General features: G+C 35.9%; 9 protein-coding genes across 20 annotated transcripts; 5 read left to right on the top strand and 4 right to left on the bottom strand.

Annotated features, from left to right (window-relative positions):
- Positions 1 to 402: 402 nt before the first annotated feature.
- Positions 403 to 7,782, bottom strand: LOC143449898 (coiled-coil domain-containing protein 63-like). 2 transcript variants are annotated; one of them, XM_076950227.1, is made up of 15 exons: positions 7,634 to 7,782; positions 7,394 to 7,490; positions 5,634 to 5,764; positions 5,336 to 5,517; positions 5,110 to 5,223; positions 4,849 to 4,995; positions 4,341 to 4,437; positions 3,881 to 4,006; positions 3,591 to 3,673; positions 3,348 to 3,516; positions 2,501 to 2,664; positions 2,285 to 2,388; positions 1,921 to 1,977; positions 1,352 to 1,445; positions 403 to 1,095 (listed from the first exon to the last, which is right to left on the bottom strand). In XM_076950227.1, the coding sequence occupies exons 1-15, from the start codon at positions 7,698 to 7,700 to the stop codon at positions 1,024 to 1,026; spliced, it is 1,704 nt and encodes a 567-aa protein (XP_076806342.1). In that variant the 5' UTR covers positions 7,701 to 7,782; the 3' UTR covers positions 403 to 1,023. The 2 variants fall into 2 exon arrangements, with proteins under 2 accessions (XP_076806342.1, XP_076806343.1); XM_076950228.1 differs by lacking the exon at positions 1,921 to 1,977.
- Positions 7,783 to 8,836: 1,054 nt separating this feature from the next.
- On the top strand, positions 8,837 to 33,272 carry LOC143450655 (plexin-B2-like). Its single transcript, XM_076951290.1, has 40 exons — positions 8,837 to 11,792; positions 13,219 to 13,411; positions 13,556 to 13,749; positions 13,907 to 14,105; positions 14,795 to 14,963; positions 15,193 to 15,350; positions 15,800 to 15,901; positions 16,566 to 16,757; positions 16,925 to 17,050; positions 17,185 to 17,285; positions 17,394 to 17,532; positions 18,116 to 18,299; positions 18,462 to 18,673; positions 19,147 to 19,353; positions 19,497 to 19,583; positions 19,794 to 19,967; positions 20,821 to 20,972; positions 21,061 to 21,162; positions 21,895 to 22,041; positions 22,144 to 22,279; positions 22,631 to 22,746; positions 23,125 to 23,353; positions 23,716 to 23,910; positions 24,468 to 24,591; positions 26,438 to 26,639; positions 26,723 to 26,924; positions 27,100 to 27,290; positions 27,363 to 27,434; positions 27,665 to 27,731; positions 27,956 to 28,102; positions 28,972 to 29,052; positions 29,230 to 29,308; positions 29,382 to 29,545; positions 30,549 to 30,635; positions 30,917 to 31,021; positions 31,112 to 31,269; positions 31,399 to 31,546; positions 31,694 to 31,834; positions 32,010 to 32,084; positions 32,236 to 33,272. Exons 1-40 carry the CDS (start codon positions 11,599 to 11,601, stop codon positions 32,338 to 32,340), a joined length of 5,856 nt encoding a protein of 1,951 aa, XP_076807405.1. The 5' UTR covers positions 8,837 to 11,598; the 3' UTR covers positions 32,341 to 33,272.
- Positions 33,273 to 33,438: 166 nt separating this feature from the next.
- LOC143450657 (peroxisomal membrane protein PEX14-like) lies at positions 33,439 to 39,658 on the bottom strand. Its single transcript, XM_076951291.1, has 7 exons — positions 39,140 to 39,658; positions 38,383 to 38,511; positions 36,522 to 36,607; positions 35,532 to 35,642; positions 35,368 to 35,460; positions 35,130 to 35,215; positions 33,439 to 34,983 (listed from the first exon to the last, which is right to left on the bottom strand). The coding sequence occupies exons 1-7, from the start codon at positions 39,336 to 39,338 to the stop codon at positions 34,530 to 34,532; spliced, it is 1,158 nt and encodes a 385-aa protein (XP_076807406.1). The 5' UTR covers positions 39,339 to 39,658; the 3' UTR covers positions 33,439 to 34,529.
- A 502-nt stretch (positions 39,659 to 40,160) lies between these two features.
- On the top strand, positions 40,161 to 47,614 carry LOC143449397 (bridging integrator 3-like). 5 transcript variants are annotated; one of them, XM_076949583.1, is made up of 7 exons: positions 40,164 to 40,498; positions 40,825 to 41,022; positions 44,564 to 44,650; positions 45,539 to 45,725; positions 46,466 to 46,648; positions 46,813 to 46,947; positions 47,054 to 47,614. In XM_076949583.1, the coding sequence occupies exons 2-7, from the start codon at positions 41,015 to 41,017 to the stop codon at positions 47,192 to 47,194; spliced, it is 741 nt and encodes a 246-aa protein (XP_076805698.1). In that variant the 5' UTR covers positions 40,164 to 40,498; positions 40,825 to 41,014; the 3' UTR covers positions 47,195 to 47,614. The 5 variants fall into 5 exon arrangements, with proteins under 5 accessions (XP_076805697.1, XP_076805698.1, XP_076805695.1 ...); XM_076949582.1 differs by lacking the exon at positions 40,825 to 41,022 and having other exon boundaries at positions 40,161 to 40,498; XM_076949580.1 differs by lacking the exons at positions 40,164 to 40,498; positions 40,825 to 41,022 and adding an exon at positions 41,078 to 43,336.
- Positions 47,615 to 62,597: 14,983 nt separating this feature from the next.
- On the top strand, positions 62,598 to 73,735 carry LOC143448769 (uncharacterized). The gene is made up of 11 exons (XM_076948630.1): positions 62,598 to 64,073; positions 64,279 to 64,630; positions 64,864 to 64,974; positions 65,310 to 65,974; positions 66,704 to 66,799; positions 68,563 to 68,611; positions 69,765 to 69,938; positions 70,863 to 70,922; positions 71,029 to 71,137; positions 71,286 to 71,392; positions 71,549 to 73,735. Exons 1-11 carry the CDS (start codon positions 63,904 to 63,906, stop codon positions 72,332 to 72,334), a joined length of 2,679 nt encoding a protein of 892 aa, XP_076804745.1. The 5' UTR covers positions 62,598 to 63,903; the 3' UTR covers positions 72,335 to 73,735.
- Positions 73,736 to 80,079: 6,344 nt separating this feature from the next.
- On the top strand, positions 80,080 to 93,362 carry LOC143448892 (uncharacterized). Its single transcript, XM_076948822.1, has 19 exons — positions 80,080 to 80,360; positions 80,513 to 80,657; positions 81,070 to 81,195; positions 81,367 to 81,461; positions 81,542 to 81,665; positions 81,744 to 81,856; positions 82,808 to 82,933; positions 83,078 to 83,213; positions 83,329 to 83,434; positions 83,849 to 83,974; positions 84,154 to 84,277; positions 84,739 to 84,793; positions 85,627 to 85,721; positions 85,862 to 86,011; positions 89,333 to 89,585; positions 89,822 to 90,004; positions 90,278 to 90,365; positions 90,438 to 90,527; positions 91,545 to 93,362. The coding sequence occupies exons 1-19, from the start codon at positions 80,238 to 80,240 to the stop codon at positions 92,197 to 92,199; spliced, it is 2,913 nt and encodes a 970-aa protein (XP_076804937.1). The 5' UTR covers positions 80,080 to 80,237; the 3' UTR covers positions 92,200 to 93,362.
- Positions 93,363 to 93,605: 243 nt separating this feature from the next.
- On the bottom strand, positions 93,606 to 99,952 carry LOC143450753 (uncharacterized). Its single transcript, XM_076951420.1, has 7 exons — positions 99,820 to 99,952; positions 99,087 to 99,602; positions 97,760 to 97,906; positions 97,478 to 97,624; positions 97,255 to 97,401; positions 96,722 to 96,862; positions 93,606 to 96,424 (listed from the first exon to the last, which is right to left on the bottom strand). Exons 1-7 carry the CDS (start codon positions 99,893 to 99,895, stop codon positions 93,900 to 93,902), a joined length of 3,699 nt encoding a protein of 1,232 aa, XP_076807535.1. The 5' UTR covers positions 99,896 to 99,952; the 3' UTR covers positions 93,606 to 93,899.
- Positions 99,953 to 101,952: 2,000 nt separating this feature from the next.
- On the bottom strand, positions 101,953 to 107,389 carry LOC143450492 (intraflagellar transport protein 81 homolog). The gene is made up of 14 exons (XM_076951057.1): positions 107,200 to 107,389; positions 106,860 to 107,073; positions 106,702 to 106,761; positions 106,437 to 106,568; positions 106,138 to 106,307; positions 104,971 to 105,088; positions 104,638 to 104,826; positions 104,363 to 104,506; positions 104,061 to 104,241; positions 103,682 to 103,869; positions 103,265 to 103,423; positions 102,982 to 103,104; positions 102,762 to 102,854; positions 101,953 to 102,637 (listed from the first exon to the last, which is right to left on the bottom strand). Exons 1-14 carry the CDS (start codon positions 107,358 to 107,360, stop codon positions 102,524 to 102,526), a joined length of 2,046 nt encoding a protein of 681 aa, XP_076807172.1. The 5' UTR covers positions 107,361 to 107,389; the 3' UTR covers positions 101,953 to 102,523.
- Positions 107,390 to 113,379: 5,990 nt separating this feature from the next.
- LOC143450415 (uncharacterized) lies at positions 113,380 to 123,621 on the top strand. 7 transcript variants are annotated; one of them, XM_076950942.1, is made up of 6 exons: positions 113,849 to 114,521; positions 114,691 to 114,775; positions 114,988 to 116,238; positions 120,170 to 120,573; positions 120,678 to 121,510; positions 121,693 to 123,621. In XM_076950942.1, the coding sequence occupies exons 3-6, from the start codon at positions 116,109 to 116,111 to the stop codon at positions 122,363 to 122,365; spliced, it is 2,040 nt and encodes a 679-aa protein (XP_076807057.1). In that variant the 5' UTR covers positions 113,849 to 114,521; positions 114,691 to 114,775; positions 114,988 to 116,108; the 3' UTR covers positions 122,366 to 123,621. The 7 variants fall into 7 exon arrangements, with proteins under 7 accessions (XP_076807064.1, XP_076807063.1, XP_076807057.1 ...); XM_076950949.1 differs by lacking the exons at positions 113,849 to 114,521; positions 114,691 to 114,775; positions 114,988 to 116,238 and adding exons at positions 113,380 to 113,483; positions 113,603 to 113,740; XM_076950948.1 differs by lacking the exons at positions 113,849 to 114,521; positions 114,691 to 114,775; positions 114,988 to 116,238 and adding exons at positions 113,380 to 113,483; positions 113,603 to 113,842.
- Positions 123,622 to 125,250: the final 1,629 nt, after the last annotated feature.

The following is a 125,250-nucleotide window of genomic DNA, read 5'->3' as shown; positions in this document are numbered from 1 at the left end:
CTGGGGTTACTGCTCATCTTATTGTACATTACCTTGGTCGACGGAGCCATCTCAGCTACTCCACTCAAAACGCTTTTTTCTCAGCAAGCCTGATGATTAAAATCAAAACACAAATTTGTCTCTCGGTTATGGTTAGGGTTAGAGCCCTGTGCACACTGCGATTGTTATAGCAAACTCTGCGGCTTATGAGTGCGACACGGAGGTGCAAACCGTATAGAATTGACCTTCTACCAAGCCTTTCACAATATACTTGGCCTGTGACTTTTAGATGACAGTACAACTCGTGCCAGACATACAGTCCAGGTGGCTGAATAACACATGGCTCACGCAAAGAAAAACACCAACTGTGATTTCTCAGAGCATGTCTAAAGGGCAATCTCACATCCGTACATAGCGTATGCGTCTATTGTCGCTTTTTATTACCCGTTAATTTGTCACCTACCTTCAAAACGTTTGGATGACATAGGCTACTCCGGTGTTTCCGCAATAGAGTCATAAACGAATTTAGTAAGCATTAAACCTCTATAAAACAAAATATTTGACAGTGCTACAAGCTTCACAAAACATATTTGAAAAGCACTACACATTTAAACTAGTCTTAAAACTACACAATGTAATGTAAGAAAAAGATGAAGGTACATGACAGCATTTATGTTGGATTGTTATGAAAAGATAGCGTTAAAATTGCTAAAGTCCCAAATATATGCAACCAGAAGATATTTGCAACGCAATAAATATTGCCAGTAAAACTAACTAAAAACGAAATTCATACATTTACTGCTAATAAGTATTGTACTAAATATAGGGAATAATGTGAAAGGTAAGTAAAATAAAACATGGCAGAGCAAAAAACATTCGGATTTAGGCAAAGCATCATAAATTTGCTAGAATATTCCGAGTGATGAGGCCACTGGTGTACTTAGGTAATAGAAGTTGTTACTCCATTTGTGCGTGTGCTAATATTTAGATACCCTGTTACAAATGTGATTATCAAAAATGACTGTTTTAATAAATGCACAGCAGTCACTTTCTCTTTGCAGCGGATAAGTCATATCTGAATCCTTTTTTAGAGGCAGCAGCTTCCTTCTTCAAAACCTGGTAAATATTTTCGTTACGTTAATTATTATCAAAACATAATTGACTGGAATAAAAAGCACTATTAAACATTTCACAAGTTAAGTTAATATTAACTGTTTAAAACTGAAATAAAAAAACTTTCAGGTAAGGTTAATTGTACAGGTAGTAAATTAGGTTTGGATAAGTGGTATAAAACGTAAAGGTTTGTTAAGTTTATCAGAAAATAAAATCTTCCATGTTTTTTCTTCTTCAAAGTAGTTTTAAATGTTTATACCCCTTTCATAATTCGTTCTTTTAATTCGTTTTGCGTAAGGGGTCGACTTTCTTCATCAGTTTTTGCTTCAAGGTCATCACTGTCATAATCATCCCTGCACAGATAAAATGGGAAATTCAGCTTAATAGGTGTACAGTTAACGTCAGTAAAACCGAACTGTTAGCTGGAGACGAAAGAAAAGTTTAGAAAACCCACAACCAGAATAGCTTGATAAACTTGCCTGAAATTTTTGTGTTATTCATGACAAACCAAGAACCTTAGGCACAACCAAATAAGTTCTATTGACTGTTTACATCGGTAAAGTCTTTTACCTATCCATTCAGAAGGCAAAAGAGAACGTCTATTTTTCTAAATGGTGAAAAAGGGCTCCACTATATTTGCTGGCCTATACCACTGTTTAAAAAGTACTCAAGCATAACCATTTTTTCTTCCCCCTTCCGAGTGTTGGGTAAAAGGCACTACCGTTAACACCACACATGATTGTACTATACTTAAAGCCTCAAGAAGAATAGTCCTGTATAGCTTTTCATACTGATAAATCTTACAAATTTTAAATATAGTTGTCATACTTGGTCTGTAGAACAGAAGCAAGTAATTTGTTTCTCTTTGCTCTCAATCTAAGATCACTGAAAAACACATTATTGATAACTACAGTATAATTGCAACTTTGCCAAATTTTAGCTGACTGCAATCATCATGATATTATGCAACCTGTCTTCTGGTGTTGCTTCTCCATTTAACTTTCTAAAATGCTCACTTGTTTAGCAACTAAACTCAATTAGAAAAAAGTAAGTATACCACATGAAAACAGATCACAAGGTAAGGCTGTCAATTACCACAGTTATGTCAAAGTTTGTGCATTAATTTGCATCCATTTTTAAGAATTCATAAAATCTGTTGACCATGTAACTATCCAATGCCGCTAGAACTCACCCTGTTGATGGTGGTGCTATCAATAGGGGTTGGACAGGGGTTACAGGCACCTGGCCAAGTATTATACGTGCAGTTTCTTGAGGATCATAAGGCTTGTCATAATCCTGCAAATTACAAATGCCATTTTAATCATTAAATCGTTTACAAGTACAGCTATTAATCAATTTGTTTTAGGCGACTAGTGTTGGCTATCAAATCATGATTATTTTACACTACCTGTGAGTCCAAATAAGACTGAGCAGATAAAAGCTCGCTAGCTCTCTGTTCGATAAGTCCCAAATATTGCATCATGTTGTCATTTTTCACACCTTCTGAACTCCCTAAGAGATCATTTAGTGCTCCTTTGTCACAGCCAATCCTTTTGAACATTGATCCAATAGCTGAAGCAATATATGGTTAAAAAGTATGCAAACAAGAAACGAAGGTTCATCTTCCATTAGCAAACAATGATGCAAGCAACAAGGAATCTAAAATAGCACACATGTCAAATATTGTTTAGATAGACTGGAGGGCCAGTGCTAAAACAAGTGATCCTGATGTCAAAGAAGGCTCATCACTAACTGTACAAAACCAAAAACGTTTCAAAAATATATACTGCAAAAGTAAAGTATTTACTGCCAAATCGTATATCACAAAACATGGCAAATTAATTTCACACTGTGACATCAACAACCAGTACCACTCGTGCTTTAATACACGGCAAACTTGCCACACATTTTTAACAGAAATTACTTTACCACTAAGCAATGTTCCCTCTAAGCTGCGCGCGTGCGCAAATGCGCACTGCTGTCACGGTCTTCGCGCACAGAAAAACTGTGCTGCGCACAAGAAAAAAATCCAACCTGAATTGAAAATAAACGCATAATAATGGCCACAGTGCGCACTGCGCACGTCTGATGTTGCTCACAGTGGACCAAGGGACTGCTCAGGGAGTTAGTGTGCTTGCTCACACTTGTGAAAAATTAGAGGGAACATTGCCACTAAGTACTAATGTACATTGGCATGCACTTCGTTACAATGCACATTAGCATACATTAGGTATTCAAGGTTTTAAGGTATTCACCAAGTCTCAGTTGATGTAAGATTTTCATAGTTGCTGTCAAAAGTTGCTCATTTTCAATGCATTTGGCCGTAGCACCATTTCTGGCATCTTCCAGTTCTTTAAGAATTTGCTGTCTATCGGATTCCAACTTAAATCCTTCCTTTTGAAAATCTCCAATTTTCTTTTTAATCTGAATATGAAAGTATGAATTTACATATAAAACCTAATTTCAACAGATGTAATTCCAAATCGTAACTTAGTTACCCCCTCAATGATGTCATGGAGACGTTCAATTTCATTATTTTGTTCATTGACATAATTAAACAAAGCAAAGTTACTATCTTCAACTGTAAATCAAAAATTGATATATGGTAAGTATAGTTGAATATTTAATGACTATATAGATCTAGTGAGGAATATTTTAGGCTTAATTTGACAGTACAGTAATATAATCAAATGATATATCTTGTTAATTGAATTGATATACAAAGACATACATTATGTGTGCTGCCTTTTTGCACACACTAAACACTTTCTGATTGTGAATATTATACCTTTGATAAAGTTTGCAACGATTTTATTGATGTCAGTGCTCCCTGTAACCTCTTCTATTTCTCTGAAGGCTGCTTCATATGATTCAATGCTTACTCTTCCATCCCCTTTCTTTTTATTTTCCTGATCTGTGAAATAAAAACTTTTACAATTATGTTCACCAATGATGAAGTGGACCAAATAAAATTAATGAAAAATATATTTATATTATTTTATTGCATTGTATTAAACCAGAGTGCCATGTATGGCCCACGGCCCAGAACGTGACCCGCGGTACCCACTTATGTAGCCCGCCTCCGGCACAGACTTCATCATGTATGCCAGTAATTCAACAAACTTTTAACTGTTGTCTGGCCCTCGCCATCATTACACTTGTATGTTGTGGTCCATTGCAGTAAATAGTTACATGACCCTGTATTAATCATTTAAAACCAAAACCATTTTTGTTGAAAACTATACCACCTTTCTGAGAAAAATTGCTGCTTCCACCTCTTGAATATCCTTTGGCCATCATAAAATCTCTCAATTTTTTGTCCTGATCAATCACTCTTTGCAGTTCCTGAAAGAAGTTATTTCAATGTAAAGTATTACCAACTTACAATGACATGAAAGTTTAGCATAAAGTTGCAATAAAAATGTGGGTCATGAAAATATGGCTTATACTTGACCACGGACTACAGTTACTGCAGTAACTAAACAGTTTAATCAAAATTAATTTTAATATTATGAGAAATTTGGGTATAAACCATTGTGTCCAACTGTTTTTAAACAACTTTGGGTTGTGAAAAAAAATATGGGCAAAAATGATGAAGCAATGAAGGTAAGCTGCTGGCAAAATAATTACAAAACTTTTGCATGAAAAGGGAGGCTGTAAATTGTAACGTGGTACCACAGGAAACTTAGTTATTCATATTTCATCAACTTCAGAAGGCTTAATTACTATAATTTAGGAACAAAACAGCCTACAAACTTTTATTTCTGCATTGAACAGCTGCAAATCTTTATCAGATTTTTCTTTGAGCAAAAATATTTTGCTGTGAGCTTCATCACGTTGGTCATAGGCAAGTGTAGACGCCTCAATTATTTGACCAATTTCCCTTTTAATATCTTTCAGTTCCTACAAAGTAATCATAACCCTTAACTTAAATTCCTTCGATTCAACTGGCATATTATGACTGCACAATCAGAAGATTAAGGTTGTATGGTCACTCAGGAAATACTTTATACAGACCTTGTCATGTTTTTTGTAAAGATGCTGAAATTTTCCTTTTTCTATTCGCAAAGTTTCAATTTGTTCACGGAGAGCACTGTTTTTTGTCAAAGCAATGTTAAACTTTGATAATGCCTGAAAAACATAAAGATAGTGTTCTTTAATACTGAAGCAACCAAGAGAAGAGAATGTCACGTGGTTATACTAAAACTTGGAGTAACCTACCATATGTTAAGGTCACACATACCCTATCAAGACGACTTTCTAAAACATTCATACGCTTTTGAGTGTGCTGGGCAAAATGCTTTGTTGATTCCCCACCACCCATTTTCTTTCTCTGATTCTGAACACGTTTTTCCCACTTTTGTATTTCTTCTTCCAACTTCAAGTGAATAATACGTTCTTCTTCAATTTCATTTATGCATCCATCTGCATAAAAAATTTTTGTATTCTGAGAGTAACATATTTCACAATAAAAAAGGTGACGCAAAGACAAAGAGATAGCAGTAGTGCACAGAAACAGTATTTAGAAGGTCACTTCCAACCTTTTTCATCCAAAAGTTTCTGTAAATCAGCAATGTTTATTTGGTCTTTTTCTTGATTACATTTGCTTTCAGCTAAGTTAAGATTTTTCTTTAAATCTTCTCGCTCTCGTTCCAAGTTTTCAATTTCAGCACTGCAGTAAAAATAGGTAGAGTACTTAGTAGCAGATTTGACAAGCAAAAAATTGAATAACTTTGATAGGCTGGACACTGCTGTTGAATTTTGTTTTGGTTTGAAGTACGCTTAAGAGCTATTATTTATATAAAGGTCTACTAGTTTACAACTTATAACCTTTCAAAATTTAAAACCTGTGATATTAAAACTACATACTTTTAGGTTATAATAAAGCCTGAAAAGGAAAGTTTTATTGTCTGTTTTAAAGATATAATCAATCATTCACAGCTGATGCATTGCATTCAAACAGCAACAAAGCTCAGCATCAATTAATCTAAAAAAGACATACCATATGAAAATGTTGGAATCAGCATGATGCAGAACAAAACACGTCCATACACAAAAGAAATATCTAACTTGTTTCAGATTATGCTCCAGCCCTCATCAGAGCAAAAATGAAGATATTTAAAATCGATATCACTATAATGAAGACGAATAATGAGAAAAATGTAGCTTTTGCTTATGAGGTTGTGTAAAGGTGTTTCATAAAAAGCATGTTTCAGTTTCAATATGATTCTAGAGATTGGGTTATGTGGTTTCACTAATACGGAATCGTGAATTTTACTTCTGTAGCCTTTTTGCACATTTGTAATATCTGAAAATTATCTATGGTAATGTTATCAAACTTGCAATCACTACATAGGATGATGTAACCTTTTATAAGTAAATCTGTTTATTTCTGCAAACGTTGTGTTAATTGCAAAATTTCGGTAAAACAAAGCAGTTTTATCTCTCCACAAACTATAAAAAACATTGTATAAAATGTGGGGGTTCTAGATCTAAAACGTTATATATCAGTTGGACATTATCAGTGCTATGTTCAATGCTGTTACTACACTTCAGGTCAAACAATTTTTAATATTTTCATGAAAAAAGACCCACTTGACAAACATGTGTTAAGGGCCAGTCTGCATTCCTTCTATAATGAATGATGGAGACAAAAGATTCATCATTTCTGATGAGCGGCTGCATTTTTACGTCAGTTTCAGAAAACAATTGGGCATGCATTACATAATATTCAGTTTACTACTTTTCTTAAAAGAGCTGCTGTGGCGGTGTGGCCAGATGGTTTTGTCTCCACCACTGTGATTATGAACCTACATTTGCATGATTGGGGCTAGTACCAAAGAATTCTGCATGAGAAAGTATTCCTAAACTTGACAAAAAACATATTATGAGTTATACCCTAATTTACTTTTAAAATGCATCTACTATAACCCATCTTCATAGTAATTTGTAGTAAAATTTATTGTGAATTTCACCAACGTCCAGTAACTTGAAACTTCAAATAATGGGAAGGAATTTATCAATCTGCCCTGCTAACTTTTAGTTAGCAAGCTACCACTGTGTGATGTCGACATGTTGTGTTAATTCTTAGTGTGTTCAAAGCTTCAACCTAGTATGTTATGCTTAAACTCTTTCAGGGAAACTATCAAACTACAGAGCAGTGAGTGACCAAACCATTGTAGAATCTATTAAAGTTATCCCATTCTATCAACCTCTGAAATCCAATTTCAACTTGAAACAACAAATACGGTAGCCATACTTTACTGACATTATAGATTTAATATTATGATTTCATACTTACAGCTGTTTTCTTATTACATCCTGAGATTCCAAGGCATAAGCTTGCCTGTCTCCTTCCATGATGCGATATTTACGTTGCAATTTTTCTAGTTCAACTTCTATATAATATTTAAAATATATTAAGTGAAGCTAGTAATTATGTTAGTGAAAAAGTCCAAGAACAGGAAATAAAATTTAATAGCAATTGCATACATTACATAATACATAAACCTAAAATAGTATTCAAAACGATTAGTCTAACCAAAGCCTTCCATGTCGCCTTCACTTGCATCAGAACGAAAGCTTCTAGCTGATTTTCCACGCGGCATTTCCTTCTTTTGTTCACTTCCAACTCAATGAAATTCAAATAACATTAAACACATAAACTTTCTGCAACGTTATAAGATATAATTTCTTTATAGTGAACATGGTATTGAGCTCACAAGTCACTTGGAAGTAAATGCACTCAAGACTCAGATAAGACTTTACAATGTATTTAATGATGTCATTTATTGTCAACAATAAGCAAATTTAAATTTATTTTTGAGGTAATTTAATCCTGAGAAGTGAGAGTTTTGGCCAGAGGGTATTAGTTTTAGATTTCCTTACACTTTGGAAAAATTATTATGTCATTTTAAGTTGAAAATTAGCATACACTTTTAATTCACTGACTGGCTTAATTGCTGTTTACCGTGTTTTCCTATTTCGGTAAACGGCAGCCGGTGAAATAGACGCTGCCGATTTTATACAAAAACACAAACCTTTTTACAAAATCTACATTAAAAAATTTATGCAGTTGCATAATAGGGCAGTATACCACATTTCTATAGTTATAAACTTATAGGGACAAAACTCAAAAGCAGAACAACGCATTATTCGTTTTACCCTAGGTTATGTAAATATACAAATTTTCGTTAAGTTTGTCGTTTATGTGCATGTAAAAACTGTTTGCTAAGTTTGTTTAACAATTGCAAAAATCATCCACAGGCAAACCAGCCTAAAACAGAACTGCGAAGGAAAAATGTTTAACATCGCTTCCTAGCAACAAAACCAAAAAAGCCCGTTGGACGTTTGCTTATTATTAATATTATGCCAACTTAGAAAAGGTTGCAAAAGTAAAAAAAATATTTTTTAAAAAAATCCATAACTTTAAACAAAATAAACAAATCTAAAATCATTGTAGTTTTTCATAAAACTATGAATCAAGTTTAATTTTTGGGTATTAAACTCCTAATACATGCAAGTTCAGTTGTTAGTTACGTACAGTTTTGTTTTCAGTTTGCCATAGAATTGCGTATGAAATACAGTACAAATATGTTGGTATCAAAATATCATTTTCTATAACTTTTTAAGTAAATAAATTAATGGCTTATGAACGTGAAAGTTTTTTAAAACAATTTTAGCTCATTGACATCAAACTATTGTTTTAATCCTTAACGAACACTCAAGATTTTCATAACCTTTAAGGGTGGTATCGCTTTTGCTGCGTATGGTTCCTGAAGGCCGCAAGGGCATGGTCGGTTGTCGGTCCTGGTTCTGAAACTGATTGCTGCTTGTTTAGCCTATGTCACATAATAATGCTGTAGATCTATGGCTACGGTAACATCATGCAGTGTATGGAGCTATTTCAGCTCTGCGTCTGCTTCAGTGACATCTGGATGTAAAGCAAGTAATACTGCAACTAGCCTACCAAACTATGCTGTTTTGGATTTGGGTAACTGTACCGTGCCATTGTGACGTCAGAATTGTTATTGTGACAAAGTAATACCGTATCCCATTTTTTGCAGCTGTGCACAAGTACAGCAGGTATTTAAGTAATTTGAAGATATTGATGGTGGCTGAACCGTGTTAACCAAGTAGCATCGGGTTTAGTATGTACTATTGACCAACCAGATGACGTCACAACTTGAGTAGCTGCGATCTACTATACAAAGGCATCCTGTGGTTGTGCACTTGTATACTAGACTCAAAGAATCAGTATATGGTAAAATAAAAAAGGGGATATTGGATGTCGCTTTAGGGTTAACATTTATTTTTAATTTCTTCACACAAGCAATCAAGCGTCAAATTGCTTCTTCAATTGGTGTATACGAAGAGATCAGAAATTGAAGTCCAGTTACCATTTTTCTGGTTATCGGTTTCATTTAAAGCAGTCGTTTCCAGTTTTGTAATCTAGTGACACACTTTAAAAGTATTCTGCCATACTTACTAGGGTCGTGTAGCCAGTCTACTAAAGTACCCAGTGTCCAAATTTAAAAAAAATATCGCTATTTTAATATTAATTTTTGGTTCAATATAATGGAGTTTTTATAGATAGTAAGCAAGATTCTTCTAACTGTATACCAAGTTCAATGAATCAATCATTTATTTTTGGACAAAAGTGTTCTTGGGTCTAAATTTTTTGCCAGAGTCAGTGTATGAAATGATCAACTATGGTAAAATGCACTGTTGTCAATATGTTTGGCTTATTTAAAATATCCCACAACCTCCTTTTATACTGATCGTCTTTGCATATTTGCTACGCATCGTAGACTTAATCTGCAACCAATGCATGACAGAAACAATTTGTTAAGTTTAGCTGACATTTTTCGGTGATGTTTGAAGAAAAATTTGCAGATTAATGCTGAATTTATTAATTAAAACAAATTTTCCAAAAATATAATCTTGAAGACATCTGATGTCTATGTTTAAAAAACCCACCAATCAGAAAACAGCGAATTTAGCATAAGTATGTGTGAAACTGAAAAATTTTGTTTTCGTACACTGGCAGAAATTTCATTGAATGGCTCCATTCGAGGAAAAACTGAGTACACTGCAAAAATTATATGATGTCGGATGAAATTCTGCATGTGATGGTATAAATTTTGTTGTTTTATGTTGAATATTACTGGTTTTATTTGGGTTTGAATCAGCAAGATAAAGTGATTTTTCGTACACTGGCTACCGTATTTTCTTGAATAGAAACCGCGGCTACTATTTTTTATTTTTGAAGGTTTTGTGCGGCTTCTATTTTTATTACATGAAGTACCGGTAGTGTTGATTAGATGACAATAAAATTCTGCGCTCTCTTTTGACAAAAAGGTTTTATTCTATTACTATCCGATCACTACTACAATGTGACAACTGCTGTTTTTCGCATGTGCAAGCTCTCAATGACAGCCTTTATATTATACCGAAGCGATTTCAACATTGTCTTCTGCTGTTTCTATGCGAGGGCGGCTTCTATTGTTTATTTCTAATCAAATCGTGCGGTTTCTATTCGAGGGCGGCTTCTATTCAAGAAAATACGGTACTCGACCCTAGTTACAGTACTATCAATTTTGCAGAAATAAAGCATTGCAAGTTTGCATGTATTGTTATCATGTAGCCTATTAAGGGGTTATTGCTGCTTTGTACAATGGACCCTTTCTACGTTACTGTCTGGGTGGCAAGATTTTTTCAATAACCTTTACTTAACAATGGATATTATCGACCCACTTTGATTCTTTTTAAATTGCAAACATTTTAAGCATCGTATTGTAACAATTTCACTCTGGTGAGTAGCATATGGATTCCTTTACATGATTAAAAAAAATTTTTCAAAAGTTGTTTCCTAATTTTTATTTTGCAGCTGTTTGAATCCTACTTACTGCACATTTTTCAAATATGACGTTTAAAGACGTGGTCAGGGAAACATGCAACGTGAAAAGTGTAGTATATGCAAGGCCTGTAATAAAAATAGATCAGTTTATTTTTACTGCTAGTCTATTTTTAAACTTTGCTTGAAATGCAAGGCAAAATTGTGTGTGTAATACGATGCAGATACAACGCAAACTTTTACACATTTCACGTCACATGTTACGCTAACCAAGTAATGTGACATCATGTCGATTTTTTCTCCTCACTTACTCTTGCCTATCTGAAACAACACAATCTGTTGGTAAAATTGCTACTTTTTCTGCATTCAAACATTCAGAATGTAGAATTTAAATTGTCTAAACTTTTTTGCCCATGTATAGGTATAATTATGCTAATTTTATTTCATTTGTGCTTTTGTAGGTGAATATTTTAGATTGGAAGATAATACACCATCTGTAGCAGGCAAACCATTGGGTTTAGTTGTGGTTTTTTTGATCCAAAACTTGCCATCCTTGTTATGCTTAATTGAAATGCTTTCATTGCCTTTCCAGAGTACAATAACACAAGACTTTTTTGTGCAAGAAATGTGAAACCAGATGAAAATTCAGGATGGGAATGACGTTTAATAGACCTGTTTGCTTGCTGCTGCTGTTCAGTTTGATTATATTAGCCAGCATAGTTAGAAGTGAAGATGAAAGGTCGGACATGTATGTTGTTTCAAGATTTTCTCCGGAAAACTCAACCATAAACCACTTAGCAGTGAATGAAAACCTTGGTTATGTATATGTTGCTGCCAAAAATAGGTATGTGTTTGTATTCATACCCAGTTGGTCAATGTGTTTGAGTATTTTATTTGCAATTGTTGAAAGCACTTTTGATAAAGTCAGGGGCGGATACAGCGGGGCTGTTAAGATGTTGCAACACCACTCTCAGCAGTTAAAATAAGTTTGGCGCGTACTGCTTACAGTTTATTTTGCCGGTTAAAAACAACCAATATTTGGTTTCAGTGCTAACATGCAACACAACACATTTTCTAAAACACTTTAATGGCAAGTGGCAAGCCCCAGCACAAAGCGCGTCAGTGGCTCGTGTTAGCTTCTAGATGGTACATCGTCATTTCGTTTTAGGGAATATTTTCGAGGAAAAACAATAAACAGAATGCATTGAATGCATAGCGGTACTGGAAGGCTCTACACTTTTTTGACATGGGCGACAACACTGTGCTGCATGAAGGTTTGCAACTGAGCTAAAGTACCATGTCATTAAAAGTGAAGGAAAACAAATGAAATAGATCCGGTACGATAGGTTACAATTTGCCATACGATTATCTGGTTAATAGTAATCATCGTGGTTATCTCATTTCACTCGTATTAACTAACATATCTATTGTTGAACTCATTGTATATGCAGATTACAATTACATCATTTTGGTACTGTCATCTTAATTATGATACTACATGTGCCCAGATAATTGATTTACCCTGCCTCTGGCCCGCTGCCCATGATTGATTCACGGTCGTGGTGAATCCTTACGCAAAAGTTTATTTGTGTTTCTCAAATAATAACTTTGCTCTATGGTAACAAAAGCAGTCATCTTTCTGTTTTTATTAACCACTAGCGAAAAAAGATTACACTTGTCTAGAGCATGTTGTTTTACTACAACAAGGAGCATTTTAGTTAATAAATGAGAGCGGTATCGTATACAGTTTGCGTCATTGTTACCCATGTCATCACCTCCAAGCTGAAAAATGACTAACACAAACAGAGAAAAACCGCCCAACTGTTACATACAAAATTATATGTACACTTCTTTATTCCTTGCGTTTTATTTTCTGCAAATAAATTTTTTTTTACGTAAGTTCTGTGATTGATCTACCTAATTTCCTGGTTTTGTTTTGCATCATAGGCTATGCATACGTGTGCACTAAAGCATTGTGTGAGTTACATATCCAGGCATTGTTAGCTAACCTATACACTATGGATGAGGATATGAAAGAAAAGCAAAGTAGGGGCAAAATAAACTTGGCAAAATCATTTCTTGAGGAATCCTCGTTTTCAGAACTTGTGACTAACAGAACACCCCCATCGAAAATTTTCTAGATCTGCCCCTGTATACAATATATATATATATATACATACAATATTTGCTTGTTTTACAATACAATATTTACAATATTTGCTTGCTCAGATATATAAAAGAAAATAAAAGCTTGTTAATTTTGCTGTCAGGTTATTTCAGCTCACTAAAAATCTTAGTGAAGTTATCGTTCTTGGAACCGGACCTGTTAAGGATAATGTAAAATGTCTTCCGTTTTCAACTAATCCATGCAAGGAAGAGAAACGTTTAACAGATAATTTTAATAAACTGCTCTTGGTTGATAGCACTGGCAATAGACTTATTGTCTGTGGAAGTGTGTATCAGGTACTGCCTTAGGAATTGTTATACATTTGAAATCTTAGTATCTCGCATTTATGTATTGAATATTGAATAGTGTATAGTGAATTTCATAAATCGCTTTTTATAAACAAAAGTTTTTTTTTGTAACTGTGTCCAAATCATTGAAAGGGTACTTGCAAGACACATGACTTAAGAGACATTTCCAACATCTTATATAATGTATCTACTGATAATCAAGCAAGAAATAATATGGTAGCATGCAATCAAGAATATGGCAGCACTGTTGGAGTTATTACAGAAGGTCCTACTGTGAACAATCCAGTATTATATGTAGCTGCCACAGTGACAAAGCATTTGTACAGGTGTATAATTATGTCATTTTGTGGTTGGGTTAAAGTTGCATATTTTCAATTAATTTTGAAAATAGGTTGTTTTATATCAATTTGTATTTGGAATTTTTAATGCATAGTCAGCACTGTCAATTAAAAAAAAATTAACTATAAAGTGTATTGCATTTAGGCATGATTTTTCGATTGCAACTCGAAGTCTATATTTGGATCATGAAAAAGAAAATTGTTTGCTGAGACTTGCTATAGAACAGAAAAGTGCTGAAGGTTCGACATTGAGGGATGAGAATGTTCAACGTGATTATAAATATATTTTTGAAACTGGTGGAGAAGACGGCTTCGTTTACTTTGTCTTCAACCAAGAAGTACCGGTATGTATAACTGGCCGGTAACCTTGTCTTTGGTTTGGCTAGTCTAAAACATTTTCTGCAATCTGTTTCCTATTTCCATGATATATTATATGCTAAAATTGAAAAAGGGTCAATTTGTTTTCGACCCATTATGAACAAATGCTCTCAGCAAGACCTAGTATTCTTAACATGACAGGGTAATTGGTAATACTATTGGAAATTTACATGTAAAGTGTTGTGTTAAGTCATAGTTGGTGCATTGATCGAAAAAAAGTCACCATAGCTATTGCGTATACTGTTGCATCTGTTTTCAAGGAATAAAATCATTGATGCTTGTGAATATGTTAACCATATAACTATCTCATAGCTATTTATACATTATTGATTTCCTTTCGATAATTTTTGATAGTTAAGTAGAGTGTTATCAGGTTATTGGTCATACCAGTTCAGAATTGAAACCTAAATTTTTCTATCTGTAGTAATATATACATATAGTATTTTTAAAAGATTTTTAAATTTCTCAAGGCGCTATATAAATTCTTGCTACTAAAGATGTGAAATTTCTGACAACTGGCGCTTTTTTCTCCAGAAATTACTGGAAAATTTTGATTGCCAAGTAAACATTAAATACTTAATTATGACACATTCAAACTAGTGACCTATGATATTATGTTTGATTTGTGTATGTTTTTCTAATCTTTTCATTGCAGAAAAATTCCTTCCATTCAGTGATAGCTCGAATTTGCAAAAGTGATGTTTTCTATAATTCTTATATTGAACTCCCAGTTAAATGTGTTGATGATGCTGAAAGTGAAATACTAGGTGCATATTATGCAGAAGATGTAAACAATGGAACTCTATATGTTTTGTTTTCGACAGGTACATACTTTGGTTTGCATAATTTAAGTATTGGTTTGTTGTGTGTTTTTAGCAGCTGCAGATAGCAATTAGCTTAGTTTAATTTTAGTGTATGTATGGTAACCTATGTAGTGTGGTTATGCCAATGAAAATATGCTATATCATTCATACGTTTTGCACTAAATTACAAACTGTGTTTAACTTTGACAATCTGAGCAATCTCTGTAACAATATTATTGTTTCGCAACAGACACTGGGTCTGCTCTTTGCTACTTTACAACATCGCAACTGGATTCATTGTACTATGAGACACTGGAAATATGCTATAGACATTTGGGGCAGAATGGAACAGATGTAATTGTGGGCAATTTTGAAACTCACAAAAAGGAATGTCAAAGTGATACTAATGTACGGTATATGCATATACCCTAAATATACTGTTTAGAGTACATACCATTGATATATATTTTCGTATAGGCAACAATTGCAACTACACTTACATAACATACGTATCTTTGCAAATGTATGGTATTGACTAGAAAAGCTTATTATAGCTCTTTAGTTTAACTTCAGTGCCTGAATTATCAAAACTCCTAACCAAAACCTTTTTTCAATTTCTTAAATTTTATTTGATACTAATGCCCTACCTCTGAAAACTGTCTGAATCTAATTGACATCCTATTTTTGACATTGCTACCTTTGGTTTAGTGCAATTAATCCAGTGTAGGACATATGTAGTTGTTTCATGCATTATTATTCATATATGGACTTGAGCTAGTTTTTTGTGTCTTTGATTAATATACCTGTACTGTAGGTAAATTTGCTTTGTTGTAGCTATTTCTTTTCTTGTGTTGTAGAAACCTTTCATAACAGGGAGTCAAAGCTTATCCGATGTTGTTGTAAAGACAGACGCAGTGACATTAGATTACTACCCAGATTACAAAGTTCCAAAAAAACAGGTTTGAGTTTATTTGTGCTCATAGTCATACGGCTTATGACAGCTATGTCATAGGCTGCATGTGTACATTGTTCAGTTAAAGATTTTCATTGTTACTGCTGTAGTGTGCTTAGTATAATATAACATCTGAGCTGTTAAGAAACAATAGTTGTTAAGAAGACTTGGCCAATGGGAACTGATGAAAGCAAACTGGTTTTAACCCAGAATGGCGTGTTGACTTGCTTTGTAAAAATATTTTTTACCAGTGAGAAAAAAGTGCTTAAGTTCGCTTTGATTTTTTTCCTGCAAAAGTTATGTAGTTAACATTAAATAACTTTATGCAATTAAGTTATTTGATGTACGAGCCTCAAGATAGTAGCTTTATTTAGTCTATTAAAGCATTTCAAAGAAATAAGAACAAGCTATGTTTAAAAATATTGTCCAACAAGGTTTTTCTTTTAAAATTTATATGGAATTATGACTGCAAAAAACAATTAATATAGTGAATTAGCCAGCAATCAGGTTTCTGTTAAGTGCATATATGTGTAGCATGGCATTTTTCTGTGATTCCTTAGTTGAGTTGGACAAAATTTGATTTAAGTGAAATTTAGTTGTTGAGCTTCCACTGACCGTTTTCTCTAACTTTACTTTTGCCTTGCTCCTAATTGTTTTATTTGTCATTTCAGATATTGTGTGGTGCCCCCTATCTCCCTAGCAAGCTAACTCTCTTGCAACACACTTACAGCTCCATGATATTTTCCATGCCAAATGAGAGGTTTTCTGCGATCATAACTGACAGAGTAAATGAAAATATTGTTGCATTTATTGGCACTAACAATACTGAATCTGCATTCTCAAACACAGATTCAATCATTCAGGTAATTGAAAGTGGTGTTGGCAGGTTATAAATACTGATAAGTAATACTGCCAGATTTTGGGAAACTTACAAGTTTTCACATGGTTAAAATTTTCTAAAAAATGTTTTAGAATGTAATAATAAAGTGTCTCCTTTTGCGATGATTTTTTAATAGATTGTGTATTGCAGGTTAATGTCAACACTGGGCGTATGTACAATAAAATAGAGACTAAAAGCCCAGTTTTGCCTGATTTTGTCTGGAATAATGACGAAAATCAAGTCATACCTCATTTATATGTAACTACCAAATCTGAGGTAAATTAATTGCTTTTAACTTCTTTCAAACAACTGAAATGTGTATCTTTGTGCAGAAAACTAGAAGGTTGAGGAATGAGAAAAATATCTGTAGAAAAAAATTTTCTGTCACCTGATTGGATGATTTTTTCTAGGTTTTAAACATCCGGGTGGCAGCATGTGAGCAATTTAAAACATGCAATGAATGTATCAGCTCTGACGATCCATATTGTGGTTGGTGTATTTTAGAAAGCAGGTAAGTACTTTATCCTTTTTTGGTTTGAGAAGTTTTACCAATTTTTGGCAGCAATCAGGAAAAATTTACAAATATATATGTATGGTTTATTTTTATTGCCTGTTTCAGATGTTCCACCAAGAAAGACTGCACCACCGCTAAGAATGCGTGGGACCAAAGATGGCTTGGACCGAATTCAGGAAAGTGTATTGCAGCCAATTCTTCACTACCTATCGAAAGAACTCTCAACCAAGATGTGGTCATTGATGTAAGCTAAACTAAATTTACTCCTGTTAACTTTGCTTTGCATTGTCTTTTATATATATATCTATACATATATTTGTATTTTTGTTGTATTTTAATATGCAGCTATGTCAATATTATTCAAAATGTTAATACCAGAAAAATTTCAGGAACAGGCACTAAATCAAACCACATTGACATGATATTGGTCATCACTCATCACTTGTTATGTAAATGTTGGTTATAACATGGGCAATACATTTACACCCTGTCATCTTTATCATGTCATTAAAGAAGATATAGAAATATATGATTTTGTCAAATTTTGTTTGAAGAGTGAACAAAAAATTTGCACCAACATGTTAGTAAACTTTGCAAACTTACTTTTGGTGTACAATGCTAGTGTTGTGGTGTTAACAGCACAAACCACCAGAAGCATACTGCAAAGCATTTTCAAATCACTTGTTTCATATCATGTCCCATACCATCATAATTATGTTCTCAGACCAAAAATTTATTACGTTAAAAGTTGTCAGTAAGCAAAACTTCAAGATCAGTTGATGTTAACACGACAACAGATGAATCAAAATTAAAAATTATTAATTCAGGTCACTCTTCTACCACCCTTAAGTCGAAGTGAAAATGAAAAAAACAAGATATATAGTTGCGAATTTGATGGCTTTTCAGCCAAACTTGCCAAGATTGGTGAAATGGATCAAAGCTCTGGTGTTACCAAGGTCACATGTTCTACCCCCTCACATGATGAACTACCCCCAACACCAGGCGGTCAAGGTAAATAAGCAATTATGTATCATTCGATGCTTTTGTTGTATACTTGCTGTTGTCATGTTAACTATGGGATGTTCCTTACTAATTTTTCTGAGTTATCCACTTTTTGTAATGAAACACATGCTGATATGTTTGCAGATTTACTAATATTGCTAATATTTGTAGATTTCCTTTCTGTGGTTTTGATGCTGAAATTTGATGGAGTGGGCATCGCTTCAACGGATGTCGTCTTTTATGAGTGCGGTGTGTATGGGCGCTTTTTAAACATAAATCAACCATGTTCCGGATGTCTGTCTAGTGGGAGAGCTTGTACTTGGTGTATTCACGACCATCAGTGCAAACCAAATAGCACAGTGACATGTGAACACAATGTTCAGGTAAGTTTTGTGACATCTGTTGCATACAAAGTGTGCAACCATTTGTTATTTACCAGCCATAGTGCAGATAGTCCAAACTAAATTAAAGAACCTTTACCTTAACTTCCATATTCATTTGCTTGTTCTGTACCAGTTGTTTCTAACTTGACTGATCCAATAATAAATCTTGGTCAACTAGACTGGAGTGTTGTCTCATGGTTTGAGATAACTAGCTTGTGCAATGCATAGCGTAATACCAAATTTTTAGGTTTAGCCAGCTTACTTTTTGACATTTTGAACCAGTGGTGTTTTGAACCATTTATATTTTTACTTCATTATGATACTGAATTAATATTGATTGTTATTACAAGTGTTAATTGACTTATGCTGGTCACCATCAGAAAGACCAGTGGGATAACATAACCAAATTTGAACTAAAGCCAGTATTGCTGGAATAGCTTCAGTTATTTACAGATTTGGTTTTTGTATTTCAGAATTGTCCAACATTGTTTGGAACAACTGATCGTCTGCTTCCTGTTAACCAGATGCACAGCATCACATTTTCAGCAAAAAACCTTCCAATTGGCCACTATAATTGTAATGTTTCATTCGAGTCCTATCGGCATGAGGAAGTGCCAGCTGAAAGGTCACCATCTGGTGATCAAGTAACCTGCAAAGCGCATATGTATAACTATGATGAGGTACAGACAAAGCTGTTGGTGTTACTAAGCTTTTAAATTTTTCATGTGACAAATACTTTTTCTTGAACAGCTTGTAATGGTATAGCTGATGAAACCACTGTTGTGGCTTACCATTTCTGTTTTTTTATTATGTTGTTGATTAGGACAGAGCAGAAGCAAAAGCTGATGTCACTGTAACTTGGAACCTGGATTATCTAGTTGATAGTACAGAAGCAGCTACTGCAGTAACAGTAAGTTAAAACTAAACAGAAAAAGTATGTGTTTAACTCAACAGTATGCTATACTGGGAGATTAATTTTTACATATGTATATTAAACACTTTAATTCATGTAACTTTATATTGCTACTCTTTGAGGTTGTAAGTGCAAAACATCTAGCAACCAATTTTCAAAACTTCTTCTACCACCTGCATTTACCGCAAAATGTTTTTTTGCTTTTAGTTTTACAAATGCTCTTCTGGTAGAACAGACTGCAGTACTTGTGTAACGTCTGATCTAAAATACAACTGTGGTTGGTGCCAAACAAGCAAGCGTTGCACCATCAACACCTCATGTGCGAATTTTGATGAGGATTGGGTAACTGATGGAGATCTATGTCCTCCACTTCAGATAACTGTATGTTACACTTGGTGCATTTTTTGGTTCTAGAATGTTAGTGCAATTACTAGTTTTTATGCTTTTTATCCATTTACTATCTGCTGAGTTTTGTTGCCATTCTGAACAACAAGGAAAAACTTAGCCAAAGTTGAATTTAGGCATAAATTGCTAACATAGGTTTAAATTTATACTGATTTAAGTCAAATCTCAAAGGATTTAGTGTTAAAACTTTCAAAACATTGTTCACTATTACATAAACACCACGGTGATTCGCTTTATCAATCATATCTTAGGTTAGCTAGAAACATTGATTGTGATCTTTTTGTTGTCTAATTTAATGCCTTTTAAACTCTCAGCGGACTACAGTGCATAACGATTAAGAACCCAAGTTGCAGCTGTCATAACTTTGGCACAGTTAATAGCTTATAGAGATACAAGCAACAGTAAGAAGTCTATTACAAACAATTATATCTACTTGACTGGAGGAGATAAAAGCTAGTAGACTTGATAGATACTGTAATTTATGATACTACAGTATACTATGCTGGGTTAGTCTGGCTAGGATCATGGTACTAAGTCTAAAGCACGATAACAGTTAAACATTTTCAGTAGTCCAGTACTATATTTAATTTCATTATTACACGATTTAGCACTGCTTTTGATCAAACAATTTTTTTTATCTACTAAGAAAAACACACCATAATTGAATGCTAAAAATGCGTTGGTTATTGGTCGTGGTTGTTGCTTACCTTACCCTCAGGTTATGACAATGCATGCCAAATAAAGTAATCTTCAAAAAATGACTTAAAGCAATGCTTTAAGGGTGGCTTTGAAACAAACAAAAGCAAAAACTATTTTTGCTGATGTGCAGGATTTTTATCCCCCAAGCGGTCCACTAGATGGTGGTACTTTGGTACATATTTACGGGACCGACATGGGTACACGGGTTGAGGACGTGGATAGAGTAACAGTGGCTGGAGAAGAATGTAGAATCATCAAGTCCCTTTATCAAGTTTCAAAACGGTAAGAATTGTTCTTAATCAGGAAATCATGTAACCGTTTATTTTGTTGACACCGAACTGTACTTAATAGTTAAAAATTTTTGTTACAGAGTTGTATGTAGCACTGGGTTGGTAGTTCAGGCTAAATCAGAAGAAATTCAAGTTACTGTTAAGAATCGCACAAGGTCTTCAATGAACAAATTTCATTACAGGTCTGTATAAAAATACTTTGTATGTTTTAAAGCATGTTTCACTTCATTTTCTCCATCATTGCTTACACAATTACCTTGCTGAGATGAGAAATAATAACTTTTTTTGAACCCCTAGAGATTGTCAATAGTTCTCAAGTTTGTTATTATGTGCATAGTTGAAAGATAGTTAACATTCTTGGCATTGGTAGTAAGCGCTGATAAACCTTCAGGAAGAAAGATCTTGCTTTCACTTGTCATGCTTGGTCAAGCAAGTCCTTTTTTGTCTTTCAAGTTTGTTTATACAAACTAGGTTGCCACTGTTCGTGCCAAGATTCTCAGTGTTTTCAGTGTCAACTTTATCATTTTTTTACCTATGTAAAGGCTTTTGATCTGGTGGCATATTTGCTTTCTCTAAGTGGTTATCAGGATATGTGAAACATTTTATGTAACTTTTTGTTCACCTAAATGGATTCATTGTGTTGCTAGAATACACTTGCCTTTGTTTGGATGTGCATTGTGTAATCAAATAAATCAACAGTCTATTCTATAACATTCTTTCCTGCTTGTACTTTTTGTAGTAATATTTATGCTTCTTGAAAAATAAAGTACTGTCCCAAAGAATTTTTAGGTTGTGGCTTAATTAATTGTGAACTATTAAACAAAGAAGCAGAATAATCTGTCACATTTTAAATGAGGTTTTGTCAATTAAGCACACGTAACTACATCAGTTATTGAAATTTTTATATTTTTTAGAAATCCAAAAGTGAACCAAGTAAGCAGGCATATGGGTCCAATTGCAGGTGGTACTGCCCTAACAATATATGGCAACAATCTGGATACTGGTTATAACATAACTGTCACAATTGGTGATACTGTTGACTTACCATGCATAAGTCAAAAGTAGGTTTATTACTTAGGTTTCTTAGTTTGACACAGCCTTGTGACTTGATTCAGCTTGTCTTCAACATTTAACCTCTTTTGTGTTGTATTGATTGTGCTCAGGAGACCAAACAACACAAATCTGGAATGCACGACAACTCCAGCTTCAACTGTAATGGTTGATCAAGACATTAAGGTTCAGTTTGACGACAACACCGCAATTTTGTCAAACGCATTCGAATACACAGAAAATCCAGACGTATGTTGCAAACGAATATAGAAAATATTAATAAAAATAATATTGAAAAGTAACAGTATTATCAAGTGTTTTTTCTACACCAATGCTTAATAAAACCAGAAATAAATTTGATATTGAGACAAGAAATAAATGTCATTTTACTCACATTCTTCTATTGTATTTCAAAGTTGTCTTTAAGTGAGGAGCAAGTCCAAAAACAAGTTGATATTAAATCAAGAACGGTTGTCAACTCTTTGTTTTAAGGTGGACTTGTTCTAGCAATTGCTCCTCATCTCAAGCTAGTTTCTGCTTGCCTGTACGCGATATGTAGCTTGTGTACATTGTCAACATTAAAAGATTTAATTTGTTTAGATGAAAGAAATTTACACTGCCTCTTCATCAAAGCAAATAGCAAGCTTTCTGTCCGGTGGCCGCAATATAACTTTTATTGGCGTGCGTTTCTTGTCAGTTAAAGAAGCTTATTTGAGGTATGTTGACAAACTCATTATCTTATTGCCAATGTTGCAAGAAATGCCTTTGTCTGTGTAAAATTCAATTAATAAAAGGCGGCTGCTTCAGACTTTTTACTTACCGGTAGTAATTTTTTACAAAATAGTGAATGCGAGTAGTTAAGTGATCGATTTCTACAATTAACTTTGTTCTAATTGCAATTTGATTACTACTTGTTCTAAGCCTAAACCTTATAATTAAGTCATAATTAGATTATAATTGCCACAGCTATTGGTATCAGTTCATGTAAACTTTTTCTTTTTTTCTGGTTATTATTATTATTATGTAAACATTTGGCAACAGTTGATCTATTTGGTCAGTCTTCGTCGTGACAAAAAAACTTCCCCTTTTTTTAGCACAACTCTTGTTCGAAAAACAGAAGGGGCACTACAAAAGAAAAGAAGTATACAGCACATGGTTTGGCAACTGAGAAAATCTTTAAACCGCCATAAAAGGACATCCAATACCCTCGTCAAGGATATTAAGCTGCCGGCCTATGTATTTAACAAGGCGTTCATCTCGAAATGCCACGTTAAAAATGACACTTTCATGACATGTTTCTCACCTGAAGTTGTAGATCCAAGTGTAAGAATACTTTTCGAAAAAATAAAGAACAGAAATAAAAAACAACTTTAATAGCATTTAAATTTAATCATTACACAAACACCATGTAACATGTAGTAAATGCTTGGTAGAAGGCAACCAGTACAACAAGACAAACATCTAATTTATAACAATTAATATCTTAACCCTTGCACAGTGTTGGTGCTTCTGTTTGCAAATATCTTGACTAAAAGCCTTTAATCGTACTAGAAATTTAAGATAATGGTATTTTAGGATAATTTTATAGAATATTTTATGATAAACGTTTTTTCAAAGTTTCCGATTTGTATTTGATACTGATATTATGACTCGTTCATGTCCTTGATTATCAACACTATATGCAGATAAATCTCACCAATCAGATCGACCAAGCTTTTCCCAATATTTCAACTAGCGTAAACTGGGATGCTGAAATGATTCTGCATATGGATGGCCTTGCTGTGAAGTTGGGCTCCAACCTAATTTTGTATCCGGACCCACAGATTCAAGCATTGGAAGATGATCGTTCCATCGAGTCTGTTAATTTTCTTACAATAAAGGTGAGTACTTTTCTTCCCCATGCCAAATTAGTTGGCTGTGAAAAGCTTTGCAGCTTGGAATACTGTTAACATAAATTAATTTATTTCGTCATTCCGCACTACTAAACCCAATACCAAACATATAAGAACAATTATGACACCATCATGTGATGTTATTGCATTTTGTTTAAGATCAGGTTTTTATTTCCATTTTGCATAATGTCTTAGCGTGACGCATTACACTAGATGAAGTCCAGCTTGCAAATACAAAAAAATGATTACTAAGATATTATTATAAAACTCACCAATAATTTTATTAAACTTGTCCAAATATTGAGAAATAAATATTGTGAATGAGTTGTATTGAATTTGTGATATTTGACAATAGATATGAGATTGTTCTTACTAGATTCTGTGATTGTTTTGCTAATTTACTTTCAAAAAAAAAATCAAATATATTCAAAAGAACACTATTTGATGAATTTTTTCGGTTTGTGTCAGATTGCCACAATTTGGTTGTCATTGATTGTGTATCTCAATAGTGTTTATTTTAATTCTTTCAACATTTCACTTTTTAGGTCTCCAATCTCAACCTAGATGCAATAACAGGCGATGAAATAAAAGTTATGATTGGTCCCAATCTATGTCCATTTTATTCATTTGTCAGTGTTGGCTTACTCTGTCAGGTCCCAGAAAGAACAGGTACTGTGCTAACATTTCCATATTATTGATTAGTACCAACACTAATATAATAGATTTTCTGTGTTTTTTTTGTATGAACATTTAATGTAAGATAGCATTTTAATTAACTATTGTCACTATGGAACCGCTTGTATACACATTAAACCTACACCAGAATCATCCCACAAATGTGATAGCATTGTGAAAAGTAATTTGTTGGTAATTCTGATATCTTAAAATGGTTTTGAGGTTGTGGATTAATAAAGAGGCAAGTAATTGTTACCATTAATCAGAGCAATCGTTCAGTTTTTGACAATGAGTATCAGAATCAAAGTATTTTTAAACTGTTCACAATTCCGTGTAAAAATCTAGTGTGTTGCATACGTAAGTTGAGTTTTGTATAAAATTAGTGTATCATATCTCAATATGTGTAATAGCGTTGATTATGTAACTATGCATTAAAAGAACTAGTCTGTTGTAAACATAATACACATGAATAATTAAAGTGAGGGTCAAACAAGTTGATCTTAAATCAAGCAATAGTTGTCAGTAAACATACTGGAGAATGGATTTGTATAAATATGTTATGGTTAAGCAGCTATTGCCAAAAATAAGTTTCCAAAAATACGCAAATTCATTGCTTAATTATGACATAGATGGCGGCTTTTATTATGTCACAGTAAAAGAAACAATATAAATGACTCAGGTATTTGGATCAAGTATGAATAGAATGTTTCATGTGGCCGACAAGTAAATAATAATAGGTATTTATAATTAAAGTGTACTGAAGTCAATAAACAGGAACATTTTGCCTTAAATAAGCCTAAACTAGCTTATCGTTGGTGTATTTGTACTGAGAAATGTAGATGCTACAGTACAGTTCAATCTTGGGTTTAGCCTAGTCCAGTACCAGTAACTGTGGTAAAAAAAGAATGCTTTTTCAGTTCATGTACTGTCATCTGTAACATTCCTATGCTGAAAGTAAACATTAGCTGCTACTATTCACCTACCTATGGAGACGTATTTCAACAAAAACGTGTTAGCTAGCCTACCACTACTATCATACCACCTATTCACCTACCTAATACAAACCCCAGTCATCATACATACGTTTTTACATTGTGTTGTCATACTGACCGCCATCTCCATCATAAAAACAGGCAGAATTTGCGATAAAATTTGGCAATATCTGCTTAACCAATACAATGAATACATATTATTAAACATCCTTTCACCAGTATATTTACAGGAAATTACTCTTTACAACATACCTGTCGAGTTTAAAAATTGATTCGGTAAATTTTTTTACAGGTTTGAGATATAATGTATAGAAATGCAGTACACCGAAAATCATAAAATTAAGTGGTTTGCTGTTTCTGCTATTTTTTCCCTTAAAATAAACTTCATTTTTCAAAACCTTAACCTGAAAACATACAAGAATACACATTTTATTTAATTTTTTACCTTAAAAAGTCAAGGTTTATGTAAGGTTTCTATAAAATGTAAGCAGCAATATCTCAGACTGCTTGGAGAATTTCAAGACTGCCAAACTAATTTTCACCACGAACCTGTGGCAATTGCATATAAAAAATTGAGAATTCCTGAGAGGGTGGGTTACATAATGTGACTGTATTTTGTAAGAATGACGCTTAGGTTAGAAACAGCAAGGCTAACATGACTTAAATAAAAAAAATAGTACCACATGCTTTTGCAGCTGCATTGAAATTTCAACTCAAAACGAAATTGCCAACCACAAAAATTGGTTTGGTTGCCTGTAAGCTGGGGACCCCTGATTTGATGGCTGGTGCTATCTATACATATTACCTCTTAAAATATGTTATGTTCAGAATTTTTCTTTTTTTCGCAGGAGAAGATCTAAAGTATTCAGTCAACATCAGAATAGGCAATATTTACAAGGACATTGGTACAGTAACGTACAATGTTGATGAGCCTTCCCTGCCTAATTCTGCTCTGATAGCCATCATTGTTGGGGTGTCATTTGTTGCTCTGCTCATTATTGGTCTTGTTGTGTATTTTGTACGCAAGAGCAAAGTCTACAAGGCAAATAAGTGAGTTTCAATGAAGAAATAATTAGTTAGTGTGATTTTTCAATCATCTGCAAAAGTTATCTTGATTCTTAACTTTTTTCAAGAAACGACTTTCAAAAGGCAATTGAAAATATGGAAATGTCTGTTAGAGCAGACTTCAGAAAAGCGTTTGCTGAGCTTAATGTGGACATGTCTGATTTAACTGCAGATATGGATTATGCAATACCTTGCTTTGACTATCGCACCTACGTCACAAACTTGTTTTTTCCAAGTTATCGTTATCATCCTTGCATGAAACCACCTGATGTAAGTTGGTTTTAAAAGTCATCTTAACTTGCGAGTAAATTATCTTGTTAGCCAAGCCATAACGAAGTTCTATGCTAACATCGTGATTTATTCATGATATACATATAACAAAGTTCTTAAGCTTGTGCCAACATGTAACGTAATCAAGTGAAAATAAAAAAGATTTTTTTTGCAGCCAAATGATAAGCTCAATCCAAACCTGGAGCAAGGTTTGTCTCAGTTTTTGCTGCTTCTGTCCAACCACAATTTCTTATCTGTCTTCATTCACACATTGGAGGAACAGAAGAGCTTCAGCAACAGAGACAAGAGCAACGTTGCGTCATTACTCACCGTTGCATTGCACAACAAGCTCGATTATTTCACTGAGTATGTCCTCTTCTTGAATTAATTTTTCTCTAAATAAAAGAGATTGCTTTAATTTTGGTATCTTAATAATAGGATAATGAAGTCTCTTGTTTCTGATCTTATTGACCAAAATGTGCAGCGCAATCCAAAACTGATTTTAAGAAGGTATGTATTATTATCTTGTTTTGCCGCAAATTGATTTTTTAAGGTTTTCGAAAAGAATGCACAATTTTTTTATTTGTTGTTATTTTTACAATACTGTGCATGAGCATTATGTTGTTTATTGAGTTTTCTTTGTGGTTTGTTTCAACAAGTTTTTTTACTTTTTTGTTTTGGATTGGTATGCTTTCTTTGTTCTTAAAAGTTCTGTTTGCATGATTTTTATTTTAAATTAGGAGTGATTCTGTTGCTGAAAGGATGCTGAGCAACTGGATGTACATTTGCCTGTATCCTTACGTGAGGGTAGGTTTCTTTACCTGTGAGAAAAATTATAGCGCTTCTTTCTTTCTTTGCGCAATAGTTGTTTTGTTGATTGTTACTCTTACTTTTCAGAGATGTAAACTTTAGATTGTTTCTTTTTGCATTTTCTTTGTTGCCCTCAAAAAAATCCGTATGACTTTTGTTTTTGTATAATATTGTGGTAATTATTATGCACGTATGGTAAAATGCAGCTGCTTTTGATATAGGAAAAGGCTGGGAGTCCAATATTCTTATTGCTAAAAGCTATCAAGCAGCAAGTATCCAAGGGACCTTTAGATGCTGTTACTGGTAAGGCAAGGTACACCTTGAGTGATGATCGTTTGCTTCAGGAGGATGTTGAAAATGAGGTCTTGGTGAGTAAGATGACTTCTCAAAACACTTCCACATTTCATAGCAAGGATGGGCTTACTTTGGCCCACAAAAAGCACCTGTGAAACTTAATTATCAAGTCTTATGCTCAAATTTTTGGGAGATGAAATGTGAAGAACGCCAACGATTTTTTGAAGCGTTAAACCAAAATCTATAACAAATAAAGTGATGTTTTTCTACTGAAAAAATGGCAATTTTTAATGCATATGCTCAAAATTTACTCAGTGTAGTAAATAAAAAAAAAAACAAATAAAAAATACTACCAAGTAATAATTAGCTTATTTTTGGTTAAACATTTATTATTTTCTCTTAATAATTATATTTAATATTTTCTCTGGTGACTTAGTTCTTTCAGTTAAGTATAGGTGCTATTTTTGAAGACAATACAAGGCTAATGGTAAGGCAGCAATTTACATACTGATGGCAGCCATGGCATCTTTTTCAGCCTTTGGCATATACAATGTCCGAATATTGCAAAAAACATGCCATGCTCTTTCTTGTAAGGCCAGGTGACTTCACATCGTTCCTATCCAGCGCGAACGTGGCCTAGTTTTTTTAGACTTGGATTGAGGACAAAAAAAATATATCACAAATGATTTATGCCTTCATGACGGCTTGTAGCCTGCTCAGTTTGCAAACATTCAATGCCCAATCTGCCCTTTTGTCAAAGGGCTTGCTCACTCCTGCTTCCTTAGTTGTAAATAAAATATACAGTAATTAATATTTAGTGATAACTAACTTTTTCCTTCTAGCTCCTGTTTAACTTGTTTAACATTTTATATTTTAAGGTTTCTATGAATATAAATTTAATGAGGCTATAACATTTTTCATTTGTTTTGGTTTGACTGGACAGACTCTGTTTGTTGCATTGACAAATTCAACTGATGATGAACCGGTTATAGTGAAAGTACTGAGCTGTGATTCTGTTGCTCAGGTTTGCCTCTCACTTTGTATAATTTTGAACTCTTACCTTCCATTTGGGCTAATTTCTTTGTTTCACATACAAAAACTAAGTTACTGGAATATTATACCAGAGTTTATAGAAATGCTAGAGTTGCTTGAGGTATCATATCTTATGTGAGAGATCATTGAGGTACCTTATGTTGTATAGGTGAAAGAAAAAGTTATGGATGCCGTTTACAAAAGAGTTCCATTCTCACAGAGACCTAAACCTGAGCACCTTGACATTGGTAAGTTGGTACAACCTACATGAAGGTGTTAATAAATTGCTAACTGGGACTAACATGTTTAAAATTGTAATAGAATGGCGTCATGGCAGAAGTGGTCATTTGATCTTGCCCAACAATGATTATACAGCTGAGCCTGGATCTCGATGGAGAAGATTGATGACAATATCTGACTACAAAGTTGCTAATAATGCTACGCTTGCCCTCATACCAAAGCAAAATGAATATGGAGGGTCTCAGGTTAGCAACTTATTATAAAATTTCTGCCTGTCTTGTATTTTGTTTGAATTAAAATTTAGATTGTGATGAGATTTCGTGATCAAGATTTTCTGCCATAAATGGGCTGTTTCATGCACAAGTAGTGTTTGTAGGGGTTACGTTAAAGCTTGGTAATATGGTATATACATGTTCCAATAATGCAATATGTAAGTTGACGAGGTATGGCTAGTAAATACTAAAAATCTATTAAGAATGATATAACTAAGTCATTATTAATGGAAGTTGAGCAGCATGTTAACTTGTCTAGATTTTTTAAATGAGAATATTTACAACATCTGCCCATTTTTTCACAAGTAGGGTTTATAGGATATATTGTCTGTCTGTCTCAGTGACACAAAAAGATTTTGTAAGGCCAGAAAAGAAGTTGAACCTGGTGAATGGGTAGGGTACAAATACACATCAAAAAGCTTTGCACAATTGATCATATTGCTATAAATGGTCAATTCATATCAAGGTGACGTAAAACATGGTTTCGTAGACAAAGAGACAAATTGGTAAATTTTACAAGTAGAAGTAGGTTATACTTTTGGACAAATGGTTCGGCACGGAGGAGCAGACCACAGGTAATGCCATGTGTGATTGCTCCATGTACCATGCTGCCCACAAAATACCTGGTATGCGTGTTTTGGACGACAACATGGATGACAAATCCAGTGGCTGCTTGATTCCTGTCCTGACATATTCCTCCAGTTACAGAAAACGAGCTCGCTTTATGACCACGACCTGATTGCTTTTTGTTTTAAATGGCCAACGGAATATAGCAAAAGACAAAAACTGTAAAAAATATTTAAGTACAATGATATTTTTGCGACAATAATCTCCTTTTTCAATAGTCACTTTTTATGTATGGAAAACTATTTGATCATAGAGAATACCTTCATTTACGCATTGTTAAAAGTGTTAATCATAACAAGAGTGCCACATGAGAACATTGTGATGATAAAGGGTTTAATTTTTCTTATAGGATTTGTCAATATCCAACCACAGCACAGATGTAAGTGCATTATCACCCATGCTGCCAGAAGATAGTTCTTCCAAAATGTACCATTTGGTATGTTTTAGTCAAATCTTCATATGATTTTATGTTTTACCAAATATTCATTACATTACAAAATTAAAAACGTCCATTTGTTAACATACAATATTGTTTAACGTAGTATGTACTGTACTACATTTATGATTTGAATTGCCTAATTACTCCACTGCATTTCCATACATTAGAAAATATGATGCTATACAAATGTGTTTAAAACATGCTGTGATTTGATGTATGATATGAAACAAAAGTTAAAATAAAGTAAAAGTGAAGAATCTTTCTATGCTTACACTAAGGTTAAATACAACGATGACTTGGAAGCAAAACGGGAAAGCACAATCAAAAGTGACCGGCACAAACACATTCCAGACCTCTACTTACTCCGCCTTATCAACATGAAGGTATTTTATGAATACAAATTATTTCCTTAAATTATCTCATAAACAGCATCTTCAACGTTTAACACCTATAACGTTTTCAAAACTCTTAAGGGTATCCTACAAAATTATGTTGATGCTGTTCTAAACGCCATCCTTGACAAGTCTTCTATACCCTGTCCTGTTAAGCACTTTTTTCATTTTCTGGATGAAAATGCAGCCAGGAAAGGAATAACTGATCCAGAAGTTTTGCATATATGGAAAACAAACAGGTTTTTACAAGTTTCCAAGTTGTGTTTTTTATGAAATTGGTGCCTTACTGCATTATTTTTTATTTGCTCCAATCAATTAAATTCCGTAATATATGAAAATGAATGCAGTCTTGTGTGATGTGTTTTTAGCCTTCTTGGTCGTTTCTGGGTAACAATCTTAAAGAATCCTGAGTCAGTGTTTGATATTGAGAAGCCCGATACAATTGCCTCAACCATGGCTGTCATATCACAAACCTTCATCGATGCCTGCTCTGTAATGGAAATAAAACCAACTAAAGTCAGTAGCCCTTCAGTTCGTTGTAGGTTATATATGTCCTTGAATAAGCATATGTAGTTCGAAAGCTGCCATTTATACTAAGTTAAAACATTACCGTTAGAAGTGATTTACTATTTTGTAAACTATTTAACTTTGTTTCATGAAAAGGACTCACCAATTAACAAACAGTTGTATGCAAAAGAGATTCCAACATACAAGAAGTTAGTGCAGGATTACTATGAAGTGATTAAGGACCAACACCCAGTCAGTGACCAAGATGTGAATGCATATATAGCAGGGATTTACCGGGTAAGTTGTGAAGTGTGTCATCTGCCATCATTGCACTATTGCATTGCAGTCTCCATGTCAGGTAAACGTGGCCTAACTAAAGCTTGCATATAAGGTCTTAAACAAAGCTTTAGCTATCGTATTTAAGTTTGTTGCAGATGTTTTTGTTTATATCATTCATCTAATTTTTTTTTAGGAGCATGGTTGTGAATTTGATGTCAACGTTGCCCTCAACGAGTTATGGGGTTACTTGAGCAAATACTACGAAGAAGTGAGGCACAGACATCGTATAAAATATTATTGAAAAATCTGATGAATGTTGTAAAATATCCACTATCCATCCTTATTTACATCGTTAAAGGCATTCACAGCCAGAGAAGATTCTAACAAGCTCACTGTTTAGGCTGTTTTTTTTGTTTTAGGTAAATGAGAGTTTGGAAATTCATGAAACTATGTCACCTGCCGTTCGACAGAGACTTAATCACACCTACAGCTTAATTGACAACTTGGTTAATGGAACAACATGAAGGTTCCAAGATGGTGAAGTTCCTCTTTCAACAATATTTTTTGCAAAGTTATATTGGATATAAAGTTAAAGTAGACCTGTATAAAGTAAAGCATATTACAGGACCAATGGATCGTATTGTGTATGTTTGCTTAACAACTTAGTATGCATTTTTAAAAGGATGATAGTCCTATGACATCTCCACTACCTGGTTTCTTAACTTTGCAGCTAACCAGGGTTTATACATTACGCCTTATTGGAACACACAATGTTGTGAAATATGTTTGCAATATGAAGTTTATTATGTTTTGTAAACGAATGCTCTCTAACGATGTTATCTGTTAGAAATATGTAGTCATAATATTCGCGTAACGCCTTTTTAGTACTAATCAAAAACAATGTAAAACGTGTTTAAAGTCCAGATGTGTTGCTGGTTAGCATAAGACTTCTTGCCGTTTAACTTGAAATTTAAACTGCCAGATAGAGCTACCCTGGTGTTTTTGCCCAACGTATAGAATTTTCCAGTATCTGGTGTGATAGTTTCTCCTATGATGTAGTTACACTTATGTTTCTCATGCAATACACAACATCTAGCCAGCAGAGTTGGAAACTAGAAACTGATCAGATTTGCTTCAGGGTAAAGCCTTTAAATTCAAACACTTACTATCATTGTTAACATGTGTTATTACGTATTTCTAACAACTACACTGTTGTAATGACTGATATGGTAGAGCAAGCATGTCATAACCTAAAAATAGCTGTTTGCGTTTTGTTGCGTGTCATTTTATTCGCCTTTTGTTTGTGCTTAGTAACCCACCATGCCTTGGCAAACACCTTAATTTTTCTATGAGCAATTTATGTGACTTTCCAATACCTTTCCATGCAAAAATGTTCGATTTTGCTAAAGCTTTTTGTGTTTGAATTGGTCCTTTTAATACATGTTTGCTAATGCAATGCACTGTGTCAAAGTTTTTGGTTACACTATCCACTGAGTATCCAGTCTAATAATTCCATAGAAAATATTAACAAAATGATGTAACCCAAATATTAAGAAGTTTCATGTTTAGTTTCTGCATCATTTTGTGAGAAACTACAATGTTTTATCAAACAAAGGGGCATATTATAATTTGTTAAGCATCTCATTTATTCAATACAATAACGTGGTATTAAGTGCAACAATGACAAAATACACACCTTCCAGCATATAGGACTTAATTTGGTGGAAATGGTGTCGTTCATTAAACTATAACCAAGTCAATAGGTGGTATATATTCAACAAAAGTTGTATTTAATGAAAATGTTGGTAGAGTCTAAGAATGGGTGGACAGGTCCAGACTGACAAATTATTTTGCAAATGTACCCATAGCCACATCATCATTAGACTCATTACAAAAATTCCCTGTACAAATGTAAAAAACATTTCTTGCCTAGGAGCAGCTAAAATTATATACTTAAAGTGTCTCAAAGAAAGTTTTCCCCATGCAGGAATAGGCTACCGGTATTTTTGGCATAAACTTAAACATGAAAACGTCTTTGACTCAAGCATTTTTGGATAAGATGCAGAATTAAAACAATTCAAAAATTTAATCTCTTCTATATTATAATTACACAGGTGCAGTGACTAACCAGTATTTACTGGGAAAAAAAGACTAACAGTGCCACATGAAGTATTCAGTAAATCAAGAATTACAAGCTTATGTTAACAGTCTATTATTATAATGCATAAAACACTGTTGGGCAAGCTATGCATGCACCATAATGCCTAATAGACTGTAGCACACGGTATTGCAACTTAAAAGTCAATCAAATTGTGATTGCTGTCTAATATTTACAGTTAATATATTTTACAAAACAAACAGAAATCTAACAGGCGAGCACTTTCATGGTAACCACGGTATTGCACCCACGCAATTCTACATTTGCACCCATAATGTTTTGTAAATTTTTGACTAGTTTAGTTGTAATTATGATCTTATAAGGTTGATAATGATTTATCGTTAAAATAAAAAGTTTTCGAAGTGTAAATTAAACATGAATGCAATTCCAAGGAAACCCACTTTAATAACTAATCCTGAAAAACAAAGCTAAATGGTGATGCACAATTTCTATTTTGCATAGGATCTCCTGATGCATTGCAACAAAAGTTGTTCAGAATGACTTGTACTCAATTACAATGGCACGAATAACTTGACTCCATAAAATGAACAGCAATCAATCCACATCTGACTCATCTTCAACTGGCTGCGTTTCAGAATTAGATACAGGCAAACTTCCTACTTTTGTTGGGCTTACTAACATCGGTCGTTGTTGAACTCGGCCTCCATTCATATTTGTGGGGTTAACGCCATTTTCTAACAATGGCGAAATCTCATCGGGATCATTGATGGTTGCAAATTCTCCATTGCTTTTAGCTGTCCGACCATTTTGACTTGAAATGTCAGGCTTGTGAGAATAATTTTCTTGTTGGTCAGTTCTGGTGAATGGTTTTGTATTTGTGCTTGGTAACTGAGATTGTTTTTCGGAACTTATTTCAATTTTTTGATCTCCACTTTCCAGTGCAATACTGGCACAGTCAGCGTCTTTAAAACTTGTAGAAGATGGTGGTGATTTCATTTGCCATTGTGGAATTACTGGCGGTACGACAGGGGCAGCTGGAAACTGTTTACTGAAATAAGAACAGTGGTGAATATATATCTGTCTCTCTGTAATAAAATAAAAACAACAATTTCTGACTCAAAATTTAGTGTTCAAAATCCTGTGCTTTTTCAAACAAATACAAAAAATAATTTAAATACTTTTTCCATGACTTACGAGCTTAAAAGAAGGCCTTTCAATGAAGAAATTTCTGTTTGTAAGTCAGTTATGTTTGTGTTAGATGAACCACCGCTCATGGCATCCTAGTACATAAAAAATAAAATCCAAAAAGATTAACATTTATGCTAAGTCACAACAAGGCAACCTCAGTAATACTAACTGGCAAACTTGTATTAACTTATTAACTAGCAAGTAATTTTTCTGCTAAACCAAATTCACTAATATTGGATTTTACCTTATATATAGCCAGGTTAGTAGACATCCTGCTGATATCACTATTTTGATCATTTAATCTTTCTCGAAGTTCTTTTATGGAATGTTGCAACTCCTACCACCAGAAGGGTTAATAAAATTTTTCAAATCATGATACACAAGTTAATCATAAGACAGTGACATTACCTGCAAATCAGTTTTAAACCCTGTTTTTAACTCCATGATGCCAGATTCAACACGAGCTAATTTCTCGGCTTGCTCTCGGCTTTGTCGTAAAAATATAGGTTCCACGTATTTCTGTTGTAAAACAACTTTGATATATACAACTAATAGAAACGCATTGATACAGCTACACAAGAATAATGTTGCTATACCTACAACGGTAAGTGCACAATGTAATAAATTTGAAATTATATTAAACATGACATCAGAAAAATCACTATCAATAACACAATTATTTTAGATAAAATACTGTAATAACCTTAAACAAAAGTATGACAGTGGCACATTTAACCGATATATTAAATTTATAGTGGAATCTGTCAATCTAACAAATGCGTAAGGTTGAAACAACAACGTAATTGCAAGTGCAGTTATATCTCTACGGTCACTCTACAGCAGTGGTTCCCAAACTATGGTACGCGTACCACTAGTGGTACACGAAGGTCTTCCAGGTGGTACGCGAGCAACTTATCAAGTTCACACCAAACGATCACAAAAGATCTTTTATTGTCGTCGGCATTAATTTAATTCACATAAATTAGGTAGAGCGTGAAATTTCATGCTATATTCCCTACTGAATACTAATTGCTTAGGGTATTTACGCATTGGATTGTAAAACAGGGTTTCTTTGTGACGAAATAGAACGTCATTAATTACTACGTAACAAATCCTTGAAGTCAGTTTTTGTAATACGTTAGTTATGCTGTAGCACTGTAGCGAGGGCGGTAAAAGTTCGACTAATTTTTGTATAATATTCACGAGCCTTTAGTAAACATTTTGCCTATCATTTTTTATTTTTGAATTCTGGAGTTTTGTCGGACCACCTACAATGTAGGTGGTACGAGAACGCTGCATGAACCAAAAAAATGGTACGCGAGTAGATAAAGTTTGGGAACCACTGCTCTACAGGTAATAAAATAAAAGTACCGTACTGTCTTTGGCTAATGCATATACCTTATACAGTGTGTAAATTCCATAAACAACACCACCAATGATAATGGCAAGGGCAGAATAGTCTCTTAGGCGACTCCATAGTGGTACTGAAAGACAAAAGTATGACAGACAGTTATTATGTGAACAAGACTGTATTATATAAGAAAAGAACAGAAAAACTACAAAAACCAAGGTCGCAAATCGCAATAATTTCTCCACCAAAAATAAACTATTCATTCTCAAAGATTTGGGACTTTCAGGGAGCAATAAATAAAGTTCTTCTAATGAGAGGGTGATAAAAGTCTTCTACGTCTACACAGTTCATATTACTGTTGGAGGCACATATACCAATAGGTAAATACGAATATATGGGACTCTTTCATAGAATGACAACAATTTCTTCCTACTAAAGATAAAACAGATCAGCATCCAGTGCATCCTTCGTATTAAGTTTAAGCCTTAGCAAATGATCGAGTACTACATAAATCTATAAAGCATCATAACTAGGATGCCGGCTAAGACCAAATTGCACTTGGCAGATAGTTGGCACCAGCAATAATAAAACTATATACGCTGAAATGAAAACTATGTACGCTGAAATGATGTTACATGTGAGAATTCAAGGCATGACCGTAAGTGGCAAACAGACAAAAAAACATGCGATGTGTGATATTGTGATTCTTGGAAAACAAAACTGCTGGGTTAGTATCATTTTCCTAAGACTGTTACTCAAGGCAGCACCTGAAAGGGACATACAAGATTCTTTGGTCTCAAGGGAGCGATTACTCAAACAAAAATTGAGAAACAGTGGATTGCCATGACAATAAAATTTCAAATCTACCAAGAATTGAAGAAAACAAATTAAATTTAAACCTACAATATGCTGACATTAAAAGGTAAGACCTATGTCTATGGCATCAAGCCGTCAACCAAATTGTCCACTCAGTGGAAAAGCAGTAAAAGCATTGGATCTGTAATATTGCAAACCATGGCTTAATACTGAGCAACACTTCCGTTGTAATGTCCTTAAACAAGGCATGAACGATACTTGGCTCCTGTTCAGTAACCCTTGGGAGCTTGAGTACAGAAAAAATAAACAACAGTATATCGGAACTTAATACTATATATAGGAACTTGCACAAAGACAAGCTTGGGCTGGAGCAATGAGGAATCATCGCCAACTTAGTCATGCAATGACTTTCCTCCATCTGAGGATACAGATCTGACACCATAACATATCACCATTGGCCGCTCTACACTATATTTACCTCTGTTACAAACCAACTTTCTAACTAAACCAAGATCACAGATCGACCTATTTGGTTTTCAGGGCCGATACGAATTATTTAGTAGTCAAAGAAGCCGATAACCAATATTTCAAGCCGATATTAATTTGTAGTAAAATGGAAAATATTGACGTCACAACTTTGAAAAATACAAACTCTATCACTTAACTTTTTTGAAATACTTAAATACACTTATCAAACAGCTTGTGTTTCAAAAGCATGTGGTGCAAGCACAATCTTACACCATCAACACATAACAGTATAAAGGAAAATAATTAAGGAGGAAAATAATAAGAAAGTTAAACAGCTGTGCATGCAAAACTTTCACTGCTGACTGGCTGTCTATTCTTGCCTTGGCAATTTGCTGGGCACAATGCTGAAGACAGGGAAGCACTGTTTCTTGAGTGAGCCAAATTACCCAGTTTTAAAATGATCTGAGATTGGTGGCCGGATTAAAAAAGGCTGAAAATCGGTCGTTCCCTAACCAAAATGCTGGGAAAGCAGCTGTTGATCACGGCAAAGTAACAAAGCAACGCTATATATGACAAGGTAGCAATTGCAAACTATTTAAAAATAAGTTTTCTTGTTTAACTAACCAGGTGGTTGAGCTACATTGCGTGTTTGTTGTACAGCACTTACAGCTGGCGGTGGCTGAGAAGCAACAGCCACAGCATTTTCAGCTCCAGATATCTCAACCGCCTTGTTGATTTCTTCATCAGTTAAACCTTTTACATCAAAAACATTAAAAGTCATAATTTACGAGCACAAAAAATACAAATTAAAAGTGACATGTGGCTTAACTGCATCAAAATAGCAAATATCAAACTTACTGAAGTACGGCATCACTCAATGAGATATGTCACACAAAACATCACTTGTTATTAATTTTTTGTTACTTCAACACAATATCGTGAGGCACAACTGCCCTCTAAATTTGTCGTTTATTGCAAATCAGAACCAAAATCGCTAAACTTGCATGGTCTACAATTGCTAAACGTGTTCTTGTATGAGCAAGTCATATACAAATAATCTAACTGCCACTTATTTTGATTTTTTGGAAACTTTATCCACAAATTTTGGACAAAGATTGTGAAATACACATTATAGAAAAAGGTCAGTTCTGTGTATCTAAATTAGATTAGTGGATCTGCAGCAACTTTGCAAACATTTTTCAAAATTATCAGAGCAAACACTTCTTTAATTCATAGTTAACATTAAAATGTACGCTTGAAGCTAGTTAGGAACAGAGTTTATTTAAGGTTGATCTCTTATCCTGTCGTTCCCAAACGCATTGATTTCATACTGCACGAATACAACTATTAAAATAAACGAGAAAAGTTTTAACTCATGAACCTTTCTTCTTTAGAAATTGCTTCTTTTGTTCAAGTGGACTGGATTGTACTTTTGGGTTTTGCAGAAACTTCACCGCAGTTGCAACCAGGTCTTCTCTTGGTGGATTCTTAGCAAGTACTGGAAGGTTTTCAGGTATGACAGCAGTATCATTTTCATCTGTTCCAGACATTGTTGTTTTGTTTGTAAGGTTTACTAACATGTATGTGCACTTAATAAATTGCTGAGCAAAAAAAGTAATGACAGTGTAACTACGCCAGGTACCAAAAATTCATTTCTGAAGTTTTTTTCTGATTGAGTAATACTGTATAATGATGCAGTAATGGGCCATGCAAATGCGGAACCGGTACCTGCAAACTTATCTGCAAGACATCTTTTAGCAAGCAATTGTCTGACCCCAGTCATTCTGGCAGAATCATAGCGCTCGTAAATCAAGAAGTGCTTCCAATATAAAAACTAAAAATTCCCGTCTTAACAGAGGAAATAAATTTGGTCGGAAATAAATTTGGTTAATCAGGTAGTTTCTTTGCACTGAATTTGATGAAGGTACTTGACAATGACCAGATTAATAAGTTTTATTGCTCTATCTATGATAAGAACGACCTTTAGTGGCGACAATAGCTTTCATAAAATAAAATTGTTTCCTCGTGGATTTCTTGGGATATGTACTTTTCTTATCTTGCAGGCCGTCTCTTTTGGAAATAACTTTGTTTCAGTTCAAGATTTAAATATCTTTTTATGCCTGATATTTTTCTCCGATCTCGATCCATATCGAAATTGACTCAATCTTTTGTTGGTTATTATTTTCGTCATCTATGACAAACCCACAAAAACTTGCATTTACTACCAATCTTTTTCACCCAGCACTTCGTAATCCGGTTTATCAGAATTTTTTCTGTTGATTTAGCTCACCTGTTCTGAAACATGTCTGTCAGAGTCGGACAGCAGGGTTTCCAGATGAAAGTGGTAAAGTGCATGGGGAAAAATTCGTTCCCTGCAGTTTTGTGTCAGATAGTAGGGACTAGGGATTCCACTTGTTCGGGGTTCGGGTTGTCGAGGTCTGACTGTATTATGCTGAAATTGATGTGTTGAACAGGAAAGAATAAGCAGAGTTTTGCTGGGTCACTAGTGTAGTCGTCACTGCCGATTGAAGATGATACTCCCAGTAGCCTATGTTCTTTAGACAAACAGTTTTCTATCGTGATAGCCGACTTGGACGACGGCTGACACAGCTTTCCTGACTGTCGTCAGAACCTAGAGCAGGAGTGACTTCAGTCCTGTCAGTCTGATTGCACGAAAAACTCATCTTGAACCCTTACGACTATGTGGTTGTATGTGTTTCTCGGCAGGACTTCGGCATAGGTCAGTTAGCCAACATGTTAGAAAATATAAATTTATTGAATATATAGTTAACCAACTAAAAAATAAATTAACAATTGAATTAATTGACAAACCGTGAACGGAATATGAAGAAAATTAATCAACGTGAATTAAGTAAAAGGACTGTGCATAATTCTGTAAAACAAAGAATTTAAAGGAAACTGTCCAATAGCATGGTGGTGACATGGTGCCAACAGCCACAGATGGATTATTTCATTAATTTCTATTTGCTTATTAAACTGGAAGTATTGGTAAGGAAATGGGTATGCAAGTGCAACGCAATTATAACTGAGTTTTCTGAATTTCAGAATTTAGGATGCTAGTCATTTCAGCATTTTGCTAGTATTGTTTGAGATCAGAAGTTTACCTATTACCAATGGATATGATTATTTAAGCCTAGAAGTTTCTGGTTTTGGTTGGTGCTATAATTGTGCGGTTTTCATTTTTCTTGGTGCAAATTCGGTGCTGTGCCTAAGTACCCTTTAAAATATACGCAAAATGAACTGGTAAGTTTAGAAAACTCAGCCTATTTCAGTGTTAGATTAGCAAGCATGCTAATCTTTTGTTTAATTAATTTAGCTTTGCTATACTGGTACTAAAAATTAAGAACAAAGCATTGACAATATGTCTTTAAAAACGATAATTGTACAATAAAAGGTATTTTATTGAAGTCTTTATTGAAAATAGTTTTTCAGTGTGATTTGTAGACAAGATTTACTCATGCCTTGGGTGTACAGTGTTGCATGCACATTGTGTGTGCAGTACTACTTTAAACCATAAACACTTATGAGGGTACCAACTACCAAGCAACCCAAGACTATTTTTGTTGGGTTACATTTCATTTACTTTTAAGGTTATTTTCCTATTACGTTTAGTATCGTACTCTCTTTAGATCATAAATTTTACCTATCTTTGTTTCAAGTTTGCACTATCTTAAAAAGATCTATGTCTTAAAAGTTCAACAAAAATTTGTTTCTGAAGAGCTGGTTAAATACTACCCGGTAGTATATTTTTCCACTCTTTTTATTTGTCACAAAAAAATTTTGTCATTTTTGTTCTCGTTGGGAATTTAATTCAAAACTTTTATGCATAGTTATATATTTAGTGTTCTTGTTCAGCATTTATAACATGGCTGATCCCACTGAATTGAACCTTGAATTTATCCCACTGAATTGAACCTTGCTCAATTAAACAAAAAATGGTTATAATACTGTTTAAAATTTAGTATCGATTTTAATACAGCTTGAAACTTCAAATCACGCTGGATATTTGTAAGTTAGTTTCATGTAAACAACATTGCCTTCATGCAGGAGAGCCTTTCTGAATACATCTGACTCAAAATGACAATAAAGCATTTTTACATGCCGTATAGCAAGCAACTCGATTAGGTTTTGTTCGACAAACAGCTGGGCTGTTTGTCATGTAAAGAATTTGATGTTTGGCATGTTAACAATAATATCATATCTGTCCCTGTTTATCCATATGAAACATACATGACATGACATGACAAAAGTAGATTTGTGAAAATACTATGTATAGATAATTAGATATTTAGTCTTATTATTTTTATGTATTTTTTCGTTTTTTAAATTAGTGATTATGGGTGAAACAAAATTTTTTTACGATTGCTTCAGGCAGGTTTGGTCAATTTTGATAATTAATACATTTTCAACATGGCAAACATTACCATGTCATCACATGACTACAGAACGGTAAAATACATTATTGCACCATTATATGCACAATCATGTTTATGGTTAATTAAACATGAACAGTAGGTATAAATAAGATGTTACAGACAAATACGCTACAGACCTGTGTGGGCAAAATTCTTCTGTCCGCAAAGTTTTCACCATGGAATTTAGGTACCCGTAGGCCCCTGCAATTTTCAACTTGTTTACCCGCACTAGTTGATTGCGGGTGACCATGTTTATAGATGACTTGTTTGTATTTGTTTATTTTGTTTTATTGTATTTCGAAACAAAACACAAGAACCAGGGTAGATACAAGCATTTTAATTGCAAACCTTTTGAATAATAACTATACTTATTCTCAATGTGACGTAGAACTAATCTTATACAATGCGTTTATTGCTTACGTAGGTACAGAGCTTGATAACAAGGTGGGAGAAGTATTGATTAAAATTGTAAGAAATATAGCCATAAGATAAGGTTTTCGCAACGGAGGTAGTAGAAAGTTACATATTGGATAAACACAACAGTATCCTTCCTACTGTGACTGGAAGCTGTAACCAGGGCTTTGGAGCCGGAGCTGGAGCCCGGAGCCCCGGAGCCGTGCATTTTCACCGGAGCTGGAGCCGGAGCTCTTCGTGAAATTCAAATGGAGCCGGAGCAGGAGCTGGAGCCAGTTGTTTGAAACATAGCTCCGGCTCCGATGTATTTCATAAGATGCTATGCTACTAGTCTACTACTATTGGCTGAATTCACATAATTTAAGAGCAACCCTTCACAAAATTAAGAATTACTGGTGATTGGACAGCAGAGCAGTCACATGTTCATTGCTGCAACCGATGGTACTGACTACTGACTGATCCATTGAGATAGATATTCCAAATTGAGCGTTCATCCTTAAACCTCAGTTTGTGACGTAATGGAGCCGGAGCAGTGGTATCAATAAGCTCCGGAGCTGGAGCTGGAGCTAATTTATGATAAAAGAGAGCTCCGGAGCTGGAGCTGGAGCAATTTAAAATTTACGCCTGCTCCGAAGCCCTGGCTGTAACATAATAACAAATGGTAGCAGACAATGTTAGGCCTCATTTAATTTCATGGTTTGTTATTGTGAAGTAAACAAAATGAACTGATATCATTGTTTTTAACAGAAGTAAATTCAATCACCAAATAGATAAAACCTGTAATGATTACAATGCAGGCACCTATCTCGCAAAAACTATAGAAACATCGTGGGTTCCCGCCCTACATTTAAAAATCATATCTGCAAACGGCCCACAAAAGCAGAAACGTTTGTGCAGGTACTCCCCGACCACAGTGAATCTCTTGTGGGTACTCACAACAGCCCCGCAGACGTGGGTACCTGCAACCTGTGTGATGTGGGTATACGCACTTATAGTACATTTAAACGCTTGCATTTTTTCCCCATATTTTGCAACTTAATATGTTTGCCATACTTGTTTAGAGCCAACATTAATAGCGAGAAACAGCCTTTTCAGCAATTTCAGACACCTTATAAGATTATTTGTATAATCATCTGTAACTAATTGATTGTCATAAAACAATTATCATTTTACTGACAGTTTTGAACTTTTCTTTTTTGATACTGATGCTTCTTTTTTAACAAAACACATGAACTTGCATTACAAGGATTAATAAATGTGATTAGACAGCAAGAGCAACTTTGTTGTTTTGGATCATGCATACTTTCCATGGTACAACACCATCTTATGAAATTTGTATAAGCAAATCTGTACAATTTGGAGGCAAAATTACATTTCTATTAGTTTCGTTTTAACTTATTCTTAAAATCCTTATAGAACAATGTCTATGCAGTACCACATCATTTATTATAAATCATTGTGTAACAAGGGCAGGACATTTACCTAAACTCTCTATTTATGATAATGCGATTATGCCACTGTCAATATCTATACATGTAACCAGTAACGACATACAATCAGACCTCGTTAATCCGGACCAGTTTGTTTCGTGATAAAATGTCAGTTTAGTGGTGTATACAGATTATCGGAAAGCGAAAAATCAATCAATTCTTGCACGTTTAGATGGGGGCTCTGATGAAGGCATACTGTGAATACTGTATAGTAAAGCGTAATTTTTTCCAGAATAACGAGGTCTGACTGTACATGGTACTGTTTGTTTTACTTCTTAGAGATTTTACTTCTTCGCTATTCTGGTAACTTGATTGCATCTGCTCTATGTTCCATAAGGCTTATTGTACAATAACTGCTTTTACTTGGTCATTTGGTTTTAAATGCTACTGCTTTTCACTCAAGTGTTGTTAAAAATTAAGACGGTCTTTTTGAGGAATACAAACTAAAATTCGTTTGGTTTTCAGGAATCCATTTTATCGACAACCTAAAAAGAGCATTCTTTCTAAAATGGAAGAAAGAGATTTTGAAAGGGAATGTGCAAAGATGCAACAGTAAGTTTGATAAATCGTTGGGTTTCAGCTGTGACAATAACCGTTTTTGAATTACTGATACTAGCAAAAAAAGACTAACAGAAAAAGAAAGTTATCTGTATATGATATGGTTTGAGTATAACACTGATTGAAGGGAACAATAGATGTACTTCATACAAATACAGTGTCAGTATATATATGCCAACACAGTGCACATTTTGATATTGTTACTTTGAATAAACTCATATTATAGGCAGGGCTGAATTAACCAACTGTGCCTATACTCTATAACATTTTTATTTGAAAATGGTCTTTTTAAACTGTTTTAAAACCAGTTTTGAAAAATTTGAAAACACCAGTTCAACTAGTATCTACTTAAAAAAGTTTTATATACAATTGCCTAAATTTTTCAAGTAACTTGGATTAGAGAATTAATACTGTTGTCTGTACTGTAAAATGAAAAAGTTTTTCAGCTGAATGAGAAAAAATTTAATTGAGCGTGGGGCCTCTGACAACTGCCACACTAGCCACTACATTAATCCAGCCCTCAGTACATGTGTAAGACAGAAATGATGCCATACAAGCAGCCACGGTTATAATTAGTATATGTAGTTTAGGTATATTGTTTAACAATATGGAACTGTTATCTGAAAACGTTACCGGTACTAAATTTGTCAGCTAACTATAATTGTTTTTTTCGAAACATGACCTTAATTGCTTGTTTAATTGCTAATTAATTGCTTCATTACAAACTTAGTAATATGTAATAAGTTAGGTCACTAAGAGAGATATCTACCTAGAGTGAGTTTTGGATGAAATGCAAAAATTTGCTATGTATTTTTCCTTTATTAAAGAATTACTCTACTTACCATAAAATAATTCAATTACACAACTGATACTAAACTGTAGGTTAGAAGAATCCAGCAAGAAGATAAGCAAAACCTCAAAAAAGCTTGTTGTTGCTCACCATGCACAAGGAAAAGCATGTGGGAAACTTGGTCAAGATCTGGTGGCAGACCTTGGTGATGATGCTCCACCAAGCCTAGAATCTTTTAAATATGCCATGAACTGTCAGCATATTCTTACTGTAGACAAGGTATGATTTCAATTCATATTATGTGTCTGTGTTGTACATACTATATCAGCGTATTTTAACCTTTAGTACTTTGTGGACCAGTAAAAAGGTAGAAATAATTTTGGAGACCAGCACAACGAAGATGTATGAAACTAAGCCTAAATGGGTATTTAATGTGTGTCAAACTCAGAACTGATTTTCTTGTCTGTTGTAACATTTAATAAAGAATGAAATGGATTATAACTGAAGTATTTATTTATACGAAACGATATTGAATATAGATGTAAAAATACTCCGGGAATTTGTGAAGTCATAAACATGAAAATATTATCATGTCTTGACAAAGCTTGCTTTGCTTTTTTATTTTATTCGTCCAACTCCAAAGAATCATTTTTCATATATGTAATAAGCTATACAGAAAGATCAAGTCCACTTGAAAGCCTTTTCTTTTCAGTAGATTAAAGATTAATCAGCAATAATATATTGCACTTGCTATGACGCATGTTGCATTATTTATGCATTTCAATGGCTTCAAGTTGCGAGGACCAGTGCCAGGCTGTAGACTAGTCGTTGTAAACCTTTGTACTATTAGTCTATTACATATCACTGATAACTAACCAGTTTTTGATCTGGCACTTAGATATAGTAAAAGAAATTGTTAACTTAAGTGCAGCTACAAAACAAGTTGGTCAATAAATCATTTCAGCAATATTACATTACCCAATAGTAGTAAGTTCCTTCCAACATTTGTTTGATGACAGGGCAAGGTATTGCAACAAGTATTGGCAGATCCAATGAAAAAGTACATGACTATATTTCCGTCATGTACAAGCCACATTAAATCCAGAGACAAAGCATTGCAAGAAACAAACAAGGTACAAGCAAAGCTAGAAAAATATGAAGATAAAGAACATACTGCGTCTAATTCTGTAAAAATTGAACAGGTAAGACCTAGGTGTTTTCTGCTTAGTAATTTATTTAATTGTAAGTGTACAACTTCATGTCTTACATGTATTTATACTGTTATTACATTATTGTAAAGTATTACTGTGATTACCTGGAAAAAACTTTACAGCAACCAGTCTGACATAACAATCATGTTTCAAAGATAAAAAAAAGCTTACAGCCTGTCAAAGAGGATTTCCAACAAAAACATTCTACTTTAATGGCAGAGATGCCAACGTTTTACGATGCCAGGTTAAGTTATATTCGTCCATCTCTGGAAGCGGTGGTCAGTGTTCAGGTAATCTTTATTTATAGTCTAAGAATTTTTAGCAACACTTGCATTCCACATTCCATTATACTTTGATGGAAACAGATAGAGCAATTAATTTTTATACTTTTTTCAGTGCTGGTTTCACAAAGAAGCCATTAGAGTTTTGGAAGAATGCTCACAAGAGTTAGGCATGGGAACTAAGGAAAATGCAGAAAAACATGTGAAAACCCTTATGCAAGAAGTTAATGCACTTTCTATAACAAGTGACGATTGACCAACTGCTACCTCTGTGTTCAATCAAGAATGAATAGTGTGTAACTGTATACAGTAAAATATTTTCCTGTATCATTGGAGATCAAAGAATTTTTTATTTGTGTAATTTTTGCTTCACACAAAACAAAAGGGCTGTACCATCTTTTTGGCAGTATTAAAATATGCACATTCATATTATCCAGTATTTGTTCAAGCTTTTTTTGATTGTATTTTTAAATTTTTTGTTGTTTTTTCTGTAATGCGATATATTTTTGTATTCTTAGTGTGCAATCCCTTGAAAATTGTGTAAAATAGTTCTCGTCTGTCATTTCATATGTTTTTCGCTATAACTTTGTTTTAAAATATATTTTACTGCCATTACGTATACGTAACGCTCATTGTCGTGACGAACTTTGGAATCAGATATGAGCCGCCTTCATTACATGTTGTTTTTTTTTTATACAAAGGTTGAGATCCAAAAACTGTTCTGACTATTTCATAGCAAGGCATAACGACATGTCGGCTCGGAAACGAGTAGTTCAAGCGTTGGCCTCGCAACAAGTCTGGCTTGTGGTCCGTGCCAGAGCTGTATACAAGTACTAATCTTTCTACTCGAGTACAAGCAGTCTACTTAGTTTAAAAAACAATGAAGTACGAGGCCAGGTGGCAAGTACCAGTTATTCATCATAGGTACTCGAGTACTTCAATGCAATATAAAAATTATGGAATGATTTAATTTCTTTGTAATTATTTTCCGCTTTCGATCGAAACCAACGCGTTTATATCTCATAACACCTTACATTTTTATACATATAATAATAATGATCAAAAGGATGATAGAGTAAAAAAATGGATGAACGACCGTCGACTGGTCATACAGGTTATTGTAGCTTAAAGTTGTACTTTCATAAGCCTATTTGAAAAGATTGGTATACAGTATACACTATACAATAACAAATCAACTATAAATATTTACAAACAAACATCAATTCAAGTATTTTAAAAAAGCAATTAAGTACACCCGAGTGGGCTGCTGGGAAATTAACACTCGAGTATCACAAAAATGGTATTAGGGTACTAATGGAGTAAAGCAGCTCCGTCGATACCCATTTGCGCCATACCTTTGTAATGCCCTTGGGCAAGGCATTCAAGACACTTGCTTCTGTCTAGTAGACCTGGTGGACAGTTCTAATTTCGAGCAATACTTTACAAAAAAAATGAGTGACTATCGGAACTTGCACAAAGACTAGCTCGGTAACCAGGGTTCGAGCGATGGGGAATCATCGCCAGGTTTAAGTCGTGCAAAGACTTTCGTCAGTTGAAAATAAAGATTATTATACCATACCATGTATACTCCATAAAGGCAATTTCGCGTCAGCAAATTGGTGCGTTTTCAACTTTCTGTCAACAGCAAGAGTGCTAGCAGGATTTTTGAGTTACATACGCTATTAGTTATTAAGTCAAAACATGAATCCAGATCTTCTTAATATGATTTCAAAGTCGGATTCGAAAATAATGGTTTAGTGGAGTGGACAATCGTACTGTGTAGTGCGTACTGTACCCTTACACTGTGGGCCGCTCGGGCCCGTGTTCAATATTTCATACATTCTTTGCCACTAATTGTAAGAAAATGCGGTGCTATCCATTACACATAATAGCTACAAGTGCCACTAAAAGTGGCAAAACTCAGAGTTTAAAGTGCGTAAAATGTTAATTAAAGTGGCCCTATTTCCAGCATAGATCCATTTTTCATTTTTGGTATGAAACGTAAGTTAGGTTGTCTTATATATTCAGTATGGTATTCTATTTAAGATCACGTCTTGTTACTGACAAACACTAAACATACTTACAGATATGACCAGGGCCATTTTTATTTTGACCTAACGAAATTGCTTATTTGTAGAGGCCACAGTTCTTCCTCCAGTTACCCAAACATAATATTTTGTCGATTTCAGACCCAAACGTAATATTTTGTCGAAAAGTCAAGGTGTTTTATGGATTATAAAAAGTGCGTCGTGTTTTTTGGCGATAGATTTAGGTAGCTTGTGTTATTTTGTCCTTGTGAAAAGGGCACTTTGCCTCGATTTTCTCCGCATGGTAAATTCTAATAAACAGCAAATTAAACAGGGAAGAAGTAATGTAACCCCCTTCACGCGGCTTTAAAGAAATCACTACAGAAAAGTGTTTCAACTTATTTATTGTAATACAGCATCATGTAATTTTTAACATTTTCAGGCTTGAAATTTCTGTCTTTTCTTAATAGCTTTTTCAGCATAGAAAATGAGCGTTCAACTGTAACTGATGTTGGCTGAGCTTTTTGCAGTAACGCATAAGTGGCTGGAGGAATGCTCGAGTTTGAACAGTACATTATTGTTTCCACATCTGAATTGGCTAACCGTTGCTCGATGTAATCTCGAATTGAACAGGGATCCTCGTGAAACTGCATGTTTTTTATTAACTTGAACGCTTCTTCCATGCTGCAGTCACTAGCTTCCAAGAGTTCGACGTTGTTTGTAAGCGACTGATAGTTTGAGAGAAGGACCAGGTCTGATGCCAGCTGATCTTCGTTTATAGCCTCTATTGCCCTGGTGACCAAAATTCCGCCGCTTGTCCAGTTGTTTACAATGGCACGAACAGCAGGAAGGTGCTCACAGTAGTAAAAAGCAGCTCTAAGCCAGGTTGCCCATCTCGTAACCACAGGTAACGGAGGCGACGGTAAGCCGGCATCACGAAAATCTTTAGACCGGTCTTTGTTTTTAACTGTTGCCGCCTTTACTGTTGCTACGACTGCGTCTACGTTTTTGAAGTAAGCACGCACTCGCATTGCGCAGTTGTGCAGTAAGTGTGCTAAGCAAGTGACGTGAAGTAGAGAGGGATAAAATTCCTTGAGTGTCCTGCCGGCAAGAGTCATGTATCTCGCAGCATCCGTCAAAAGCAAAGAAAAATGTTCACGCTTATAGTACCAAGTTGTCGCAAGACATCGTCCACAGTGTGAATAATGCTGCTGCTGTTAATGCTACCATCACGAGCAAGACAATCAATCAGGAAGGTTTGAGTTGGAGTTTCCAAACTTCCTACAAGCACGTTGATGTACTTTTGCCCAGCCACATCCGCCTCATCTACGACCATGAAAATTTTTTTATCATACACCAAATCACGGATTTCATTTTCTTTTTGCCTTGCTAGCGTGGCAACGCTAGCTCGAGCAGCAGTCTCAGGAGGCAAATTCTTTCCTGTAGTGGCAAACAAGGATTTTAAAGCTGGATGATTAAGCTTATGTAGAGGAATGTCAGCGAATAAAAATGCAGAAACTACCTTGTCAGTAAATTTCTTCGTTGGGGCTTGCTCAATAAAAGTTTGCCTTGATTGCGATTGTTTGCCTTGATTGTTTGCCTTGTTGTTGCTCCAATCCAGCTTGATGGCGTTTACTTTTCCTGTGGCTTTCAACAAAATACTTTTTATCGCACTTCACTATAACCTCGCAAAAATTGCACTTTAAATCACCCCCGGGAGTTGCATTAAATTCATCAGAAAAATCTCGACAAATCTGTCTAACTTTTGCTGAAGACGATTTAGCTTGCTTAGGCATTTTTGTATTACAGAATGTCAGTAGGCTATTCCTAAAATCCAAACTGTTGATCTTCGAAAAGACCACGTTTATGAAGAGGAAGTTTTTTGTAAGAATTATTTAAATACGTAACAATGAATAAACAATGGACAATTTGCGATAAAAGTTACTGATCCAAGTGGGCATTGTGACTTATTTCCTGCTTTTATGGGTTAATATGGTTTAATTGTGTCGCAGTTCCTGATTTACAAGCTTCCACGAGGATTTTTACAAAAATTACTCTCAAGAAACACAAAAACTTTGTCAAAAGCCATAATTTGACAAATTTTGACTTTATTGAAAATTTTGACTTTATTTTGACCTATAAACTTCTTAGAAACAATCCCCTAGGTGCTGAAAACAACTTTATTCTTTGATTCGTGGTCAGACGAGGTCCTTAAAAATTTTTGACTTTATTGACTTTTGCGGGCCCTAGATATGACATAATAAAGAAAATTCCGCTTTGTCGATTGGACGAAATTTTTTCGTAGCAGAGGATAAAAATTTTTTTCTCTACAGTCATATTTTGATTTAATGTGTAGTGTTTCCAATATTACTTGGTTTGAATAATACCATCCCAGTGCTACAACAAGGTACTTCTAGGCCTACTGTAAACCTAAGTTAAACCTGTGGACAACTTATTCTTGCCCCAAACCAAAACAGTAAAAGATAAAAAAAAAGTTAACATTTCGAGGACCTAATTTTTGGAATAAACTACCAAACAATATAAATGTTCGGATGATTGTGAATAGGATATTGGATGTATGGTTGTTAATTTCTTTTGCATCATATTGTTATTGATTTTTGATTTTTGATTTGGTTAAAAGAAAATGTTCTGCTGTTGATTCTGTGGTGTGTCTCTGTTTTTGTTTTGCAGTGTTGTTTTAATTCATTGAGTTTCAGTTTTTTTTCTATCCGTTTCCATTTTACTTTTTTGCAATAGAATCTGGGGCAACTTACCTGGATGACCGTGAGGTCTTTTCGCTGCCCCACACCAATCAATTGTGTTATTGTATTGTGATACTATAATTTTTACTTTGAACGGTGAAATAAATTCTCTCTCTCTCTCTCTCTCTCTGTGAAAACTGCTAATACCGACAATTTATGGTTAGCCATATGTGTCAGAATTCGCTTTATTCAAGGTGTACGTAAATTGCGAACGCGTTCACGATTTTCGAACGCGTAAGTATGATATTTTGCCTGGCCGAAAGGTTCATAACAACGTGTTCTTAAATTGCATGCACGCTAAACTACCGTATAAAAAAACATAGCTCTGTTGGCCGAACGGGTCATTATTATACGCGCAATTGTACAATGTAAACGCGTTCGCAATTTCTGTCCGCGTTCACAAAAACAAGCGTTCCCAAGTTATCAAGACTATTGCAATTTACAAGCGTGTATGGGTAAGACAATAGCGACCTATTTGGCCGACACAGCTATTTTTTGCACGATAACTCAGCGTGTATGCAATCCGTGAATGTGTATGTAATTTCCCAACGCGTTATTACGAACCTTTCGGCCAGGCAAAAAAATCAAACCTACGCGTTCGTAAATTGCGATTATGAACTTTTCGGCCAAGCAAAATATTTTACTTACGCGTTTGTAAATTGTGAACGCGTAGGCAATTTGTGAACGTGTTCGCAATTTACGAACGCATTGCAAGAAGCGTATTCTTGACACATATGGCTAACCATACCAACGTACCAAAATCCCAATGCGGGAATAATCCATACAACAAGCCTAACTAAAACTGTTCGAATTTCGTTAATCTTATTTAATGCTATTAGTGTTGATAGGTATGAACTAATTAATAAGATTTCTATGTTGACTATGCCACAGCCATGTGCTCTCTTGGTTATGCATTGTGATTCGTATGTGGAGTAATAACGTTCATGTTCAAGACTGTCTAAAATACAAGTGTTTCTGCCGAACGTCTTATCGACTTAGTTCAACGCATAATATCACGAGAGTAGCGATATTAACATGGTGGCAGCGAATCCTGTGTTGTAACAAGTTTATCCTACGAAGTATACTAACATAGACCTACAATACTGTACCGTACTAGCCTATTTCCTGATAGTATCCATGCGCAATGGAAGGATTACGGTTACCAGAACCTCTAGACATACATTCAGCGTCTTTAACGGAAGACTACCGACGTTGGAAAGAACAGGTAGAAGTCTATCTTATAGCCAGTGGAGCTGATGCGAAACCTAACAAAGTTCAGCGATCAACCATTCTTAATTGTGCTGGATCTGGTATGATAAGTGTAGCCAAGCACTTCATTTACACAACAGGTCAAGATAAGGACGACCCGGCAGAACTGTTCAACAAAATGGCCGCATATTGCAACCCAAGGCAGCATGAGTCCCTTGAAGCATACAAATTCTGGAGAGCCACATGGTCAACAGGCAACTTTGATCACTTTTTAATAGAGCTTCGAAGTCGTGCAGAAACCTGCAATTTTGGAGACATGAAAAGTCGCATGCTGCGTGACAAGATCATCTATACTGTACCTGATAAGGTGCGCCAAGTGCTACTAAGAGAAAATGACCTCACTCTTGACCGAGCCATTCAAATCTGTCGTTCTTTTGATTCGTCTGGTGCACAATCGCAACAAATGCAAGTTGAAGGTGGAGTCGTACAAAAAGTCATTAGCAACAAGCATGAATATGCCAACAGAGGAACCCGTCGTCACACATCACTCCTGTCAGAGTGCAACTTTTGTGGTAAAAGCCATAAACGTGGAAAATCATTTTGTCCTGCGTATGGGAAGAAATGCGCAAAATGTCATGGTTTGAATCATTTCAAATCAAAATGTCGATCACGAGTTCACTGCATTGAAGATAAGCAAGCTACATTACGAGAGGTGGAAAATGAACCCGAACAAGAATTTTTGCATGCTGTGCATGATGGAAAAGACAGACTGACTGCTTTACTTCAAGTAAATGGTTGCACGGTACGATTTCAATTGGATACCGGTGCTGACGTCAATACCATATGTAAGAAGTATGTGCGATATACTCAACTCCAACCTTGCACCAAACAGCTGACAATGTGGAACAAAACCAAAATTAAGATAGCTGGTCTTGCAACGTTCAATGTCACCAACACAAAAACAAACGAGGTATATCCTGTATTATTTCATGTTGTTGACAATAATTTGAATTGCTTGCTAAGTTATAGCACAGTTACAGAAATGAATTTGATAACTGTTAATGCTGATTCGTTTATTGCAAATGTTGTACATGATGATGTTATTTTGGGTGATTTAGGTACTGTATCTTTAACTGTTGATAGTAGTGTCAAACCGAGAATTTTACCTTGTCGCCGCATACCTGTAGCCTTGCAAGAAAAAGTTAAGCAAGAGCTTGACAAATTGGTTGCTAGTAATGTCATTTCAGTCATCGATGATCCGACTGAATGGGTCAGCCAAATGGCTATCGTATCCAAACCTAATGGAAAAATAAGAATCTGCATTGATCCGCAGCCTCTCAATGTCGCCTTACAGCGTGAACATTACAAACTGCCTACCTTGGATGATATATTGCCTGCTCTGAAGGGTGCAAAAGTGTTCAGCAAACTTGATGTTAAGCATGCCTTCTGGCACGTTAAGTTGGATGATGCCTCCAGCCGACTGACTACTATGATTACCCCTCATGGTCGATTCCGATGGAACAGACTTCCGTTTGGTCTGAAAGTGAGCAGTGAGATCTTCCAAAAAAGACTACACTCAGCCCTGTCTGGACTGCAAGGTGTATTTGCAGTGGCAGATGATGTGATTGTTATTGGTTGTGGAAAGACCACAATCGAGGCTGAAACACACCATGACCAAAATCTAACAAAACTACGTGAGAGATGTCATGAATGTAACATTTTACTAAATGAAGAAAAAACTGTAACCAAAGCTTCGCAGATCACATTTATGGGTCACTTGATCTCCAACAACGGAATAGCACCTGATCCTGCGAAAATCGAAGCAATTCAACGTATGCCTTCTCCTGAAGATGTTTCCGGTGTGAAACGATTTTGTGGCATGGTACAATATTTGGCTCGTTTCCTGCCAAACCTAGCCAATGACCTGGAACCCTTACGGAAACTGACGAGGAAGAATGAGAAATGGAAGTGGAGCGAAGAGTGCGAGAACGCAATGAATAAAGTTAAAGAAAAGCTCTGCGAAACTCCTATTCTGACATTTTTTGATCAAAGAAAAGATCTAATTCTGCAAGTAGACAGTAGCAAAAGTGGTTTGGGAGCAGTGTTGCTTCAGAATGATCAACCCATTGAATATGCTTCTAGAGCCCTGACAAAGACAGAGCAAAATTGGGCTCAGATTGAAAAAGAGCTTCTTTCTGTTGTGTTTGGTCTGGAACGTTTTGATCAGTATACGTATGGACGAAAGATAATAGTTCACAATGATCATCGACCCTTACAGTCTATTTTAAAAAAACCTTTGAGTCAAGCGCCAAGGCGTCTCCAAGCTCTCATTATGCGCCTGAATCGTTACGATATTGTTTTTGAATATGTCCCAGGCACTGCATTAGTAATTGCTGACACATTAAGTCGTGCCTACCCGGAACTTCTCGATCAACCAAACCGAATTGCACAAGTGGTTACAGAACCAATTCTAGATGAAATTCCTGATGAACGATTAAAAGAAATTAAGGATGCAATACAAAAGAATGAGGAATCTCAACTCCTGCTCGAAGTCATCAAGAATGGGTGGCCAGACAACAAAGAACATTTGCCTCCCATCATCAAACCCTACTTCTCCATTCGTGACACACTGAGCCAAGAAAATGGCATTATTCTGAAAGGCGAGAGAACCTTCATCCCTCAACCTCTTCGATCAGAAATCAAATCTCAACTCCATTCAGCTCACCTTGGTGCTGATAGCATGTTACGAAGAGCTCGCGAAACCGTTTTCTGGCTAGGAATGCCAAACGAATTAAGACAACTGGCTCATGATTGCACAATATGCCAACAAGCAAAGCCAAACAACCAACGAGAACCATTACTGCTACATCCCGAAGGTTTATCACCATTTGAAAAAGTTGGTGTTGATTTATTTGAGTTGAACCAAAAGTCTTATTTAGTCACGGTTGACTATTTTTCAAATTTTGCTGAAATTGATGTCATGACCTCAACAACTGCAAAGCACGTAATCATTTCGTTGAAGCGTCATTTTGCCCGATATGGAATTCCTAAATGCATTGTATCTGACTCTGGACCCCAGTTCATCTCTACAGAATTTCAAAGATTCTGTCAAAAATGGGCGATACAACACTACAAATCATCACCAGGACACCAACAATGCAATGGAAAAGCGGAAGCTGCTGTGAAAACACTAAAGAACATGCTGAGACGTACTGCACAAGATGGGAAAGATCAGTGGCTGGCACTTCTGGAATTGCGCAATACGCCACGACAAGACGTCAACTGCAGTCCTACAAAGATATTGTTTGGTAGACCAACTCGATCAGTGATACCGATTCACATTCCAAAAAGCAAACATGTTGACATCGATCGTCGTCATCAACGCCGCACCTCAGTCAAGCAAACCTACGATAGAAAAAAAGTCAACCAATGTCAAAATTGTATATCAACCAACGAGTTTATTTCCAAAGTGCGGAAAAGAAGGGATGGCAAAAGGGTAAAATTGTACGCATACTTGGGCCTCGTTCATATTTGGTAGAATCATTGGATGGTTTTCGTTATTGTCGTAATCGAGTACATATTCGTGTTGACCATAGCAAGTCTAACAATGTGTATGAAGATACTGATTTTAACTTTACATTTTCGACACCTAACCAAAACAGTCAACCCACAGCTAACAACTACACTGTTGCTAACACACGACCTAATCGTACACATAGAATGCCAGTAAGATATAATGATTATGTACTGTAAATACTGTGTTTGTGTCACCTTGTTCTGTACTGTAACTACTGTGTTTGTGTCACCTTACCTTCACTGCTTTATTTCTTGCCACACATTATGCATGTAGCTTTAAACTTCAAGTGTGCCTCACATATAGTGCGAGTAGTATGTTATTTCAGTATTTTCTGTGTGATGTTATTTCAGTATTTTCTGCGTGCTCATAAAGCCTTCTCACTGTTAGTCTTTACTTAAAGAAAGGAGGATGTTGATAGGTATGAACTAATTAATAAGATTTCTATGTTGACTATGCCACAGCCATGTGCTCTCTTGGTTATGCATTGTGATTCGTATGTGGAGTAATAACGTTCATGTTCAAGACTGTCTAAAATACAAGTGTTTCTGCCGAACGTCTTATCGACTTAGTTCAACGCATAATATCACGAGAGTAGCGATATTAACAATTAGGCTACCTAAATTCTTAAAGTTATGCAGAATATCGAAATTACCGATGGATTTGATTTTTTGACGTGCAATACCTTGTAGTGGGAATGGTAATATGATATTGTAACGAATCCGAGAGTTTTGATACGGGAAAAGCCGTCTTTCTATTTTCTCTCATAAACTGATTCCGTAAGGGGCGTGTTCATCTCAGACTCAAAGGCGGATAAAATGCTGAACTGGCGCGATAATTCAATTAAAATTCAACCGTGCTTTATTTGGTACTCACGACTGCGTGTGTCTTTTCAAACGCAAATTGTTTTAAAGAGGGTTATCAGCAAGCACAAAAAACGCGCATACCAAAACTGCGTCACCGATTACTGAATTACAATACAAAACAGTTACAACAGAAATGTAACAGTAAAAACTTGCAACAGGTGCAGTGCACGCCACAGTATAATATAGTCTTTATCATCGGACTGATTGAAGACCTTGTACGACTTAAACCCGGCGATGATTTCTAAACACTTGAGCTCTGGTTACCAATCGTGGATGTTGCAATTACATCAAATTGCAACAATTAGTTTTTTATTTTTTTGTATATTATTGCCCGAATTTAGAATTGTGCACCAGACACATTGAACATGAGTGAGTGAGAGCGAGTGTTAATGCCTTGCCCAAGAGCATTACAACGGTTGCCACAGGGTATGGAACGCGGAATTTTTGGCCATATTGTTGCGAACCCAGCGCTCTAACCGCGAGACTACCAAGCTGAAAAATTCGGTTGGAGGTTGAATATGCAGTCTACGTATTACTCCGCCAACACGCAAATACAGGAAACAATGTGAATGTTAACCAGTTATAATATTATACGACTCTAGCTCGTATATTATAAATGAATGAATAATAAGTTACAACGGGTAGAAAGAAGAACCTACGTAAGTTGTCCAGTGCCAACTGTTAATCTGGAATCTGCAATCCAGGACGGCATGGTAAATTGGTAAACAGTATGGCTGTACCAATTTGTATTGTATTGTTTATTTTTCGTCATTGTCTGCGGAGGGAACAAAAAATAAAATGCTTACCATTACAGCATGATAAAATATAAATTTTACCAGCAACCAATGAGCGGGAAAATTAGCAAAGCCCAAAGGCTTAAACGTTCAAAAATCATATAACGAAATCATAAGCATGAGTAATGGTTAGCACGGCCACCAAACCCAACATACAATATTTACAGTGATTAAAAAAATGCTTACAAACACAAACATTTGTAATAAGTTGTACAACTTGGATGCTGAAACAGTGTGGTAACTAGGCTACAAGTTATGGGGATATGTAGAGATATACTTGGTAATATGGTGAAAAATGGAAACAATACACAAAATAGATTAAGATTAGTGTATCTTGATGATGAAAAGACACGCCCACAAAACAAAACCCCATCCCAAGGATCGGAATTCTGTTTCTGTGGCCAAGGTGAGGGCACGATACAAATGGATTTTTAAGGTCATTAGCACTGAGTTTAGTTTAACTGCACTTTTAGCTATTGGTTTATATTAAACTGTACTATCGGGAATAATTCTGTATGTCTAGAAATGGTTGTACCCGGGTATACCGTAATTATCACGTCTATTCCGGATACCCCCTGGTTCCTTGTGCGGATACCGCAATGTCTTTAGCCATTGCCCATTCATCAGTATCAAGACAAGTAGGTCTATTAGGTCACGCAGCTGGTTGTTGAAGATACACAGTTAGGTTAGGTCGTTAGGAGAATGGATATACGAAGAGTCAATTTAAGCCATATAGGGTCAGCCATAAAATTTACACTGCATATAGCCTAACTGCATTAGCCTGTATTACTACCAGAACTTCAGCTTCTGGATTGAAAGTTTCTCGTGAATGGATCGGGTTTCGAAGGATGTTGAACGTTTTTTCTGCTGGATTACGATAAACGGGTCTTTCATAGGCTAAACTTTTGCATTCCGACTTGAAGGCTTGAATGGGAAAAAGTTATGAGGTAATTGAAAAGAAATTATGTCATAATAATCCTTCAATGCGCGATCCTGATATGGCAGTGTAAAAGTAAAAGAAACCCTGATAAACTATACGTTAGGCCTAGAGCCCTAGACTATAGGTCTGAAGAACGCCGAACGGTATGGTACCGTACCTTACCATTGGGTTTGCTGTTGCTGCATAAACAAAGTTTGGTTTAGGAAATTAGGGTCTCTAATTGAGTTTAATTCAGGTTTTTGGTTATGATTTCATGTGTAGTTATAGGGCTAGGCTATCAGCTGTAGGGTCGGGTAGCTAGTGTACCAAAAAAATTTTTTCTTGCTGATTCAAGCCCAAATAAAACAAGTTATACTCAACGTACAACAACAAAATTTATACTATATCATGCCGAATTTCATCCTGCATAACCTACTTTTAAACTGCGTCAATCAGCCAAAATATTCTCAAGTAATTTTAACTTTTTTGCAGTGTACTCAGTTTTTCCTCGAATGGAGCTAGTTGACAACATTTCCGCCAGTGTAAGAAAACAAAATTTTTCAGTTTGGCACGTACTTGTGCTGAGTTTACCATTTTCTGTTTGGTGGGTTTTTCAATTATATAGACATCAGATGTTATCAGTATAGAATTCTTGGACGATTTTTTATTAGTAAATTCAGCCTTAACATACAAAACTTTTCTTCAAACCTCACCAGAAAATGTCAGCTAAGCTTAACAAAATGTTTCTTTCATGCATTGGTTGACTCAAGACTTTGTCTACAACAGTGGGCAGCAAACTGTGGGCCGCAGCCTAAATGTGGGCCTTCAAGCAAATTATGATGGGCCGTAAATTGTATCCTGTAATCAAGTAAATGTGAGTTGAGTGATAGTTTCAGTGTTTTTTTTCTTTTAGCCTGGTTAACTTGGAGCGCTAGCAATCCACTTCTTAATGTTTTTTTCTTCAATGCATTTATTTTTTGTGTTAAAATCTAGTGTAGTCCAAAATACATGCTTTCTTACAATAATTGATTTCACTGTAATATTCTTTGGATTTCAATTAATGGGACACTTCACTAAACCAACATTTTTTGATGAAACAAAATGGTCCGGATTAGTGATGTCTGACTATTCCTGTTGCATGGAAAAGGTGTTCTTCCAAGTCAGCAAGTTTTCCAATAAAGTTACAATTACACTATACCTTAAATAGTGTCATATTTATTCTATGTATGGTATTTCAATAAGGATGTCACTGCTAGTTTGTTCACCTCACGACCACTCAGTTTCATTTTTTCCATCACTGCTTCTAGCAATCCATTTCTTGGTGTTTTTTCCATTTTAAGTAAAGGTTAACTACGTACAGCTATAACGACAGACATGTGGAAAACACAACCAGTAACCTTCCACTCACAAAGCATTAATTTTTATGTTACATTGAGAATGCAAGCCATTTTTATTTATAATGCTAACCCTTCATTATCCTACAACTTGTCTTTACCAATTGTGACTTGGACAATAGTTGAATAATTGACAGTGAGTGTTCGAAGGACATCTAAGTCACACTTCAGTCAGTTGTGGTTGTATAACAGTTGTATACAGAGGTTCAAGATTTATTTTATCAGTAATGATGAAATGATATTTTCCAATAAAATGTGAAAGCTGAATCTAAATTTTATACCTCATAATTAACATGTTAAATTTAGGGTAATCAGAACTGACTGCTATAGTTAGCTAGTGGGATTTCAACCCACACTCGTACAAACCAATACACGTTTAGCTTCAGGGCCGCAATACAACTTAAAATAAGTGATGCAAGTGTATTTTCATTTGCTGACTGTCTGTTAATTGCAGGTTACTGTATATTGCTAAACCTGTGGAAAGCACGTAACTAGATTAAAAGTTAATTGAAGTTATCCTAATCACTTCAACGAATAATGTTTGCTGCGAAAAAGAGAAAAGCACATAATAGTTAGTTCAGCACATAATAAAGCAGAACAATATTTACTGCATTAGGCTAAGTATATTTCACGTGTGATGTTGGGCTGTCATTTACTATTGAAATGAAAATTTGGGCTATCAAAACAAAAATTTGCCGACCACTGTTTTACAATATGTAGCAACTGCAAAAACGATCGGTATGAAGCGAAGGTGCGGGATACTTCAAGTTGGCCAAACAAAATAATTGTGTCTAGGCTAAATTCGACTGAAACTAATTAAAAACCAACGGTAGACGTGCAAGCTGACTAGGCAAGCATGCTTTCTCTGCCTGTTTCCTTACTGACAACTAAGATTTAATCTAAATGGAAAAGTATGTGATCACGATACGGCCATGTCGTCTCAATTACTTCTCAATGCAAAGGCACATAAGAGCAGGTAGGTAAATGTACTTGTTAAATAGTTTATTTATATATATATATGGGTCATTTCACGACGTGTTAACTAATGTTTTACACATTTTCAGGTCACCCTCACAGGTTTTGATAATATTGTATTAATTGGTGGAGAATATGTTAACCAGGTTTATTTTGGATTTTTTCCTACTTTAAGTACTTTTTGAGATATGGGTCACTGAACCTGAGGTAGCGGCTTTGGCATCTATTTCATCTATTGGCTTTGGCATCTATTTCACCGCCAGCCGTTGGTAAAATAATCACTTCAAGTGGCTTTTAAGTGGTATTTACCATATTTCTCCTTCATGTTTGACAAGCCATACGTCAGGAAGTTCTTCACGTTATGACCGTACTTCCTTAGACATTAGTTTAAAAGTTAATGCACATTCAAAAAATAATTAAAATTAAAACTTAAAATTTGTAATCATGATTTATAAGATTTTTATGGGTCGACTAAATTCTTCTTAAATTTCAATTTTGGCCTGTTTTTGTCATATTTAAAGCCTTAACTATGATGATGGTGTAAGTATTCTTAAAATTTGTTTTTCTGATAGTCCAGTAACTTCTCTTTACATAGCACAAAAGTTTGTCAATTTTCAGCTACTAGGTGGCACCAGGGAGGCCCTTAAAGTTGCAGGAAGTTTACGGATGCCCACATTCAAACTAAAAAACGGTCATGTAGATGTAGGTCATCGTGGATTTTTAAATTTTTCTTGTCCACTAAAACTTCCATACGTATACTGATAAATGCCACATAGCTTGATATTTGCCTTCAACCAATACTGATTTAAGAAATTGCTGATGAAAAAAATGCTCATTTTCATGATATATATTCTGTACATGTCACATAATCACTAATTTGCTATCAATAACAATGCATTTTGCGATAGTCGTTCTTTTTCGTACATTGGCTCCGACAAAAAATTCAGACCTAAGCAGGAAGGTAGTTAAAAAAGAAATCTACAGCAAAGGAGGCTTCGCAAAAATTTAAAGAAATATAGAGGAAGAATAAATGCACAAGTGTGCGTAAAAAGAGCTCTCTAACTCGTTTCTTTCATGAGATATTACAGGTTTTGCATTGGACGTGGAAATTTCGTTTTTAGCTTGAAATGAGGTTTACTTTCGTGCAGTTGGTTACTTGAACGTAGATTTATAATTAATAAATAAAGTTATAAGGCTTTAGTGCACGTGATTGCGCCAATTCACATGCAACTGTCTTTAGTGTGATTACAACTAATTTGGTTCCAATTGTGGAGCTAAATTACATCATGGTTCTCGAATAGTGCGGAAAAGTTCATTAAATCATTGGTAAAGCCTTAGCACAATTCTTTGAAAAGTCATTTTGATATTGCTGAATCCCTACATTTGAAAAGGGAGAAAGTTGTCACATTTTATGGTTAAGTGTAAGGTACATTTACAAATATGAAGGATTCCTGAAATTGGGGCAAGTAGATTTTTGACAATGTATTTTATAATTATGCTGTTTATTTTAGATTAAAAGTGAAATAAAGCTACTTTTCAATGTAGCTATGTAGAATGTTTAATTATGTTTCAAAAAAAAACGCTTTTTAAAGAATGGTTTGTCAATGGTTTGCATTATATCGCCAAAATATAATCCAAATAATTCTTTTAAATTTGTAGTTATGAAATTACACTTCTAAAAACATACCACTCTCCCATTTTAGATTACTAGGCCTATGTTTTCAAATTTTTATATTCTTTTAAATTTAACGTGCACTACAACTACTGTGCAAAGTCAAGCATATGTCTTAAATCTTGGGTATCAAATGCATCTCTGAAATTCATGACAAGTATTTTCCTCTTTGTCTGACAATATGGATATTTATAACATTGACAAACTACAGATTGTTCTTGCTTTTATGCTTACTGTTTATGTGTAGAGAAGGTTTTCTTTTCCAGTCTTTTGATTTAGCTTTGTCCCTGATAAATTGTAGTATTCACAACTAATGCACATTGTTTCAAAGACTGCACATGGAATATGTTCCGTTGTTACTTATTTTAATTGCATTTTTTTAAATTACTGCGAAATTAAGTTTGATACTGATATTTTTTAATTTATGATTAATTCCAATAAAGGAAAGGTAGCTGAACTAATAAATATATGTAAAAACATATGGTGTTGTTGACTTCATTGTTGCAATAGAAAATGTGCTCTAAAAGTCTAACAAATATGTTGCAAATATATTAGGGTACATTCATCATATGGTAGTTGTAGCCTTGTAATTGATTACATCAGAGTTGCTTGATGGATTTTGTCTGTTTGCAGATTGTATTTAGATTAAGCAAAGTTTCAATAATAATGAGCTCATTTTCTTTTTATACGGCGATTGAAGAATTGCTGCAAAAAGAAAAATGACAGTTTTATTTTAAAACAATCTCTATTTATGGCATAATTTGCCAACAACCATGGAGGACGTGAATAGGAATAAACTACAACAAAGTGAACAAAACGCACCGAAGCAAAGCAATGTGGAACCTCATGTTCCACTTCCCACTGGACAAACTATAAGTACTAGTACACCCATTCAGCAAAGTTTACCCAGAAAAGACCATGATCAAACTGAACCACATTCAGGGTAAGCATATTTAAAGTTCAGTGTTCATTCTACTACAATGTTTATTCTTGCTGCATATAGCAAACATGTAAAAGTTTTGAATTAATGAACTGCATTATGTTCTTAACAATGCAAGATGAACCAAGAGCTTCTAAAATTTTTAACAGTTTCTTGAATGTGGAAATATTTGCTTCTAATCGGTGCAGTTTATATTTTTTCTTCCCAGGTCAGCTATGCACCCTGCTCAAATTCCCAATTCAAGTCAACCAAATACTAAGAAGAAAGGTGGATTTATGATTACTAGTGTCAAAGATCAAGTGGATGGAGACGAAAGTGCCGATGATCTTGATGAATCCCATACATCATACTCCGAAATGTCATATTCTCGTACCACTGATGTTGATCGTGATCAGGAGAGTTCTGCATCTGAAGACACACTGAACATCACTGTACAGGATAATGGACAAGCACAAGCATTTGTCAATCAAAGTTCGTCTTTTATACCTGTCCAAAAAGGTGGTCAAAATATTTCATATGACCCATCATCAAGACAACAAGGCAATCAAGCTTTGCCTCAGGTAAGAGTGTCAACTTTTTACCAACTATCGGTACAACAACAATAATTGGTCAGTCATTAAACACTTAAACTTGCTTGTCATTTGTTAAGCATACATCATGATGTTATTCCTTTTGGATATTAGTCAAAATGAATAGCCTTTATGCTGTATCCCTTTACACCAGATATTAAATTCAGACTCTATTAATCTAAGTTTTTTTTAAATTGGGTGCCATTGGCTTAAAAAATTTTCAGACAAGTGATGTTAGCAACAAGAAGACAGTGCCAGGAAGTATGTCAAGTGTCACTGACTTTCCACAAGAATTGTCTTCAGATTCTGCTCATGAGCCTGGCGTGCCAGGACAGGTATCATCATTTGTGTATATGTTTTTGCAGCTACAGTATATCTCCAAGTGGGAGTCAGCTAGCAGTGCCTATGATAAAAACTTAGTTTCTTTGGGCACAGCTACAACTTTTTTGTTTGGTTGTCCAATTATGCTTATGTATATTTAATCAGAAAGTAATGTACAACATATAAACTAAGCCTTGGTTTGTAGCTCCTGATAAGAAAACTATTGAATATAATTATGTATGAGAATTGGTGTTACTTTTTGCTTGGTTGTATTTGTTTTAATTTAAAAATAATTTGCTATGTTGATCTTTACATCACAACAAAAATGGGTAATTTAGTTTTATTGCAGGGTAATGTTCCCGTGGCAACCTCGGCTCATACTGAGCAGCAATCCTTAACCAGTATACCTCAATCAACTAAGCAACCACAACAGCAGGTGCAAATGCAGTCAGCTACTAGCACTAAAACCCAAACTGGAACTTCTAATAGTGGTCCTTCTGCTACGACTGCTGTGCCTACAAGCAATAGCAAATCAACTTCTGTAACTACCACAGCACCTGCTAAAGGTGTTGCGTCGCGAGTTTATAAAGTAGTAAAACGAGAATCATCACAAGCAATAAAGCGAGAACGTTTAAGATGGACTTGCTATGATTATGTCGATGCACAGACACCAAACTTGGGGTTTGTGGCTCACTCTGCCAGTGATTCTAGGTTGAATTTTCATGACCAGTTGCATCACCAACCCCCCAATATTCTTCCAATGTCCGTGTCTTCGACCTCTGTACCATCCAGTTCGAGCGCTTATAACCTTCAGCATTCAGATAGCACATCTTCAGTTCAACGCGATACACTTCCATTTGTCATGGCAACAGGAGCCAATGTGCCGATGCAACATTCAGCTAGTACTTCATCTGTAAATTATGAATTGGATCCTCGAAAATTGCCAAACGTTATCAAAACAGTGAATGAAATTGCTGAAGATGCCATAAAACGACATCTGAATAGTGATGATGGGTAAGTGTTATTTTTAATGCACTCCACAAATTAATGGGTAAGCGTTAAAGATTGATCTTTAGTTAGTTGTTTCTGCACTTTTTAAATAACAATTTGCAATTCGCAGATATATGTAATAGAAATGAATATATCTTAAATTGTAAATGTTGTACAGTACACTGTTCCTATTACTGTCATGTCTTGATTGATTGTAGTACATTGGCAGAAACAGCTCTTTGTTCGTAATACGATTTCCTATCAGAGCATGATGTTTATTCTGATAGCTATTTCCAGTAAGATTATTGAAAGTGTTTGCATGGATAGGAAAATATCGGTATATATATATATTTTAGATAGTTTATTAAAGTTTCCGAAACTGTCTTCAAAGGCTTCTTGTAGATTAAGTGGTGGTTGAGCTTTTAGCCTTGTGTCTAACTGTCCATATGATTTGGCGTAATAAGCTTTACTTAAATCTTTGAAGAAATACTTTATACTCTGCTAGTAATCTTAAAAGTGGTGTTCATTTTTTATGTTAACTAAAATAATTATACATTTGTAACAAACCGTAAATTGTTTTTTTTGTAATGATTTTCACCTTTTGCTTCAAGAAATGACAGGAGTTTTGTGCTACATAGTAAAATTGAATTCCATATATTGTTCCAGAAATAACAACGAGTTAATCAGTAACCAGCCCACAAAGTATGCATAGAGGACACCACAAGTGTAACAGTGCAATGCTTTATTTAACAGCTTCGCAAGTGACTCCACTCCAGAACAAGAACTGCTAAAGAATGTGATGCAATCTTCCACTGATAACGTGGCAATTGGTGAAGGCGATGATGAAAGGTTGGTACAGGCTTTGTGTCTTTTCCTGGGTTTACTGAGTGGCAGATGTGAAACTTTATTAGAACTTTTTTCTATTTAAACTTCGGCCAGTCTTAAACAACATAAAATATATGGTTATTTACGGTGTATGTGCATAGCCTATATTATGTGTAAGTTCTGATTCATTTGTGTGGTGACTGGTGTTTGCTGCCTTTTTCTTCAAGACTTCGAATCAACTTAAGTTTTTGTTGTCTCCTGTTTTCGCTCATAGATCCTTTTCTTCCATTCTCAATGGCCTTTCTCTTTCCTCTCTTCTGTGAGTACTTTTGTCTTTTCTGTTTGAAGTGTTTGTGATCAAGCTTGCCATAACGACGCTACAATAAACTAGTTCATGATACCAAGCCAATATTTTTATGTGAAAGAATATTTTGCGTATGTCCTTTTATGTCTACATGTGCCCATGGGTCATGGTTATTTTTTTGCCTAAGTAAAAGCTTTCAAAATTTACTAGATGTAATTATATTTTATCTTTATGCTGAGTCGTTTCAGTAATGTTGGCATGTTTAATCCACATTAAATCTTAAGTGTGGTCTTGATAAACTATCTGCATCCATAATATTTTCTCTGACGTGTGATTTAAAAATTACTTCAATCATTACCACATTTCTCCCCAAAACACTACCTTTGTTATCTGGTCTTATTAAAGTGATTCCTATCAAAGCAATGTCCTGACTTTGAGTCTGTAGCATTATACTTTCTGCTCTACTACCTCACAAAAGGTATTTTGGGCCATGTGTTTTCAAATGCAGTTCATCAAGTCAGTCCCTTTTGTCAAACTTATTGGAGAAACATATCAAAACTCTGTGTAGTCTATTTTGATAAACGTTTAGTGTTGCTGTGCTTACATAGTTATTTGAACAGGCAGTACATGCATATCCCACTTAAATGAGTTTCTTCCGTGGTAAAAATGTTCTACTTTAGCAAAGCGATAATACAAACTACTGCTTACTACTTTCCAGTTTGTCTCTTATAACCTGCAAGTTTGCTCAAATTCATGTTGAAAGTTTTGAATATACCACCATTGGCCATTTTGTAAAACAAACTTGAGTGCACTGCACATCTACACATTACCCAGATCTATGTTAAAAGCATAGCATGAAAGTAGCTTATACATACTGACATACATGTTAAAAGCCTATGCTAAAAAACTTTATAGCATGTTAATTAAGGCATGATTTTTTTGCAAAATGAATTGATAGTAACTATGTTGTGTAAACCTTTAACAGTGTATAAATGCAAGCATACTAAGGTAAAAATTAAGGAAATGCAATTATCAGTTGCACTTTCCAATATCTAAGCACACATATATAGATTAAATAGCATGTATCGGTAGATGCCAAATCAATGTGATTTTCTACAATCATGCATTAATTATATCAGCCAGTCAGAAGAGACCTATTAACTAGTTCAATATTAGCTGAAAGCCTAAAAGGAAGATGGTGACATTCCTTTTGAAATCTTCCTTTGTTTGTACTTGACCTCTTATAAAATAAGGCTTTGTTGTAATTTAACCCAATAACTTATTTTATGTTTGGCTACTTTGTATTAATGTCTGTTCTGAGTTCTTTAATTTTTTAAAGTCGTTTGACTTTGTTGTAACTTATAAGTAACACTAAAATGCATGGTAATATATAACTATTTTGTCATAAACCATTTTCCTTCATGCTTTTCTTTTCAAACCTGTATTAACAATGACTTTTTTGTCTGTTTACATTTCCATACAGCACATCATCAAGAAACGTACGAATTGACAACAAGATTGAGGCAGCTATGGTATGCTTTTAATTTTATACTTTTTATTTTGATTTTAGTTATGACCTACATCATAATAGTGCACCGTATGCAACGTTTTGCCAAATACATATTAGAATTAATTCTATAATATATGAAAACAAATAAATACTGGAAAATGTTTTTTTATGAATCTTAAATGATACAGTATGTGGGTATCACTCTAGACTTTAGATAGCATTTTTTCTTGTATTTAATTTCAAATAGGATATTGTTCGTGTGAATTCATGTTTGTCTTGACTATCTAGAAAGGTTTGGTCAATGGCATAGTACGCAAAAACTGTTTACTCTCTCTTTGCTTGTGCTAAGTAAAGCTAACCTGAGTTGGATGGTATGATACAAATTTATTTGATTTTTAAGCTTAATTAATGGTATATCTATCGTGAAATCACTGACATTTGCTGCCCAGGAAAAATTTGCTCATTTCACCTTATGCTACCACCACTTCTGATACTGTTAATATAAACAAGGCATACACACAGCCTCGTTGTGTAATGGAAAATTTTATGGCCAATGGCTTAACCCTAGATACAAACTCTCTAAGTTTTGCTATTTTGTTATATTTAGCATTTGTTGAAAAGAACTCATTCAATGTTTACATTATTTAAAAACAAAACCAATTCAAAATATTTTTAACAAACACCAAGAAAACCAGTTTAGAAAACAAGTTAGGCAAGTTGTTAATCTAAAGGTTTAGATGAAACTTGCTTCTACCAATATGTGTATGTGACTAAAATACGGCGAAAAATTTAAGGCATTTCAAAAATCTAAATACAAGACACCAAAACTATTAAATATGGGAGTGGTATTTTATAACTAATACCAAGTTGAAATTACTTCTCACATATATTAATGCCGCATGTGTTTATACAAGCCACTGTCGTAATTCTCCATGCAAGTTATATTGAAGTTGTAACTTATACATTAAGTTTTGCAAGTCTAAATACGATAACAGGAAAAAAAAATTGCTTATAGCTACATCAAAGAGAAAGCTAAAGAAGTATATACAGTACCACTTTATTGAATGCAATGATAGGAATTCTACTGTATACGTGAAGGAAATATTTAATTGCAACTTTTATGTTTGAATGCGGTGTAGCTAAAGCTATCAATGAGTCTTCCTGATTTCTACTAGGATTTGGTGAAAAAACACTTAATGCTGGCAGTCCGTGATGAAGTTGATGAATTAAAAGATAAAATTGTCGAGTTGCAAGATGACATAATGAAAATCAACAAGGAAAATGAAGCTTTGCGAGGTGTTCTTACACCAGAACAATTTGCTGCTGTGCAACCTGTTCTATCCAGACCAGTAAGTCAAAATGAAAAAAAGATGTATGTTAGCATATATATAAAGAATATGGAGTTTGTGTGTTACATGTTTCGTAAAATAACTTATCTACGCCAAGGTTTCTGGCTCATCCACAAATCTGAAATATCATTCCAAGACCTGTTCGTGCCCTCAGTAGGAATAAGTGTAATTGTATGACTAATCACATGATGATAGGAAGTATTACAAACTTCTATCCACAACCCCCTATTAAGTCTGTAGGCCACCCTCTATCTAAGGTTACAATTAGTTTGGAAATTATTTTACAGTAGATGAAATTTCTTTGCTTGCAAGTTGCAAGTTAAATTATCTTGGCCGTCAGTAATATTGGCTACAATTTTGAGACCCACCTCAAATAAATTATGCAGGTTCATTGGTGCATAACATAGTTAGCAGGGCAAACCAATTGCATGTGTTGCTTGGTCTGTATAATCCAGTTAAGTTAACCCACTGGATGCATTTTGTTTCCACATCTAGTTTGGTCAGCTTTTACTGGTTCCCACCTTAGTACCAATGCTCCAATCATCCAGAGTATATAAAAAGAGTTTAAATGCACAGTTATGGCAATTTATTAATTTTTAAAAAACATTTTTAAGACTATTTTCAAAGCTAACCCAAACCTTCAATTTACTTGAAATGATAGAAATCGAATAAAGAATACTATCTTAATATTTGTGATGCTATGTCTGTAGTATTGAGATTTCTCCATTATGGTGTAGGTATATTTATAGTACTTTCTACCACACTAGTTACGGAAAAGATGGCTGACATATTACTCATATCCATTTATGTCTGTCTGGTCAGTGTAAACTTTTTAACTTAGAATTCTACTTGCTTATTGATTAGATATTTTACATTTCTGTGGTCCGTTAAACAGATCTGTGATGGTATGCTTTGTATCTTCAGAGTAAAAATGTTCAGTATCAAAAGCCATCTTCCTCTCAGTCACAAGTTTTTCAACCACAGGTATGACTGTTGTGCATGTGACATGTTCATATCATAAATGCCAGAGCTTGCAGCACTAAAAATGGTAGATATTGTGACATGGCAGTCATGTTATGTTTCTCCATAGCAACCGATTGTTTCAATGCAACCAATACATGACACGTCTATGGGATCACAGCAACAACAGCAGCCGGCAGCCCACCAAGTTTTAAGTCAAAAATCATCCGTCCCGCACGGTAGGTTATACAATTCATGTTTGATATTCATATTTACATTCATCTTTTTTTTATTAAATTCACAACAAATATACTAATTTTAATGGAAGATATGACTTAAAGCCCCGTTTGACTTTTTTATGTTAATTAGCTAATTGTTTTGACTTAGCCACACCACTTGCTCATGGATATCAACCTGGCACTCAACAAAAAAATGCGCAACGAGGTTCAGGAGTGCAGGTGCAGAATCAACCAAAGGCAGCGCCAGTAGCTAACGTATGGCAAAAGCTTTTTCTTGTTTTTACGTTTATAGTATTCATTTTACAAAGTAAATTATGATCACATGGTGAAGTCTTTACATACTGTTAACTTTGCATGTTATAATGCATTTAAAGTAAGATGAAACTTCTAAATTTCTTTGACTTTCTTCAGACATCGTCCATTGCGAAGCAAGCTAGTTCGCAGTTAGCACACGCCCAACAACCTCAGGCAATGGCATCTGCCCAGCAACAAATCATGCAGAAACAAATTCATGCGCAACAACCTGTTGCACAGCAGCCACAACAACAAGGACATGTCACTCGTCAGGTTACTTTCCAGCACCAACAGGGACAACCTCTTCCAGTCTACTCAAATTTGCCACAGCAGGCTCCCCGTACTGCACAACCACAGCACACTTTGCGGCACCAAGCTATCCAGAAAGGTCAAATTCCAGTGCAACAAACCCAAGGTCAAGCTTCTATGCAACAGCCACAGGGACAGATGCCAATACAACAAGGCCAAAGTCAGCCCGGCTTCCAATCTCCACAAGGGGTAATGCAACCAGGAATGCCAGCACTGGTTCAGCAGTCGGCCACGCCCCAATTTTCGCCAGGGCAAGCTGCATACCCGCAACAAAATAACTCATTCTCCCAGCCTTCTCAGATTCCCAATCAAACCATTTACTCAACTCAAACAAACGCACCCCGACAAGCACTGCAAGGTAACCAGCCGAATCTGGCCATACCAAGAAATCAGCAACAACAGCACACCCAGCAAACGCACAGTGGCATAACAAGCCCAACCAGCACTGTACCGTCGGCACATCCACACACTTACGCAACCCACCAGACAGCTGCTGCGTCCCAGACACCGACTTCGGTTCATCCGCAATTTCAAGCTGCTCCCGTCCCTAGCGCAGCCATAGCTAGCGAGCAAAGGCCAGCCGCGCAAACGTAGCAGTAGCCGAGGTCTGCCAGATGTCATTGTTCGATTCTTCGCTTTTTCTACCGTTTCTAGTGGTGCAGTGTCTCGATGGCGTATATGCGATTAACTTTTATCTCTGAAATAGTGTTACTGTTGTTTCATGAACTTCTACTTTTTTCTAATCGTTGCCTAACGGTCTTATTTGAAGTTGTTTGCTCATGGTTTTACTCTGTACATGACCTGTCCACATCCTCGTAGTTTCTTTTCATCCGCCATTTCAGATCGATCCAATGAAACTTCCTGTTGTGAAACGCAAAGGGTTGATAATTTCGCCAAAATTCTATTTCAAAAAGCCATAACTACTGCGTAGTAATCACAAGCCAAACTGTGCTGAGCTGCGGCGGGCAAGATAACATTACTCTTTCTTATTAGCTTAATTATTTCAACAGGGTGTTTGATCTTTAATCACGTCCGTCGTATTCTTTACGTATACCTATACATCTTTTCGCGCCTATTCCAACGAACGCCGCGTCCACTGTCGAAATAACCGCTGTTAATTGATATTTGAACGGGACTGCTGTCATGTGACACCAAATGCAACTAGTCGTAATTTCACTAATTAATCTCTAGTGCTGCTACTTGCCAATATTGTTTACATATTTAGCTTGAGTCAGTGGTTTCATTCTCATTGTTGCTGTTTTTATTTTGCGTTCGCGTTTTTTACTGTCGATTCGGCCGCGCATCAAGGCAATAGAGAAGTTAAGCCACAGTTTTTACATACATACACGCACGCCCGTACGTATGAAACACCACATAATGACGTTTTTAAATACGTGCGTTTCATTTACGGCTCTGAAAGTCGTCTGTTGTAAAAGCTGGGAATAAATTGTCTGGCCCTGCCCCGCAGCGATCGCGACACTTCAATGCTCAAAACTCTTGCCAATGAAATGGGTTTCACGTGAGCAAAACTTTTCCGCAACTCACGGCATCTCTCATTGTTTTGTTAGCTCCTAATTACATAGTTAACGTGAGTTAGCGGTATACGAAAAAACTAGTACGGTACGGTGGCTTTTGAAGCGAACCTGCATGTTTAAAGTTTTTAAAGATACTGTTGACATGACTTTTTTCGTAAGTCGTTTCAAACTGCCAAACAATCTTTTTATCACCAAATTTTTCGAGCACTCGCACGCATGACTTTTATCTATTGTTGCCTTGGAAAGTAGTCTCGGTGAATACTTTTCAAACCAATAACCCTTTTAAAAACCTACAAGACCACTTATGAAACTTAGTTTTTTCTATTATTCTATGACATTATACCCATATCTTAATATATATATGACCATTGTTTTGTTACTTGGTTATCGTGCTTTGCTCCGTTCAAATATTTGGGCTTCATCAATAAAGATAATGTGGGAATTAGCAGTGAAGAAGGAACTTATGCTGTGGATTGATGTTGCGCTCAATTATGTGACGGAGTACAGACAGGTGTGTTCACGACGACTGAAGCTGCGATGCAGTGAAAGTCACCACGGAAATCATTTTTGAGCGAAACCCGAGGAATTATATGTCAGTAATGACAGCGTGGCATCGCGTATAGATATTTATAGTCAAATTATTAAATTACTTGTTTTTGTAGAACTCAATCATTGTTTGGCCTTGAACGAATTTTCTTGCTTTTGTTCTCGTCACGATGTCATTTCTCCTTTGAAATTGAAATAGACCCCCGGATTAGGCGGCACTTAGTAAAAATTACGGTCGACGTACTTTTAACATTAGACGTCAGTGCGTCGCGTAGGTCTCAGCATAGACTAATTAATCATGATTTCTAATGTAAATTATTCATGAAAACGTGTTTCGCAGTTTCGGGAAGTAGTGATACAGACTGCCCTATACACGAAAACTACATCATTTAATATAATGCATCAATCCATTCGCTAGACAAGGAATAATTACCCATAAGCTTTAGCTTCCGTCGATGTAACCTATATTGTAGGTTATGTTAATTTGTCGAATTCGAATAATGATTCAACGTAAAATATCATTAGCCAACAGAAAGAAACCTAAATTACAAACAAACGAAATGAAATAAACAAATTGGATAAAGCTTAACTGTATAGGCCTAATTGCAAACGAAATTTCACCGAATTGGAAAAGTTTAAATGAGAAAGAAAAAACCAACCCACATGAACAAATTAAATCCAAACAAGAAAAGAGTAAACAAAGATCTACACCTTTAAAATAATTATCCAAAAGTAGAAAATACATAAGGAAAGGTATAGCCTTATAGGTTACAGTAGGCTTAAAGAATGAAACGCAGACATAATTTAAAGTGATATGTTCGAATGAAGACAGCAGAATCACTGAGTGGTGTCACCGTGGTCGCCACAGGTTAAACCAGGGCTTCTCAAACTGTGGGTCGCGACCCCGTCAAACATCAACGTTAGTCAAAAATGTGCTACTACAATCGAACGTTTAGCAAATTAGCAATGAAATGCAGAAAGTCCTGGATGTGGTACAAACCAGACCGCAGGCATCAGCCCTCGCGATTTCGTTATCTTCAGCTCGACGCAAAACCTTCCCGAAAGGACATCTTCAATGACAATCGACATCAATGATGACGCAAACCTGCTCCACAAACGACGACCACGTCTACACAGACCTTTGCCAGTCACGTGGTCCACACGAAGTCAACCCAAACTGGGGTTAAAGATTGAACGGGGGTAACCCGTATCGGATGTCTTCTCGATGAAAAGCTTGTGACTTTTGTGTAACTACTGTAACACTATGTATTAGAACTCCGTACAGTATTTTTGATTGGGATAAAGGCGCTACGCAATTTCTTTATTTGCAAGTATAACGTTTTTATGTTTGTAATGATTCGGTAATTTAACGTTTTCAGGCTTCGGTTTTGTTTCGTCTTCTTAGCCCTCATCTGGCGGAGTGATGTGATGTGCATTGCCACCTTCTGAAAATTTTTATTATTAGATTTCTATGCTAATCAATAACGTAGTTTTGGTTGGGGCGTTTTTGCATGTTTGGTGGAAGCGGGGTCGTAATCAAAAGATCGGATGCTGCAGCCTGCTGTTTCCCAATAGCGCTCTGTTCTTGGTTGCTGCTCAATCATTGACTGGCTGCTAATGGTGACGTCACCAGCTTTTCTTTTTTATTCATTGTAAATCGGTGTTCACATTGATGAATCTCGTGTGTACATGTGTCGTGGCCTATTATATACTGGTTTTTGTCATATCTTTGTCAGTTTGTAGCGAGTTTAACATGACGGGAACTACCAGACCGCAATGTAGTGCTTATGATTGCAATTAAAAAAAATGTATAAATAGAAAAGTTATTTCTAAACGCATTCACAGTGAAGCTAATGAGACTCTTACAAAAAAAGGTTTCCATGAATTTCATTGACCTAAATTTACTTCACCGATATATAAAATTGTTTCAAATGCCTGAATGTAACTCATTATGCTGTTATATGACAAGTCTTTAAGTGTGTTTCGTTTGGCTTAAGCAATGTCAGCATGTACCACATAGACCTTTTCCGAGTAACCACCGCCATATTTTTCGGCAATCAAAAAAATGTTGCCAACCGTACAGTAACTCGGAAAGGGTCTATTGTTACTGATATACAGACTATATACCCCGACTGGAAAAATGGCAATTTTCTACAAGAAATCGTTTGTGCAATTGACACTGTTTATGTCAATTTATTGTTATTTATCAATTATTTATTTATTAGTATTTATTTATTGTTACAAAGAAATCATTTGTGCAAAGACACAAATTTTGGTTAGATGACATGCACTGAAGCTTCAACTCTTTGTTTATTTATTTAAGATAAAGTTGTTTAAAACCAGCTTACCTGATATGGTTATTATAAATACCGTGATTGTGTGAAAGTTTTGCGGGTAAGTGGATGAGCTGCTTACGTTTGTCACGGTTTCCCCTATAGCAGCTGTGGTTCCCAAACGGTAAACCCTGGCCTGCATGGTTGCACGAATTCGTTCAGAGTTGTGGAGGTCTACTTGCAGCGGTGGGATTTAAATATTTTAACATCCGGTTCGTTCACTAGCAGCCTGCCATATTGACCCGGGGCCAATATATATACAGATACGCGATTATCCGTTATATATCAAGTTGACCCTCGGCACACCGCGCAGCCTCGCTAGGTACAGTACTCTACACGCTATACCTGTATATCACAACTAAAAAATCAAATCGATTGTCAAGAATAACGAACGCTTTCTTCTGTGACAATAGCAAATGTACTTTCAACAATCGATTTCTTTCCAATGATGATTGGATCCGTTTTATACGAGGTTATATGCGAGTTCTACTGTATTGTCACTGCACAATGCGTTGTAAACATGCGTGCTTGTAAGTTGTAACGTTATTATAATTATTAGGGCTATTAATAGCCTATTATTAGCCGCAGGAATACAGCGCTCCAAGTAAAACATAGGCCTATAAATACGCTTGTTAACAACCGGTTCGCGGAGGTCATCAAAATTCCAACAACCAGTTCGCACGAACCGGATGAATCCCACCGTTGTCTACTTGTAGTATAGTGTGTTGGCAGCTATTGCATATATGCTGTAAACTTTAGATGCAGAAGATTATTGTGTACCACATTTCTTTGCACTTGCAGAGGCTTAACTTATCTTATGTTAACTTATTTTATGTTAACTTAATTTACCTGTTGAATTATCTGACTATATTGTTGCGTGCGGTTAGAATACTCTAACCTCTTGTCAGCCGAAAGGTTTTAATATTACAACAGAAATAGTTTACAAGAAAAGGTTTTTATTGTAGGTGCTGTACACTTTCTCAATATTACGCATAATAAGAACATAGCATAATACCACTTTTTATAAGATGTCTATTGAGCTGCAATCACCATGACTAGCATAGAAAGCTCATTTGTTCGTTGCGGTGATTTTCTCTATCTGCCTCTACTCGCAGGTAGAAGTGCGAGCGAAAAAATTAACCCTGCTTGTTCAGACGTTGATGAATCTCATGCGTACACCTGCTACACTTTCCACTGTGACAGATGGCCTGTGAGCAATCTACACTAAATTACCAGAGAGATACCAGTACCAACCTATACCAGTTTACACATTGCCCAACAGTAAAAATTTATAACCGAGTAGGCTACAAACCCAACACAACAGCATATAGCTGTAGGCCTACTGGCCTAACAGAGATAAGTGAGCAGCTTCCAGCAACAAATTCATTTCAGCCTATGTAAGAAACCATTCTTTTCGCTCCCTATAGGCAAAGGCAAAAAATAAACAATACAAAAAATAAATGCCTGTCGTTTATTACGTCACAAACAAGTTAATCTCACGTTACCAATAGCAGGTGCTTCACCAGCCACCAGCAATCAACAGCCTGCTTTTTATTACGTCACCAAGATTACCCTAATGTAAAAGCACCTACCAAGAGCAGCCTGTCAACTATTGAGCACAAACCAATAACCATGTATTATTTGAAAATAAATTGCCCTTCTTTCCATTACACCCTGCCTCTCTGAATAATAATAATTAGCCAGCGAGTTCGTGACGTCACGGATAAGGGCGCTGATGAAAAACAGCAAGCTGCAATTAGTAACGTCACAAAGAAATTTTAGCATGTGATCAGGTGGAACTGCTATTGATTTCGTGCTTGCTGGTTAGCCCAGAGTTGGCCTATTTACGTAAAACGATCCCTAGTTAAATTGCCACAAGATGCCATAGATATGCTATAAAACAGTGTTACTTTTGGTGTTTTGGTTGCGACCCCGTCTAACTGGCGTGAGGCTTTAGAGGCCATTGATTCGTAAATCCATGCTGTAATTCGACACGCCACAGTAACGTAAGTTTCGAGCTAGTTGGCAGTGGTTTGTGAATTCATGACCAACAGGTGGTGAATTTTTTGAGCCACCTACACGGACCGCGGGAGTATGGTACTTCGCGAAGTATAGGCCTATAGGCCTACGAACCGTGGTGGTCAAAGTAAGCAAGCTCAATGACCACACGCTTGAGGGTACAGTAGCCCAATAGATTTATAATCATTTATCTATTTTGATGGAAACAGGTTATAGGCCTAGGCTAGTCACGAAACTCTTATCAAGTGGATGGTACCATGACCCGTAACTATACATAAGTTACTTAGGCTAAGTAGAAGTATTGGGATCTAGTATAGGGTTGCGATACGTCAGGATTTTCCCTGACATGTCAAGGAATTTAGTGTTCAAATCTGCGTCAGGGAGAAATGCTAAAATGTGCTTAAAAGTCCGGAATTTTTTAAAATTGTAATTTAGTCCAAGTTTTTCTAGGGTGCCACCTTTTCTAGGTTGCCCAACTCTTTCTAACTTTTTTCTGTATTACAATGCAACATTTCTTGGCTGTTTTTGTATTATTTGGTGTTTATCCTTCTTTCACAAAAAGCAATGGCGGCAATGTACTGTGGTAATATTCTAAAGTTAGTCAATGCAACTGAGGTAAATTTGTCAGGGATTGCGCATTATCAAATATGGTAACCCTAGTCTAGTATACAAGTGCACAGCCACAGGATGGCTTTGTGTATATACTAGACAGTCTCATCTCAAATTTTGACGTTATCTACATTGTTGTGCATTTCTGCTCTAGACCCAAATTTTTTCTATACATAGGCTATTTTGCCCAAACTTCAACAGAAGGCCAAGTTACTATTCATGTTTTAAAGTAAAACTTAGTGCAACAGACTTATTTGTAATAACGATTCATTTTGCCTTTGAACTTTCTAAATGCGGTTGGGCACTCTACTTCAGTTCTGCTTTGTTGTCGAATAACCTTCAATGCACCGGCAGCAGACATAACTCATAGGTCTAGTGGAAATTGTGGTACATGCATTAGCGAGGCTCATCAATGTGTACATTAAGCTATTTCATCTTTGCGTCGATTTATAATAAGTATACAGTTAAGTAAATTAGCGTATTTGATCACCAAGTGATAAAAAAAACAAAAAAGGGAAGGTTCATTCTCGCCATTTTAGTTCAATTATTTTAGAAAATATGGTTTACTTTGTCAATATATTTCAACAGTTTAAACTGTAAACAACACAGCATCACAACTGTAACATGTACTGTTAGCTTTGTTTGAAGTGGTCCATTCACTCCATTGACATTTTTCCTTAAGTATTAGCTTAAACCAGAATGATAAACAATCTGTCTGCACTTGAAAATTGGTCAGCTACTTTGTAAAGTATGTTCATTGTATTATAGCAATATGTTTGAAGGCTGTGATGTACAAATGGTTATAATCTATAAGGTGCCATGAAAAGATAATACAATAAAAAAAACACTTGAAACAAAAAAACTGGGCTTATTACATATAGGGTTTTTTTTACAATCAATGTCCAATCCCAAAATATTTGCTGTCCGCTGTGGATACACTGCGAATTTTGCCATCCACTCATATTACAAAACAAATCCAATTCATCCACTCACTTTGCAAGCTTAAATCGTAGTATGATCCTCAATACCACTTCATCATGATTTATATAAAACTTCATGTCTCTGTGTGAACTTTTTTTAGTCTGCTATTCATAATCATAACTAACTATGTTTTTTTAAATCTCTGGTGAGGCAAGTTTGCATGTTATGACAACATCCTCAGTGGCATCATAAAGGAAACCATTTCTTGTTCATTATGCATGAAAAAATAAAAAATTTTATATCAGTAGTTTAATATTTTTTGTTATATTTGAACAAATGTTATGTGTATTTGCCTAGATAAATTATATGATTTTGAACTTACTTGGTCCGATGATGATTTCAGTTTGGTCAGTAACTAGATGCTAGATTTTATGATTTATCTATGCTAGATAAATCATAAAATGTACCTGTAGTATCCATATAATTGATTGTAATTGCAAAAAGTATTGTCGGAATGTGTGATCTTAGAAAAACATGGCAGATTCCTCACATGGAAGCACAACACCCGATGTTTACAAAGTTAAAGAAGGTCTTTTATTAAAAACGTTTTTGGACAAATCTCGTAGTGATAAAGCCAAGGTTTTACGCTTGCAGCAGGTTAGTTCATTTTATGTAGATACATAGATGCAATATATATTTTCACACCATAACATGTTATAATAAATGCATTATAATTTGCATTTACTGAGCCAAGAAAGCTGCCCCAACAACTTCCAATGATTTTAATATGCTTTAATGTCATTTTTTAGTTGAAAAACTTTGAAGAACGGCAAGATCTTGTTATCGATAACACTTTGCTACACATCAAAAAACAAGAAAATATAAATAGGCATGTGGTTTTCTCCTCATCCAGTCTGATTCAAGATGCCATTAAGGAAGGGAATAAATATGAAGGTATGTGTATGCCCTGTATGAAATAAATAAACATTTAGCGGTAAGTACCTCTGAGGTTATTTTCATAACAACACAATAGTTATTTTATTGTTTGGAGTTAATTTTTTTGCTTTTAAGTACGTACATGCACAAACACTGTTTTTAATATACCATTACTCCATTTTTGTTAATCCGATTGAACCTTTGCTGATAGGTATACTGTAATGTGTTTTCTAATTTAAGTATTGTGTTATTGGTATAATTTGTGAAAATGCTGTTTTAATATCATAGAAATCAATGTTCCAGATTTGATGTTTCCTAGTTAGAGATTGTACTGTATTAGTTCACAAAATTTTAGATCATTTAAAATTTTATTTTACTAGTAGCACATTTTCTTGATATGGCTGTTTTTGAGAAATTGTTATTTTTTCAGTTTTGGAATGCCTATCTTCAGGAGTTCCCGTAAACTTCAAAAATGTCCATGGTGAGGGAATGCCCCTCCTACATCAAGCTTGTGTGTACGATGATTACATCATTGCTCAAGCATTAATCAAGAAAGGTAGTAAAGTTTTTTTGTTTAAGTGTTATTTTCTGTCTTTAAGCTTCTACAATCACAATCATGCATGGGCATGGCTGTTGGAAAAAAGTGTAGAGCCATTATCTGCTAATGAAGAGATACAATCAAAACTAATGTTTTGATGTAATCAAAAGTTTGTTTTGATTACCATAGATGCTTCAGTGGATATAAAAGATGATTATGGGTCTACTCCTCTGCATATTTGCTGCTTATGGGATTCCATGAAGTGTGCACAACTCTTACTAGCGGTTTGTGATGATCAGCAAAAGTATTAACTGGTAGTTCAAGTTATTTTTCCTGCGCTTACTTACATATTCTACCTTTTCAGAACCATGCTAATGCAAATATTTTGGACACGGATTCGAATTTTGCCATTGATGTTGCTCCTGAAAACAGCCATATGAAATCCATGATGAGAAAACATATGCAACAGAAATTAAAAATTAATGATGGTTAGTTAATATTAATTTTAATCATAAAATAGTTTCAACTGATTACATTATTTATATTTGTTTTAATTTTGCTTGTAGATCAGTTGCATAGTTTGCGAAACAAGACTCAAAAAGCAATGGTACAAGATATTAGAAAAGTTTTGGAAGAAGGAAAGTCTGTTGATACACCAAGTACTGAAGGCATATCGCTGGTATGTTACTAAGAAGTTAAGCAGAATTCTTGCCATTTTCTTGTTTTTCTTAGTTGTTAGACAAGAAATCGCTAACCTACAGCGTACCAAACAAATTTGTGCGAAAGTTATCATTACAATGCGTTCCATTATACTGCCAATTTATGATGATTGATGATCAATGATCAAAAAAATTTGTAAATTTTAATCATGATTTTGATTCTTTTCAGATCAACACATTTTAAAAATTTTTCACATCATGTAACCCTTGTTAATTGTCAGGTAATATCACGGAACTTCTCATGATAAATATACCAACAGAATACTGAGTAAATAACTAACAAAAAGAAAGAATTTTTGTTTGCTTGGATTGATAATAATTAATTATTAGCTTATAATTATTATAGGTGATATTATTCAAGCCAAAAATCAGAAACATAACACAACCATATGCATTATGACATCACCGATCAGCCATTGTCCACAATACAAATCGAACAGGATATTTGGCAAATTAACACTTTGTCAAAACGAATGTAATTATAACTATATAAATACAATTTCAACCATAAAATTTTCCTAAAATACTCTTCTTTGACCATGGTCTGAGAACACTCTTTTCTTTGTTTGATTAGTAGACTGCTGAGAATTTTATGATATTGCCACATTCAATAAAGAATGGAATAAATCCTATAAATTGTCAATACTCAATAAAGTTTAGATCCAAAAAAGGTAATATTTAAGAAATTCAGAATCTACCAGGATTTAAAATGAAACTTAATCCAACACCTCACAGCCAAACTAAATAGCTTTTCCATGATGTGATTTTTATGTTGTATGAGGTAGAAACCCGCATGGCCAAAAGCAACTGTTAATTACAGTATATCTATGTCCTGGTATAACTAGTACTTGTGTGGATATTTGTAGCTTGGTAGAATATTTTTAGGTTCAATTTAAATTTTATTTATTCAGTTGCACATTGCTGTTACCAACGGATATGTTACTGCTGCTAGAATGCTGCTTGAAAACAGTGCAAATGTAAACGCTGCTAACAACCAACTGTGGACTCCATTGCATTGTGCTGCAAAATATCGCCAGGTTAACCTCTTAAGTCCTTTGTTTCTATTCTTTTGTATTTTGTCCACTGTATATTGACATAAAGTGGCACACAGTGTGTGGAGCATTTACTTTTTTTGTGTGTTCTCAGCCTTAGAAGTGAAATATATTATTTTGGGTTTGCAGGCGACAATGGTACGCTTGTTACTTTCACATTATGCCAATCCTCATGCCAAAACTGTTAGCAGCTTGACTCCACGAGAACTTGCCAAAGATGCCGAAATAATAAAAATGTTGCTGAATGCTGAAGAGACATTTTTAGGTAAACTGTAAAATATTTATCAGGTTTTAACCATTAAAGTTAATACACCTGTTTTTATTTTGGAAGTCGTACTATCGGTCAGTGTTTTTAGTAACTTAACAATTTCCTTATTAAGATTTGCCAAAGCAGAGAACCCCAGCAAAACCGAAAAGGTTTTCAGCAAGTTTACTCGATCAATGCGATAACGAAGAAGAAATATCTCTTGTTAGAACAAGAGTGATGTAAGTTGCTGGAGGCTTAACACGTTTTGGCAACGGTGATGTCATGTATCTTTTTTTGTAACAGTTTATGGACTGTACATTAGTATGTTATATTATAGAAAATTGCAACGTTTGTCTGTTCTGGCATCGGTGTTGCTTTATACTTTGGCAATATGATATGATTAAAAAGAGGAAACACTTTGAGGTGTCAAATTTGTGGTGATATTTAATATCATTTTGCAGCAAAATAAAATGAACCTCAATTTTTAAGTTTTAGAAATTATTCTTGTTGCATAAATATCCAAAATTTTACAGCATGACCAATTGTCCATTTTGCCATAACGCCAACAGTGAGAACCCATTATGAATGGTTATATTTATTAAATATATTTGCTTTACTTGTGACTCACATAGGCATGGCTATTGTGTTCACAGAAGCTCAATTAAAATAAGCAAACGAGACATTTCAAAAGAAAAGGAGCTTGTTCGGGGCTTAGCAGATGAACTGAAGCAGGAATTAAAAGCAGAAATGTGTTTTGAACCACCTGATTCGAAGACAAGGTTTTTTTAATATCAATTGATATCGTGTTAAATATTAACTTGTATAACTTTTATAAGTTAATCTGCAACTATCAGAAAGATCTGAATTATTGCAGTGTTCATTAACTGTCTGCTTGGCGTGATGACTAGTACAGTAATTATATATTAATAAGTATGAGTTCTACTTGTTCGTTCTAAAGCCTTCAGTCGATTCCAACATGGCATCAGCTTGCTCCTCCACCTATTCCTCCGAGAGATGATCCTCCTGAAATCCAATCACCGGTTGCTACTCTACAAAAGAAGAAGAAAAAACAACCTCCTCGGGTAAGATCTTTTAATTAATTCTCCTGACCACAGTGTATTTAATGTCATTTAATTGTGTCTCACTACATTATTTATTCATCTTTGATGTGTCACATTAGCAAATATTATCAAGGTTATTTGCATTACCACGTTGGTTAGTGCTGCTACTCTGTATTTGTGTAATCTCCAGTTGCTTTGTATAAAATGACCCAGGACATGTATTTGTGGATAAGTATAGTAGGGATATTCCACATGTCTGTTTCCTGGTGATGCTAAAAAGCAAAATTCTCTGAATACTGCATAACCTGAACTAACATGTTGCTGTCTTAATACACTGAACGCAGACCGTTTGCATGATGTGCTACAACTAAATAAGTGTTTTATGAATATGATATCTCTTTTTATTTTATGTGTTGTTTGCATGTGCATTTATATTCCTTTTGAACTTTTTATTTTTATTTTGTTTTATATTTGTATTCAAGACTAACCACGTGCATGATGAAAGGTTGCTCAAAGCTGTTATAACAATACAAAGAGGTAATTGGTGGCTCTTCACTTTCAAAATTCATAAATAAAGCAAAAACTACTGCAATTTTAGTTCAGTATTGTTGCAACAACATCTTGAAATGACAACACAATATTTGTACTGTAAGCATAACTTGGTGACGTCATTTTTTCTAACTATGCCATGAAATTATTTTAAAGTTGGCTTTTGTTTATTTCCTTTGAAAACACTCTTTACTTCGAGAAGAATTTGTAGATGGTTATAGAATTTAAAAATTTTGGCATTTGGTCTCAAATTCATTTAAGTGTACTGGAGAACTTTAGAGCTTTTCTATTCCACAGATGGTTATCACCTATTTAACCCATTAATACATGTTTTTATTCAATTGAATTATTGCATTGTACTTGTGCTCATTCATTAAAGTTAGACAAACAATGGACAAAGTTTTTGCAAATGTTTAGGTTTTGTTGTTAACTGCTTATTCCACTGTTGGTTGATTGGTTGCAAGAGCAGTAATGATTTCTTGCAAAACAACTATGCACTTTTATATTCCATAAAGTTTGAGTTAGTCACACAATTCTTCATTTATTTGCCAATGTTAAAATTGAGGTTCATTTATTTACTGTTATCTCAAATTTATATCACTTACAATGAAGTGTTCCAGTTCAACACGGCTTTATTGCAAATCCTTGACACATTTTCTTGAGTGTTGTTGCAATTTCTGTGAAGCTTTTAAACCAGTATAAATTTTTTAACTAGTGCAACACAATTTTGTTTGCAATCTTACAACTTTTATTGCAAGTCAAGGATTTGTCAAGGTCAAGGTAAACGCAAGTTTTTTTTAGCATTTTTTTTTTCTTTGCAGCGTTACGTTGCCACTTATCATCCAAGAGAGTGACGTCACCGCTGGCTGCTGCCCTTAAGGCCATCGAAGATTACGGAAATTCCTTCTTTGACCAGGTATAGTGCTCGCGCAAAACTGAATGTTTTAGTGTCATATGGAGATCTGTTTCCACTTCCATAAAAATCTGTGAAGTTTGAACACGCCTTTGTTGGATATTATTTTGCCGAGTACTTCATATGATTTTTAAATCCCGTAGATGGTTATTCAAAACGCCGAAGATATAGCGCGCGAAAGTGACCATCAGAGGACGCTGCGGAGCCAATATCGCAATAGCTGGAGTGTTGATTTCAGACCAACGTCCGGGAAAACTGCGCAAGGAAGGCCTCTGTCAACGGGGACTATACCAGTATGTTGCATTGCGATTTAGTAAGATGTAGTTAATAGTTGTTAACCTTTTTAAGTTGTTACGCTTCTCTAGTCAGATTTGTTACCATATTTGCGTAGGCCAGGTTAAGTAGGAAAAAGAGGTATTAATTATATTTACCACAATCTATCTATTTGAACGTTTAACATGCCACTTACACTAACAAAAGAGAGCTTTTTTTCTGTTTCGGTTATAATTCTCACGGGGTGTTATTTTTAAGCCAGTTGTTCGGACAAGACCATCACGTTCGACAGTAGCTTGATGCCAAGCCGAAATTAAAATAGCTGTATAAGCAAATGACACTGGTCGAAGAGGAAACACGTGACGGCATCGTGACTTCTCGCATTTAATTGTGTTTTGAAAACAGTTGAACAGTCAAAGCTTGCATGATATTCTCTGCATTGTTTTCTGTTTGAAAACTGAAGTTGTGCAACGTTGCAACGCATGACAGCTCAACAGCAGCTGGTCTTATTGCAAATGATAATTTTCAGATCAGAATATCAGCAGGGTTTAGTAAGGCAAGTATATAAGAAAAAAAGAAAACTTTCAATTGAATTTGACATCACTGGTGTAGTGTAGGTGGTGTACATTTCTTTGGTATAAAGCAATAATTTATAGCAAGAGTTTCGAAATGGAATTGTGTGTTTGTCGAAAGTTGAAAACTTCATTACGCAAGAAAGTTATTGCATTGGACGCTGAAATGCACGTCACTGGTCGGTAATATGTTCCCAAAATAGAAATCGATATTAATAACGGCAATCGTGACGACGCTGCATCTGATACAGTTGCAGACGTGATGCAGTGGAATTGAATAAGATTAATTTTAGTCGAATCTAATATGACGTGGCCTCACTGCACAATATATCGATATTTATGTTTTTTCGAACAAGCATATGCGCAAACGCCAATTCCCAACCTCGTATCCAGTTTCTGCCAGATAAGGCCCTTAGGCAAATTCAATAAGCGCCTAATGATGCGTAGTGGCAGGTCCCTGTACAAATTCGATAATAGCAGGCCTGTTTTAACGGAACCCGGGCGCTAATTTAAGGTTATGTTGCGGAAACCCAGATTTGATCACCGCAGTGCCAAGACTGCGATAGAGTTACTAGATTAAGGTGCCGAAATCTCTCCTAAGCTTGTTTCGTTTTTTCAGCGGCTGATTTGTTTTTTGTTGATTGCTAACAGATTATGTCTCGCGAGCGTAACTTATTAATATATCGCTTACGACTAATCGTCGGTTCCTAGGTTAGGAGAATTGAATTTCAGTAACAAAGTTGTGCAACGGTTTGGAACGGAAGCGCAAATACGACTACGGTCCGGTAACCATGACGACGTTACAATAAAATTAGTCAGATCAAGGGAGTTTTGGATGACTTGTGTCGTTACGACAGTCTTATTACGGGTCGTTTATGCCAAAACGTCTTGATCTTTTCCGTATGAATAATAATGGGTTGGACACGATGCTCTGTACTTCTTAAAACCCCTCACAGCTTGACTTTTTCATTAAAGAAGGTTCCAGAAACGCCGCCAAATGTACATTGACAAATCTGGATTTCCCAAACGCGTGGTATTATTTGCATAATGAATGTGTGGCTTTCATGAATCGAGCCCAGCGATGTTGTTATTATCGTAGTCTTGCCAGCGACATGCTTTGGCAAATAAAATTACATGTCGAGCCGTGACGGACGTCATCCGTATGTTCCAAATCATGAAAAAGACTTTTTTCTTTAGAGACAACTAAGCCAGCGTAGACCGACTTGCATATGCTGCAGAGATGCCAGATAGGAATGATAATGCTCATTTCAGCTCAAACGACCGAGCAAGTTGTTTTTACAAGTAGCCATTGCAGCGAGAGACATTCTGAGGAAATGGCGATAGCGGTGTCGGAATTTGATACATTTCTCTTATTGAAATAATTCGTTCTCGTATTACAGCGGTGCTATTTTGTCGAGTCGAACGAAATTATTCGATCTTGATTCACAACAATTGTCGTCCGGAGACCGCCCCCGCGTTTTCGTAATGCCACCGTACGAAATCGAATATGGAAGCGCGAGCTTCGTAAACAATATTCAGTTCGTCGAAGTAGCGGTCAGGTTATCGTGATTTCTGTGAAACACGCTCGTGGACAGCTTTTTTCATTACACGTTACATTACATGAATATGCCTTTTTGTCAATGGCTTTAAGTGACCGATGCTGAAATAGCTTGCGATAAGGTCGATATTTTACTTATTGAATGAACCCAGAATATAGACAGTCGTGTAAGTAATTTAATATCTTCAGGCAGCTACATTATTTTGTTCGGCTCAACATTGCGTAACTAGAAATTAATATCTTAAAAAGGCACGTGATTGGATTCGCAAACACGAAGCCCTATCACGTATATTTCTTTTGTGCAAAAAGAAATGACAACACGTTCGTTGGTTGTTTTTGACAATATCCAGCATTTCGTAGGCGAAAAAAATGGAGAGGTATAACGTCTAGACGACCCTAATCAGTGATTTGATACGGGTTTACTGTACTCAGACTCTACATGATGTATAGCGACTGTTGGGAGTGAGCATTCTTAGGCGTATTTTGCCGTGGGAATACGAGTGAGAAACAGCGTCAAAAATGAGCATAGGTCCGATTTCCTTGCTTTCTTGGAAAAAGTTTTAAGTGTGGTACGCGCTTTCATTTATAGATTTTAGACCAGGGCATGACGCAAGAAACTGAACTTTGTGATTACCGCACTTGTTTATGCTTTTGTGCGACTATTACAGTCTGTGTCTGTTGGCGACCTGTTTTTGGTAATCGTCTATTAATCAGACATCCGTAAAATACAGCATTGTCTCCTGCTACTGACAAATTTGGGCAGTAGCAGTTAACAAACTCGTAAACAACTATGCAGTTAAATTCAGGTGGTTATTTCAGCCTAAGCTAAGGTTACGTTAGTACGTTGAAGAGATCTCTTGCTCCAATAGCTGCGTCTTGCAGGTTTTCAATTATTTATGTCGACTTTCGTCGTATGTTTTGAACAGATAAGTCCAATGGCAATTGTTCTGCGAACGATTCGTAGGATGTCGGGTTGCAATAATTTTACGCAAAGTGCAGAATTTTCAGTTTAAATTTTGATTTGTTCAGTGTTGCAGGAAATAAGTTACTTTAGTCTTCATCCAAAGCTATCAAGTTTACACATCCGATCACATAAACCAGTGCAATTGTAATATTGCACTTCACACCCCATCCGAGTTTAGTCAACCGATCAACGCTAGTTGATATTTTTCGTCTCTGGATTTCTTGTTCAAATAAGTTCTATGATGCAGATGGCTCATTCCGCCGACCCGAACGCAATCTGGTTACCACAGAGTTCCATTCAAAACACATACAGTCACATTCCTCCCGACCCAATGCCCGATTATTGGAATACCCTGCCCCGAAATATTGGCAGCAACCGGAGACACAAATCTTTGAAAGTTCGAAACAGTGGATCAACGGATAGCGGAGTTTCCTTCGATTCCAATTCGAAGAACTACCTTGAGTTGGTTGGGACTGTAAAAAGGAGTTTAAGCATATCAGGTAACGCTCTTTATCATTTGTAGCCATTAGGAAATTTGCGTTGTGCTACCGTGTGGTTTAAATAGATTAAAATGCGTATCACTTTACGATTAAAGTGCTCTACGGGAATACTGTGATTATGATTAAAAACTGTAAAGTGCCAACATCTAGTATAAGCCACTTCTACCAACTTAAGCTGGACGTGCAGTTTCATTACACAGGAATTAATGTTATCTTGTAATATTGTGGCTTTTCAGAACAAGGTGGACTGCCGCCACCGCACCCGCAAGCCTCCCTACTTCGCAAGCAGTCAATCTCAAGTATTCGGCCTCCCAGTCAACCGACTTATCGAATGCCGCCGCTCACACCTACCGTTGCAACATTGATCAATACAGCTACAGTTACTGAAGAACAGCCTTCGACTGATTACTTAACACCAGGTGATTATCCCAGTGCACAGTTGCTACTAGTTTGTGTCGCACCTGTCCAAACTATCGAGCTAGTAAAATATTGCAAATAAACCTCGTATCGTTTGTTTGTGTACCGAGCTTTTGTATTATGTGATGGTTTTTGGGAAAATTCGCGAACGCAGCATATCCTGTAACAAGATACTTTCCCGTGTGATTTGACCTTTGCTCGTGGGATACCGTGATATGATAAGTCTCATTATTGCGTGAAATGGCATTGACGCTCGAATGTTAATTCTTACGCAGTAACTTCGACACCACCGTCAAACTTTCACCTTTACAGCAACGCGACATTGCCTATAAATTATCATTCCAGCAAGCAAAGAGATCACAGGTAAGCAGCATATATTTCGTTGCAGGAAATTCCTAGCGCTTTTTTCCATAAACTTTGCTTTGTTATTTTTAGGTATGGGACATTGCTGTCAAACAGAGGTACTATACTTCGCGACTCCAGATTGAAAACTTTAAGTCAAACAAGCGGTCACTCTGCTAACAGGTAATGAAAACCGAAATTAAGTCTGTTTTTAAAGGGAGTTGACACGTTTTGATGTTTTGTTGGAACTTTCGCTAACCTTATCGCTGCCCCTGATAATAAAAATCGTTTATGAGGAGTTTTTGACAAAGATCAGAGAGATAAGAACCTGGCTAACTCCTGATAAGACAATAAAACCTCTTCTTTTAATAGCAGAGTGTTTATAGTTGTAGCTTCCGTTCCTGTACTTTTAAATCTGTCTTTTGATGAAATAAAACCGCGGTGAAGCCGGCCCTCACGCTGACGTCACCGTGCTGTGGTTACCGCCGCCATGTAGAATGACTAATTGAAACCGGGTGGGCCACACATCGACCGTAACAGGTTAACCCCGTTCGATTAATGGCACATCGTCCTGGGGCACGCGTGATTTACGAGCTTGTAATACTTTAAGACACGAAGATCGTTTGTTTGCTCGCTAGGGGTGCCAACTAGGAAATGAAAATCATTAAAACAGCTTTGATGGCCGTTCTTCACAACCCATGAGCTACTGTAATGGTTACAAAGTTGGTGTTTTTTAATCGCTATGAAAACATATCCGGTTTATACACTCCCGACACTTTCAAATGATGAGGTGAAAAAGCGAAGTGTGATTTGTGAGCCAGTTTGTTGTAGTTTATCACTCTTCATAGGCACATTTAATCAGCGCGGATACGTCACTCGCCTGAGCGCTTATTTAGACAAATGCTTCTGAATAAGTGCAGCGATTATTACTGTATTCGCAAAAACATGCGTTCCCACAGGAAAGCAATTTTGTCTTCTCAGTTACACCATACAACGTTAACTGGTAGTTAAATTACTGTTTCTGATTTTTCAGTTTGTTTAATTTTTTGCGACTACAGTTAGACACTACAATTAGAATTAGATATTAAAACTCAAATTAAAACTTTTGCAATACATTTAACTATATAAAGTTATGTTTCTTGCTGTTTACCGGAAGCGAATACAGTTTTCTGTAATTAATGCATTTCTGTCTTTGTTTAGGCACAGTTGGAACTGTGAGCAAGAGGAATCCAGCACCAACTTTGGATGCTCAATGTCCACAGCGCCTTCATGCTCTCTGGTTACTCCTCCTGCATCATTGGAATCAATGCAGTTTACTGATAACATCCAGTGTTCTATCGATAGTATTCCGAACTCTGCTAGTACTTCATCTATTCCATCTTCATCTGGAGGCAGACGAAACTCAAAGGGATCTGATGGAATGCCACCTCCTCCTCCGCCTCGTCGCGATCCAAGCACACGCCTGAGTGAATCTAGCGAAAATATCGTAAATTCCTCGTCACGAAAGGGATCCTTCGGTAGTTTCAATCCTCCGATCTCAAGGAGTATCCAACCCAACTTTTCCCTACCATTGAAAAAACCTTACGACAGGGACTCAAGTGTTGGCATGCCCACAGATAGTTCTCCAGAAGATGAGCTCCCTACCATCCCTCCTCCCCTGCCCCTATATACTCCGCAGGCTCTTACAGCAAAGAATTCTCATCCTGTTCTAGATGATATGGATCTTCCTGCTCCCCCACCTCCTGATGTTCTGCTATATAATACCTTGAAGAATATGGGGTCAATGCAACGGAGACGTCAGCAGCCCCAAATGGACGCGTATTTAGATTTGCCCCCACCACCTCCTACGCTATAGAGCCCGCTTTTTCTCCAAATGTTTGCTCAAAGTGCAATGCTTGTGTTTTATAATTGAGTGTTATTGGATTTCCCGCTTTTATTTAATTAATGAAAATTGCTACCTGATGAAAGTTTGGTGTTTTTTGTTCGTGGACGTGTCACGTGATGCCTGTGTTAATGTGAAAAATCTGAAAAAGAAATCGGCTCTCCAATATCGAAGGCATGTTGTTTTCGAATATGGCTACTCTATGCCAAACTGTGCACGGGGAAATTTTTTGACGCCAGCTCGAAATCGTAATTACTTAAAAAGTGTAATTTTGTTAGCGATCGTTTAGGCTGCCAGTAGTTTTCGCTCGTGTGTTTCCGCCGTGGTTAACAAATCCAAGCATTTTACTGGGGTTGTGAATAATAAAGAAGTAAATTGTACGTTTTACGCACTTTGAAAAGCCGCAATTATCAGATCGCGATGAGGGATATCAGATTTTGTAGAATTTACCTTTTCAACAAATAGTTGTTTATTCACCTTTATCTTTGTTAGAAACTTAGCATTATCATGTAGAGTATCTCTTAATTTCATGTAAATTGTGAAAACTATCCATATACAATCAGTTAGAAACATTTTAGGAATGACGTGTACTAGTTTTTAACCAGTAAGGAGTTCCGTTTAATTTCTGTGTGCACTGAGTGTCAAGCACGTTTTCACCGCTTACCTGCCTTTTCTTTCACTGCAATAAGTGCCGTACGTGTCGCAGTTTGATTTGAAATCGCGTTGCCATAATTTTGCTTTTTTGTTTTCTTTCTCCGTGCCTGACAATCAGTGCCTATTTCCGCTTCAAAGTTACGTACTTCCATGTCAATGCGTGTTTTAAATTTCTACCTTTGTACTATTGGACGTGTTTGATTGACAGACATGACGTTTTCATTTTAAATAGCTTCATATTAGTTTTAGTCGTAGTTTTTTAAATCATCTTGAGCAATCTTGTTTAATCGAATTATTGCGATTTCAGTTTTATACTAACGCGCAGTTACGTCAGATTTAACAAATTCCGTTCTTGTTTGTAAAACAATCTTGTTTTTGTAATTCTTGAAATGACTAAATTGGACGGTTTTCATGTCTGAATTATTTTTCTTTGCCATTTAAATTTAGTCAACTGTTGTAATAAACGTGGCTTTTAAAAAGTACTTGCTCATGAAATCGGCTGCTTAGGTTTGCTGGGATGTAGACGTTTGAAATATCACGTCCGCAAATTGTCTAAAAATTGTCTTTTTGCACAAGTGTGGGAGCATTTCCGCAATCACATTCTGTCTCCAAGATACGAGTTTACACTTATCAAGTATCACGCCTGAGCTCACTAGCACCACCAAACGACTTTCTATAATCAAGGTCGAATGTTTTTTTATTCCTCAACATTTTTAAGCCAGCAGTGTTTTATAAAGAAACCTTTTCTTTTTTGACTTAAAACAATGATTGTTTTAGTAAATACTAAAAGTAGGACTCCATGAATTTACAATTATTAAACATATTCCATCGCCATTTACAATTACAAAAAAATAACAACTCAAACGAGTTTTATTGTGAAGCTACCAAATATGTCCCAAGCCGTACCGAAATTTTTGTATCATTTTGGCTCGCGAGGATAAAGGCAGAAGTTAATCCAACTTTTTATTGATGCTGACGACACTTCTTCACGACAGTTTCCTGCTTTGTTTGACAGACACTCATTCAGATTTGGGTAAAATAGCGCGGCACTTTTTCAGCAATCCTTGCAGCAACTTGTCCATGAAGGGTGAATAAAGTAAGGGATTGAGCGCGCTGTTTATTGGAAGCAAAACTCCAGCGCTAATGGCATATACATCCGGTGACAGATATACCCCGGCCAGTTTCAAATATGCCATTAAACACACCGGTATCCAACAGAGAAAATCTGTAAAAATGAGACGTGCCAAGCGATTTTGCAGTTTCCTTGCTTGTTTTTGCGTGTTACTGGTCTCAATCGGTCGATTCGATGTCTTCTTGTATATCAGCGCGTAGCTAATGACAACAAACACGAAGCATAGGAAGTTTAACGTGATCAACATGGTCGAAAATACCCAACCCCTGTCACCATAGCTGGTATAGAATCGCGGCATGCACACGCTTGTTTCTCCAAAGTAACCGACTTCGCCCTTTGGAGCCAGAGATGGATGTTTACTCTGTAAAAATGTCTTTGCCGATAACCAGGTATTCCCAGACTGCTCAATGGTCGTATTGGTTAAGCTTGCCAGGCGACAGGCAAATTCGATGACGTTGTTATCTGTGACTGTTTCTGCTTTCAAGATGGGATTTGGAAACCAAACGCTGTGGATAAAATAATCGGATAATAAGCTTGGAAAAATAACGATCAGTACTGACAAGATCCAAGCAAAGACCACGGACACTTTCCAAACATTTGTCGAAGAGGTTCTGGCCTGAAATGGTCGATACAAGTTATAAAGCCTGAAAGCGGTAATTATGGCCATCACAAAACAGGAAGTTTCGCTCGATATAAAAGCAAGGCTTCCCACTGCTATACAGAGCCAGCTTGTTCTCCACTGAAAGTCAAAGAAACAGTAGCTTCCCGAATATTCTATGGATTTTATGCATATTATGAGCAAATAAATGCCCATCAAAAGATCAGCGAAAGCCAAATTTAAAACCAGAATATGGTTGCATCTTGTCACGTCGCTCAAATTCTTTTTAAACAAGGTTTTCAAAGTTGTCGTGAAAACGTAAAAATTCCCACTTATTGTGACGCAAGCTACACCCCAAAACCAAATTCGCAATGGAAGACTTGCAATCATTTCGGTAAATGAGGAAAACACGTTGTCTGCATTATCAATTGGACACTCGTCAGTTCCATCGATGCAGTCGCGTTTTCCATCAAAAATGAGTGACCTTGGTATTGATATCAAACCTCCTGAGCGCGATTGGCAGTAAAACCTACGATTACTGCAATTTTCAGCCAATTCATCCAACCCATTATCACAATCAACTTTTCCGTCGCATGTCTGAATCACATCAATACTGACCTTCTTTCCGGCCTTGCAGTAAAATCGCTTTGGACAGTAAAGTTCATCGAACCCTTGTTTGCAGGTCGTGTCGTTTAAGTACACCCAGGCTTGATCAACAAAGCCATCACAGTAGCGGTCTCCCATAGGGAAATATGAGCTGCAAGTATCGTTGCAAAATTCCGGTGAGTTGTCACATGAGCATTCGTCTTGAAAATTGCTGCATTCCGGTCTTCCGTCGCACCGTTTAGCGTTCACGTCTCCGGATTTCGAACGACACCTAATGGTGGAGCTAACGGTGGTTAATACGTGGACGCAGTTCTCTTCATCTACAGCGTTTTCGCATTCAATTTTTTCGTTGCAAATTACATCGGGTATCAACAACTTGGAGCTTGAGCAATTTAGTTGATGCATGTTACACTGCAGTTTACTCGGTTCGAGATTGGCAAAAACTGTCGCGCATATTGATAAGTTGTTGTTTGGACAGAGACATTCATCGGATAGGTCGTAACAGTCAATGACGTCATCACAAACCTGGTTTGCTGATATAATCAAGCGTCTGTCCAAACACCTAAAGCAGTTGAAACTATCGTCATCTCCAAAGCAAATGTCAGATTGATCATAACACTGGGCGACGCTGTCGTATAAGTTCCATTGCGGAAGCACACACTTGGAAGGAGACACTTTGGACGAACATTTAAAGCCAGGGTTGAAAAGAACTTCATCACTCTTGTCGAAGCATTCTGCTTTTCCATCACAAAAGTTATAGGACAAAATGGTACTCTGATCTGAACACTGTAACAGGTTGGTACAGTTTACTGAGGAACTTTCAGATGGACAAAACGAAGTACAGATTGTTTGAGTTTTGGTGCAGTTGTATTCAATGCACTCGACTGAAGCGATACTGAAGCAAGTCGAATTGTCACAAGTAGGAAAACCGATAATCTCACAATCGGTTTTGTTATTGAGACGATATACGCTTAAATCGCAACTTCCACATTGCAAGTTTTGCAGCGATAGAATGAGTGGCTCATCAGTATTGTCTGCGCAGTCATGTTTCCCGTTGTTAACTTTTTCTAGGGGGATGCAACCTCCACGGTTCTTGTCGCATGTAGGGACCGTAGATGTGAAGCAACCGCAAGTAAACTGACCTTCATCACAGGTGCAGTTCATCTCATCTGTGGAGTCCGAGCACTCAGACTTTGCATTACATTTTTCTACTCAGAAAACAAACAAGCAACTTTATGATTGTGGTTGTAGGCTATATAAGCTATCTTTTCTACATATTGCGTTCACTTCAACGCTTTGGCACCCAGCAGCCTATTGGATTTAGTCGACATGCGTGAATTAATGAAAGTAAACATTTGCCAAAGTGTTTCTTATGAAGCCTAATGTAGACCAGCATATGACGTGAGCAGAAACGGTGTAGCTATTTGTTCGTTTTGATTAACATTATATGGAAATTTTAGTAAAAACGTGAAATTACATGCACAAAAAGGATTTAAATTACTTACCATATTCGGCGTAACAGCTCTGTGACGCGCAGGTTATGTTGTTCGGTTGATTGCAAGCACATCTAAGAGGTCTGTATGCGGGACATGAGCAATTGGACTCATCGCTCCAGTCGGAACAATGCTTTACAGCGTCACACTTTTCTGCAAATTTGCGACGTTCAGTAAAAGGAACTACAATATTCTATTGGGAGTAAAGTGTTACCTATATCGAACGCAAAACGAACAAAAGGTCAAAACGGATAAAAAATTATTATTAAATCAGTAAACCTGTGAGTCAATTCTGCTGCTCTTTTACTACTACTACTACTGCTACTACTACTACTACTACTACTACTACTACTACTACTACTACTACTACTACTACTACTACTACTACTACTACTACTACTACTACTACTACTACTACTACTACTACTACTACTACTACTACTACTACTGCTACAGCTATAAAACGACTACAGTAATTACATTTTGCTCTGCTTTAACTGAATCTATCATATATCAAGTGTTGTGAAGGCTACTTAAACACTTGCCAATATCAGAGTAGCATGTCGGTCCGTAGTCACATGTAAAATCTTTTGGGTTGCTACATTCACATTTGTGGGGCTTGTAAGGCGGACACGTGGTGCAATTTTTTTCGTCGGTTAGGTCCCCACATTCATTTCTTCCATTACACTTTTCTGCACGCACAAATAGCATTCAAATTCGCGACAAAGAAAATGGCAAACACAAAACGACAAATTTATATAAACTGACCAGCATTAGAGTAGCAAACACGGTAACCAGTACATGTGAAGTTGTCTCTTTGATTGCAGTTGCATCTATGCGGTAAGTTATCTGGACAGCTGGTGCAATTATATTCGTCAGTGTAGTCGCCACAGTCGTTTCGACCATTGCATTTTTCTATTAGAAGATAAGTCTGTTATCCAAATCCAACCTTCCTTTGTGTAAAATTGGCTGTATTACCGTTACAATTATACTATATCTAGTCTTGACGTGAAATATACTCAAACTTGGTGATTAATTTATACAATTTACCGTTGTCTGAGTAGCAAGTGAGATATTCGGTGCATGTAATATTTTCTCCAGTGCTGCAGTTACATCTGTAAGGTCGATTAATGGGGCAGGATTCACAATTTAGTTCATCGCTACCGTCTACACAAGAAATTATTCCATTGCATCTATCTAAAACCGGAAAGAATATATTAAATTTCTTTCACTGTAAAAGGAAGAGAGTGGCACATGATCGCCAATGTGAACCCTATAATATAGAATTTTTCCCATGACATGGGATGGGAGATTGGATATGGATTTTGTTCCCTGTTCAATATGGAAAGGTTTTTAAATTTACTGAAACGTAATAAAAAAAAATAAGCTAAAACACTTTTTTATGATTTGTTTGTTTATTTTGCTCCGCGTTGAAGGAATATTTAAAATTGTTGTCCCATAACAGAAGCTGCATAAGGCTAACAACTAAAAGTACAGTATAGGAATATTTCAAATTTCAAGTCGCCATACACATATAAATGTTACCGTTTGACTTAAAAAGGCTGGATTCAAAACATGAGATGACGTACTTTATACATCTCATGTATCAATAAAAAGGAATTTCATGGGAAGATATGGAAATTGGTAAAAAAGTGTCCTATACTGGACAAGCCTGACATCGTATAGTGAGATCAAGGGTATAGCCTGTCGCATTTCTAAGTTTTGAGCGAAGGGAAGACCAAAAACTCCGGAAAAATAAACTATAATGAACTACAAATTAATACATGGCCCTATTAAGAGAAGGGTCAAATATTACAAACACTTCAAGTCTTAGAAATAGATTGTCAAATAAACCTGGGGTTTTTTCCATTTGCGAAAACCGCAACACAAACAAGCAGAAATCATTGCGTGACATATATGATTGTAGCAAGAAATTAATAGGGCTCGCGACAATTTACGCGACGACAACAAAAAAATTTTGTTCTTGTAGTTTTATAAGCATTTACCATTTACAGTACTTCTAACACGTTCTGTTAGGTTATTAGCATGACGCGTTGTGCTCATGTCTCGATCTGCCAACATGTTGTACCATTCTTTTGTCGACAAATGGAATTTGTCAGTTGTGATGGGATAGAATGGGACAGTAGACATAGAATCTGTGTAGGCCTACCGGTATGTTCTCTGGACAATATTGTTTAAAATATACTGAGGTATTATCAACATGATATAGGATGTTATGTTTTTGTCTGGTCGCATTATTATTTATGATAAGTTAACTTTATCATTACATAAGATATTATTAGGCTACGTAATAAGCTTCAAGCTGTTCATTTGAGTTAGAAAAATAAACCCAATATAGGTGGAAACTCAAACTCGCCTCTTTCACTGTTATAGCAAGTTGTTCCCACGGTGCCCGCTCCTGTTGAACAAGCTGCGAAACTGCCTGGAGCGCAAGAGGAGCAAAACTCTTCGTCGGTATTGTCCAGGCAGTTATTTTGATAATCACAAAGTGAATAATTTGACACAAAGATCGAGTTTTTGCAGCGGAATCCATAATCATTTTCACATTGACCACCGTACTCGTCCCTCTTGTTGACGCAGTCTGGTTCCGAGTAGTCCTCAAAGTAGTCGGAACGCGGTAATGCGTTGCAAAGTCGATCTAACGGGACGCATTGATAGAGAGGCGTGCAGCTTTCGTCATACGAACTGCAGGTGTTGCACTGAAATTGGCCTGGGCATCTGCAGTCGAGTTCGTCTGCGCCCGTGGAGCAATCTCGCCAACCATCACATACCCAAGATTTAGGTATGCATTCCCGTCCGTTAAAAAAGTCAACTTCGCATTTGCAGTTAAAATGAGTGGACGGACACCTCGGGTACTCAAAGTGGCAGTATTCTGGACAAACAAACAGTAAGCCAATAAAAATTAAATTTGAGCTCAGCTATAAGTTGTCAAAGCTTAGCTCACTATATCAACAACAGTGTAGGGGTGACATCAATTTTAAACTTGTTTTAAAATAGTTAAACGATAACTACAACAAGAGTTTTAGATATATCGTTTTCTTCTCATGCATTAACTACTGGAAATTCATATCGTACAGCTCCTGACTTACCTAGTGAAAAGATATCTCTAGTCCCCATGACTGAATCCAATAATGCAATCAGTAACAATTGGCGAACAGCAACCATGTTTCTTAATATTCTGAGAATATATAAGTAGCCTACTCCAGTAAATAAAAGCTGAAATACTATGTATTGATCTAAAAAGAAAACACATATCATGTTCACTGCACAAAATTTGTGTGAACTTTATAAGTTACTACCTACCTTTCTTTTAGATTTGATCTAAGCAAATATCAGAAAGTATACATAACTTCACCGTATAGTTATACACATAGCATATTTAAATAGAAACTAATTCAATTAAAATGTATCAAAAAAGTTAAATAATGATTTAAACGTCAAAACAGCAATGCTTTAAGATATTGTTGAAATCGATCCAAGCTGTTTGTATAGGCTACCTGCTGATTTACAAGGCAATACAAAATGCCTTTTTCATTAAAAATGTTTTGTGAATCCACATAAAATGGCAACAAATAAGTAATTTACGTGAACAAAGCACGTTTAATGCATCCTGTCATGAAAAGTCAAGCGCCATCAAGTAAAATGCTGAGCAGATCATTACTGGGAAAGAAACTCACGCAATCCTCATTACCTTTTGAAGACATTGCCACATTTTGTCTGTTGCATTACATTCTATCTTTCAAGCCGTGCTTTAATTTAAATATTTGATTTTTCGTAAAATTAACCAGTTTTGTTGTTTCAGTATTTCTATGTCACCGCACTACTGCATTTTATTCGTTGAGCGCTCTGAGGTCTGAGCAGAGGGCAAGCAAAAAAAATTGCTTCGTATCGAACCGTTTTTCTTCATTATCTGTTGCCGTGACCAAGGAAAAACCAAATATGCGAGTCATGATATTAGGATAAGATAAAATCCTGGTAAGCAAAACAAATAACGAGCAAGGAAAGAGGCAAAGCACCCTAAAACTTAGTTACTTATCCAAAAGTATACGTGATTCAATCTTCTCATAAGTAATCTCATATGCTGACGTATAGGCTTGGCGACATTCATCTTTTATGGTATCCTGTTAAAAGAAATAAAACACTTTGTCTGAATGACTGTTATAGAATTTTTTTGTTTGTCTAAAAATGCAGAAAGTTTGCAACACGAATGCATTTGCAGTACTTTTACTTAGCGTCATAGGTGGGCAGTACCGCGGTGCTATAACTTAGTACCAAATTACTGTACCGCGGTACTTTTTCAGTGCCGATACCGGTACCGTCGGTTCTTTTGGAAGAAAGTACCGAATCTCTCTGTACCGAATTACTTTTTTCAAGAAATTTCAGTCGGTCCCGGTACTCGGTACTTTTCACGTGATTATTTCAAAATTTTAACAAGTATGTTTTCAAAAATACATGTTAATTAATCCTTAATACCAATATTAGCATCTGTTGATCTTTTTAATCTAGAAATGTCAAGAAAAATTGCAAGCGATTAACGTCACATATGTTTTGACCTTTACCGAGGGTATAATAGCGGTAAACATTGCATATGCAGCAGCGTCTTTTACACAAAAAGTACCGAATTACTTTTTTAAACTAGTACCGAATACCGGAAACGTCGGTACATTTTTTCCAAGAGCCGGTACTGTTACCGACGGTACTTTCAAAGTACCGACTGCCCACCTCTGATTAGCATATTGGCAAAACAAGTAGGGTATTTACCTTCAAATGCAAGTATATTGACACCATAATCTATGCACTGGCTGTCACGGAAGCAGTCAATCAACCTGTTGCTCTAGTTTAGTGGTTTGTATCTACACAAACTCAATGTTTTCAGCTTGGTTTGTACTAAATTATAGCGATCCAATTAAACTTATTTTTTCTTACTGAATTTAAAATGATAATATTTCGTCACAACTAAACTGTACGGTCTTCCCTTACTGTTACAGGTATTTGGCCAAGCAAATTACCCTTGCAGAAAATAATTTATTTCCGCTGCTCCATTTTTACCATGACATATTGGTTACGTTGTAAATAAACGTACTTGTTAAATAATGGAAAGACTTTCTTCCTGATTAACTTTTTATAATATTGTACGACAAACGAGAATCCACCGTTTCATCGTCTAAAAACCGAACAAGGTAAGCTGTCAAGGCTAAAATATCTGATCAAACACAACCCAGTTCTCATTACGAATTGAATTTTTAATTGAAGCTTAAGCAAGAGGATAGCAACGCTTCCTGGAAGTGGAACGCGTCAAATTTTACGCCTGTCCATGGCTGGTGCGCCCGTAATTTACGTCCAAACATGTTTACACATTCCAGTCGCACGCAATAGCTGTCAGTTTAATGGGACAACTCGTCAAAAAGGATACTGTCCTTTAAGCAACAGCAATGTATTATTTAAGCAACTCCAGTAAAAATTAGATACAATCGTCTTGTAAAACCCAAAGCATGACGTCGTCTGCTTTCAAAACGGCGTTGTACAAACAAATGGTATTGATATGTCAACGGTTATCTGATCAATCTATTAAAGGTTAAAACACAGTGTCAAGTCTGTTCAGCTGATAAGCAAAAGAAAAAAAACGGAACTAAAGTCGTCAACACGAAACGTTGAAAGAAACAGGGGTGGTTAGACGTCTATTATATGTATAAGACACGTGACATGACAAAAGACATATTATGATGATTATGGTGACCTGCAGTAAAACACGTTAAAATTTTCTAGCACCCGGAGTTAGTAACCAAGGTATGGCTACAGCACCATGCGGTCCTGGCTTCCTTCGCGGCTCATGGATAAATTTGCTCCTATGGAGCTTTTCTGCTGATTTAACTCGTTATGCCTTTCTTGTAGGATGTCCATTTTGCACTGAAACAAAGAGAAAGCATTCGTAGATATGCTAAGTTTAAACGAATGGTCAGAATTTCTAATTTCTGGCAGCAACATATCAAGTTTAGTTGTCGATAATAATTTATTCTAAAGAAGGTATCACTTTAAGCAGTTTTTCCAGATCTCTCCACATGGTCATTTGCTTCGCATCTGTCGCGTGATTTTCTCGAACGTTCTTCTGTTGATCGCGTAGGGACTAGAAAACATGTTTTGATTGCATTGTCCTTCATTTAATCCACATAAGGCGGGGATCAAGATGGGAATAGGATAGCAACTTAGTACTAACAACGAGACTCGAAAATAAATTTTGAACAATGACTAACTTTTGTAAGGTTCTCTTGCTCCTGAATCTTTTTGGTGTAGACGTCACGAAGAGATTGCTTTTTGTCAGCGCTCTTGTAAAGGTTCATTTCGCGGTTTGCACGGTCAAGATTTGCCTGTTTTATCTGAAATACACGTAAAACACTGTCAATTGATATTGTAATGCTGGTATAAAGATTTTATCAGTCTTGGCAAGTGACATATAATAACCCAATGCTGTTTTATCCACAAGAAATTTTCATGTAGGCTACTTAAAGACACCAACTTATTGGAAAACAAAGTTACCTTAGTCATACACTGAATCAAATTTGCACGACCTTCCATAGCGTACACTTCATCGCGTAAAGAAGACACTGCCTGTGTCACTTTGGTAAGACGTGACTCCACTCTTGCTGCTGCGCTGTCATATTTTTTGTGAGCTTCCTGGTGCTCTTGAAGTAAAGTCTGTGCATGTATTGTCGAGTTAGATGTCTAAAATGTTCACCTAGAACCACTCAAGTCTACGAGACTCGAAGTTTAAATGGGGACTAATCAGCCTAATTAAGGAGATAGTTGCAAAAATTAAAGGTTTCAGTCATGAAAGTTCTGCAAAAATTTCAAACAAGGTCACTCAAAACTTCTTAGAAATTTTTTATTTTATAAAGACAACGAAACAAGCAATTACTAAATAAAAAAGCCGATGCAAAAGTAAATTGAGCTTACGTCTCGCCTTGCACGCAAATCTCTCACTTCCTTAACAATCGGACTCATCAGGCTCTTTTTCTCTAAAATGAGTGCATTGAGTTGCTGAACCATGTCAGACATATCGTCCAGGGTTCGATGCTTTACTTCATCCAATTCACTTTTTTTGGCGGAAACTTTTTCAAGCTCGTCTTGTGTCTCTCGAAAACCTTTGAATGAAAAAAGCAATATGTAGTTGTTGACTTAAATAAAGCTATTATGCATTACAAATAGTTATGAAATTAATGCTAACTTTTTATTAAAAAGGTCATTGAGAACATTTAATAATAGTTCAACTATTAAGTTGAAAAATAGAACGTTAACTTATTAGCAGTCAGTTAATAACCAAATTCAAATTTACCAGAAACTCCCTTCCTGTTTTCCATCTTGGCGACATTGCGATTGGTTTCATCATTCAGTTTCTGAAGGACTGCTTCTGTTCTACTCAGCACTCCGTGTTCAGATCTTATCTCTGCCAATTCTCCCCGATTCTTCTTGTATTGCATATTCTTTGCACGTAGTTTAGCAACATACATCTTATACTAAAAAATAATACCAAACCATTAGCAAAGAGACATTTCTGTTTAAAACAGTGTTACCAAAACAACTAAAAATAAAAAATAACACTCTTATGCATTTGCATCACAACAGCAATTTTCTTACATCATCTCCTTTTAATACTTCTCCACCCAGATCCTGAAGCTCTTTTCTTTTTTCTGTAACTTCCTTTTCAAGCTCGGCTGCCTCTTCTCGATTTTGTTGAACGTCACCAGCCAAAGTTTCTTTTTTGTGCATCAAGATAGAAGCCTAAAAAGAAAAAGTATAAACTGTTTTATTTTACTGAAATATTGCTGACAAAAAGAAATTTTACAACCAAATAATAGATGTATTGTAAAATTCGTAATTTGAAATAACATAGACAAGTATCACAGCATAACCTGTTGTCTGAAGAGGCCCAGCTTGTCTTTTGCCGGGTTTCCCTCCATCATGCGCTTCTCTATCAACCTATTTACACGACCAGTCGAATCACTGATGTCTCCTTCAATTCTTTCAAGGTCACTTTGAGTAAGTGGTTCCATTGACACTTTTTGCAGATCACGAACCATTTTACGACATGCTTCAATTTCCTACGACACAATAAAAATACCCTGTCACCAAAAATTTACAAAATGTAAGTTTGCAAATTTCTTTAACAAATTGGTATTCGTACCACAAAACTGCACAGTGCACATAACACTGATGACCAAATAATGTGCTACTTAATTACTTACTTTCGGTAGCTTTTCATCAGCCAAGTATCTGTTCAACCGATTATCTTCTTCCATGCGACCAATAAGAGCTTTTGGTGATGAGTCGGCCCCACCTTGCTTCATCTCTGTGACTTGTTGCCTGTGAGTTTGAATAATAAAAGGTTTCAGTAAAGAGTAACAAAAGCTGATGAGAAGTGTATTTTAATGGAATATGTCTCAGTTTCTCCACCTTCTATCATAAAAAGCAATGGTTCTCTAACTTTTCTAAACATTTTTGCCATGCGTGCACTTGCAAGTTTTTCAATGCTTCATAATCCAACGTAAAAAAAAGTTAAGCAATTTCCCAAACAGTTATTTTTTAAACAAATTTTTATTACAAATAATTTACAGTTCAATGGGGTGGGCGTATTTCTATGGCATGACATTCAGCAGTTTTCTATCTTGGGTTGTGATTTAGATAGATCCACTCTTATAGTCTTATGCCATGTGTGACATCCAGTCTACTTTGGGACTTTTTTGACTGTATTTTGATCAAAAATGGAGCAGAACTGTCTAATGCATGTAGGATTTTTTGCAAATGGAATGAGAAATTTACAGCCATCTTTGTGACACTTCAGTCTGAAAGACAGGTTTCTCAAAAGATACGCTTTGCATCTCAGTCATTTATCAAATCAATAAACTGCACTTGAAATAACTTGTCTGTTGAGGGAAGACTTTAGACAGGTTGTTGGTAAAACGACAATATTATTCTAATTCTTGTAGGTTGGGAAAGTAACAGATTGATTTATTGCATAACCCTTGCTATGTTTTGGATGGCATCTATAACTTCAGAAGTAAGCTAATGCACCAATACATATGGTACTTATAAAATGCCTGCGTAGCAATGGGTCAATTACATTGTGTCTAAAATAGGCTGCAAGTGGCACTTGTAATTTAATTAAGCACGATCTCAGTGACTTTGATATCATAGATACAAATCAGATTAAATCTTAATTATAGTCACGTGATACAGTTTTGATTAAAAAGATTAGACGCTCTTCTTTTGCCATTCTCTAAAAACTGTTACACAGACCCTACTTTGAAAACCACTGCTATAAATGATGCCAACACAAATCAATTGAAATCTGCTCTCCGAATAAATTTAGTTACAATGAAATAAAATCGTATATACAGTTCTAGTTAGAGTACCTTAATCGCTGCAATCGTTGTTCAGCAGACTGCATTAACCTTCGCTGTTGTTGAATCTTCCCTTGCAGGTCTTCACCACGTTCCTTTTCTCTTCTGATCTTTTGTGCAACTTCTAAAGTTTCTGAAAATTCAGGCATTGCTTCTGCCTTTTTTCTTGCTCGCTCAACTTTCTAAAGAAGTGTCAGAACACGGCAAGATTATTATCATGTCTTACTAAAAACATTAACATACTGTACAGTGTACACTACTTCAAGCGTACTACTAGCAAGTAGCATAAATATTCTGCATTGTTACCCTACCCTGGTTAGGTTCTCTTTTTCATCTTCCATTGTTTTAATATCTGCTTTAACCTCAGTAGTGCCGTGACTTTGCTTCTGCAATTCTGCCAATTCCTTGTGGACGACTGAAAAATGTTCCTGATATTCCATGTACTGCAAGGAAATTGACATAGTTCCAACATATTATAAACGGGAACCATGCAAATTATTCCTTAATATGACCAAGAAAAGAAGTAAAGTATAAACAAAAAAAGGCATAGTAGTTTTAGCTGTAACATTTGCTAACCTTAGTCCACGATTCTTGAATTTCTTTGTCTGAAGCGTCATGTAAGAGCTCATCTGGAACCTTAATTTTAATGCATTTTTGGGTGATTGAAGGACCAATGAAAACAACACGAAATCATACACAAACAAATTTCTGTTATTGATGAATAAACTACATACCTGCAATTTAACCAGATACCTCCCAAGGTAAGCTCTAGTTTTTAGACTACCAAAGTTAGCAAGAAGATACAACAGAATGGGGTGAATGATGAGTTTTTCTCCGAGCACAATTCCTTGGCGAAATGTTGATACTTCTGCACTTGGTGGTGGATTGTATTTCAATGTTTTCAAGATGCTCAAAGTCCTCTGTGCTCTTGCATCAGATGCTTCATCTCTGAGAAAACATACCTAGTAAGACTTTGAGCAACCACACTTTACCCAAGCTAACATGTTTGAACAAAAGAGAAAAATGCAAATACTCGGTTGAAAGTTATCAAAGATATGCAGTCAGCTTTAACACCTGATATCACCATGTTGTCTCGGATCAATTTCAGCAAGGACATCATTTAATAACTGAAGAAGTTGCTCTGCTCCCAATGAATGCAAAGAAATAAGATTTAAGCTTCTCTTAAACGGCTCTTTGTTGAGATGTTCAACAATTTGTTTTGCTTCTTCTGTCATTTTATATTATTTCCTTTCTTATTTATTTCCTTAAACCCAAAAGTAAAACGTTATATATATGATACATTGTAAGTTTTACAGATATAGTATCGGTATTAGTTCTAAGCATAAACATACTGGTTTACTGATGTTATCAAACTGTAACAAGCCTAGACCAGTCTCAACAAAGAGTCAACATAACTCTGGGAGTCTGACAATTCGGAAAAATGTTTTCTTATCAATGCCACGTAAATACTGAGTGAGTACCTCTAAATACTCTGGGTTCACTGGTTCATCTAAGTCGAAATGGTCTATGTTTTCCGAGTTTTTCAGGTTTATTGGTTCTTAGGGGGCTGTAAAATACACAGGTACATACAAACAGCCTAGAAAACTCAGAGAGGTTATTCTTTCTTTAAGAGTTATTAGTTTGGGTAAATTGTATGAATAATGTACCTATACATTATACCTGTATATGTGCACTTCAGTAACCCAACTGGAAGGTATTGCAGTTTTCGACGAGACCTCGTGCATGCAATACTGCATACTTTGGTGCAATGATGTGCACTGAAGATTTTGTTTATTTATTATAAATTGGTATTCAAGCAACCAGCGTTTTCAGTTCGGTAAAAAGATAAAAAAGTCTGGCATGCACATTGATGAACCTGTTACGTGCAGGTGCCACACTATTGCGACCCCAATATTGTGTCCTGGAATTCAGGAAACACAAGGAACTTAGCAAACACAAGAAACCTAGAGCAGGAGGTGCCCAATATATTGATGTATTGGAAACCTCATACATCAATTTGAAAAAAAAACTGATTCCAATGCAAAAAAGTTGGAACAACTATTGTATGAAAAGTTTGTAGGATACGCCGGAGATCTCTGACGTGGAGAAGGTGCAAATATCGTTACGCTACCAGCATAAATATCAGCTTCAGCCTTCTTTCGGCTTCAGGCGTGGAGTCACATAAAACAAGCATGTTACAAAAATTGCAAAATGCAAGCCAACGGTGGCAACCGGCTCCATTCATTAAACTAAGTATTACGCTAGACCTAGTTGAGATGGAAAATACATAGTTTCAAAATTTGGGTCGCATAAAATATAGACCCTAATCTCTCTATACTAAAGTGTAAGCTTTCCATACAGGGAACAACTTGTAAATTTATCTGCTGAATGACGCAGTGTAAAATTATGTTGTACAGGGTGAAATTACGGGGTCGTAATTTATTGTGCAAAAGTGCATGGGGTGCACAACCACAGGGTGCCTTTGTATATACTAGACCCCAGCTACTCAAATTGTGACATCATTTTGTTGCAATTAGCATTTCTGCACTAGACCAAAATTCTGCATCTGATGGTATAAAAGTTGATGCTGTACTTTGAGTATCACTTGTTTTATTAAGGTTTGAATCAGCAGGATATGATGTTTTTCCATACTCTGGCTAGGCAGGCCTATAGCCTGCATACAGACATACCCGACCGTAATTATGGCATGATAATCTTTATCTTTGCACGACTTAAACCCGGCGAAGATTCCCCATCGCTAGAGCCGCGGTTACCGAGCTTATAGTCTTTGTGCAAGTTCTGATTGTCACAGATTTTTTATTTTATTTTTTTTGACTTTTTATATAGTATTGTCCGACTACAGAATTGTCCACTAGGTCCACTAAACAAGAGCAAGTGTTGTTAATGCCTTGCCCAAAGGCATTGCAACGGTATGGTGTCAAGCCACCAATGGGTATCGAACACAGAACGCAAGCAATATAGGCAGTTTGGTCCGAGACCAGCGATTAAATCACTGGGCTACCGAGCCGACAAGTTTACCTTTTTCATGGTTTCATTAAATGTACTTGCTCCTGTTCAGTGGCACTGGTTAACAGTTTCAAATTCGGAAGAAAGAACAATAAAACAGCAGAAAAATGAGCACACACTAAAAGCTTGAAAGAGCTGAAATTGAAAACAGCGTTCGGCAACTAGGCCTATTTTCTTCGTTTCAGCCTTTTCGGTCTTTTCAGGCCATCAGGGTTTTAATAACATCAGAAAATGTGTATCTAGCCTACCAGAACTTGCACAAAGACAAGCTCGGTCATTCGGTAACCGACTATAACCGGGGGCCAGACGCCAACGAGCGACGAGGGTCAAAGATTGTGATACAAAGAAAAACAATATAATAACTTTACCTAAAGCTACAAAGGACTTCGCACGGACTAGGCTAGTCTATCACAAACACTAGCCTATACTTTTCCTTCCTGTGTCCACTTTGCTACGGGTATGAGACTTGCGATGTTCTCACTTGCTATTTTTCGTCGGGCGTTTCTCTAATTCTAGCTGTTTCAAACCAAATAGAAACTCTTGGATCAGTAGATAATCATAGATACTACATTAACACAAGATTGCAGGCAAGGTTTTTTGCGTTGGCATTGGTCGCCCTTTAACAGCGCGTTGATTTCATTTCTTGTTCACTGTATAAAATGCTTCCTGATATTGTTTGATGCTTGTAAAAAAAGGCACCTAGACTTCATAGCTACAGCCTGATAAGCTTCGTTCAGCAGTTTCGCAACCTAAAAAGCTAGACTACTACAAATTCAATGCAGTCACATGCTGTGTTAAAGTAGCATCTATGAGATAACCTCAAAATTCAAGCTTTTTAATGCCGAAAAATGTTACTGCACAGAAAAAATGTTCCAAAAATAACAAAAGACACGTTTAGGATCAAATAGGCCTGACCGAAAATCAAAAATGTGGTAATATTGCGATGAAACTCCATTAATAGAAACTTCGTCCGTTTTGCCGTTTTTTTGAGTATATTTCTTGTTATGTTTAGCAATGCAATAACAAGGTTAACAGTTAAGACCATTCTTTTCGCTCTCCAGTCCGCACACCATTGGCAAAGGTGAAAGCTTAACGCTACAATACGAATATACGATATGATAATATAATGACTTAATCAACAAATCTCGATCGCATTTAAACTTTCTCCGCAACTTATAACGATATTCTTACAGAAAACTGCAAACGAAGAGTTAGAATTCCTTGACGAGACGGGTTTACTTTATTTCTTAAAATTTAGTTATAAATTATGATTCAAGTAAAATACATAAGTTTTTTAGTTAACTCCTAGTAAACTTCATGGGATTCGGAACAATAGCCTATACAGGAACTGTGGGTCCGAAAAGACAAGAACATAGGCCTAACATTAAAAATTATGAAGATACCAAAATCTAGTTAAAGCTTGACTAACACTGTCTATGCAGTTTTGTTGAACAGTTAAATATTGTTTTAAAAAATTAGAAAGAAAAACGTTATTTTAGCTTACTAAAGTAAATATTTTTATAGGTCAATTTTACGTAATGTTCCAGGAAATTGTTGAGATCTATGTTATTTTTAGTTGGCTTACATTCACACTTTTTTGTACTTTAAAATGTGCTTAACAAACATGTTAATTCGCTGTTTTTCTATATCACCAGTTACATGGTTTATATGAAAAGAGGGGGTAGGAAAGAGAAAAAAAACTACATTTAGATTTTTTATTAGACCTATTTGTTTTTTTCATTGAGTGTTCTGACAAAAAAATTAGACCCGCTTCGAATTTTAGAACTTGTTTGGTAATTTGGTGAGAAAACAAATTTTTTCCCTTCGGTCCTACACCGGTTAAACCTCCCTTTCCTCAGAAATGATTACAAATGTTAGTGTATCGGCTACAATATAGGCCTATACAGTAGCTTTCTCTTCAGAGCCAAAATAATACAAAAGATGTTGCATGATTCAAAAAAAATTCAAATATGTTAGCCTAATTGATTTGCCAAAAATGGTTCCAAGTCGATCCAACTCACACATGATGCAACCCAGGACCATTAAACCTAGAATAACTAAACCCAGCACAATCCAGCCAATACCTATGGGATGAATAGTCCTTGTGTTTACCTGTTCTGGGTTTACACATTCTGGGCTGAATCGTCCGTGGGTTGAACAGACTGAATACCGCCAAGAATCTCTATGCTATAGCTTATTTTGTATATAGGCGATATACTTATCCGTATGCGAAGTCTTTTGGGTTGGATAGTCGTGCTAACCTTTCATCGGTATTTCCTCGTTTTAAGCCATCGGGGCTTTGCAATTTTTCCTGTTTATTGATTTGTTTGTGATCATGTTATTTTTTATGATGACGTAACAAGGTTACAAGCGCCATTTTTTCTCTCCCCGGCCACAGTCAATGGCAAAAGAATAATTGATATATACGATACGATAAGCTAGAGTAGGCTATACAGTAATAGCCTACTACTGCAACTTTGCAACATTTGTACTATTTGGTTATTCTACAGAAAAAAACTTATTTGTGGCTTTTATTCTGGTTCTGCTTTTATTTTGCAAACAAGCAAAGTAATTTACTAAACGAACTATTTTTTATGGATAAACTTTAACTTGTGATGTAATACTACCTTGGCGATTGCCGCTAGACGATGTTACAGTTACATTTGTTCGCAAAAACTACGTACACAAATTTACCAAATCTACTGGCGTAGCATTTATAATATACATAATACGCCTATACAAGCCTAATCATTTTCTGAAAAATCGTGGAGTTTAAAAGTCCATGTAAAGTTAATATGAACTTTCCTTTTGTAAATCTGCAATAAAATAGTAAAAGGTGCCATCGTTGGAAGAAGGCAATCACTCGACTTAGTCTTGTATACAGTAGGCCTTTATTATAGATACAGTCTATACCGGTACTTGCAATTAGTGAATAATTGGTCTAATTGCATTGTAGATTTTCTATGTTTTTCAGGCGAGGGCCTAAGGCCTAAGTGGTATCTACAGCTAATACTTTTAATACAAAGATAGGACAAAATTTTTAAAAACATATTTCAGACAATAAGTGAATGGAAATGATTTATAAAGAAAGTGCGATCTTGGAAATAACGTTTACACGGACAAACTTTCACAAATTGTTGAAATTGAAAATTCTTCGATTTCCTTTTTATTTCTATTAAGTTATAAACAGAAACTTAAAAAGGTACAAAAAACGTTATTTTATCCATTGTTCTTATTTATGTTCCCAGGGGAACAGGATTGTGCAAACCAAAATAAAAGTAGCTTATTTATTTAACTGTCGTCGGTAGCAGCCAATAAGAGAGGGATAAATAACACTTTCTCTTGGCACTGTATTAAATTTGAAGTATATTATGTGAGAAAGTTTTAAGGCACTCTTCGCTTTCAGATCAGCGATGGACTAAAGTGCTTTTCACTCTCAACCTGTTAAAGAGTTGTAATCTTGATGGGCATGTCCTTGACAAAGTATGTATGTTACCTGTGATAAGTAGCTTAAGGGAAACTGTAGTCATACACTGACAAGTTAACGTAAATGGAGGAAAATAGACATTCTCAAGAAGTGTTCTGTGTCTTTTATACATTTATTTAGGCTGTAAAGCATTATTTCATGGCAACCAAATAGAATAAAGGACTTTCAATAAATGTTTGGCAATTAACACTTTTCATGAAATGAATTTTAAACGCTTAGAAAAAAAAATACAACTAACGCAGCATAGACATGTTAAAATAAAACTTGTTCGTAAATTTTAGTTACCGTAATAGTGCTTAAACCTGCATGAAGATAACGCAGGTTAAATCCGCAACTATAACACGCATTAATTTTGTGATCAGAAGCTCTTTACTTAGGCATTATGATTATTGAACAACGAACGTCGTCGAACTTCTTGGCAAATTCATTATTGTGCCACTCTCAACATCACGATCACGTGATGTGAGTTCACCAGTTTGACGGCGAGACAATCAGGTACTCGATCGTGACTCTTGAAACGACCGAACGGATCGCTCGAACAATCTTGTTCGCTTTCCTTCGTTACAAAGAGTCTTATACTCTTGAAATACTTTTATCAAAGAGCTCCAACTCCAAATCGAGCAACGAACAAAGCAACACAAGCACAATAGGTTTGCCGAGGACAATAAGCCAAAAGAACAACAGAAATTACATTATTTGTGGAATCATGATCGGTTCATCTTTCCAGCTCAGGCTATCATCGCATACTAGCTATTCGGCTGGAAGAGAATACACGCAAATCTGCTAAGAAGGCGGGCCATCTGGATTAGTGAACTTGCTTGGTTTTCTTTAAAACTGTCAGAAGGTAAATGATAAGCGAAAAAGAAGTCAAAATAATGTATGAAAAGAAATTGATAATTTGCTTGCTCATTCAAAGTGTATACTGGAAGATCATGGCCATAAGGGTCCATGTTTTTTTTTCAGACGTGGATATCTGTAAACAAGTAACCTTTTGTCGCTGCGACAATGATTGAGCGGTAAGCTCGGTTCGTTAGTGGATGGCGCACTTAAAATGTTAAAGGAGCAAAGCTGCAGCTGAACAAGAGGCGACGAGATTTAGCGGTATTTGGTCTCCCGGTCGACCTTGGCTGTTCAATCACTTGAAGGCTACTTAAAAGTTGTTGTTGTGAAAGGGTTTCGCTGTAGAATTCCATTAGATCAATAGTTACGTGACAGTAAACTAAGCTTAAATAGACGTCTGTAACCATAGTGCTCTGTCGGAATTAAGTTATCATAACGTGTTATATGACTCAAGGGTATAAGAATTAAGATTAACTAAAAGACGCGGTTAGCCAAAAAGCTTTGCAGCTTTACAGCGCCTTTCTAATCAAACAACTCGCATGCAAAAACGAGGTTATTGCAATTTTGCACACTGTGCGAAGCCAGAATATATATTTATATTGGCTGGTTGCCAGTTGCTACTGTTAATAGAAGTCGGAAGTCCAGGGATACTGGTACAGAAATATGCCATCTGAGCCCCCTATATGATATGAAAGGTAAGACCGCTTCATTAATTCGTGGGCTTCGTGTAGAATCGGCTGCAAAACATTAGTAATACACACAGTTGGATCGTATCAGCCTTCCTATTTATAACTCGAACACGTCAGTTTGTTGACTTTTCCCGTGTTAGAAATATCGGATTTCAATGCCGCTTACACAAGCCAAATAAGCACTGGTTATCTGCGCGTGTACCGGTCAGCGCAGAACTAAGTTTTGAAATTCTGGACAAGCAACCAGTGGAAAGTTAAAGTATATTTTGTGTTTCCTGAAATAATAAAGACATGCACTAAGTATATATCTAACGAACCAAAGAAGGCCGAGACTATTTCACCAAACCAAAATCGTAAGTTTAAAATAATCTATTTTCTCGGTTTCTTGTTAACCTAACTTGCATGAAGTAACGTAAGTCATCCAAATCTAACCTATATTTACTTTCTAATCTAAATGTAACTTTATCAGGTGAACCATGTATCAGTAAATTCCATTTTATAATCCCCGTTCTTCTAACGCAGAGGTGACGAACATGCGGCCCGCAAAATAATTTTGTGCGACCCGCAAATCGATTTGACAATCGCTCTTGCATGGCGAAGCATTCTGGTAAGACCAGCAGTCTTGAACTTTCTTTGACCTGTTTCTAATCTTTGCGCAATGCGATATCAAAAACTGATAGCACAATTGATTTGCAGCAGTATGTCTTCAATATATTGCCGCAGTCAACCGATGTATTTTTTGTGGCTGCGGGAGCAGCTAAAAAACTGCCGAATGAAGCGGTTGTGCTTGAATGCTAATTATTATGCAAAATTTTACAGGTTACTAAAAAGTTGTGCGGCCCGTTTACTCAGCCGTAACTGACAAAGTGGCCCGCGACATCGAATAGGTTCGTCACCCCTGTTCTAACGTAACCATAGAATAGATCATGCAATGGGTTAAGTTACACGTCCTAATTTTAGTGAAATAAAGGTCACTTTCAAAACAATAATGAAAACCAGCGTCACCGCAAAGGTATAAGAAGAAATTTTCAGTTCAGTTTTGACGCATATATGAGGATTGACTCTGAAGCATGACTTAAGCATAAACTGGTAAAATTTACTTTTTTGGGCGTTCGTTTTTCGTTTGCATTTTGCGGTAAATCGTGACTGCTGAAAACCTTTATTATTTGACTGTTTGTTATCTATTTGCTTTATGACGTTTATAATTAAATTGAAAAGCCTGTTCATAAAGGCCCATGATTGTTAAATCTGTGTGGAAAATCGTGCTCTCGTCGTTCGCAAAGGCAAAACTCTTTTAAACATCCGACAGTTGTATGGAGTGAATCAAACGATTATATACAGTAGAGTGGTCTATTTTTAGTGAGTGTTGAGTTCATTTGGGTCGGGCGCGTTTCTTCTGAGTGATACCGTTTTTTGTTTACCTTTAAAGGAACGGCTTCTGTATAGTTCTGTTTTTGCAGTGCAAATACGCTTACCAACACTTTAAATTTCCCCTACCCAATGCAAACTTATCAATCGATTCCAATCACGTTGTAAACTTGAGTTCATTTGAATGTCTTGAACGTTCCACAAGCAACGACATTGCGCAAACCACCGAAATTATCTTTTTTGGTGTTAGTTACCAGTCTTTCTGCCACTTACATTTGGAAAATATTGAGGAATGTTTGATGGGTCGTGTGGAAAGGTGAAATGTGAATGAGTATATTTCTATAAATTCATATTCTTAAAACAGTACATTTTTGATGGGCTGGAGATGAAAGTAAAGCTTAGTTTAGTTTAGCCTGTTTAAGTACATTAATCGTTAATTCAAATGGAAAGTTGTTTTAAATTTATTTTTTGTTTTGTGACATTTATTAGATATTTAAGGCTTATGGTATCACAGCTTTGTGTAATGTCTGCCGGAAATCTGTTGATAAAATCACAAAAAGCTAAGCAACTAAATGCCGAAATATGCCAAAACCGACTTAGCCGGATCATCCACCAGCATGATAAAACGGTCAAACGCAGGTTCTGTAGGAAAAAATCAAGCAAATTCGACAAGTCCAACTTTTAGTTCATCTGCTGATTCAGGTTTGTTTAAGGCATATTTACAGTTAAGACGTAGTTCTTCGAACTTGACTAACTGTAAGCTGAATCCACGTTTACAACCTAACGGTTTATTTAAGTTACCATTACGACGTTAACGTTTGATATTCATTTTATTAGATTGAGTAATCATTCCAGTTTAGCCATATAGAGTTTAACTAAATTAAGTTGTGTAAAACACAACGACTCAGTTCTTCGAACTTATGAATTCACTCACTTTATTGCTTGTGCAATAGAAAACAACAATACCTATATAAGCAACAAATTATTTTCTAAAAACCAAATGGCTGTAGGGACGGCTGTTGTATTTTGTAAGGCGTGAAAAGTTATGTGAGTGCAGTAGGGCAAATGTGAACACATTTTATTAAAACTTAGGAAGGGATTAAGTGGTTTCAGTACAATGGTCCCTGAGTGGATATCATTTTTAACACAATAACTGGGTTTGTTCCGAGTTGTCCAAATATTATGATTATTTTTCATGTCACGACATAGAGGCGAGTGAAAAGAAACATTGACCCTGCGAATTGTAGTTTGTAACTAAGCTATACAGTTATAAGTAAATTAATCAAAAAATATTGTTATGTCTGAAATTTTACTAAGTGTTAAACATGCTGAAAGATTTTGTATTTTTAAGTGTATAAATATTGCATTTTTTCGTAAAGCCTCGAACATATAAATTTTGGATATCCGCAAGGGAACGAATTAATCCAATTTCTTAATATCATGTAAAGCCAAAACGTTAATAGATTAATTGCTGTTGATGGACCCGATACCTAATGGACACCTGTCTAGATTATCCTAATACATGTTCCTTATTGTTGTGTAAACGTCAAAAGATGAAAAGTATTCGTGTCAACTTGCCATCCTTGTATGACCCTTTCTACAACGAGCACGCTTTCATTGCGTGCTCGTTGCGTGACGCCTGCTGCCACCCTCTCAGAGCAAGTAGTAAGTAAAACCGCCTTGAAATTCAATACACGTTTTAAAATGTTTAATAAAGATTGTTTCTTTTTATCAAAAAAGCACAAGCGCATTTTTCGCTTCATTAACATAGTTTGGTCGCCCTGCTGTCTATTTTAGCCCCGATAACTTCAGTTGTTGTCTGTCTATAACTTCAGTTGCTATGGCTATCGGTTATGTTTACTCCGGTTTAGTTTTGGACATGATACTTTCCTGTTATAGACTAGTCTTTAGTCTGCCCACGCCTGGTTAATATTTGGAAAAAGCAAAACGAAACAAAAAATACATGACGTTTGGAATTTTTCAAAAGCCATTCATACAATAGTGATATGTCATGCTCAAAGACGTATCCAAAGATACTGCTATATTTGAACGGCAATTTTGTGTAGTCTGGGCATCGGTCGGAATGCTTGAGTGCTTCCGAAGTGTTGGTTTAATATAACAGTAAATATTGATGAATATAAATGTCAATCACTGGTGATTGATTTTTGGTAATAGAAATATTGTGATGGACTGTAGGTAACTATATCAAATACATCTTATGTTTGTTTATACCACTTGAACTTTGATATGGTATTTGCAGTCGAACTGTGTTTTTACGGAGTATAGCAATCTAAGTATATGTGAGTATAGCAAGTATTTACAACACAAACACAGGATGGCACACTTGCTAAAAAACAACACGTTAGTTGTCGGTGTGTAGGAAAACTTAAGCATATTGTTTGCATCTATGCATTGAGGTAACCAATCATTTAAAAATTAATACCAAGCAAAATGCTGTAAGCAATTATAAGCTCAATTTCACACTATGCTCACACTATGCTCACATATGATCATTATGCTTCACAGCTATTTTGAGCTATCCAGTACTTTGGATATTGGTACCCGAGAAAAAATCCGTGAGTTGTTCAATTCTCAGGGTTTGCATTCTTCCATAGTTATAAAATTCATTCCTCCGACAAATTTTATATGTAAATATTTCTTCATTTTCCTTATTTCTACTTGGAAAAAAAGTACAGGAAAATTAAAGAATGCTTTTGTTGTAAGCAGTAGTGGCTTTAGGGTGAGGCAAGCAAGACGGTCGCCTCAGTCCCCTCCAAGAGAGCCTCTACTGTTTGTGTATACCAGGGGTGACGAACCTATTCGATGACGCGGGCCACTTTGTCAGTTACGGCTGAGCAAGCGGGCCGCACAAATTTTTTAACATTTTGCATAATAATTAGCATTCAAGCACAACCGCTTCATTTGGCAGATTTTTAGCTGCTCCCGCGGCCACAAAAAATACATCGATTGAGTGCGGCAATCTATTGAAGACATACTGCTGCGACTCAATTGTGCTATCAGCTTTTGATATCGCATTGCGCAAAGATTAGAAACAGGTCAAAGAAAGTTCAAGACTGCTGGTCTCACCGGACGCTTCGCCATACAAAAGCGATTGTCAAACCGATTTGCGGGCCGCATGTTCGTCACCTCTGGTGTTTACACACTCCAAAAGAACAAAAATTGCATACGAGTATTATTCTTAACTATTCGCTGTTTTTCAGGACAGTAGTCATACATTGGTTAATGCTAATTGTATGAACTGTATTTAGAATAGGGAGAAGTTGTGTTAATCAAACCTCCGTGTAAATTGGTCTCCTGCTTTGAGATTACTTTCATGCAGCTTGAAGCTTAAACGGTCACGTGATTTAAAACATCATGCCAAGACCAAAATAGTTGTATTCTCTGCTGGCAAACCTCTGAGGTATTAAGCGCTCGATAGCAACAAAGAAATAAAGGATGTGAGATCTTGGGGGCCAAAAAGAAAAATTTATGGAGCGAAAAAGTGAGAAGAAATGCATAACAAAATCTCATGCAGTTTTTGTTTTGAAAGAAAAGCAAAATTTTATGCATTTTACAGCTTGTTAATTCAAAATTTTCCTGGGGAGTATGCCCCCCGGACCTCATAGGATAGATTGCTACGTCTTTCGTAATTTTGGGGTTCTCAAACTTAATTCGCGCCCTACCTCTAAATTTTTACTACAGATGATTTAAATAAAGGTATGCAAGATCTGAGTGTATGATTACGAACTTGAAATTTAATTAGTAACATGCATTGTCCATACTCTGTCAAAAGCACTTTTAAATGTCAGAAATTATTAATTTCAAGGCAAGTGTCATGTTGGCTTGAATAAATTTCCTAACATATGTACACAAACGTGCAAAAAATTCAAAGTATTCCGGAATGAGGTCATTATAGTGATTTTTACATTCTCGGTAAAACCACTGCGTGGTTACTTAGTCGATTGTGTAAAAGCTGACGTTAATGTTCTCCACTCAAATTTCGAATTTCTTTGTCTGGAACCCTGCTGTGCGGATAGCGAACACGCCTTATCAAATATTTAGTATTAGGCAAGGTTTGATTTTCACAGAAATGTCAACAGCCGATTAGCACGCCATCGAGACTTGTTACTCGATTCGTTTTCCGCAAATTGTTAACAGGGGTTTAGCTTTGTAATCATATGCAAATATAACCGATAATTGCCCCGGAACCATTTTGCTCAAAGCTCTATTTGATTTTATAAAGAATTACAAATTCATTAAACAATGCTAAAGCTATACTGGTTAGCATTGAATAATTAGGGGGCGGTACAAAACCTTGAATTTGAATGAAATTACGACAGCTACTGAAATCAGGAGAACAATTAAAGATGAAAAACGTTTTTTATTCCGAAATAACAGGGTGATGTTGTCACAATGGCAATTAACTCCACCTGACCTTGGCATATATAGCAACAGACTTTTCGACTCGATATTTTTGGCATAAGTAAACATTAGAAATGACCAAGGTTAAGTTTCTGTTTATCGACTGATAGCATAGAAAGTAGCATACGTTATTTTGTTTGAAATGTTTAACTGGTATTTCGTAAAGCTTATGTAAGTAAGCACTATTGTAAACTTGCTTTTCTTGGTTTAGGATTTGTTTGTGGTCACGATAAAAAGGCAGGCGATCAGCGACCGTCTGGGATAAAAGCGAAAAACGTCGCGACATCCAACACAACCACAGAAAAGAACAACTTTCCAGAAGACGGGCAAAGGAGCTACCAAAAGGCAATGAAGTCCGAGGCAAAACAAAACGGTTTAAAAACCTCAGCCGTTCGTTTTGAACAAGCGTCAGTTGAAAATACCAAACCCAGGCGGTGGCAAAGCAACCCTTACTTGAGTCACGGTACCCCTAGCGCCGCAAGAAGCAATACAAAAGAGCCCAATTTTAGCCAAAATTCACGGATTCCTCTAAAAGGAAAGGTCCCCATAAAAAGAACACTCCAAGTCAATTCAAGATTAAATTCAAGAAGACGTTCAACAGGGAATATTTGTCAGGTATATTTATAGTTAAACCATTCTGCAAAATTTCAGTGTTCCTTTAAAATAATGCCCCCAGTTTTGAAAGAGTGCTCACAGTAATTAGAATATGTAATTCGCAGGAACAAGTTTGGAAACTAAATGGAAGAGAAGCAACATTTACCAACGTTCCTCGGCCGACGTTTGTTGAACTGCATCCAAACCCCACGTCTTTATACGAACCAAAAAACAAAAGTTTACCGCCTTTAAACGCAAGCAAAGCACAGCCCGAGTTAACTGTCATAATAAACAACCGCCCTTCAACGGTAAGGTGTCGTCAAAGATCGCAAAGCGGTTCCCAAAGTGGCGCGCAAGATTCGTCGTTGGGCAGCAGTACAAGAGCTCCCTATCCTCCGGACCGGAGACAAGGCGGCCGACCGAGGGATAAAAAATCTATGAGTGTCGATTTTGGGAAGGTGGCATTTTCTTGTGAAGTACGCACACAAAAGGCGGTCACTTGCGTTCAGTCAGCTACCTGTGATACAGCAAGGAAGAATATGCTATCTGTGCCCACAACCGGCATCACAGCTTTGATGTCGAAACGCCACAGCGAAGGCAACTTGACGACCTATCGCATTCGGCCCGGATCAGGCCACTTAAATCCCGCAGAACCGTCTTACAACGACACCTTTGACGATATGCACCATTTTAGTGCGTGGAATAATAGTAATAGTAGCAGACCATCTAGTGGACAAGTGAACAACTTGCGCGCCAGGAGCGTATGCTCGCCTTCAAGCGCCGGCAGCTTTGAAAAATCGGAGGCTCTCCGCTATAACTTTAAAGATGATTTGAGGCGACGGTTTTCGCTTCCAAATACGGGAATATACCTGCGAACAGAAAACGGAAACAGTCCTCAGTTTATCGCCGCTATCAAAGAGCTGAAAAACGAAGACGATTCACGACCTACAGAAAAAAGGTAAGTCCATAAGATTTGCTACCGTATACATATATACAATACATATATATCTATAAGAACATCTCTAAATTCTTGTGAAAGTACGCTGGTACTTTGACCACGTTTTGGTATACGATATAGTTGCTTGCTTAACAACAAGGCGGGAATATTGAAAGGATAGTCATCAATAATTTATTTTGCAGAAGCGCGTCTGAACACCCCACGTCTTCATGTGTGTCATCTACATCGGTCAATTCAGCAAAAGATTACGCTGTCACAAGGCTACAACGAATTTCCGAAGAAATTGTTGTTAGCCCAACTGAGCCAGTCAGAGAGGAAAAAAATGGAACGAACTCTGAAACTAAAGCAAATATAGAGTCTAACAAAAATGGAGACACTTTGCACACAATCGATGAAAATGGCAAGGTTACGACCAACGAGAAAACAAAAGAACAAGAAATTTCCTTTCTTAGAGAAATCCACGACTCGGAAAAAGATCAAAAGGTATCTTCACAGACACAATCTCTCTTTCACATTCCTGAACCAGGTGAGCCATTTGTAAAAAAATTAACCAGCACCTTGAAACACGCAACCGAGATATCCCAGAACGAAGGTAACCTCCATTTTGTGTACGGGATGTCGGAAAACAATACCGAGAATGCAACATCCACCGAAGAATACTTTGCTCGACTCGGATTCGATGATCATGAGGAAGACGATGAAATAGATCTCACGATTCTTGACGAACCAGACGACGATCTATGCGAAGAAGAATTTCAGCGTAAGAGGATCACTTTGTGGCTCTTAAGCGTTCAAGTGCAAGAAAGTCTGCCAAATACCATACAAGCTACTCCAGAAATTGTAACAACGACATAGCGAAGGCAACGGTGAGTTCAATAAATTGAATTAACCGGTAAAGAAGCGGCTACCGCCGTAAAAACCAAAGGTTTTCAGAAGTGTAAGAAACAATGTCACGACTGGAGAGGAGCACTATATCAGGCTGAAAACGCCTTTAAAACAACAGTGTAGTATAAATTACACTATAGTGGCCCCGTGGAATCTTCGTAGCTACTACGCCGAGTTAAGAAAACGCATCTTTCAACAATGCAATGCTCTTCATAAATGTCATTTTTCCATTCAAACAAGCTGACACGAAACTATCACTATCAAACTATCACACGAAAAAACGATTTGAGGAGATCAAAGGAATTTTTACTTTTTTTAATTTTTTGTTAACAACCAGCTCATAGTTGTATAAGGTGTTTGTGCATTGTAAATCAAGGTGACTGCGCTAACTCTTACCCGTGTAACGGTTTCAAGTTAACTGTTAGTGTATGAAGCTTTTTAAGAGTGTTTCTTCTATATTGAAATTTTTCGTAAGGTGAGATATTTTTGTTATGAATTTTCGAAATATTGTTATATCTATTTCAGTTATTATACCGACAAAATATTTTTAGAAAAAGAATTAAAGTTTACAAGGTTGATGGGAAATGTTTTATATTTTGCATTTTTTTCAATACTTAAGGTTCTATAGGAAAACACCTGGCAACGAACCGAGTGAAATTACAAATTCTTTTCTTTCGTGATTAACGTGCCAACTTATTAAGATTAGAAATAATGCTATACAAATATTCATTTAGTTCATTGGAGATATTTCTGTTGGTATTCGTCTAAGATTAGTTTCATTGTTGTCCTTTTCAAATAAATCATAACATTAGGATTAATGTCAAATATGATTTTATGAAATAAAGTTCAAGTTTGTTTGTTTATGAATTTTGTTTGGTTTGTGCTTTTTGTTGTGTGAATTTAATTTTCGAAGTTCAATTTTGAGTTAAGTGTTTGATCTTTGTTTGTATTTGTTAAATTGTTATGCGCATTAACTTGTCGAAAAGTGTTATTTATCATTGTAGTTGCCGTGGATTGTTGTTTTTATGCTTTTGCGATCTGCATAGAAATTTCGGTGCCAAAGTCAATAGAAAACCTCCATTTCTTTCAGTCTGGAGTTTATGATGGGATTTCACAAGTGTGAATATACAGCAATTCTTTTTTAAACAATGTTTTTATAGTAGGCATACCAAAGATACCGAAGTATTATTTGAATCAAATTAAACATTACCATTCATTCACGGAGCAAAGAAGAATGGACGTGAAAGCCATTGCACAAATCTGTGTACAATAATTGTCACTAACTTAACTGCTTTGCTGTCATTGCTATATTAATAATAACAATTATTGTCACAACAAAGCGTGCAAGACGTTTACCACTTAATTGAGCTTGTTTAGGCTTTGACCAAGAGGCACCGGTAAGTATATACAGCTGACCAATTACAGTAATCCTAATCGATTTTGTTTCTTCCAATTTTGACAAAATAAGAGCTTCGGTACTTAAAAAAGTGCAATAGGGTTTGGTAGTTTACTCTAACATACTGTACAGTGTAAAAAGAGTATCTAATAACAAATTTGCTGAAATTTAACGAATTTGAAAGAGAACTGTTTTGAGGGGTCTGTAGTATAAAAGTCCATTTGTACAGAATGACATCAAGAATGACTGTTTTATAGGTAAAACAATTAATCTAGTTCATTTTTGGAGCAAAAGTTTCACACACTAAAGATTAACTTCCATTCAAATTTACCGCATCGTTGTGGGTAAAATATTGTTGTATAGTTTCAAATTTCACGAGTATATAAAACTATACTTACACATATATTAAGACGCTGTACAAATTCAAATACTATTGGAATTAAGTGTGGGCTTAAGCTTGTAGGACTAGCTTAAAATGTTTCGTAGGTTTTAGAGTATAAGTAGTCTACAACGGTTGCAAATTTCCACGTAATTTCCACGAGTTGGTTTCTATTTTTACGTAACATTTTTTGCTTTACCTAAAAGTGTATGGATTATTTACTTTAACAATAGAACAGATCTATTTAATTTTGAAATATAAATAGTTTAGAGCAGGAGTTTCCAAAGGGTTTGCTTTTTCACTATTACATATAAAATCGTGCACTTTTGGTTAGATGTATCATGGCACCGTTTGCACCACACCCACTCATTCAGATCTATGACTCACCTACTTCTATGCCATAAGCGCGTTCCACAATTACTCACACAATAATAGTACTCTATTTTTAGATGTATCAGCTGTAGTAAAGTGGTGTGACACCTTTGACAATGGTCTTTCAAACGTAGGAAGGCGGCAGTTTTATCCTAAGATTGCAATCTACAATTATGTACGTACCTCCAGAGTCTGGACTCTGGAATCTACAGAAGTTTACTTATAAAAATATTTATGCATCGCAAAAATTCTTTCCAGCCAAAATTCTTACCTTATACCTTGTTTTAGGAAACAAATAATCATTAGCCTTATATAATATGACGTCTATTAGTTAATAGAATGTAGAAAAAAGATTTAATACACAGATACAGAGATTTATCCACTTTATATGCTCATACTAAGTTATAGGGGTTTAATAAGCGTAATTCAATATTGTGCCGAGATATACTTATAGTTAAGATTATTCCCGTTACAAATCAATAATCATGTATAGCCTACACTGGGAATGCGTACATAGTTAGCCTATAAACTTATATCGGATAAACTCACTATACATAAAATAACCTAACAACAAAAATTATAGGTTACCTTACTTAAAATTCTCAGTATGTTATAGGTAAATGAAGGTGTGGAATAGATTTGAGAATATTTTAAAAAAGAATCAAGGAAGTTACCATAATTATTTAATTAGAATTTTTGTAAGCGATA

The sequence above is a fragment of the Clavelina lepadiformis genome, chromosome 3 (genome assembly GCF_947623445.1).
Source record: "Clavelina lepadiformis chromosome 3, kaClaLepa1.1, whole genome shotgun sequence".
NCBI lineage: Eukaryota > Metazoa > Chordata > Ascidiacea > Aplousobranchia > Clavelinidae > Clavelina > Clavelina lepadiformis.
This window is presented reverse-complemented; position numbering and strand designations above follow the sequence as displayed.

Excerpts from the sequence above, each read along its gene's own strand:
- LOC143449898 (XM_076950227.1), bottom strand. The coding sequence starts at position 7,700 with ATGCCGCGTGGAAAATCAGCTAGAAGCTTTCGTTCTGATGCAAGTGAA. Across the intron at positions 4,007-4,340 it reads CAGCAATTTTTCTCAGAAAG|ATCAGGAAAATAAAAAGAAA; the intron begins GTGGTATAGTTT and ends TTTATTTCACAG. Across the intron at positions 1,978-2,284 it reads ATAGCACCACCATCAACAGG|TGATCTTAGATTGAGAGCAA; the intron begins GTGAGTTCTAGC and ends TGTGTTTTTCAG.
- LOC143450655 (XM_076951290.1), top strand. The coding sequence starts at position 11,599 with ATGGGAATGACGTTTAATAGACCTGTTTGCTTGCTGCTGCTGTTCAGT. Across the intron at positions 16,758-16,924 it reads ACACAGATTCAATCATTCAG|GTTAATGTCAACACTGGGCG; the intron begins GTAATTGAAAGT and ends TGTGTATTGCAG. Across the intron at positions 24,592-26,437 it reads TCAGGTCCCAGAAAGAACAG|GAGAAGATCTAAAGTATTCA; the intron begins GTACTGTGCTAA and ends TTTTTTTCGCAG.
- LOC143450657 (XM_076951291.1), bottom strand. The coding sequence starts at position 39,338 with ATGTTAGTAAACCTTACAAACAAAACAACAATGTCTGGAACAGATGAA. Across the intron at positions 38,512-39,139 it reads GCAATTTCTAAAGAAGAAAG|GTTTAACTGATGAAGAAATC; the intron begins GTTCATGAGTTA and ends TTGATGTAAAAG. Across the intron at positions 34,984-35,129 it reads AAAGGCCTTCTTTTAAGCTC|TAAACAGTTTCCAGCTGCCC; the intron begins GTAAGTCATGGA and ends TTCTTATTTCAG.
- LOC143449397 (XM_076949580.1), top strand. The coding sequence starts at position 43,302 with ATGGTTTGTTATTGTGAAGTAAACAAAATGAACTG. Across the intron at positions 46,649-46,812 it reads ATTCTGTAAAAATTGAACAG|ATAAAAAAAAGCTTACAGCC; the intron begins GTAAGACCTAGG and ends CATGTTTCAAAG. Across the intron at positions 46,948-47,053 it reads AAGCGGTGGTCAGTGTTCAG|TGCTGGTTTCACAAAGAAGC; the intron begins GTAATCTTTATT and ends TACTTTTTTCAG.
- LOC143448769 (XM_076948630.1), top strand. The coding sequence starts at position 63,904 with ATGGAGGACGTGAATAGGAATAAACTACAACAAAGTGAACAAAACGCA. Across the intron at positions 64,074-64,278 it reads CAAACTGAACCACATTCAGG|GTCAGCTATGCACCCTGCTC; the intron begins GTAAGCATATTT and ends TTTTCTTCCCAG. Across the intron at positions 68,612-69,764 it reads ACAAGATTGAGGCAGCTATG|GATTTGGTGAAAAAACACTT; the intron begins GTATGCTTTTAA and ends GATTTCTACTAG.
- LOC143448892 (XM_076948822.1), top strand. The coding sequence starts at position 80,238 with ATGGCAGATTCCTCACATGGAAGCACAACACCCGATGTTTACAAAGTT. Across the intron at positions 81,666-81,743 it reads GAAATTAAAAATTAATGATG|ATCAGTTGCATAGTTTGCGA; the intron begins GTTAGTTAATAT and ends TTTTGCTTGTAG. Across the intron at positions 84,794-85,626 it reads TGTTATAACAATACAAAGAG|CGTTACGTTGCCACTTATCA; the intron begins GTAATTGGTGGC and ends TTTTCTTTGCAG.
- LOC143450753 (XM_076951420.1), bottom strand. The coding sequence starts at position 99,895 with ATGGTTGCTGTTCGCCAATTGTTACTGATTGCATTATTGGATTCAGTC. Across the intron at positions 97,907-99,086 it reads TTGCTATAACAGTGAAAGAG|ATAGATGCAATGGAATAATT; the intron begins GCGAGTTTGAGT and ends TTCCGGTTTTAG. Across the intron at positions 96,863-97,254 it reads GACATGCTACTCTGATATTG|AAAAGTGTGACGCTGTAAAG; the intron begins GCAAGTGTTTAA and ends GCAAATTTGCAG.
- LOC143450492 (XM_076951057.1), bottom strand. The coding sequence starts at position 107,360 with ATGACAGAAGAAGCAAAACAAATTGTTGAACATCTCAACAAAGAGCCG. Across the intron at positions 106,569-106,701 it reads TTCAAGAATCGTGGACTAAG|TACATGGAATATCAGGAACA; the intron begins GTTAGCAAATGT and ends ATTTCCTTGCAG. Across the intron at positions 104,507-104,637 it reads TGGGCCTCTTCAGACAACAG|GCTTCTATCTTGATGCACAA; the intron begins GTTATGCTGTGA and ends TTTTCTTTTTAG.
- LOC143450415 (XM_076950942.1), top strand. The coding sequence starts at position 116,109 with ATGCCGAAATATGCCAAAACCGACTTAGCCGGATCATCCACCAGCATG. Across the intron at positions 116,239-120,169 it reads TAGTTCATCTGCTGATTCAG|GATTTGTTTGTGGTCACGAT; the intron begins GTTTGTTTAAGG and ends TTCTTGGTTTAG. Across the intron at positions 120,574-120,677 it reads CAACAGGGAATATTTGTCAG|GAACAAGTTTGGAAACTAAA; the intron begins GTATATTTATAG and ends TGTAATTCGCAG.